This window comes from Pleurodeles waltl, chromosome 9 (assembly GCF_031143425.1).
Source record: "Pleurodeles waltl isolate 20211129_DDA chromosome 9, aPleWal1.hap1.20221129, whole genome shotgun sequence".
Lineage (NCBI taxonomy): Eukaryota > Metazoa > Chordata > Amphibia > Caudata > Salamandridae > Pleurodeles > Pleurodeles waltl.
In genome coordinates, this window is record NC_090448.1 from 411,496,992 (window position 1) to 411,623,166 (window position 126,175).

The following is a 126,175-nucleotide window of genomic DNA, read 5'->3' on the forward strand; positions in this document are numbered from 1 at the left end:
AGGACGTGGGGGAACTGTGCTATCTGGTAGAAATCAATTTTTGTCTGCTGTATTTCCTGTGGGGTGCGGGGGAATCTGATGTACTGTTGGAGTTTACTTAGCATGGCGTTGATAAATGCATTGAAAAATCTGGAGAGGGTACTCTGTGACACCCCCCCAGCTGCTGCTATGACCCCTTGATAGCTCCCTGAGGCAAGTAGTTGTAGGGAGCATAATACCTGCACATGGGTGGGTATGCTGTGAGCCCTTAGTGTTCTACGCTGCAGTATGGGTTGTAGCTCAGCTATCAGATCAAGTATCATGGCTGAGTTCAACCTATACCTCTCAAATATTTCCTCCTCTGTCAGGTCAAATAGTGTAATGCGCACTCTGAAAATGCGCTCCTGTCTCCTCCTCCCTCTCCTCAAACCTGCCAAGATCCTCATCCTCCCCGCCATGACGTAGAGTGCAGCCATTGTGGAAAAGAGTCTGAGGCATTCTGGGCCTCTTTATATAGGTTGCACCTGGTTACCACCTGGTTTCACTTAGTGGTATTTTGCATGTGCAAAATGCCATTCTGCGAATAATCGCTAATTGCGATTTTTTGATGCATCTATTTGCGATTTGGATTTTGCGAATCGCATTTTGCACCTCGCAATTTCCTACTGGAAATACCGAATCGCAAAATGCGACTCGCAAAACCAGGTCGCACCGCAAAAAATCGCAAATTTTGCGATTTCTTATTTTTAGTCTGCGAATGCCTTTCATGCATCGCAGACCACGTTTTTGCACTCGCAAACGGCCGATTTTTGCGATTCGCACCGTTTGCGAGTGCAAAAACTTTTCATACATCTGGCCCATTATGTTTACTTAGAAACATGAAGGTTTAACCAAGAACAGAGATATGATTTAACCCTAATCCCTGGGGATGCTGACAGATAACGCAGGAGGCACCTTGGGGATTCCTGACAAAAGGAACCAGAAGAGTTGATTCATGCTTACTATGAGAGACTGTTAGAGGCATTCAAGCAGTATAGTAGGGATAGAAATGCTTGAAGCTCAAGATATTGTGTCAAGGTTTGTGACTGGATTGAGACCTGAGATTAGCATGATGATTCAGCAGTATTTAATTTGTTCCCAGATAAGACAGTTGACTAAATTGTGAGGTACACTACGCACTGCAACAATGAGATTGAGATGAAAGAGTAAAAGTTAAAGAAGAAGTTATGGTTGTTCAGAAGAAGGCAGCACAGAGAATTATTCAGATTCAGCTGTTTGTAGGGAATTATGGTACAATGCAAGGTGTGTCTCAGCAGACCTAATCCAATGCAGGGTAGAAGTGGATCTGAAAAAGGGATGGATGTCAATAGTTGGAAAAGGTAAACCCAGTGTCACATCTGTAATAAGCTGGGACGTTAGAAACAGAAATATCATTTAAATCCAGCAAATCGGTTCCAAAATTCAGGATTTGTACCTTCTCAGAAAAATAACCCCACCCAAATGCAGATTGTGCAGAAACCTATGAGTCAAACTTTTCCACAACTTCAGATGCTACAGCAGAATGTTGCTGGGCCTAGACAAAATCTGAATCTGGGGCTGAGAATAAATATGAATGTGGGTCAAGACAATAATCCTTTCCAACAGTTTTCTCTGTTTGAAACTCCTGAGAGTTATGTCTCCATTCAGTCAGCCTGACGGTGCCTGAGAGGGGAGGAAGACTGTGTGCCAGGCACAGCCTTGGAGGTAGACCAGAGCGGACCATTCACAGATAGCGAGTGGATGGCCGCCCCGTGTCCTTTCTGGTTGGCACTGGTGCTACCCGTTCTACTTTAAGGATAGTAGAGGTCCCAAACCTACCCCTTTCGGGTAATATGTGTAGACTCAGAAAACTGCACCAGTTTCAGTGAAAATAGGGTCCTTCGAGGATAAACACAAGTTTGTGATATGTGATTCCAATCCAGTGAACCTTTTAGGAAGGTATCTGCTTTGCAAATTAAACTGCATCATCTTTTGTATGCTAGTAGGTATAGAGAAGCAGACACATGAGAAGGATTCTGCTTTTAAAATTGACAAATAATGGGTCACATTGTACAATTCAAACTCTTCTGACAGTCGACCATTTGTTTCCATAGTTGGAAGAGACAGTTAAATCTGAAGTTAATGATTTTTCTGGGAAAGACATCAGACTGATTAGAGGTGTTGACCCTGTCCGAATTTCTAGCAAACCAAATGCTGAATTACCGAAAACACCACAATACAATTTGACTCCCAATATGATTGCTGGGAACTCTTGCAAGTGAGTCAATGATTCAACAGGGAGGACTGAAGGAAATATTAGATAATCCTTTTAACTTTACCATTATGGGCTTATAAAAAACAAGTGGGGAGGTCAGGATTGTACAAGACCTTTAAGATCTTGTACAAAACCTTTAAAAAATAAACAACATTGTTGTTCCTTGCCGCCCCACGGTACTAAATCCAGTTCTGATATTGTTTTAGATTCCATGTGATGCACAGTGGTTCACTATCACCGATTTGTGTCATGTTTTTTCTCAATACAATTGCATGAGGATAGCCAGTTCCTCTCTGCATTTTGGTTCCTAAATTATGTTTTGGCACGGTGCTGAGTCCCACAAATGTACACAGAGAGCCCTTCTGTTTTCAACCACATTCTCAAGAAAAATCTAGAATCTTTGGTCATGCCTTGCAATTCAGTTCTAATCCAATATATTGACGACCTGTTGGTGCTGTTGAATACTCAGGAAGCTTGCAGACAGGACATCATTGCACTGTTGAACCACCTACTGAAAGTGGACATACAGTATCTCAAGGAAAGTTGTAATACTCTCAGAAAGAGGTTCAATACCTTGGACACCACATTGAAAAAGTAATGAGGAAAGTGTCACAAAAGAGAATTTCAGCTATGTTGAGAATGAGTTGGCCAACCACACAGAGAGGTCAGGATTTTTCTAGGAATGGTGAGCTACTATCGTCATTGGATAACCAATTTTTCCCTAGTGGCCAAGCCTTTACAGAGGCTGACACACAAAAATGTGTCTGATCCTGTACCAGCCTTCCTAAAGCAGAGAGAATGTCTCTGTCGTGCCCTGGCACGGGAAATGTCTGATTATAACAAGTCATTTGTACTTTTCTGCAGTGAGAGGGAGGACTGTGCCCTCTCAGTGCTTACACAAACACATGGAAATGCCAAGAGACCTGTGACTTACTTTTCAGCTAAATTAGATCCTGTAGCTTCTGCGCTGCCTGGTTGCTTTAAAGCGGTGGCAGCGGTCAGCACAAATATTGAGAGATGTGAAAATATAGCTATGGGTCACCCATTAACTGTGTATGTTCCTCACTCTATAGAGTTGTTGTTGACAAGGGCCAGAACTCAGCATCTGACAAGCAGCCATCTTACTAGAAATGAACAAATAATACTGGCTGCTGAAAACATGACTGTCAAATGCTGTGGTGTTCTCAATCCTTCTACCTTGTACCTGTACTTGGTCATAAAAGCGATGATGAATATGAAGTGGACCATGATTGTCTCGATATTACTGAAGTATGCGCAAAGCCAAGGCCAGACGTATGACATGAACCATTACATTAATCTGATTTTGTTCTCTATGTTAATAGTTCATGTTTATGAGACAGTGGAGGAAGTCTGAGAGTGTCTTATGCTGCCTGTGTGCTTTCAGGAGTTGTTGAAGCCTCCTGGCTCCATGGAATAATCTCTGCACAAGTGGCTGAATTGATTGCTCTTACTAGGGCATGCTGTGCTTCTGATCAATTGAAAGTGACAATCTTTACCAACAGTTAATACAGCTTTGAAGTAGTAAATGGCTTTGGACAACTATGGTCCCAGAGGGGGTTTATGACGCTCTCAGGATCTTCGATCCGGAATGGTGAACAAGTGAGAAACCTCCTTGATGTATTGCAGTTGCCTGAACAAGTTGCAGTGGTCAACTGCCCTGCACATAATGCTGGAAATGATCATGTGACTTTAGGCAAACATTATGCAGTCGAGATTGCCAAGTATTGTGGCCACAATGTTTTTTCCTTTAATGTGGAATATAATAATGAAAAGATGGATGAGATTAACTATAACCTTTTGTTAACTATAGCTGACACTTGGGAGGAGTTGAAGAGGCTTCAAGAGGATTTATCGGAGGAGGAACAGCAGAGTTGGGTGGGAGCAGGATGTGTCAAAAGAGATGATGACATTTGGGTTTCAATGGATGGAAGACCAGTGTTGGCAAATAGTTTGTTATCCCCTATGGCAAGACATTTTCATGGTCCAACTCATGTTAGTAGGGACGCTATGGTGAGATTGTTCAGGCAGACCTGGTTTAATCCTAAATTCAGAATTATGGCTGAAGCTCTGTGTCACGGGTGCATTGTGTGTCAACGAAATATATTGGGAAGAGAACTGCAGTTACACTGAGTCACAAAGGGAGATAAGGAGGGCCTTTTAACAGGATGCAGTTGGATTTCATTGAAATGCCTGTGTGCAATGGGTTGAGGTATGTCATGGTCATCGTGTGCATCTTCTAACGTTGGGTTGAAGTGTACCCAACCAGTAGGAATAATAGTCTCACTGCAGCAGAGTTGCTGTTGAGGGAACTCATACCCCGATTTGGCTTTCCGACTTCTTTAGCATCAGATTGCGGGACCCATTTCAATAATGAAGTCCTGAAATTGTTGTGTGTAGCACTGCAAGTGGAACAAGAAAACATTGCAGGTATAGACCTCCGGCTTCGGGTCTTGTTGAGCAGGTGGATGGAACACTGAAATCGTTACTGGCAAAAGTGTGTGCTTCGACATCTTTGAAATAGCTTGATGCTTTGCCTCATGTGTTGATGAGTCTTTGGAGTGTACCTGATCAAAAGACTGGATTGTCTCCCAACAAGATCATCATGAGGAGAGCGATGAGATTGCCAGCTATTTCTGCGAATGCACTTGTAGACATTACAGATTATATGGTCCGCGATTATTGCAAGGGATTAGCTGATGTGGTGCATTCTGTGTCTCATCTGGGTGGAGCAGTTATGGCCCCTCCACATCAAGAACAGTGCCATGATCTCAGTCCTGGTGACTAGGTCCTGATGAAGAAACATGTAAGGAAAACGTATCTAGAACTCCAGTGGCGTGTGAGGTACCAAGTCCTGCTAGCCGCAATGATTGCTGTGAAGTGTGGAGGTCTCCCCAAAATGATTCACACTTCCCATACTCGTAGAGTTGAATGTTCCCTCAATACAGCAGCACCTCTTCCAGAAGTACTAGTGGTGAGAGAAAGGCGACAGGAGCAGGTTAGTCAAGCTGTCGGGGACCAAACTGAGACTGAAACAGCACTAGATTGGTCTGAGGGGGTCTTGAAGAAGCCACAAATGAAGTTGAAGCAGGAACTATTGAATCCTGTCCTGCAGTGGTAGATGAGTCAAACTCAGAATCAGACCTTGACGAAGGACCTAGTGCTTGAACAAAGCGAGTGGAAGCTGGAGACCTATGGCCCAGGAGGCAAGAAAGAGAGAAAGTGAACCTGCCTAACGAGCGGGTGCCACAGATGATTCCTGAAGATACTAAGAACTTCGATTTGAGCAAAAGTGAGGACGAGAGTACAGCTCTAAGAAGGTCCAAGAGAAAGAGAGTGCTCTGTCCGAGGTACTCTTCACCTAAATGGACATACTTTGCTTCAAATGACAGAGATACAGATGTTTGGGAGTATTGGAGAAACAGTGCAAATTTGATTGAATCTCCATGAGCATCTTGTTTGAATTATATCTTGAATTTTTGTTGCTTTCAATGTATTTGAACTCTAAAGTAATCAGAGACACTCACTCGATTTTGATAGTAAACTAAGAAGAATACCTAGGCCCAAGTAGAAGAAGAAAAGAGGGTTACCCTTTTAGAAGAGCACAGAGTAGGGCTAGGGAAGTCTCATGAAGATTGTGCATACTTGTTATTCATAGCTTGAACTTTGTTTTGGCATTTTGCACAGGTGGAATTTACTGAGAAGAAGAACTCTTTTGCTGCTACATTTCACCTTAAGTAGATCTGGTTTTAGAGAAGTCATGGAAGCAAATCAGAAGAGTAGATGTAAATGCATTATAGTCACAGTATTGCTTGCTTCCCTTATAGTCTTGGTAGTGCTGTTAATAGGAGTATTTTCATCTACCCCCGCAATAGAGGAGACATTGGGGGTCATTCGACCCTGGCGGTAAAAACCGCCAGGGCCGTGACCGACGGAAAGCACCGCCAACAGGCTGGCGGTGCTTTCCTGCCCATTCTGTACTGCCGCGATCAGAAAAGGGGATCCGGCGGTTTCCCGACGGATTTTCCCTGTCTGGGCTGAATCTCCATGGCGGCGCTGCAAGCAGCGCCGCCATGGAGATTCCGACCCCCTTCCCGCCATCCTGTTTCTGGCGGTTTTTACCGCCAGGAACAGGATGGCGGGAACGGGTGTCGTGGGGCCCCTGGGGGCCCCTGCACTGCCCATGCCCTGGGCATGGGCAGTGCAGGGGCCCCCTAACAGGGCCCCAGCATGATTTTCACTGTCTGCTTAGCAGACAGTGAAAATGGCGACGGGTGCAACTGCACCCGTCGCACCCCTGCAACACCGCCGGCTCCATTCGGAGCCTGCTTCTGGGTGGCAGGGCCTTTCCCGCTGGGCCGGCGGGCACTCTCTTGGCGGTCGCCCGCCGGCCCAGCGGGAAAGTCGGAATGGCCTCCGCGGTCTTCTGATCGCGGAGCGGGCAAATGGCGGGAGAATTTTGGCGGGCGGCGACCGCCGCCCGCCAAAGTTGGAATGAGGGGCATTATCTTCTAGTGTTTCCCTGCACACATTAGGCTCTAGAATTAGCAACACCTACAAGTTAGATGAAAAGGCTTTACATCGGGGGGCTTCAAACTGGGGGGCAGCCCCCCTAAGGGGGACACGTGATCCCAGGAGGGGCGCCAGGTCCTGGCCAAAAAAAGCATTACACAGATAACAGTGTTTTGTTTTAAGCAGAAACACATTATTGCTTTTTTTTAAATTGTTACAGTACTTAACTGCAATGTTTAAATACATCAAGACATATTTAAACATTGCCATGATTATAAAATATTTGTGAAAAATTCTGAGTGGGGGCCCAATGTTTTTTATTTTTCAACGGGGGCGCGGCATTAAAAAGTTTGGAGACCACTGCTTTACATGTAGATGACTCAAGAGGTGATTATTATGCAAATGTATATTTTAGATTACTTTACAAATATGTTGAAACTATGGATGTAAAGGATTGCTACGTGTGAACGCAATTGCCTCCATCGGTCGCAGAAGGGATTACATACCTTCATATTCCTGTGATTTACGTGATTACCTGTAGTCTTTTCTTAAGTTTGTTGTATTGGACAGGACACTATCAATATTATTTCTCAAATTTTTATTTGGCTTTTTCAGTGATTCCTATAATTGATTACATAAATTGTCATCCTGTCCCTCTAGTGTTGAAAATAATATCAAGATTCTTTAAACCTGTTACAGCATTAGCCACAGTTTATGCACACGGACACAATTTGACATGATTTCGACAGAGATTGAAAAGAAATGTCTAAATTTAGCTGAAGACAGAAGAAGAGCATTAGAAACCAGTTCAAAAATAGACAATAGCATTAGAAACCAGTTCAAAAATAGACAAGAGCTCTAAAAGTAAAAATAAGTGGACTAAATAGGAGATTGGACACCAGATAGCTGGAAATGCAGCTGCCTTAACATTATATTGGAAGCATAAGGGAAGATTGTGTATTTGGGTGGAGAGATATAAAGTGGACAGTGTATTTGTAGGAAAGAGTGAAGGTGATCATACCTTTGAGGTGTGAAGGAATTATAAGTTGCATCTGGACAGGGAGGATTCTGTTATTCCTGGAGTTTATTTCAACTGTGGAGCAAATGCTTATTTTAAGCTCCCCAAGGGATGGTATGGTACATGTTATTTATGTGTCCTTTTCTCCAAGATTTATCATGTAGAACATCTTGATTGTCCTTTTTGGACAAAAGGCCCTAGACCTAAGTGAGGTGTTAGTGCTGGAGAAGAAGTAGGGGGTATATTTGGTGATTTGATTCCATCTATGGGAATGATTCTAAATGAGTTAAAGATTAGAAGGTTGTCTACCATAGTGAATAAGTTGGTTACTAGTACAGCTAGAGCCTTATTGGTTATAGATTCTGAAATGGGAGCTATAAGAGCTATAGCTTTGCAGCATTGTCTTGTGTTAGACATCTTACTTGTACAGGAGGGTAGAGTCTGTCAAATGTTGAAAGTTCAGCATTGCCGTACTTAAATCCCAGACAAGATTAAGAACTTGAAAAATTATATTTGAATACTTCCGGGTTTACAAACGATTTGAAGAATTTGGAAGCAACTGGTGCATGGGAAACAATTGGAGATGGATTTGCTGCCATAGGCAGTTGGTTTGGGAGGCTAGAAAGTGGAGTTGTGTTTTTTTTTCCTAAAGCCTTTGTTGGTTATTGCCAAATGTACAATAGTCTTGATAGTGGGATTCAGAATTTGCCAGAGAATGCAGATTGGAAAGTCAAGAAGAGGAAGAGAGCAGATCTTGAGCTCGAGGATATTCAGTGTAAATACTATGATGATATGAAAAATCTGGAGGAGTCTAAATGAAAGCTGATGAAAACAACAAGGTTCTAGATAGTCTCATTCGAGAAGCAAGTAGGTTTATGATGACTTAACACATCCTCAGGGGTTCAGAGAGCATAACTTGGCTGTGCCATTACGCGATCCAAAAGGGGAAATTAAATTTACTCAATGATATATATAATAATACTGTGTGTTTTTATTTATTTATTGGATTTTATAAGGGAAACATACATTGTCAAAGCTGTAGGGAAGATCAGCATTAGCCGGTTGTAGCAGTCATCAGAATGATGACAACAGTGCCAAATATAATCAGCAAAACAAACTGTGCATCCACATTGGAACAGGGAAGGGAAGTGTGAAAGAAGGGGGGAGAAGAGGAAAGGCAGGAGAGAAGAAATGGAGAGTTGGGGGGGAAGAGAAGGAACAGACACACAAGGGTGCACTCATTTTATATATCACAGATCAACTGGGTGAAAAGGCGGAGTTTAAGTCCCATCAGAGACAGTATAGAGGTACCTCACATCCAATGCAAAAAGCACAGTTTTACTCAACAGGTCTGGAAGGCGTGGGGGCTGCTGATGAGTCAGTTGCAACTGCAGTTAAATATGACATCAGAGGGGCAAGATATGCTAGAGGCGGGAGCCCATAGGCATTAGGTCCCAGTACATCTGCAGCTGTTTTGGCTGTATGCTGCTTCTCGCAATATAATCAGTCTTGAGCGGCAGTCGACATCTCCCCAGCACATGGACACTCGCCGTTTTGCCAAGAGGTGCAACATCACCACCAGCCTGCGTCCATCCTCCGGTACTGCCTTAACATAACCTAACAAAGCAATCAACGGTGAACATTCAATAGTGTACCCAACAATAGACTTAATAGTGTCAAAGACTGTCAGCCAGTATTGCTGCATACCAGAGAAATTCCATGCAAGATGGAGAAAATCCACACAGAGTGAGTCGCAATGTATATAGCATGCATCTTCACACAGTCGAATGCAGTGTAGCTGTGTTGTGGCATAATATAGTCTGTGTAGGAATTTAAAGTGGATCATCGTAGCCTGTAATTGGAGTAGAGAGTTTATGATTGTGCACAACTGTGTTGCGCACGTACTGCAGCACGTAGCTGATGATAGGTGAACTTGTGTAAGAGAGTGTCAGTTGGCCCCTGCAGGATTTGTTCTGGTTCTAAAAAGGTGCTATCTGGTTATATCGCTCCCATAGCAGTCAGTTGTAAAGTTGAGAGCCTAATGCGGGTGCTGGCATCTTCTCTGATGGGCAGGGATGCGTTTCCCAATAGGGGAATAGATGGAGCAAACAACTCGGGCTCTGCATCAAAGTTCATTCCAGACCCAGACAGCGCAAGCTACGGTATCAATGCAAGCCTTTGGACGACAGAGTGGGGGGAGGTGGGGTGGGGGGAGTACAGTGCCATTCTCAGAGGGCATGGATATACATGATCTTGTTATGGGGCCGTGTGAGATTGGAACTGTATGAGATGTATCCAAAAATGTGTGAACTGCACCTGTGCACAACTGTAATAAAGATCCATGTCATGGGGCTCCAAGTCCCCCCTGCTCAAAAGAAAATGTAAGTAGTTCCCACAAAATTTTAGGGGGTTTGCCCACCCAAGTGAGTGAGATCAGATAGTAACACAATCGCCGGAGGAAGGAAAGTGGCAAGGGAAGAGGGAGAGTCACAAACGAATAAAGAGATTTAGGAAGGACCACCCTTTTAAGAATAGCTAATCGCCAGTCAAGGAGAATGGTTGTCTGTGCCACTTACACAAGCAATCCTCCAGCCAGGTGAGAGCTCGTCCATCTTTACATGCTATAGATCATCTAGGTTTCTGCTTAACCAGACACCAAGATGGCAAAGTGTTCACTGTTCCAGCATAGTGGAAATCCTGAAGTGTATTCATCAGTCATATATCTGTGAGTGGAAATGGAATGGATTTAGCCCAATTAATCATGATTTCAGAAAGGCCTTCGAAGCCAATTAACTCCTGAATCAGGGCATCCAAGTTATCCTGTGGATTACTGACATAAAACGTGACATCATTAGCGTACATCGAGACCAATATAGCCTGAGGCGTAAAGGCTAGACCCCTGTGGGAATGATTGTGACGTAGTCTCACTGCAAGGGCCTCTCTAGCTATTGTGAATATTATATGGGGGGGTCATCCCTGACGTGTGCCCCTTGTCACCAGGAACGAGTCAGAGATCACAAGTTAGGAAGTCGTCTATTGGTATAAAAGACTGACCATGCTGAGAAATTCGGGGTCAATAGAGCAAACAAGCATGGCCATTCGAGTGAGTCGAATGTCTTAGTGGCATCCAGGTAGACAGCAGCAGCCTTACAGGTTGGATCAATCATCAGAGCAACTGCAAAAAAGGTGCACAAATTGTGGGCCGTGGATCTACCCAGTATGAACCCAGATTGGTCAGGACGGGTAATTATTGGTAGAAGTGGCACCAAGCAGGTGGCAATCAGCTTCACAAGGATCTTATTGTCCAGGCTTCCGTGTACATTTCTAACAAGTTAGGGGCCAGTTCTGATGCATACTCCTTATAGAAAGAGGCCATGAGGCAGTCTAATCCAGGAGCTCTGTCTCCAGGTAGGTCCTTAATAGCTCAAATTAAATCATCTACAGTGAAAGATTATCATCTAGGAAGCACCTATGACCATCCTTGAGCCACAGTAGTTGGATCAAGTCAAAGTAGGTTGCGAACGCCTCAGGAGGCGGGGAATGTGTGGCCAAGTCGAGTGAGAAAAAGAAAGAAGTCCTCTTCTGTTGGACTGCCTCAGTTACCACATGGGACTGTTCCTGTTGGTCTACTAACTCCACAATGTGATCACTGGCCGGGGATCTGTGAAGACAGTTAGCCGACATCTTGCTGGCCCTTTCCTCCTCACCATACCTTCGGATGCGAGCTTCACAACCCAGATATGTACTGCACCGCCTCATAAAAATGATCTAGTTTATACCTGATCTCTGCCAGTATGGATAGATCACAACCACCAAAGTATTATTGCTCAAGGCCTCGTATTTCAGCCTCAAGATCAGATAGGTCTTTATGTAGAGACTTCAGTATCCCCGACGGTTTTGCTATACATATTCCCTAATAACCACCTGGAATGCTTCCCAGAGGGTAAAAAATGATCGCACAGGGGTTGTTTTTCATTCAAAATAGTCAGCTGCAGCTTCCCTGACTTCCTCTCGAAAAACCTGATCTGTAAGTGCACCACTTGGGAGTTGCCACGTAAACGTGTGTGTTACGGTGGGGGGGCAGAGCTGCAGGAGAACTGGTGCGTGATCTGAAAGTGTGCGCGGAGATGTTCCACTCTAGGGGCCTGGTACTCAAGATCCCGCGTGGCAAGCCAGAAATAAATGTGGGACCATGTGTTGTGGTAGTGGTGCAAGTGCCTTCTCTGTCGGAAACGTGTCTGGCTCACCAGAGGTCTATTAGGCAATTATCGGTCATGAGTGACCATAGTATAGAAGCAGCTCCCGGGTTCAGCGCTCTGGTTGTGCTATGGCGGTCTGCAGTCGGGTCCAGCACCATGTTGAAATCGCCCCCATGAGAGGAGCGCGCCAGGGCCCTGTCTGCCTGCTAATCATCAGACACCACAAAAAATTCAGGGCAATTGAAATTGGGGCCATAAATTGATAAAAGACGAAGTGGACGATCGCAGAGTGTACCAGCTAGAAGCACAAAGTGGCCCTGGGGGTCACACAGCACCTGATGAGTACACCGATGCAGTCCCTTATGAATAAGTATTGCCACCCCATGGGCATGGATTGAGTAAAGTGCTGCATGGCACTCGCCAATCCAGCCCGCACCCAATTGTGTCTTAGTAGCGTCAGTAAGGTGCAATTCCTGAAGCATGCATAAGTCTATATTGTGATGCTGTAGATATGCAAAAACGTGTCTGTCTTTACGCGCATTATTCAACCCTCTAACATTCCATAAGCATTTAATTGTGCGCACCTAGAAGTGGAATATTGCAGTAACAGCACTGGACGTGCAGTTGTAGAAGCCGGGGCACAGTGACCTCAAAGTAGTATTGAGTGCAAGTGGGAAGGGAAAAGAGATCAACAATAATGCAAACAGAGCATCGAACAATAAACAAAAACCCATGTAACCTTCTGCCTCCCACATCGGCCCATCAAACGGGCCAGACTGCACTAACCCACCCCACTGACAACCCTGAACAATGAAGTAATAAACTTATGATGGGAATCATTCCTTAGAGGCGAACTTGAGTCCCTGCAGTGCCCGACTCAGAGAAGGAAGTCAGGTGACCGAAGAAAACCATTGGAGAAGTCCGACACCACGCTAGCAGGCGAGCCAGAAAAGTAGCAGACTTGGCGGAAAAGGGTTGAGAGTTCACAAGTGCATCAAGCAAATAGAAGTCGCTAGTCATTGTCACTCAGGTAGCCAGTCCTTGCATTTTGATTCTCAGACTCGCCTCCGTCTGCAGAGAGCGGTAGGGATTTTAGGAACTTGGGGCCATATGTATGAACACATTTTCCCATAGACACAGAATGGGTGTAAGGAAATGCCTCCTTGGCATGGTTACCCCCTGACTTTTTGCCTTTGCTGATGCTAAGTTTTGATTTGAAAGTGTGCTGATGCCTGCTAACCAGGCCACAGCACCAGTGTTCTTTCCCTAACCTGTACTTTTGTTTCCACAATTGGCACACCCTGGCATCCAGGTAAGTCCCTTGTAACTGGTACCCCTGGTACCAAGGGCCCTGATGCCAGGGAAGGTCTCTAAGGGCTGCAGCATATCTTATGCCACCCTGGGGACCCCTCACTCAGCACAGACACACTGCTTGCCAGCTTGTGTGTGCTGGTGAGGACAAAACGAGTAAGTCGACATGGCACTCCCCTCAGGGTGCCATGCCAACCTCACATTGCCTATGCAGTATAGATAAGTCACCCCTCTAGCAGGCCTTACAGCCCTAAGGCAGGGTGCACTATACCATAGGTGAGGGCACCAGTGCATGAGCACTGTGCCCCTACAGTGTCTAAGCAAAACCTTAGACATTGTAAGTGCAGGGTAGCCATAAGAGTATATGGTCTGGGAGTCTGTCATACACGAACTCCACAGCACCATAATGGCTACACTGAAAACTGGGAAGTTTGGTATCAAACTTCTCAGCAAAATAAATGCACACTGATGCCAGTGTACATTTTATTTTAACATACAGCCCAGAGGGCACCTTAGAGGTGCCCCCTGAAACCTTAACCAACTACCCGTGTAGGCTGACTGGTTTAAGCAGCCTGCCACACCCGAGACATGTTGCTGGCCACATGGGGAGAGTGCCTTTGTCACTCTGTGGCTAGTAACAAAGCCTGTACTGGGTGGAGATGCTTATCACCTCCCCCTTGCAGGAACTGTAACACCTGGCGGTGAGCCTCAAAGGCTCACCCCCTTTGTTACAGCACCCCAGGGCATTCCAGCTAGTGGAGTTGCCCGCCCCCTCCGGCCACGGCCCCACTTTTGGGGGCAAGGCCGGAGGAGATAATGAGAAAAACAAGGAGGAGTTACTGGCCAGTCAGGACAGCCCCTAAGGCAACCTGAGCTGAGGGGACTCTGACTTTTAGAAATCCTCCATCTTGCAGATGGAGGATTCCCCCAATAGGGATAGGAATGTGACCCCCTCCCCTTGGGAGGAGGCACAAAGAGGGTGTAGCCACCCTCAGGGCTAGTAGCCATTGGCTACTGCCCTCCCTGACCTAAACACACCCCTAAATTCTGTATTTAGGGGCTCCCCTGAACCTAGGAACTCAGATTCCTGCAACCTAAGAAGAAGAGGACTGCTAAGCTGAAAAACCCTGCAGAGAAGACGGAGACACCAACTGCTTTTTCCCCAGCCCTACCGGCCTGTCTCCCCACTTCTAAAAGACACTGCTCCAGCGACGCTTTCCCCAGGGACCAGCGACCTCTGAATCCTCAGAGGACTGCCCTGCTCTAGAAGGACCAAGAAACTCCTGAGGACAGCGGCTCTGTTCACCCAAGACTGCAACTTTGTTTCAAAGGAGCAACTTTAAAACAACTGTGTTTCCCGCTGGAAGCGTGAGACTTGCTACTCTGCACCCGACGCCCCCGGCTCGACTTGTGGAGAACAATCACTTCAGGGAGGACTCCTCGGCGACTGCGAGACCGTGAGTAGCCAGAGTTGACCCCCCTGAGCCCCCACAGCGACGCCTGCAGAGGGAATCCCGAGGCTCCCCCTGACCGCAACTGCCTGACTCCCAGATCCCGACGCCTGGTAAAGACTCTGCACCCGCAGCCCCCAGGACCTGAAAGATCGGAACTCCAGTGCAGGAGTGACCCCCCAGGAGGCCCTCTCCCTTGCCCAGGTGGTGGCTACCCCGAGGAGCGCCCCCTTGCTTGTCTGCATCGCTGAAGAGACCCCTTGGTCTCCCATTGATTTACATTGGAAACCCGACGCGTGTTTGTACACTGCACCCGGCCGCCCCCGTGCTGCTGAGGGTGTACTTTCTGTGCTGACTTGTGTCCCCCCCGGTGCCCTACAAAACCCCCCTGGTCTGCCCTCCGAAGACGCGGGTACTTACCTGCTGGCAGACTGGAACTGGGGCACCCCCTTCTCCATTGAAGCCTATGCGTTTTAGGCACCTCTTTGACCTCTGCACCTGACCGGCCCTGAGGTGCTGGTGTGGTAACTTTGGGGTTGCTCTGAACCCCCAACGGTGAGCTACTTTGGACCCAAACTTGAACCCCGTAGGTGGTTTACTTACCTGCAAGAACTAACAAACTCTTACTCCCCCTAGGAACTGTGAAAATTGCACTGTGTCTAGTTTTAAAATAGCTATATGTGATTTATTTGTAAACTGTGTATGCTATTTTGATTATTCAAAGTTCCCAAAGTACCTACTTGCAATACCTTTCATTTGAAGTATTACATGTAAAATTTGAACCTATGGTTCTTAAAATAAACTAAGAAAATATATTTTTCTATACAAAAACCTATTGGCCTGGAATTGTCTCTGAGTGTGTGTTCCTCATTTATTGCCTGTGTGTGTACAACAAATGCTTAACACTACTCCTTTGATATGCCTACTGCTCGACCACACTACCACAAAATAGAGCATTAGTATTATTTCTTTTTACCACTATCTTACCTCTAAGGGGAACCCTTGGACTCTGTGCATACTATTCCTTACTTTGAAATAGTGCATACAGAGCCAACTTCCTACAATGGGCAAAACCCTTTGATACATATGGCCCTTGGTGGCGAGCTTGGGATCAGTAAAGAAATGGGTCTTACCCCGGTGGCGGATCCTCAACTTGGCGGGGTGAATCAGTAAATAGGAGGCATCAGTTTTTAGCAAGTAATGCCTAGCCAATTGAACAGCAAGTGTATAATCCGGGTAAATAGTTAATTCATTGCCTTGGTACTGGAGGAGTTTCTCATCTCGAGCCAAACGCAGAGCAGCATCTCAATCCCTATAGTATAGTAATCTAGCTATAATAGGTTGGGCAGGGGCACCCGGCGGAGGCCGCAGACCAAGAGATCTATGCGCCTGTTCAACCACCAGGAGAGGAGACATGGGGGGTCATTCTGACCCTGGCGGTCGGTGACCGCCAGGGTCACCGACCACGGGAGCACCGCCAACAGGCTGGCGGTGCTCCCTCGAGCATTCTGACCGCTGCGGTTCAGCCGCGGTCAGAAACGGAAAGTCGGCGGTCTCCCGCCGACTTTCCGCTGCTCAGGAGAATCCTCCATGGCGGCGGAGCGCGCTCCGCCGCCATGGGGATTCTGACACCCCCTACCGCCATCCTGTTCCTGGCGGGTCTCCCGCCAGGAACAGGATGGCAGTAGGGGGTGCCGCGGGGCCCCTGGGGGCCCCTGCAGTGCCCATGCCAATGGCATGGGCACTGCAGGGGCCCCCGTAAGAGGGCCCCACAAAGTATTTCAGTGTCTGCAAAGCAGACACTGAAATACGCGACGGGTGCAACTGCACCCGTCGCACCTTCCCACTACGCCGGCTCAATTCTGAGCCGGCGTCCTCGTGGGAAGGTAGATTTGCCCTGGGCTGGCGGGCGGCCTTTTGGCGGCCGCCCGCCAGCCCAGGGCAAATCTCAAAATACCCTCAGCGGTCTTGCGACCGCGGAGCAGTATTTTGTCGGGGGAAGACTGGCGGGCGGCCTCCGCCGCCCGCCAGTCTCAGAATCACCCCCATGGTCTCTCCGAAGAGAGAGCGGAGCAGAGACTCAACATAGTCTTCCATTCAGCCCATAGCAGTGGACTCCGGGATTCCAAGGATACGTAAATTGTTTCGTCTGGATCTCTCCTCCAAGTCTTCATTTTTACTACAAATAATCTCTAATACTCTCTACATTTGCAGAAGCTTCTCCCCCAAGGCGTGGTGCCCATCATCAAGGTCTGACATTTGATGTTTCAGCTGATTGAGGTGACCCTCATGCCTATTAACCTTTTTCTTGAGGCACCAGCCTGTCCTCCAGCAAGTCGATTTTTGAGTCTATGGTGGTGAGGCTGTGCTTAAGATCTAAGAACATGGAAGAAATGGTCGATGTTTGAGTGGATGGATCCTCTTTTAGTGGGTCCAGCTGGGAAGTTTCAAGAGCAGAATCCACTCCTTTAGCCTGTCTTTGGTGCTCAAAAGAGAGCTTGGACTGCCTGGTGTCCGTTATGCCCATCGTATCCCCAGCAGAGAGTCGGCGGCAGGTAGATAGAGATGGTTGAGCCACTCAAGTGGAGGTAAAGAAAGGGATGGCAGAGTTCAGTCCCGCCTCACCCTCCAAATGGCTTCAGTGTGCGGCACGAGCAGACCAGCCACCAATGAACAAGCAACTACCGTGCGCAGAAGGAGCAGTACCCACCATAACCAGTGCAGTGCAAAGTCTCTGATAAAGTTGTGTGTTCAACCGCACAGGAACTATAGAAAGTTCTGAGCCCATGCTTCAGGCATACCAGCAGACACGTACACAAGCACATCCATGAGCTTTAGGAGGAGCAAGAGTTCTCCATTGGTAGCGGAGCTCCTCCCCTCACGGGCACACCCACACCCGGTAATCTGGTGAGGTCAATGGGGGAGGGACCCGCATCCAAGCCCAAGGTGCAAACTGCGATCCGGGACCGGCATCTACCACCAGTAGGCTGCATTCATGCTGCAGGCCGCACCTCACTAGCTGCGCTTCCTCTCCGGCCCACAGCATGTGAGTTCAAAGGCCAGGAGTAATAATGGCCCCATTTATTGCCACTGTCAAGACCCAATTGCGGTTGTGGCCAGCAAGTGCCAATGTCCACTCTAATGGCAGATAAGTGCTGGACAAAGGTCTTTGGCCGGCAGATCCTCACATTGTAGTTGCCATCTTGCCGTCGGACTCTTGAGCGCCCCCCCCAATGATATATATAATGTGTGTTTAAGTGTATTCATTCAAACGAAGAGAACCGAAAGTTGGGAACTGAAGTGCACTTATAAGTAGAAATGTAGAATATTCATATGCAAATCCCATATATGTAGTATTATTCAATGTTTGAATATTATTGTCATCTAGTTAATCAATATTTCCAGTTATTCCCCATCTTTAGTGCTTATGCAAAATGCATGTATAACCATGTATTTGAATGTGCATTAAGGTCTATGTTAAGTTGGCTGGAGTTAAGTCCTGAAATGTTTTTTCTGTGTTTAATCTTCAACACGGAAACTTTTCTCATCCTGTATATTTTTCTATTTGCAGGTGCATCTGTAGAAGACTTCTCTTAATGAAAAATCTTATTGTTAGTTATAGATAATGGGATATGGAAAGACAGGCTGCTAAGAACAGGAGTGTTAGTGAGGAGTTGTGAAGGAGAACTCCCCTCTGAATTCCTGAAGGCAAGAACGATCCTAGGTCATCCTGATGTTTGAACCGAGAGATGAACGTCTAATGAGAAGGTATAATTCACGTTCACTTGCACACCATGGAAAGTTACTGGCAGTGACATCAACTGTCTACGTTTTGATGGGATAAGAGTGTTTAGCAAGTTAGAGATTCAGATTACTTTGGCTCTTTGACTGGAGCAGACCCTCAGAGACTTAGGGAGGTACAGATCTCTATTGAAGCTTGAATTCTGAGCACCAAGTATTGTTTACCATCTTTTATATTGCAGCTACTGAGGTGTTGGTATGTCTCATGTTGGTGCGTTTTAATCTAATTTGATGTTTTAACTCGCCTTTGGTAACGCTGTACTTGTATAGTAGGTTTTTGGGACTCATTTACACAAGTTTAGCTTTGAACTTGAAATAAACCTTTTGATCTTTGATTTTGCCTCCGAGATTTAATGCGTGACCAAGTGGGTTGCACTGTAAATTGAGTTGAATGGTTTGATGTGTTTCTCCTCACTCCTCAAATCTTACAAAAAGATTCATCAGACCCAGAAAATCAGTGTCAGCAGCCGAATCATGTGTAAAGGATGGAGTCTAAATTCTGTCAACCTATCGAGGCTGCCCTTTTAAGATACATAAGTGCATTTAAGGTGGAATTCTCTTTTTTTTTTTTTTACATTTTCATTTCCGCGTACAGGCCAAAAAAAACATTTCACTAAAGCCACGCCTCTTTTACATGTCATCGGCGCATTGCAGGTGATAGTAGACCAATCGCTGACACGAGGTTGGCCACCTGACCTGGGATCCGATTCTAAGATCTAGACCGGCGTTGCCATGCGAGGTAGATAGCGTAGGCGCGTCCATTGTAAACACTAAAGACAGACTAAGAAGGAGTGTCAGATCCGGCCTCATCTTAGTGGTAAGCAGCCGTTCATCTTGAAAAGGTTAGATATTTGTAAGGCAGATGTAGTACAATGTTAAGAATTTACATTGTTGATAATCATTGGGCATTACGTCACCTGTAACTCAGCTATACCAAAAATTAAGGACTAGTTTATATTTTAATTGAAATCAACATAAAATTCTGTGAATATTTATTTACGATATTGGTTACCTGGAATATTATTTTTGTGTGTAACACTCGAGAGCTAACTACCACACAATAAAAATGAATATACCTGCATATGCTTTGTTCGCGTCTGAGGAAGACGCATTGCCAGAGCCCGAAGAGAGCACGGAAACACTGTAATATGGTCGTTTGTCATCTGGGATTCTCCTGCAGTCGAATCTGTCTGTGGTCTGGAGTCGCTTGCACGCTGTTTCCAGGGCTGGGCCAGGCAGCCCGTTGCGCAATCGCTATTGGAACATCTTAGGCGCCTGATGAAGGCGGAAGTACCCATCTTTCGCGCGCGGCTGCTGAGAGGTGTGGTGTGCTAGCAGCGAGTCAGCGTCAGTGTCCCAGTGGTCGCAGGTGAAGCGAAGCAAAGGAGACAGCGTGTGTGGGACAGAGAGACCGACAAGTAACATGGTGAGAGAGATCACATCCTTACGGAGAAATGGGATGGTATTGGGAAGGGCATATAAAATAGCATTTTCATTAAGCCCCCCTTCACGGTTTCCTACCCCGCTGTAACTAGCCTTATGGTAAATGAAGCTCGTAGACCGCCACCCCAATGACGTTTTTAACTTCCCTATGATAAAAACCTCAAACGCCGCCAGCCAAAATTTCAGTCTGTTTGAAGGATTTGCTCCACCCCGCCAGTGAATACATAACCCTCAATGTCTCTAGTCTCCAAAGAGAGTGAGATCGAGGGGGTTTGGAAGGTGCTCCCGTTAAAATCTCTGGTGATACAAACTTTTTTTTTTTGGGGGGGGGGAGGAGGTGAACGTTTTTAGAACGGGTGACATCCTTTTGAAGTATTTGTGAGCCATTTAATGCGTTTTGAGGGTGAAGATGAGAAGTTATGCCTCCATTCACCACCTCAAAATATCCTCCCCTCAATATATTCTACTATAGAACCCAGTACATATGTAAAAACCTATATAAAATAGTATTAGCCAAGCTTTATAAATTAGTCTCTAAAATAACAAGGCTATTTAATAGAAACGCGTCAAAAACAAGCGCATATAACAAACCTGAAAAATGTAGCACTTTTGTGAAGACTGCAAAAATGCTACCCATTATAGAATCAGTCTTTGCCTGCGTACCTGGTCTTGGGCATCCCTAAACACACACATGTTAAATAATAATACCGCCTATAAAATGTACCAACAAAAATCCTTTCCCCAAACCAGTTGAGCGTCCCAGTATCGCACACCGGGATACCAGCCTCCTGAGCGGAATACTAGCTTATTTCAGAAACGCAACCCATGAACCAGTGGCAACTAAAATAACCCCCTCTAGCCAAATAACCCTGCAAAATGCAGGCCGACAATATAAGTAACAACAGTTAGTAAAAAAAACAAAAAAACCTTTTTTCTCGGAAATTATACTAAAAAGCCTGCCACACCTCCTCAGCAGCCACAGCACAGAGTATTGTTTCTTCACTTGTGGTCCGAGGACCTCTAGGGGTCTTGAAAGCCTACTCAGGGTGTCTGTGACTGCTTAGAAAATTAAATAATATTAATAAAGTGTATATAAATGAAGATACAGAATGTAAAGTTTAACATTTTAAAACGTTCTTTAAACATGAAGGAATTTGGAAGTGAAAAATGAGGGTAGTATCTTTAGACTGATTCATTGAAGCAGTGCAAGAGCATCCAATAGAATATAGTGTAGGCAGTATGGCCCAAATTGAATTTAGAAAAGCTCTAACCTTCCAATTAAAATTCAGATCTTTTATATTAGTCTGTGAGTTCACTTAAATATTTTATTATTTATGCATTTGCTTGATGAATGATTGGTTCAGTATTATTTGTGCAATGATTGGTTCAGTATTATTTGTGCATTGTTTTGTATTTCAAATCATTGAAAAAGCTTTTTTTCCGGAGTCCTACTTTCCATAAATGACTCGGTGGAGGTCCTCAGATTACAGTAATGATTCTGTGGCAGACCCTTGAGTTCCAGTAATGATAATAAAGTGAGGGTCTACAGAAGTCAAAAAGTTTAGAACCACTGTTCTAGAGCATAATTCATTTTATGTTACATCCCAGGAATAAAATCCCCTTCCTTGAGAAGTCCATTAAAATAGTACCCTCCACGGAAGAACTCATGTTGCGTCAAAGTTACTTCTAAAAGACTGATTCCTCTCTAATGATGTGAATAACTCTCCATCAAGATACCAGACATTGTTCCTAAAGAATAATAGGCCAAAATACCAACCTATGAGAAAAATTACAACCTCATAAAACAGTATAACCCACATGCCACTTTAGAATCCTACACATACCAGGGACCTGATTACGATCTTGGTGGAGGGGATTACTCCATCCCAAATGTGACGGATATCCCATTCGCCATGTTACAAGTTCCATAGGATATAATGGAACTTGTAATACCTAGCCTTCATCTGTAAATTACTGTGAATTCATGAGTCATTAATAAAAGCACATGTACCATGGGTGCACTTTCGTCATTTTCTTCAAGAATTTGTCACCCAATTGTTATCCAAGACCTTTTTGTTCTTATTAAAATTCTCTCTCTCTCCAGGGCTCAAAAAATCATAACAATTTTACTAGACCTGCAGGTTGAGTAACTTAAATAATTTACTCGACCTAACTGTAATGTACTTGACCTGTAAACGGGTCTCAAATTGTGTGATCCTAGGCAAATAGTTTACAGTCACCTGTTTCATAATTCTCACATATGATTGCACCTTCATATATGTGAGCTCAGCATTTCTGCAGTACAAAAAAACCTCTTTTGTTTAAGTAGACTAAAGTTTGCTGCATGCATCACAAGAATCCCACATAACCTAGGATTTCTTTTAGTTTACTAACAATATTGCTGTAAGCGCATGAGTTTTTCTCAGTTTGTTTAAACACTCAATTTTAATAAATATATTACTAAACTATGAAGTGGTAACATATTGTCATCTACACACAGTAACTTTCCAAGAAATATCCAAAAACCTCTCCACTAACTTGCAGCTTTACTGATAAAAACTATAAAGTGTATTAAAAATCTGTGCAAATTAGGTTTCAGAAAACATATCCTTTGCACATAAACATGTAAAGTATTCAGATTTTTTTTTTCATCCTATTAAAATATTTTTTCATCGCACAGAAATTATAAAAAAAAAAGGGCTTTCACAACTACTGAAATATTTTTTTAAATGTTTGCACAGTTGACTTGACACCCTATATCCTTTTATTTTACATTCTAAGCAGCAGGTCACACAGTATTTATCAGCTGCATTCACTTTGAGTGACATCATTCTCTTCCTTCCTAAGAAGCATATTGGCACATAGTCATAGTATTGGCACCAGTGCTAGTAGTTACTGTGGTAAAGTGTGCTTTTTGAGACCAAAAATATTTGAGCTTTTTACCAATGTTTATGATAGTGAGGGGCCGGCAATTCCCACAACAAAAATGTTTTACAAAAACCATGTCAAAACAAGACACCCAATCGAGAGAACCAAAAGGCTAGCAACTGATGTCCGACCTGTTGACTTTGCCAATGCTTGTTTTTCATGTTTCCTATAATCTTGTTGAAATTGGTTACACTGATTTTTCCATTGAGAATGTTTTTCGGACATACTGGCATACAGCAACACACTTTAATAAATGATACTTCAAAGAAATGGTAACTAAAATATCACAAAACATTTCTTTTTCTAGTTGCATTTTTAATAAGCATTTTATTTTGAAAGCAAAGAATCACTCTTGCTTTGAAGCTTCTGCAAATATTTGCATCTTCCCAGAGAGCATTGTGGGAGCATTAAATAAACTTTGAAAATGTGTATACACAATAAAATGCTGGAACTGCTGTCAGTAGTGCAGTCCGAGCTTACATTTCCTTAGCGTGCTCATCCTAATAATAAAAACTTTGCATTAATGAACCATAAATACACGTTTAAACAGCGACCACTTGGGCACAAATATCACCTTAACTGCAGACAATGCCCTTCCGTGATCCATAATATGGTACTGTAGCTTGCAGCCAAAGAGTTGGTGCAGCAGGGGGTTGGTCCTACTTGTCCCAAGGCCAAAATAAATAGGATAACTTATTGTCCTTGACCCCAAACAGTATGTCCTGGGCGTAGGGCTACAGGAATTCCATATATATATATCCTAATGGGGGTTGCCACTAGGTAGTTATAGTTAGGACCATGTTCCAGCCCACCCCCCAAAAAAGCTTTTTTTAAACTTTCCTATATTTTTGGCACCATTTGACAAATCTTCACACATTTTTCCCAAAAAGTGATTCTTGTATGTTTCGGTGATTCTTATTGCTTCTAGAAGGTTTTGGGGAAAGCAGTCGGAAGGGGGGGGGGTAAAAAAAAGTTGTGTATTCCATGTTAATGCCCATGGTACCTTTTAGACATGAGTACAGCCCGAACCACTGGATGGAATAACACCAAGTTTGACAGAAAGCTAGCTTTTGGTATGCAGATTAGGCTTTTGCTTATTTGGTGTCAATCTGTCCATTAGTTTGGAGATAATAAAGGGAAAATACATTTTTATATCTAGTGCAGCGGATTATCCCTGACGGCCTTGTGAATAATTAGGAGCTCGTGCAGGGAAATGCACTGCTCTGATAGGATGCCAACACTTCAACCAGGAAGTGTTGGCAGCCATCTTTTGATTGTGCTTCAGCCAGGTCCCTAAAAAAAGACAGGGCAAGGGTAATAAAATGCAGGCTCCTGCATTTGTGTGTGTGTGTTTTTTGTTGTTGTTTAAAAAAAAAAAAACATTTTTAGCCCCTGGTGGGCCAAGTCTCGGGCATATGTGATAAATAAGGAGGGGGCACAAACCACCCCTCCCCCCAGGCTTAGTATGTGCACGGGGCCCCCCTGCAGCACCGGGGACAACCACCTTTTTTCACGAAAAAACTGCACGGAGGGGGGTGCGAGTTATAGGTAATTAACTAACAGGTGAATTTCTAGGGTTTTGTACGTTTAAAATGTGACCCTAACTATAGCATCCCTTTAACCTTTGTGTTTTTTTTTAAAGTGAATTTTTTTTTTTTTTTTAATTCTATTTTCCTAACTATAATGTCCCTGTAACCTTTGTTTTCTTTCAGTGTATACGTGTTTGTATGTGTGTGTGTGTGTGTGTATATTTATATATATATATATATATATATATATATATATATATAGATTGAAGAAAACAAAGATTAATGTGTTTTTCTAGTTGGGAATTGTAATTATATCTTTATGTTTTAAAAAAACCAAGATGAAATTCCCTGAAAAAAACAAAGGTTAAAGGAACATTGTAATAGTTGGGTGAAAATCTCAGTTAAAACAAACAAACCCTCTGAAATTCACTGGTTATAGTTATCTTAAGTAAATATAACTTGTGCTGAAAAGTAACTATAACCGGGGTCCCCGCCATTCAAAGTCTTGTCATCAATGATGTAATTTCAGATGGTGCAGTCATCTTATCAGTGATGTCATAGAACATGTCATGGGTGATGTAATTAGCAGTGCATGGAGAGGGCGCGACCTATAGTCCGGGCCAATGGAATTATACGACATGGAAGCACCCAGTTACACGGCAAAGATGACTAAATTATGCAGCAAGAAAAGACAAATTACGCTCCACATTTTTTGATAGTATTACTTCTGTAGTAACTTGTACACATGGTAATGCCATCTGGGTGAATATTGCACCTCCTTAGTACCAGTTTGACAGCCAAGTACAAAAACAAGCAACTGAAAGATGACCAGTTAACCTTTGCGAAGGACCTTACACTGCAGGTCAACATCACCTTATTCATAGTAACTTTTGTTCCGTTTGAGCTAGAAACAAATATCTTGTGCTAAAATCTGCTGATTATGCAGCAGATGATGGATTATGTGACAAATGCAGCAACTCCATAATTATGCTAAAAAAAGCACCGGTCAGAGAATCTCATTATTCCAGTGGCCCTGGTTATAGTTACTTTAGGGCATGAGCAGTAGTTATTTGAATGAACTATAACTGTTTAAAACTGTTTGTGTAAACTGAGATTTTTACCAACCTATAAACACCCCTTAACCCTTTGTTTAGTCCATTTCCAAGGTTTAAAAAAAATGTAAAGTAAGGCACCCATTGCAGTGTGCGGCATGGGGTTGGGCCCAGCACATGGGCTGTGACCAGGTCCTGTGCCAAAATCCCAGCAAGTGCCCTATACCCCCAGCACTTGTCCCCATGCAGTCGGGCTCAGGCCCTGGGGCCAGTCCCTTCGCTCATCCCCCACAGGCTGACTGTAAGGTTACAATATAAAGGGTGTTATCTTAAGTATGGCAGAATTACGGACTATGTCAAAAAGGCAGAACACCAAAACGTAACAATCATTTGCAATGCAACGGGTCTTGCATTTGCTTGAGTTAGAGCTATTAGCGTTGTAAGCTCTTAACCGGACATTTCTTGCCACATAAACTGAAAGGGAAAAAAAAAACGAGTGCAATCGTGCTATGTAAAATACAGCGCAATCACACTGAAATTGAAAACCAAAAAACCGAGCGCGATTGCGCTATGTAAAACCAAGCGCAAGAGCACTTCGTGGAAAATAAAAAGATATAAAGTAGTGCAGAAATCAGGCTGAATAAATGGAGCCTCGTATGTTTTCAGTAGTTGGCCGGAGTGCTCGAAGATGGCTAAACCTCAGAAGAGGCATGAGGTATGCATGCCATTCACTATTAAAATCAAGCGGATTTTAAAAGGCAAGCCCACGAACCTATGAACGTGACAAGCGTGTCATGGGCGTGGTTAAAAGCCCAAACAGAGATTACAACAGGGACGAAGCGCTTGTGTGCTCGACCCTAAAAAGTGGGTCTATTGGCTATATCAAGGGCTCAGACTATCATCATGTATAAAGCAGACCTATTGTTTTTATGTATTATAACCACATTTATATTTAGTTAATTCACACACTGCAATGTTTAATAGAAGTGATTCTTATAAAAATATAATAGTCATTAAAAATAATCAATGTCTTTGAGTCTTTCTTTAAGCTTGAAGTGCTGTAAAAAGAATATGGTAAACTCTCTTGGGGTCATAAATTTAATGACCCAGAATAATTATTGCCTTTTTTAATTAATGTTGGTGTGGGCTGCTGCACTCCCTGCAGCCATTCGGAAAAATTAAAAATAAATGCTTGGTGGTACCCGTACCCCATCTAGGGACATCCCCAGGCTCAAAAAATATATTTAACATACCCTTATTATGCATTACGGGGCACTTGGTACCGGAAGAGTGAATGATAAATGAGTGGCACCTGCCCATCATTTATTATTCTTTTATTCTCTTTTTATTTTTAAAACCTTTTTTGAGTGACCACCAGGGACACCCACATCTGTAAATTTTGTTTGGATCCTCGGACGGGTGGGAGTCTCACAGTCCTTGATGGCTCCTCTGGCGAGTGCAGACCCAGCCACTCTTTAATAGGGGGGGGGGGGGGTGCTTCACTGCTCACCTGGGACATTCAAATCTTGGTAAAACCTTGAGGGGAGGCCCAGGGCTCCTGCGGCCCCTGCTGAGTCTTCTAGTGGGGCACCCATGGCCCCTGCTAGCTCCCCTGGCAGGAGCTGGCCATTTCTCTTAATTGTTGGTGGGTGCCCATTCAGGGCTCCCACATGTGGGTAAAACATTGCGGCCACAGGGAGAGCGCCACGGCTGGCTCAGCCAGCAACATACTAGGTGCTGGTGATAGCTGGCTCCATACTTTTCTCCCACTGGGCAGGTGAAGCATTTTTCACTGCTTCCACATGGGCAGGACCAAATATGTGTTCCCTACCCAGAAGAGTGCAGGCTGGTTATGTCTGCACTCTCATGTGTAGGTAATACCTTTTTCCCAGGTTATGGGGCCCCCCAGGCTGGTACATGGCTCGGGGAGAGGGGAACTGCAATTCCCCTCCCCCCTTAACATCAGGGTCAGCCCCAGGATTGGGCCTCCAAAAGTCAGAGATGTTGCCTGTGCACTCCCTTTCTAATAAATACGGCCCCAGGGAATGGGATCCTCAGGACCTGAAAAAGCACGCCCCCTTTGCTGAAAAAATACTTATCTCCACCCCTACCCTCGGCATACCCTGGGGGCTAATATTGAAAACTGGGAAGACCTTGAAAAGAAAGATCTGTTTTTGTCCCTGGTGGAGGGGGTGGGCCTCCCATGTTTGAGTTGTAGGATATCTCTACCATGCACCCCTATATGTATTTTATATGTTTTTTACTTTGTTCCAGGGTAGGGGAATGAGCCCCGAGTCTTAAAATGCTGCCATAATATTTTTATTGATGTGGTGGCAGCCAATCAGACGTTAGCTTAGGATCTGCGGATCCTCCATAGTATAAAATATACAAAGGTCCTTATTACGAGTTTGGCAGTAGGCTTTGCCAACCGCCAGACCCGTGGTGAGGAGACCACTGTCGAGGTGGCCGTCTCGCCACTGGCCATGTTACGACTTTCCCACTCAGCTGACGAGCAAGAACCAAGGTTCCCGCCCGGCAATCCGGTGGGAAAGGTGCTAAAGCATTGTTGCCAGCTCATAATAGAGATGGCTCAAATGCTGCTGAACACGGGGCACAAGCACCCTCAAAATGCACACTATCTGCACAGCAGACAGAGTGCATTTTGAGGATGCTGGGCAGGAGGGCCCAAGTACTGCCCATGCCATGGGCATGGGCAGTGCAGGCCCCCCCCCTGTGGATCCCTGCACTTGTTCTCCGCCAGCTGCCTTTTCATGGGGGTGGAACAACCATGAAACGGCTGGTGGAGAACAAGGTGTAATCAGCAGGGAGGCGCTGAATTTAGCGCCGCCCTGGCTGATTACAACCTGCACTGCCATCATACCGTCTGGATCGAGATCCTGGCGGGGACGGCAGTGAGTAGGCGTGTCAGCCCGAAAACCTCACAATGTGGTAGTTGGACCGCCACAACTGCAGCAGTCCGACCGCCACCGCAAGTTTGGTGGTCTGGCCAGACTTGTAATAAGACCCAAAGTCTTTGAGCCTTAATTTCTCAAAACCTACTGCACAGTTTTACACTACATCACAAACAACACACTTTTTACACCAAAATCTAGCTTTCTGCATAATTTAGTGTAATTCTGTTCAGCCGTTGGGCTGTAGCTGTGTCTATTTTTCCTATGGAAAAATATTGGGGGAAATGTATTTTGGGACCTCCCTTTTTTTTTTTTTTTTTCCTCTTGACGGATCACCCTGAAACTTTCCAGGAGGAGGCTGACATTAATGAGACTTCTTCTTTTCAATTTTGTGAAGATTCTTCAGGATGGCACAGTTATTAGCAAACTTAAAAAATCAATTACCTAAGGAAACATGGTCCTAAATAGAACTACCCAGTGGTGACTGCCACTGGGTAATCTTTTTTTTATATATTTCTCCATATCCCTGCTATCTAAGGTTGGTACATTTGTAACTTGTTTTTCTTTGGCGAAGTTTGAATCATAAGGCCTGTTGTGACTCCACCCCTGATTGACAATGAACCAGCGTGTTGGCTCGAAGTCTGTTTTCATCTGCCACCAGGCTCGGACATTCAGGGACCGCGCACCAGGGCTGACATGTTAACTCAACTTTCTTAATACTCAGTCAAGTAGTTCACCCTTCAACTGCAACTAAAACAATGCAACTGCAAAGAAGAAGCTATTTGCTGTGACGCCATGACTTTGGATCTGTCGGTCACCAGTACAGTTTGACTCGCTGCAGCCTCCAGCCACTATTCTGAATGAGTCGAGTCCTAGGCGACTATTATTGGAGAATGCATCTCGGACAAGGGTATGCAATGTACTCTCTTCCATTTCTGCCATAGGCGTTACATCAAATAACCCAAGAGTGACCATCACGAGTGTCATCAGTGTGTGTATGCATGTCATGTATGAGGGGGTGGGAGGGGAGTGTTTGTGTCTGTGTAAATGTGATGGTTATGCCAGTGAGGGTGAATGTGAATGCTGGGTCGGGGTGCATGTATGTGTGTATGGATTTTGGGGGGTTTGTTGCATGTGTGTGAGTGTAAGGGTGTTGTGTGTGTCAGGATGTGCATGTATGCAATGTTGTAAGGGGTAGGGGGGCTCTTGGGTAGATGGGGGAGTCGTGTACCGGCGGCAGGAATGCAAATTACTGTCGCTGGTAGCCTTTCCACCAGGGATTTTGTGGCGGTGCTACCACCAAGAAATCCCTGGCAGAAAGGGGACTCGTTATACTGCTGGCGATATAAGGTGGACTGTCAGGTCGGAGATGCTCATCTCTGCCCAGCCGGTCCAACTGCCCCTGGTGGTTGTAACAGGTAAGTGGCAAACTGCCACACTCGTAATGTGGCAGTCTTCACCACGGTCCCTTTGGCGGTGAGACCGCCACCGTGGGTCAGAATGACTACCTCAGTCTCTAGCCCCGAAACACCAGTGGACGGAGGCATAGTATCACTCCAGTGGAAGTCTGGTATGGAACCCCAAGTTGAGCCAGAAAAGGCACAAACGGAGTTCTGCTCCTCCAGCCATGATGCCCCAGACTCAAGAGGCTGTTGATGCCTGTGAAGATCCAGTTCAGGGGCACTGAACATCGCTTTGATTTCACTTCGGCACGAGCCTCCAAAAAGCCACAATCTGAGCTGAAATCTGCTTTAAAAGATCCTCTGCAACCAGCGTTGAAGTATGCACCAAAGCACTCCTTGATGCCAGACACTATAAGGGGGGGGGGGGGGGTGTCAATCTTCAAAATTCTATCAGAGGTCCTTGATGCAAACAGAAGAAGCCTTTTATCTATCTGGACACAGTCAGAATTCTAGCCAAGCCTATAGCCCCAGGACTGATCCACTTTCCAAAGAAACACCAGCTGACCTTAAATGAGGAACCAGGATTTGACCCTGCGTGGCCACCAAGCCCCAAAAGGGTCAAAGACTCAGTGACTGGCCCTCTGCTCTTCCCACCATTGTCATCCACTACACTCTTCCACCTCATCCACAGAACACTGCCGCAAAGCCTGGTAGCCTTTCTATCAAGAAATCTCTGTGATGATTCTTTTAGGCCCTGTGAGGGAAGTGATCCTTTGGAGGACTTGTTAGACCTCCAAGACGACCCAATCTTGAGCCCTACCAGACCCCCCTAATGAAACTACTGTATACCTTGTGATACAGTGGGCACAGCTTCATCAGTTAAACTTAATGCCGTGCAGAATGAGGATGACTTCCTAGTCGAGACTGTCTCAAGACTGAGCATGCAGAGCTATACCTACTAGGCTGAAGGGAATGCTAAGGTCAGCCACTGACCAGTAAATGTCTAGGGTGATCCTTCTTGAAGTAGAGAATTATAAATCTGCCCTCGATGATCCAGTTTATATATACATGGCCAGATTACCCTACACTTCTAGTTGCTGATTCTACCTGTACCCTTTAAGAAGGTGTTGAAGCAAATTGGTGCTATTAGAATGTGTGTAGCACTTCGGGCAGCCACGCACTGGAGCAGAGTGAAGCCAGTAGGCCTCGTCTCCAGGCATGGGTGGTACCTCTGGGAGAAGATAGATGAACTGGTAAAATACTTCCAATGCCCATCATAAATATAGGCAGGAGTTGGTTGCAGAGGGGAGTAACAGCTGTACCGACATTAGACGCACTCTTCATGCGGCTGATATAGTTTCAGGGAAGAGTATTAATACAATCATCCTCCTGCTGCTGGTTTAGGGTGTCAGTGTTTAGTCCGGAGGTGCACCAGCACGATTTAAATTTCAGTTATGATGGTGAGCGAGGGCTTGGCCCCCAGGTCGACCATATATCTTGAAAAATCAAAATGGACACTGATATTACTAAATCCATAGGCTACCTACAGTTTCCGGAACCATATCCTTACACGCCGGCCCCAGCTTCCCCACCACCACCACCACCAAAAACACAATGGACACTGATATTACTAAAGTCATATCAGACCTACAGTTTCCCGAACAGTATCCTTACATGCTGGCCCCAAGCCCCTCACCCAAGTCCCAGACCTTCTTTCCTCAGGCACCCGAACAGAGGCAGAGTAAAACTGGCAGGCTCGAGACAGATTCCCTGTACCAACAGCACCAAGTGGTTGGTAGCAACTAACAGTTAGACCTCCTGCGTCACATGGCAAAAGGCTGTGTGCTGCAGAGGGTTGGGATAGTTGGGCATGATAATAAAATCTTACATCATATTAAATCGTAGAAATGCACAGAAAAAACGAGGGTTAAAGTGGAATTATAGTTGGGCATAGGAAATAGCTTATTTTACAATAAGAAAATACCCTTTAAAATTCACTGGAAAAAAACAAAGGTTAAAGTGACTTTGTAGTTGGGTGAAAATGTCAGTTAACAGTTTTAGTCTCAAAGAACACTGAAATTAATCAATTATAGTCATCTTAAGTAGCTATAACTTGCACACTGTTAGGATCTTACATATTGCATCACTCTTGACATGTTTTATGATATCATTGATTACATCTGAAATTACACCATTAATGACCTCACTGTGCAACTCATAATGCAAGCCCATCAAAAAACATAATTGAACTAATACCTGGCTTACCAAAACCTAGCTAAAATAGGATCTGAAGCCACTCTCTGGAGCCACATATAATATATGCATTGTTGCCTAACGCACACCTGCCATCTCCAGAACCCCCCCCCCCCTTAAAATACCAATCCTTTTAAATATATTTTAAAATACAAGACATACCCATGGCAGTTGAGGGAGCCATTGGGCCAAAACTCTGATATGGAGAAGCTCTGAGTGGGGGACTGGACTCAAAGACAGCAGGGAAAGTAGCATGGTAATAAAATGAATAGGAGGAGACGCACAAAGAAACTGCGACGGCAGGGGGGAGTTGAGGCTTACTATAAACTTGCTTGGTGGGCGGCAGTACAGAATGGTCTGAGAAGATGGAGGCACCAGGAGGAAGGACAACTTTATGGCAAGCAGAGACTTCCACAGTACCACTGCCACCCGAGCCCTATTAATGGAGCAAATGATTATCAACGAGTTGGCAAAATGGGCAACAATAAAGGGAGAAGTATTGCTGAGGGAGGGGAAGAGACGGATTGGTACACATGCCTGGGAGGCCCTGGTAGTCAACCTTAGGGCGGCCACTGCAGAAGATGCTAAAGTGTCTTGAAGGGCCTGCTGGGAGAATTGTATCACTGACCTGGCACTGTCCTTATTGGGCCTTTGGGTAGCTGTCTCCTCCTGCCTAAGGGATACACTTGGGTACTGGCACTGGCATCTGGGGTCTGAACGCAGTTTGCAACCTGCAGACATACCCGGGTGTTATTGTTATTAAAGATCAGTGCAGATGCAACAAGTGGAGGATGGGGATGATTGGGGAGGGCTGTTTTTGTTGTTGTGTCCTGAAGGCTAACAATGGACAGTAGGAGTAGCAAATGCAACAATATAGTTAGAAGTAAATGGCTTTGATATGCTCATTGTACTATTGCTCTTACCTGTACAATGTAATGGTGTTATAAAACTGAATCCAGATGGGCATTCTTTTCTATTAAAACTAAAAATAAATCCTTGTTAAAGATTCCCACCTAAAAAGTTATCCCAAAGAACTCCTTGCTGGCATGATGAATCCTTCTCAAAAGGTTATCGCCACTGCCTTCTTCATCAAAACATGATGGTTGTCAAGATGCTGCAGGATGTTAAGCTCCTAATGCCCAATATTGGGCAGTTAGTTGAGTCTGTGTAGTTTACAATTCAGCTGCACTTTCCATCGAAAATATATAATTTAATTTACATATAACTTTTAACACTGTGGAAAGATACACATCACATTTGGCTGTAGGTTGGCATTGTTGTCAAATGTCTGGCATGCCAATTTCTGTGCAGATCAGTGCAAGGGATAAAAAAATATGTTTCTCATTTTAGCATCCACAGGAAATTTTGCTCACATGTACAGCTCCAACTGCTGACTGCTTTACACCTAAGTAGGCATGAAGTAGAACTAGGAGTCTGATGGATGAGACAGCATTTTCTCCCATCATTTGTTTTTTAGATCAGTGGTTTCATAGTAGGTACCCTAGATATGAGCGATCTGATTAGCTGCCACAAGTGAAAAAGTTCTTCTACAGGGGCCAATTCAGGATGCAGGGCACAGTCCCTGTGTTCTGAACAAAAAAAGTAACAGTAAATATAAGGGGTAGAGGAAGAACTCTGATGCCAGAATGTAGTGGTGGTGGAATGCCCCAATGTTTTTGCATTGCCAAACACAGTGAGAGAAATAACCCACAACCCAAATGAGTACTTTATAACTCATTACTCTCAAGATAATGAGTCCTGTGAAGTGGCTGAATCAATAATGTTGCTGTTTTTTAAAACGCTCAAATAAATCTGAAAGCCACAAAAAAACACCTCATTTGATAACGTTAAAAAAAAAAATACAAAGGCCTTACGCAGTTATATTCTTAACAAGATATGTTACCAGCTGTTTTCCTTATATAGCCACAAAACAGTTTCAGAAATAATGCTTTAAAGATAAATTTTATCCATGTGCGCCTGCAAAGTAACCACCCTTTGGACTACAAAATAATCACCCATAGGAACCTGCAGTAATATCAACACATAAAAAACCATCTCTCAAGTACTGTACCCTGTACTGTACCCATTCTGTATTCTGAAAGAACAAGAAGCACTAGACTCCTCCCAAATAAAAATGTTCAGCTTTATAGAACCATTATGTACTTCAAAAGAACTATCTCCAGAGACCCAGTCTGTTTTTATAAAGAATTGAGACCCATCCTCATACAACCATCCAGATACTTATAGCACCTCATTCATTCCCCCAGTGAACTAGTGCACATTGTTCAGTTCTTGATTATCCATTTTTCCATTCAGTTAGCTTTGATTCCTGTGTTTGATATGGTGATGTTGCTACCTACATATCCAAGTGTCTGTTTTCCTGGAGTGGTTGTCTGTGATTCACTTTTCATTTTTTTCCCATTTTGCAGGCAGACCAACTCTCGGAGGAGCAGATCGCTGGTAAGAACTCTACCCATCTCTTGCTCTGCCACTGATTTCACAGTTCTTGTGGTTTTTGGTTTTGCTTTCTTTGACCAGTTTTTCTTCAAATTACACATCTTATGAAGTGAAGAAAAGTAGATGCTGGAGATTTTTATTTTTATTTTTTACTTTAGTAGGCTCAGTGGTCATGGAATCGACCCAGATGGCACATTTCTCCATGAACAAAGAACAGCAAGAGATTTTGATGAACCTTACAATAATCCACTATTTTGTTTAGAATGCTAGAACCTCCTTAATCATCAGTAGCTACATCTATCCTAACTACATATGGGAATGTAGTAGCTTACCAAAGAAAGTTCCTTGTCATGTGAGTTTTATTCTCCAAGCTTGATCCAAGGAACAAAGCACAGAATTTGGCTTCCTTGTGCATGGCCTTCAGTCCAGTTTCCCCACAACAGGAATAAGGGTCCAATTCTGTTAAAAGAAAAAATAGCAGCGAAAGCCGCTTTTAAATCAAGATTGACAAAATTAGCAGCAGTCTTTTGAAAGTAATGATCTACAAAATACAGGATAAAATCGAAACACTTAAATTTAATCAGTGTATGTAGAAGGCCAGTAAACCTTGAAGTATGTGTTGTAAACGTTTTGTATGTCCGACATTCAGGAATGTGGGCAGCACAAATGTCAAGGAAGACGAATCATCAGGTTTCAGTAGTATGTTCTTGTAGCTTTCAATAATCATCTACATGGTGCAGATTTGTTAGTTAAAAAATAGATCATTTTGCATCTGGAAGTCGATAGTGCATTGTTGCGGACGATGAATACTCTTATTTTATGGGTCGAGATAAAGATTGGATGAAATGCACTCTTGAGGAATGCAATGCAAAAAGTATGATTAAAGATTGGTCTTTGATGACTGTAGAACTGCAGCCTTTTAACCTTTTAATTTCCCCGTCACGTTCAACACATTAAAACCATGCTCCTTAAATAGTTCTTTGATATTGGTGTTAAGGGACAGGCCTAGACTTTGTTCTGCTCCTTTTTGGGAAACCAGGATTGGCCATTTTCACTCCCTTCTTCAGGCTTAGTTATTGTATTAACACATAGACAGTACAAAAAGTACCTTGCGGGTCCCCATTCTTTTGAACATTAATGTGACTTCTCCTTGATTAGACCTGTGGCTTGAACTTTATTCTTACTCAGAGGACACCCAGCTTATTCCGGGTTGATGGAAAGAAGGACACTAGTTCATAATTTGTTTTGAATGCCAGAGGTTGCTGCCTGGATGTCTACACTCTAAAGTTTAGCTCCAACAGTGCTGAGGTTCTTTTCCTAGTTTATCAATCATGCAGTTTGTTATTCATTTTGGTTGGACCTCTTCCTCATGGAAAGGTGGTTTTAATCCAGGCCTTTTCGATTAAAAACTTTTTGGTTTCCCCCGTAGGCGACTAAAGTTGCCTTCATCTGCTTTGGGCTTCTTCTGCAAAAATGTTTCTTTCCCTTCCTCATTCATTGTGATACAGTACAAGCTGTCATTTCATCATGCATTAACTGCATCCCTTCAGGGGTGTGGAATTTATTAAAATATCTACTTGTCCAGGGGACAGGTTGCTTCTCAAATCTACTTGTCCTGTAAAAAGATCTACTTGTCCCTTTGGTGCCATGTAGTGTGGCGCCAAATTATGGCAGCAATCTCATTATGTAAGAGCTCTGATAATAGCCTCTCTGATTATGCCAGGGCAGGGCTACTACCATAGTAGGGCTTGAATACTTGCAGTTTAAATCCCTACTGTAGCAATTTCCTTATTTTGCCACCTTTCTGCAGATCTGCATACTGGGGCTGGAGTAAGCAGTAAGCTATAGTTCCAGGGCTGGAATGCCTTTGAGTCTGCAAACCTACTAACCTGCATGTTTTAAAGATCTTCACCAGCTTCTCTCTAATATTTTCCCATAATAAGAAAGGTTGGACATTTACTCCTGACAATGGCAGAATTAGAACTTCTTCTAGGGTTGGGAAGAAAGTGGCTGGAGGGAAAATGAACTTGCAAATGCTCAATAGATTTTCACATGAGCAAATCTACACATGCATATTTACCCATGCTAAAATACAGTTCACAAATATTTTATTGGGGTACGACATATACCATGGGTGCACTTTTGTGACTTTCTTTAAGAATTTGGGGCCACATGTAGGTAGGTTCAGATTTGCGACCCGCAAATTGAGTCGCAAATCCGAATGTAGGATGGTGTCCCTGACACCATCTGTGATTCGCAAGGGCTTCGCAAATGCCCACCTCATGAATAATCATGAGGTGGGTCGCAATTTGCGACCCCCTTGCGAATGGCGGCCCTCACAGGAGTGGTGGCCTGTGGCCTGCTGGAGACAGCAGACCACCATGTCTGTGAATGCTTTTCAATAAAGCAGTTTTTTTTTTTTTGTAATGCAGCCCGTTTTCCTTAAAGGAAAACGAGATGCATTACAAAAACAAAAAATGAAAAGTTTTCGTTTCATTTTTTTTGGACCACTGCCTGCTCTGAAATTTTTTTTACAGTGACATTCACAATGAATAAACTTCTATTTCTCTTTCGGCTGGCTTTACTGTGAGTGATCGCATTCTGCTCTTCCACAGGAGCATATTGGCACACAAAGAAGTTGTGTTCAGTGGCAGTCAGTGACGTTACGAAACTGGAGGGTGCCCCTTTGCAAAGAACATGGAGGAGCCCCCTCTCCAGACTCACTCAGGGCAGGTGCTGTGCTGAATGGGCCCCCTGGAGGGCGGCTGCGGGGCCTTTGTTATCCCACTCGTGGCAACGTGTGCTTTTAGAGTTAAAAAATGTTTTGGGGGGGTTTTGCCAGTGTTTGTTACAATGTTGAGGGCCTGGTAGCTCCCACAACAATAAAGTATTACAAAAGCCATGTCAAAACAAGACACGCATTGATGAAACTAAAAGACTTATAAAAATATGTCAGATCAGTTGGTTTTGTCAGTGTTTTTCATGCTTCCCATAATCGTGTTGAAAATGGTTACACTGATTTTCCATTAAAAATATTTTTGGGAAATACTAGCATGCATCAAAACATTTTACTAAATGACACTTCATTTGCATCTAATCAGAGAGCATTCTGGGAGCATTATACTTAGCCTTATAAGCTAAACTTTTCAAACATGTGTATACACGTTTTTTTATTTTTGTACTGGAACCAACGTCAGTAGTGAAGTGTGACCTTAAAACGTTTATTTACAGCACGTACCCTAATAATGAAGGCTTTCAAATACTGAACCATAAATACAAGTTGGAACAGCATTATCTTTTGGAAACACATTACCTCAACTGCAGAGAGTTCCACTCTCTGTAACCAGGCAGCCAAAGGGTTTGTGCTGCAGAGGGTTGGGCCTACTTGTCCCAAGGACAAAGTAAACATAAAAACTTGTTGCCCTTGACCCCAAACAAGATGTCCCGGGCGTCGGGCGATAGGAATTCCACATCCCTGCCCTTGTTAAATTTCGGCTGGTCAGACTTGCAGAATTTACAGGGGAAAATGCCCAGTAAATACTGGAATGTAGATTTTGATGTGGTAAGCAACATAATCCAAATGTCATGCCCCATTTTGAGGGCAAAGCTTATAATAGGAGATAATTATCGGACTGGATACATTTTGAGCACTTTGGAATTACATTTTATCGGGTGCAATAATTATCACTCCAATCACTGACATTTTCAATAAGTGCCAAAATATATTGTTGACCTTATCTCTGGACATCCTGTTACAGGTAGTCCAGGGCCAACCAACACTGTTCCTTCTAGTGGGGTTACCATACATATTTTGCAAATTCCGGACTCGAATAGCATGTCCTTTTTAGGCTTCTTCTGCTGTTGCATGTTCTGTTACCCGGAAACGGGATGAGTTTGGGTCTATATCTTGCTTCAGAAATTGGGCCTGTCAGGAGATAACAATTAAAAGTAGATTGCTGAGGTGGTACTAGACACAAGAAAATCTCTCCGGAGTAGGAGACTGATAATCCTCCCCCCTTGCCCCCCTTGTTGGTGTTTTCTCAGACAACAGCTACAAACCATATTTCACCTATGGTGCCCACAATCTGGAAGGAGGGCTGGTCAGAGTTACAGCTGGAGCTGGTAGATAAACACCCTTAACTTTCCTATGTGATTTGGCTGGAATGCAAAAGGGATTTAGGTTTGAGGAATTCAATGAGGATGGTGAGAGCCTCCCCTATCCTCACTGTTTTAGGTGGCCTGGATTCGGCTACCATAGTGTGCTTCACCGTAAGTTGCCAAACGACTGCTGTAGTGCAACTTCTATACTCTTGACCTAACTAGGACATAAGCTTGCATTTAAGTACATACAGGATGGCCGCAAATTCGCATGTAGCGACCCGTGCCTGTTTCTCTCTAGGATTTAAGGTTCTGGAGGTGGTGTCAGAATGTTGGGTGGAAGCCATTGCCTGCTTTGCTTGTTGATTTCGTGGTCTTGGACTAATATGGAATTGATTGAGTGAGTAAAGGAACAGTGCTGGGTGTCTATTGAAGATGTTGTAAGAAAAGTAAGTCTGTGCAAAGAGGGGCATTCCTCAGTGAAAAATACTTTCCCTGTTCTTTTCTTCAACTCATCAAATACAAAGATGGGCACATGGAGAAATCTGCCTGTTCTTGACAATTCTGAGCATTACACTACTACAATCGTCCACCCAGTAGCCACGCTGCCTGAAATTTAAAAGCCTAGCAACCACACCTAAACAAAAGGTGCTCTAGATTGCAAACCAGAATATTACTTGTGAGGAAATGCCTTTTGTTGCAGGATGAACCCCACTTTTTGCTATATTTAGTGCTTGTTTACTGACTGAGGCGCTGGCTTCCAGCGCCCAGTATATGTGTTCTTACCCATAAAGTATATGTGCAATTGGCTAACCCCTGATTGGCATATTTAACTTACCTATAAGCCCCCAGTACATGGTAACCAGTATACCCAGGGCCTTTAAGTTGAATGTTCGTGTTGGACTGCAGCACGTTGTGCCACCACAAAAGTGACATTGCAAAGCATGTCTAAATACCTGTCACTACAACCTAAATGTACTGTTTTAAAACTGCAAATTCATTCTGGCAAAATAAACCTTTTTGTCAAGCCTCAACCTGCCTTTTTAATACTTGTAAGTCACCACTAAAGTAGGCCCTACATGCTCATAGGGCAGTGTGCACAGTATTAAAAAATTAAGACATGTATATTTAAGATTTACGTGTTTTGACAGTGAAAAGTCTTCAAAGTGGCTTTTCACTGTGGCAAGGTGGATTCTCCCATAGAAAAGCCCTAAGTTATGTCATACACCTTATAATGTATAGCTTAGGTTTGGGAATAGCTAGCCACATGATCCAAGGATTTGAATTTAAAAAACAATCTGTGGGTGAAGTTGTATTTTAAGTTACTTTTTCGAAAATGCCACATTTAGAAAGTTGACATTTTCCTGCCTTAAGCCTCTACTAACCCTTTCTGAGCTAATCCCCCACTGTCACCTGCCAGCAGCCTGCTGGAAGGTGTGAGTCTCTCTCAGGAAAGGGTACAAAAGGGCCTTGGCTCTGAGGAGATGTTAACTTTGTCTTACAGGATTGCATGGGGATGTGGTAACCAACTACAAGCTTCAATGGGCAGCCCCTGTCGCAGGCCGCTATAACTCAGTCTAGGCCTGCCCCTGCTATTAGAGTGGCATCAATGCCAGTGTAGGGGTACGGGGGATGGGCTGTCACAGACCTGGTTTTGCAGAGGGAGTTCCTCATTTCCCTAGACACTTCAGGGGTGTGCCCATAGCTCTGACCCAGGGAAGGAATGTTCTGATAGCTTAGATTTGAGCAGAGATTCACAGTTGGATTGTTTAATGCTAAACCCCCAGGAGGTAATGAATGGGTGGGGTTTCCCGTGGAAATTTTACTCCTATTGGTTGGAAGGTCTTGTCCACCCAAAGGGATGTGGAATTACTATAGCCCGACACCTAGGACATATTGTTTGGGGTAAATAACAACAGTTCATGTCTTTTTTTATCCTTGGGACAACCCCCTGCAGCAAAAACCCTTTGGCTGTCAGTTGACAGTAAATTATGAACCTGGGAAGGGCATTGTCTGCACTTGGGGTAAGATTTGTGTTCATATGTTAATGCTTTTATGAATTTATAATTATGGTTCGTTAATGCAAAGCCTTTAATATTGGTTTGAGCAATCTAAGGAAATGTAGGCTCGGACTGCACTACTGAAAGTGGTTCCAGTATAAAAATGTTTACACACATTTGCAAAGTTTAACAATATAAGACTAGGTATAATGCTCCCATAATGCTCTGACTATATGCAAATATTTGCAGAATCTTGAAAGCAAGATCGATGACTCTTAATTTTCAAATAAATTGTTCTAAAAAAAAATGCAACAAGGAAATTTGTAGGCACCATTTCTTTGAAGCATCATTTAGTAAAATGTATTATCAAAAAATATTCATAATGGCAAATCGGGGTAGCTTGTTTCATTGGGATTATGGAAAACATGAACATAAACAAGCATTGGCAAAGTGAAAGTTCTGAGATTGGTAGTCAGCCTTTTGGTCTTGTCAATTCGTCTTTTGACAATATAAAAAAAATAAAAAATATTACAACATTTATAGCAGTGGGTGCTGCCGGGCTTTCATCGTTCTAACAAACACTGGCAAAAATAAGAGTGTTGTTTGTTCTCAAAAAGCACTTATTGCCACAACATTCCTGGCGCTCAGTAAAGCTACTGTGTGTGCCGATATGCTGCTTATGAAAGACCAGAATACAATCACTCACAGTGAAGCCATTCAGTATACAAATAGAGAAAGAGCTAGAATTTTGATAAAAACAAAAGATCTTGATTAACACCGGACCTAATTAGGGGCCCAGTTCTTATACAGAGTCACAAAGTGCACCCGTAGTAGTTGTCTATTTATTTATTACTATTTATAAACTGGAGCAGGTGTCTCCAACCAGTCGATCACGAGCTACCAGACCCCTTAAGAGTAGCTCACAGCCTGGAGTTAATTTTTAAATAAGCACAGGGTCACATTTTCCTTTTTTAATGTTACTGGAAGGTTGTGTTTAGTGTACATTATCATCAGGCTGCAGATAGCAAGGCCCAATAAGCAGCAGTGTCGGAGCCAGATTTAAGACCCAGGGTATAGAGGCAAAGAATTGAGGTATTTAACTCTTAAATAAAAATCCTTGTCAACTCAACATTGGAGTTGAGAACAAAATTATGTTTCTCAATGTTTTTTTTAATTGGAGAAAGTTAAAATGAATCATTACGTTAACTTTTCATTGAAATTTTCTCAAATCTTTTCTCAGTGTTGCATTTACAAACAGCTGGCCTCTGGCTTCCTGTGGCCATTAAAACACTGTGTCATATTTATACCTGAGAAAGTCATTTTTTTAAATGAGAGAAATTTAATATGCAGAAAAATGTCCTACATTATGAACATTTATGCACTTCAAATTTCTTCCATTTAAAAAAAAAAAAACAAAAAACTTGTTTTATTTGTGGTATACTTGTAACACTGCCACTTATGGTGAAAGGGATGCACTGTGCCAAAATGGCTTACGGCACAGGCTCTCAGTTACCCATATAAATCTACCCCATTTATATACACACATTCATACATCTGCCAAACCTCTCACTGATACACATGGAAGCCCTGTCCTAGTGTCCCTAGTCAAAGTATTTTGTCCAAACCAGAGCATCTGGTCCTATGAACATTAGGATTAAAGTCAAACAAGCTGGGCGTGGAGGTGTCTGGTAATACTGCACAAGTTGTTTAGCCTTCAGTAGCTCATGATGATTTTCACTGATCAGAAGTAGCTCTCGCTACAGAAAAGGGTTGAGACCCCTGAACTGGATTGTGATTTTTATTGTGTTATGTTTTCCACTTATTAACTGTTTTGGTACTGATACATCCTTTACACTCTTTCTGTTAAGCCTGACTACTGTGCCACAGCTACCCAGGACTGAGCTAAGGTTTAAATTAAATTAACCTAACTGGACCTGATATAGAATAATACCTTTCGATCCCCAATACTAATGAAGTTCAATAAAGGCCTCTCTTGAAACCACTAGAGGCAGATAGTCTTTCTCTCTTACACACATGCACCCAGACTCTCTTTCCCTCCCACCACAAGAACTGTCACTGGCTCATGGATTAGACTTGTGCAATAGAACAAAGAATTTAAAACCGTGCCACACCACCTCTAAACCTACAGCAGAAAGAAGAAGCATCTACATTTCCACCCATGGACTAAATGACTAGTTCTGTTCAGTGGAGCTGCTTGACTGTTGGTTTTGTTCACCATGGGCTTTGGAGATCTGAAATCCCCTTGTGGTCTGCAGGTGCTAATAGTTACCTTGCAGACCAGAACTACATTGAGAGGTTTGTACCATCACAAGCAGACATTGCTGTATTTGAAGCCTCATCTTGCGCTCCACCTGCAGATCTTTTTCATGCTCTTCAGTAATACAGTCACATCAGAACTTATGAAACAAGGCCTGTCCTGTTAAGAAAGCCTTGTGCAAGTATGTGCCTGCAACTTTGAAGATGCAACAAGAAGTGCAGGTGCAGAGTCTAATGAGGACAATGATGATGATAATGACTTATTTGGATCCGATGAAGAGGAGGAAAGTGGAAAAAGGTTGGGTAAGGAAGGGATTACAATATGAATTGAAGAAATCTAAGAAGCTGCACTTATTGCTAAGTCTTTAGTCTTGCTTGATGTGAAACCTTAGAATGATGAAACTGGCATGGCAAAGCTAGAAGAATGTATAGGAAGCATTCAGATGGACAGTAGGTTATGGTATTAAGAATTTACAAATCTGCGTTGTTAAAGATGACAAAGTCAGGACAGACCTCTTGGAAGAGAAAACAGCATTTGAAGATTATGTGCAGTCCACGGACGTAGCTGTTTCCAACAAAATTAAAATACTGGAATTCACCAGAGCACTTGAATAAAAGTACAGTTTGACTATTTAGATAATTTCCCTTCAACCACCTTGCCATGCTCCACCCTTACTTTCACAGCTCAGAATTTAGCAAACTTGTGCACAACTGGAAAACCATCCCTGTCCAAGTCTAGTCACATTTTTCACCTGTGATACAACCTTAACTCCAGTCTAGACCTGAACATCCCCTTCTAGCTCGACCAACGACATGGGCCACAACGAGAGCTTGTGTAAGAACTCTCTAGAAAGAAGTTACCTTTATCCCAAACTGACCCAGTTATATTTTCAGGAAATGTTTCAGTGCATTATGTCTTGAAACATGGACTGTAATCCCCAATCGCCTAGCCCAATATCGATTGGGCCTCTTTGCCCTGACTGAAATTTGATTCACAGAAGACAGTACACTCCCAATTCATGGAGCAGTGCCCACTGTATACAAGAATAAAGATGAAAAATAATCACCTTTATTGGGCAAGAGGTTTAGCCACAACAAGACTAGCTTTCTACCTCAAGAATCACTCCCAAAACCAGTCCAACACAACCCCATTGATTGTCAACTGCTTTTAAACTGCATTTCATCCTTTCCATCAAAGCATTAATTACACTGGTTACTAGTGGTCAGAATACTATCTTTTAAAGCTCTGCATCGCTCATTAGGCAATCCACAGATTACGACCTAGCTTCTCCTAATTAAGATTGTACAATCAAATGAGAACCTGGGATCAAGAATGCCACACTGCTGATAATTCCTGTTTACTGTAAACTCTGCATAGGATGTAGCTGCTTCGTACAGCCATACAAATTATGGAATAAACTGCCAAAGAAGTATCAACAGTCATTTCCAATTCAGAAGAGGCATATAGTTCAAGATTTTCTAGTAACTAAAGTTCGAGCACCTCTGAGGCAACAATCCTGACTGGTGTGTACATGCTGTGAACCTATTCTGACACTTTTTTTATTTATTCTCTTTTTTTTTTTGCCTTCCACCTCATGCATAAATACACACTGACTAACAACGTGTCAAGATTTGGAGTACACTCTATTGGCATCTTACACAACACCAATATTCAACACTTCTAGCTGACTTAACCATCAACAACTTTCATTCTTCTCTGTACCTTAGAATCAGGACTAATGGTTGTGGTCTGCAAAGCATTTTGGATCTGGACAGGAGATAGGAAAACATGCTAGAACTGCTGCAAGACAACACAAAATAATTTTACTGCAAACTATCCAGACCTTCCTATTGGTATGCTGACTGTCTGAACCCAAATTTACAGGTAGCCATAAGAAATGCTATTATTAAAAAGTGCTTTGCAACCCAGTGAGGGGTATGAAACATCTAGTAATACAATATGATCCTCTGTCTCCAACACCAGATTGTTTTTAATGTATTTGATTTTTAACATTGATGTAACAACATTAAACAGGATTATTGTAGACTAGTTTAATGCCTGGTTTGATTAATCCAACAAAGTTGTTATGCATTCCCTTGTAGGAAACATGAAAACCTTAAGCCTGAATCATAGAGACATTACCTACATATTCTTATGAGGACACTGCCTAAATGGGGAGTCTGATCACTTCACTGTTGAATTTTATATCGTAAGCACAAGGAAAAAGTAATCTACCCTCAATCAGCAAGGGCTCTTTGAGAGTATGGGATCCCTAAAAAAGATAAGCTACTTGCTCACTCATTACATAATTCTACCCCAGAATTGGACAGCTCTGTAATCTTAGTCCCATTTTGCTAACTGAATGGATTTCAGGTACTGTGAACTCTTGTAACCAGTAAAAGCCTTCACGAGAAAAATTAAACAAATTCAGCAAAATGGTTAGAAAAAGTGTTACCAAACACAGAACCTTACAGTAACAGTCGGTAAGAAACCACAACCCAATGGACAAACCAGCTGTCCTTTAAAAAAAAAAAAAAAAGACGTTAGACTGTCCTTAGTAGAGCACATAATCCACACTCATTTTGATTTGGGACAACTTCAGAACTGAAGTTGACAAACATGGAGCAACTATCTTTATCCAACTAGATATTTTGGCTGGCTGTGACACATTAAAACAACATTCTAATCTATACACTTACTTTGTTGGGATACAGAACCTTCGCTTCATCTGGTTTCAATCAATACTGTTTGAGAGAAGACAAGTGACCATGCTTGACCATTTCCTCTCTACTCCCTAAAGTCTTAAATGTGGTGCTCCTAAAGGATCAGCTTTCTCCCTCATTCCTCATACCACTCAGTCCCTTCACCACATTAATTTGATCATTTGAACACGTGCTAAAACGTGCACCTCAGTCCCTTCACTACATTAATTTGATCATTTGAACACAAGTTATAATTGTGCCAATAATATAATTATCAAATAGAGGAGGTAACCATTCTAAGCCAGACACCAAAAGCCACACATGCAGAGTTCATTGGAGTCTTAATCATACTCGATTACAACAGCCTACTTCATAATCAGTTGAGATTACCCATTCCACTAAATAATATCTGAAAGCTCAAATATCTCTCAGAATAAAGAATTCTCTTTATTTATGGACAGCATGAACAGGTGATCATTCATGTAAAATGCCTCCACCAAACCTAACCCTACTCATTGACAGTCACTAATGTAGCTCAGAGACCATTGCATGGTGAACCGCCAACTGAGGCCCACTTGACATGCCCAAACTTGCCCTCAATATATAGTAAGTCTCTCCAAACTCCATTCCGTTACATGTTGAACACCGCAAAACCCCAGCCCCCAATCCTCCCCCCCCCCCCCCCCGCCCCCACACACTCCAATCCACACAGTATGACCTACTTCTTAGGCTTTTCTTCTCCCTTTTTACCCAGTGTAACAATTGGTTCTTTCCCCTTCTTAAATTCCCTTTACTGTGATAACTATTATGCTCTTTCTTACTTAAAGACGGAGTCGATTTTGGCACTGGCTGTTCATATTCTTGCAACAAGTAGAGTTGACCAAATTAATTTAACAAAAGTACATTCTTTACTCTGCTGACAAATCTTCTCCACAAACCTGTTCAGCCTCCTATCTGCAGTAGCTGTTTGAAAGACTTAATCTGAACTATTGAATATGCTCCATTGCGTTCTAATGGCCGTTGTGCTCTTAGTGCCAAATAGCAATCAGGAACAGTCTATGAAAGTCTCCTTAGCTCTAATACTCTCTCGTTAACACCTAGCTTTACTGACATATGTTCGCAGGATGTCTAGAAGGGAGCCATCACTCACAAACCTATGCCTGAGTACTAGCTCGCTGTACAGATCACAGTACTAGTATTGAATAACTACTATCCTCTAGCCAGTTTACTGTTGAGCCAGGCTAGCAACAAACCTTTACACTCCAATTACCTATTGACAAATGGGTTACTGTCTGAAAACACGACCTTTGCAACACCCAATAAATAGGTGCCCAAATCTTTACCAGTAAGGGTATGCCTAGGTCTTTGCACCAAATAGGAATATCGGCAAGATATTGGATTGTTTCTGGTGGCCCCAATGATATGCTTCTATATGAATGTGTGGGAATATACATTATGCATGCAACAGGGTTATGTGCACTGTGTTCTTCGTGTTCAAACTCTTTAAGAGGTCACATCAGTCTTTCACAAATTAACACTGACAGTAGACCCAAACCAATTCCAGTATTCATGTAGCCATTCAATACTCTGTCAGCTGGACTGCAATAATTTCTCTTTCCCTTAAAGATGTTGTAGGAAAGTACACTCTCTTGACATGGTTACCCCCCTTTTCTGCCTGTTGTCAGTGTGTTTGACTGTGTTCACAGGGATCCTGTTAACCAGGACCCTAGTGTAGGAAGTTGGCTCTGTATGCACTATTTCAAAGTGAGGAATAGTATGCACAGAGTCCAAGGGTTCCCCTTAGAGGTAAGATAGTGGCAAAAAGAGATAATACTAATGCTCTATTTTGTGGTAGTGTGGTCGAGCAGTAGGCTTATCCAAGGAGTAGTGTTAAGCATTTGTTGTACATACACATAGACAATAAATGAGGTACACACACTCAGAGACAAATCCAGCCAATAGGTTTTGTATAGAAAAATATCTTTTCTTAGTTTATTTTAAGAACCACAGGTTCAAATTCTACATGTAATATCTCATTCGAAAGGTATTGCAGGTAAGTACTTTAGGAACTTCAAATCATCAAAATTGCATGTATACTTTTTAAGTTATTCACAAATAGCTGTTTTAAAAGTGGACACAGTGCAATTTTCACAGTTCCTAGGGGAGGTAAGTATTTATTAGGTTAACCAGGTAAGTAAGACACTTACAGGGCTCAGTTCTTGGTCCAAGGTAGCCCACCGTTGGGGGTTCAGAGCAACCCCAAAGTCACCACACCAGTAGCTCAGGGCCGGTCAGGTGCAGAGTTCAAAGTGGTGCCCAAAACACATAGGCTAGAATGGAGAGAAGGGGGTGCCCCGGTTCCGGTCTGCTTGCAGGTAAGTACCCGCGTCTTCGGAGGGCAGACCAGGGGGGTTTTGTAGGGCACCGGGGGGGACACAAGTCCACACAGAAATTTCACCCTCAGCAGCGCGGGGGCGGCCGGGTGCAGTGTCGAAACAGGCGTCGGGTTCGCAATGTTAGTCTATGAGAGATCTCGGGATCTCTTCAGCGCTGCAGGCAGGCAAGGGGGGGGTTCCTCGGGGAAACCTCCACTTGGGCAAGGGAGAGGGACTCCTGGGGGTCACTTCTCCAGTGAAAGTCCGGTCCTTCAGGTCCTGGGGGCTGCGGGTGCAGGGTCTCTCCCAGGCGTCGGGACTTTGGATTCAAAGAGTCGCGGTCAGGGGAAGCCTCGGGATTCCCTCTGCAGGCGGCGCTGTGGGGGCTCAGGGGGGACAGGTTTTGGTACTCACAGTATCAGAGTAGTCCTGGGGTCCCTCCTGAGGTGTCGGGTCTCCACCAGCCGAGTCGGGGTCGCCGGGTGCAGTGTTGCAAGTCTCACGCTTCTTGCGGGGAGCTTGCAGGGTTCTTTAAAGCTGCTGGAAACAAAGTTGCAGCCTTTCTTGGAGCAGGTCCGCTGTCCTCGGGAGTTTCTTGTCTTTTCGAAGCAGGGGCAGTCCTCAGAGGATGTCGAGGTCGCTGGTCCCTTCGGAAGGTGTCGCTGGAGCAGGATCTTTGGAAGGCAGGAGACAGGCCGGTGAGTTTCTGGAGCCAAGGCAGTTGTCGTCTTCTGGTCTTCCGCTGCAGGGGTTTTCAGCTGGGCAGTCCTTCTTCTTGTAGTTGCAGGAATCTAATTTTCTAGGGTTCAGGGTAGTCCTTAAATACTAAATTTAAGGGCGTGTTTAGGTCTGGGGGGGTTAGTTAGCCAATGGCTACTAGCCCTGAGGGTGGGTACACCCTCTTTGTGCCTCCTCCCAAGGGGAGGGGGTCACAATCCTAACCCTATTGGGGGAATCCTCCATCTGCAAGATGGAGGATTTCTAAAAGTTAGAGTCACTTCAGCTCAGGACACCTTAGGGGCTGTCCTGACTGGCCAGTGACTCCTCCTTGTTTTTCTCATTATTTTCTCCGGCCTTGCCGCCAAAAGTGGGGCCTGGCCGGAGGGGGCGGGCAACTCCACTAGCTGGAGTGTCCTGCTGGGTTGGCACAAAGGAGGTGAGCCTTTGAGGCTCACCGCCAGGTGTGACAATTCCTGCCTGGGGGGGGTGTTAGCATCTCCACCCAGTGCAGGCTTTGTTACTGGCCTCAGAGTGACAAAGGCACTCTCCCCATGGGGCCAGCAACATGTCTCGGTTTGTGGCAGGCTGCTAAAACTAGTCAGCCTACACAGATAGTCGGTTAAGTTTCAGGGGGCACCTCTAAGGTGCCCTCTGGGGTGTATTTTACAATAAAATGTACACTGGCATCAGTGTGCATTTATTGTGCTGAGAAGTTTGATACCAAACTTCCCAGTTTTCAGTGTAGCCATTATGGTGCTGTGGAGTTCGTGTTTGACAAACTCCCAGACCATATACTCTTATGGCTACCCTGCACTTACAATGTCTAAGGTTTTGTTTAGACACTGTAGGGGTACCATGCTCATGCACTGGTACCCTCACCTATGGTATAGTGCACCCTGCCTTAGGGCTGTAAGGCCTGCTAGAGGGGTGTCTTACCTATACTGCATAGGCAGTGAGAGGCTGGCATGGCACCCTGAGGGGAGTGCCATGTCGACTTACTCGTTTTGTCCTCACTAGCACACACAAGCTGGCAAGCAGGGTGTCTGTGCTGAGTGAGAGGTCTCCAGGGTGGCATAAGACATGCTGCAGCCCTTAGAGACCTTCCTTGGCATCAGGGCCCTTGGTACTAGAAGTACCAGTTACAAGGGACTTATCTGGATGCCAGGGTCTGCCAATTGTGGATACAAAAGTACAGGTTAGGGAAAGAACACTGGTGCTGGGGCCTGGTTAGCAGGCCTCAGCACACTTTCAATTGTAAACATAGCATCAGCAAAGGCAAAAAGTCAGGGGGCAACCATGCCAAGGAGGCATTTCCTTACACCTAGTGATTATGCTCTTCTAACTTTGTAACTTAGTTACAAACACACCACATTTGGCATACTGGTGCTGCTATGTAAGTCCCTAGTATATGGTACCTAGGGCATTGGGGTACCAGGGGATCCCCATGGGCTGCAGCATGTATTATGCCACCCATAGGGAGCCCATGCAAAGTGTATCTGGAGGCCTGCCATTGCAGCCTGCGTGAAAGGGTGCATGCCCCCTTTTCACTACAGGTCACTGCATCAGGTCACTGTAAGTCACCCCTCTGGTAGGCTCTCCTAGCCCAGAGGGCATGGTGCAAGTATGTGTGTGTTAAGGCACCCCTGCACTAGCAACGATGCCCCTGCGAACTCCATTTCCATTTTCCTGGACTTCGTGAGTGCTGGGATGCCATTTTATGCGTGTACTGGACATAGATCATTTCCTATGTCCGGCTACATAATGGTAACTCTAAACCTAGGCATGTTTGGTATCAAATGATTCCATGCACTGTGGGGGGCTCCTTAGAGGACCCCCCAGCATTGCTTCTACCAGCTTTCTGGGGTTTTCTGGGCAGCCCAAGTTGCTGCCACCCCTCAGACAGGATTCTGCCCTCTTGCTGCTTGAACAGCTCAAGCCCAGGAAGGCAGAACAAAGGATTTCCTTTGGGGGGCGGGTGGGCACCCTCTCTATTTGGAAATAGGTGTTACATGACTCAGGAGGGGTAGCCTCCCCAAGCCACTGGTATGCTTTGAAGGGCACATTTGTGGTCCCCTGTGCATAAACCAGTCTACCCCTGTTCAGGGACCTCCAGTCCCTGCTCTCGCTCAAAACTGGACAATGGAGAGGGGAGTGATCACCACCCATGGGGTGGTGCCTAAAGCTCCTCCAGAGGGTCCCTGGGTTCTGCCATCTTGAATCCAAGGTTGGCAGTGACCTCTGGGAGCATCAGAGTGGCCAGGTCAGGCAGGTGACGTCAAGAGCCCCCTCCTGACAGGTGGGCACCTGGTTAGGTGACCAATCCCCCCTTTCAGGGCTATTTAGGGTCTCTCTCTTGGGTGGGTCCTCAGATTCGGCTTGCAAGATTCCAGCAGGACTCCTCTGCAACATCTACTTCAACTTCTAGCCACTGGAACCATGACTGGACCCTCCAGGAACTGACAATCTGCATCCACAATGAAGACTCTGCTTGCAGCATTGTTTCCACAGCTCCTTTCAGCTTCTGCAACATTTCCCCGGCTGTGCATCCTCTGAGGGCGGCAGGTCTTCAGTCTGCATGAGTAGGAAGATGGAATCTCCCTTGGAGTGAAGGAGTCACTCCCCTGCATCTGCAGGCACCAACTGCAACGACAGCTGGCTACTTGGATCTCCTCTCATCCTGAACTACTTGGATCCTGCATCACGGATGGTGGTCCGGCGTAGTCCTCTTGGTCCTCTCTGACAGCTGTCCAACTTTGGCAGGGGTAAGCCCTTGCCTTTCGCTCGCAGGACAGTACCCCCTTGCACTGCGTCTCTTGCAGCTATCAAGGCTTGTTGGCATCTCCTCCAAGGGATCGTCAGGCTCCGTGTAGCCCCAGCACTCCTTCCTGTGACACACAGCCCTCTGCATGCTTCTCCTGCGGCATGGGACCCTCTCCAGTTGTGCTACATCAGACCCTTCTCCAGTTGTGCTGTGAAGGCTCCTCTGCGACTCCTGGTTCCTCGTCCAGTGGGTCTCCTGTGGGTGCTGCCTCTTCTGTGGAATCTCTGCCTTGCTGAGGGTCCCCCTAGAAGTCCCCCCGTGGTTTGAGTCCTCCTGGACTTTGCTGGTCCCCGGCAGCTCCACTTTTGCTTCACTGCGACTTCTGCCTTTGCCAAGGCCTGTTGGTGGCTCTTCCATGCCACTAACATACTGCTATCATCTATCTGGCTTGGGATGTCGACTGCATCCTCCAGGAACTCTTCACCTGCTCCAGGGCTACATTCCTGACCGTCCTCCCCTGGACTCTTGTATGACTTCTGCACTTGGTCCCCTTCTTCCACAGGTCTTCCTCTTAAGGAATTCACCGCTGGTTTCTTGCAGTTTTTTCTGGGTGTTGCATTTTTTTCCTTTTGGGTGGTTTGGGGAAAATCCTGTAATTCACTCCTTTCCTCTGGTCACTAGGCAGCACTACAGTACTTAGCTTTGGGGTTTCCTAGTACCCCCAGCTCCCCTCTACACATTCCACTTACCTAGGTGTGGGGGTCCTGTGTTCACATTCCATTTTTTTTAGCATGTGGTTTGTGCTCCCTGTTGCTATTTTCACTGTTTTCTAACACTTTTAATGCCTATTTCTGATGACTAGTGTACATATCTAGTGTGTTACGTCTTGTTGGGGTAATTGCCTATCTAGTATTTTTGACATTGTGTCACTAAAATAAAGTACCTTTATTTTTGTAACACTGAGTTTTTTTTTAATGTGTGTAAGTGCTGTGTGACTTCAGTGGTATTGCATGAGCTTTTCATGTCTCCTTGGCTGCTCATCCACACCTACCTCTAGAGAGCCTGACTTCTAGACACTGCCTACACTACACTAATAAGGGATACCTGGTATAAGGTGCAAGTACCTCAGGTACCCACCACACACCAGGTCAGCTTCCTACAGATGTGACAGGCACTTTTGCCTGGAAGAGGTCTGCAAGTTGCAGAGAATTTCAGTAAAGAGATGTGAGCAATGGTTGTGGATAGCATGGTAGTTTCAAGTGTCTCCAAGGAGATCCAGTAATCGCTAAGACAAGCAGAACGAGACTTGAACTGTTCCGAAGACCAGATTTTTTCCAAACCCCTCTACCCTCAGCCTCCCCTCGCTACTCCCTCATTCCCTCCCTCATTCCCACACAGTCTCTTTTATAGCTGGCTGAAAGCGGACTAGGCAATATACAAAGTGAAAGGTAATGCCAAAGTATGACTGGGGCAGTCAGATGGCTACTTAAAACTGCGCCTTGAACGACTTTTGGCAGCTGCGTACCATGGATGTCATATCTGACCATGGTAGTGGACCTGGAAAGCAGACACAGGCACCTGTGTTTTGTACATCTGCTTTCCTTTCCGGTGAAGTAAAAAGGAACTTGCATTCTTCAACTGCTGCCTCAACTGAGCGCTGTTTGCCTCTCCCTCAAAAAGTGCACAAAAGAACTATCTTCAAGTTCAACGCAGAATAGCGTTGTTGGAAAGCAGTAGGTTGACAGTAGCCCCACTTTCACAGCACCTCACTGTCTCTCACACACAATAGCCACCTGCTCACATTAGACACAATATTGGTCTCACGCCCACACAGGAGAGAAAAAACAATTAAGTGTGTATCAGTGTGCTCACGAAAGTAGACATGTTCAAGTCTTATAGCATAGCATGCCACAGCACTCGTTATACAAAACACCAAATGAGCAAAAAAAACTGCACAGACACTTGACATAATGAAGTGTCGCCATCCACACAACATTGGACCGATGCATGTTGCTAACAGGGTGCAAAAGGCAGAACTCTGATCATACATCAAGTACTGCCTGAAAATGCAACTCGTTTGCCATTAGGGCAACCCAACAGCGGATGTCTCCACTAACTGTCTACCGCAGGTATTTATATGCCAGGCATTGGACACATGCTGAACAAAAACATAGCATGTGGCCGGCCCTCTGGCTTCACCCTTCAAGCCCACAGCTAATGGAAAGGCTCATTGAGAGTACAGCACCAAGTGAAATAACATGCAGTGTATGCAAATTAAATTTAATCCATCCATACCTTTTAAAATGGTATTACACCAGTAAGTTTTGTCGCCTGGAAGGGGTCATTATTGGTGTTTGTGCACGTGTTTACATGTATTCTTCCCTCATTGTGAAGGCTTTTCTCCCGAGGTTTTCACCGGCAAAATGTATACAGGTTTTCCCTCAAAACCTGTAATCCCCATGCAGCTGGTAACAACTAGCATTAATGGAACTCGGGTGCGTCTTGGTGAGAAACTGTTTGACGCATTGACTTAATAAAAGCACATTTCTTACGGCTTTTATAGCACAGCTGCACTCGCTTATTGAGTCTTATCTGCGATGATGACTTCAGAAATGTTTGAAAATTAGTTGCTGGCCTGCCATATGTGCTACAATGCAATACTAAAGGGTGACTGTGTGATAATCAGTGCGTAATAAGAATACGGAATTACAATGATAATGCAGGATTTCGTCGAGGGTGAAGAAGGGTTGAGGGCCTTCAGCCTGCCTGCGATGGAGGAGGTCACCTGGAAAATTAAGTCGTATGTCAGGGAATTAGATTATTCCTCCCACAAGATCTAAAAAAGAATGAACATGTCCTCACATGTGCAAGACTCCAAAATACATTTCAAAGAGAAAAAAAATCTCAGTTTCAATAAAGCAAAATATTTCCAATGATTAAGGTTTGTTGTACACATTTAACATAGGAGAACCGGTTAGTCAGATAAAACAAATCTTAGAAATCCACACAAGTGTGGGAACAGGGATTGGAATTTGAAGCAGCTGACATCTTTTCTTCTTTTACTTAAGGGACAGATGGAATTGACAACGTAGGTTTACCAAACAGTGATGGACAAAAAACTGGATTCTACTTTTTCATTAAGCCACAGCACACCTGTGTCCCAGCTAGCCCCATAGTGACAACTAAACCTCAAAGTTCACTGAACAGGACACGAGGCTTGTTTCACATATTTTCTTTAAAGAAAACTCGTATTATTTGAAACGATTATTACTATATAGCCAATGAATTCACCAGGGTCTCACTGCTAGGAGAAAGAAAGAAGGTCCAGCCAATTGACTTCCTTGAAATGCCAAATTAATTAGAGTTGTTGTGAGAGCCCCTAACCGGAGGCCTGGACCCTAAACCTCCCAAGTGTTTTAGGTACAGAATTTAATTGGAGGTGAGCTCCCACATTCAGTAATTTGAAATACTGAGCCCAATGCTTCAATGGTGATTAATTCACTTAATCAAAGTAAGTTCATTCCAAAGCTTTTTATTACAATTCCATAAGTGGACTTCTTAAAGTTGAAAAGGAGAAAAGAAGTAAATCCCAAAATTGACATCTTTATCGTCCAAGTAAAGTTGGTCAAGGATGGCAAAAGGATGAGGAACAATGTTCGATGAAAAACAGCCAACACGTGTTTCACCCCATAAGCGAGTTAGCGGGGGCTTTCTCAAGGCCAATTCTAAATATAGTAACAGACTTCAGACATCCATGGTCTCAATTGACGTGCAAATAAGGGCGGCATCACATTCTCGCATGATCCTCCTCAGCAACAAGCAATCCTTGACCAACTTTACTTGGACGATAAAGCTGTCAATTTTGGGATTTACTTATTTTCTCCTTTTCAACTTTAAGAAGTCCACTTATGGAATTGTAATAAAAAGCTTTGGAATGAACTTACTTTGATTAAGTGAATTAATCACCATTGAAGCATTGGGCTCAGTATTTCAAATTACTGAATGTGGGAGCTCACCTCCAATTAAATTCTCACTGCTAGGAGGACTGTATATTACAGTATGAATCATTTTTTTTTTTTGGTACATAAAGTCCATGTCAGAATGGGATTCAGTGAAGAATTAGTCTATTTTGGCTGATATTACTTTCACTTGGCTCATTTGTTTTGAATAAAAGTTAGTTTGATTTTCATTCCATATAAGAATAATAAGAGAATTACATAGTGCATTTTGCTGGGTGGGGATTAGAGTGTTTATAGATTGGCAGTGTTTTCATACCACTCTGAGGGTCAAAGCAAGAAATGGGCATGGAGGAGCACTGCTTCTAAATAGACCACGCTGAATTTAAACATCTCTTTCTAGAGTCACTTTTGTGCTTTCTGCTTTTTCAAGATTATTGACCCTTTAAAGAGAATGATTTAGGATGCCTCTCTGAGAGATGACCAACGTTGTAGTGCCTGGCTGATGACCTCGACATTGGTGAAACACTGTTGAGAAAGGCATTTAACGTCGAACCTCAAAGTTATAATAGCCCTATTTAGAGAAAGGGACTGCATAACATTGAGTCCTAGAACCTCAACATTGAGAATGAGTCCGTGATGTGGAGGAGTCTGTGAAATCATGACCCATGCTCTCAACATTTGGGTCCGCCATGTCAACGTGAGTGCTGACTTTTGTCTACAGATCATCTTTATTGGTCCGTGTTCTCTCGGTGCACTGGTTAAAGAAACTGTATTAGCATGAAAAGTAATTCAAGCCTTCAGGCAGATGAGAGTTCATGCAGCAAAAAAACTCCAAATGAATGCTTATTAAGCTAAATACTACCAGTGAGAAGGCATTAAGTCACAGTTCACCCCTGGTACTCGGGGCAAGATAAGATAGCTTTTTTTTAATTTTATTTTTTTAAACCTCAAAGCTTGTGCCTATTGGCTTGTTAATTCCATTTCAGCGGTCTCTTGTGAAAGTGGGTGTCCAGACTTCAATATCCCTGGGAAAATCAACCCTCATTGCTGAGCACGTGGAAAGTTGGCAGATCAGGAATCATAGAAGCCATTGGAAGTTTTCAACTTTACCTTTTTTTTTTTTTTTAGGTAAAAAAATCAGGAGACCTGTGTGTAGCAATGTTCACACCTTTAAACTCCTTATCCTTTATATTTATATGAACTACCTCTGCCATATGATATTTGAAATCATTGGACAGAACATAATAGGCATCTGACAGCACGTATGCAGGAGTGTCCCTTAGACCAGGGACAGTAGACGCTTAGTGCGGTTTTTAATGTGTGTGGGGGTGGGCTGGAGAACCTACTCAAGCCCAATCTTAAGGGGTGTTGAACAACATGAGTTTACATCTCTGGTCCCTTTAATTTTGTTTCCAATTAGGTTTCCATTAACCAGCAGATGCCACAGTTCAGCTCTGCAGAAAATTCCTTTGGTATAAGCTTTTTGATCAAGTAATGTGTATCGTGCATTGTTGGCCAACCAGTATCTTTAGTTCGTAATAGTTAAAATCTGTGAAAGCTCTGCCTAGCCACACCTTAGCTCACTTTTTTTTTTTCTTCACCCATCGCTCTTTGCTCCAGTGCCACGTTGCATAATTTGCCTCAGTCCATCCTTTATGCATGTTGTATCTTGTTTAAGTTCATCCCTACTGCGGCATGAGGGAGCCAATCACAGTCTGGCACCAGGTGCTCTCCTTATATGGTGTGTCTTTGCTCAGTGCCTTACCTCTGCTGACTTCGTTGTCTTTGCTTTGTGTCTTCCAGAGCTCCTCTAGTGACCTGGCTCTGATCCAGTGTCAGCAGTGTTGCACCATCATACAATGTGCTCTGAAAGCTAGAAGTGTGGTTTATTGTATCTGGGCTGTGTTCCAAGTTTAGGGCGAGGCAAGCTGGGTATGAGTCAGTCACAGACTTCATTCCACTCCTTTGGTCACGGTGTCAACGTTGGAAAGCAACAATAGTATACGTATTCTGGTATAATTTACATAATTCCATGGTGCTTCTCTACAGTTAGTCCTTGCATATTTGTACTCCTACCTCTAAAGTGTACACCGCAGTAAAATGGTCCTTCTGTTTTCCCTGACGGTTTCTAATTTTTGCTATTCTTGAACAATCGTCAGGCTATACTGGTGAGGAGCATGTTAATTTTTTTGCCTCAATATATTAACTTCACACAAAATATGTGTGTGTATAACAGCTCCAAGGGTGTTCACCAAATGTTTAACATTGTTGATGCATATCTGTGAAGGAATGCCATACCCGTCTTTCTATAGCTGGTCGATAGGCTGATGATCAGCAGCGGGAAAGTCTAGCACACCCTCAGATATCAGTGTTTGTTACAGACTGGGTTTGACACTCAAAGTGTGAAAATCTCACCTAGAGCCACAGCAGATCTAACCATTTCTAGGAGCTCTGCTAAATGCCATCTCAAGGAAAACCTACAAAAACCAAGTGGTGGCATTCCAAAGGCTGTTGCCGCTTTTTCAGATACCAAATCCCCTTACAGTGAGGGCAGTACTGAAATTGCTGGAGATGATGGCTTCAAATAGTTCCATATACAAGATGATTCCAGTGCACACGTGTCTAGTGAGGTAATGGTCATAAGTGGAGTGTCATTGGAAAGATCTAGTCATGGTATGAACCAGAGATCAAAACACATTCTTAATTCTGGAAGTGGAAAAACAAGAATTCTTTGCTGGGCAGACCATTTCTTGACCTCAGTCGCAGATGACCATTACTACAGACATCTCCCTCATGGGTTGGGGAATCACATCTCAAACACTTGATTGTTCAGAGTTCCTAGATTAGAGAATGACTTGAATGTCGCATTATTTACCCAGCTGACTGATTCAATTTGCACTCAGAGCATTTTACACAATCAAGTCAAGAAATCCTTGAAAAAACAGACATGATATGTGTGTGTTTGTGTTTTATATTTGTTGGTAGGGTGGGGTGTTCTGTCTACTTAGCTGTCAGCATTAGCCCAGACAGAACATTTGCAGACAAATTTAGCTCTCAGCAGAGCGTATATCACAGGTGGGAAAGTGACTTTGCAGTTGCTAAGCAGGATGTATCAACAAATCCAAGATTGGGAGAGGAATAATCGAGTACTTCAAATGTACTTTTAAAAATTGGGCACATCCACCATTGATCTGACCAATACCGTTAAAAAAAAAAAAAAAAGGGGGCAACATGCCTAAACTTCACTTTAAGGTACCCACAGCCACGATCAATGCTCTTTGGATAAACTGGTCAGGGATTTTTGCCTATGCTTCTCCTCCACTGCCTTAGATTCCAGATGTAATCAGGAAGATGAGACAAAGATCTGACTCATTCTAGTCCTGCTGATGTGGGCTAGGCAGCCTCAGTACTCAGTGGCTCTGGAAGAGTAATTTCACCCTCACAAGAAACTAACCGTGAGACTAGCCCTTTTGACACAGAATCATGGTCAAGTCAGAGATCCAAACCTCAAGGAATTAATCTAACTGGCATCTGAGATCCTAGAGTTGGTTACTGACCACTCCTTCTCGAATGTATGTATATCATGTGCAACCACATAAGCCGACCGTGCAAGAGTGCTACACTGCATAATGGAAAGGGTTTGTCCGTTAATGCTTATGTACACAGGTAGGATCCACTTAAAGCACCAGTGCTGGATATCATTTGTTATCTACTGCACCTATGAAAAGCTTGAATGGCAAACACTTGTGGTCAATTATATTTAACTGGGTAGCAGCTTACATAGAAAACAAAGAACACTCTTCCCTGTTCAAAATGCCTGTTGTGAAAGCCTTCATGGAAGAGCTTAAAAGAGATATCTCTTTTGGAACCTGTGAGAAAGTAGCCTCTTTCTAGCCTTGTTACCCCCACTTTTGGCCTGTTTGTGAGTGTATGTCAGAGTGTTTTCACTGTCTCACTGGGATCCTGCTAGCCAGGGCCCAGTGCTCATAGTGAAAACCCTATGTTTTCAGTATGTTTATGTGTCACTGGGACCCTGCTAGTCAGGACCCCACTGCTCATAAGTTTGTGGCCTATATGTATGTGTTCCCTGTGTGGTGCCTAACTGTCTCACTGAGGCTCTGCTAACCAGAACCTCAGTGGTTATGCTCTCTCTGTACAAATTGTCACTAACAGGCTAGTGACCAATTTCACCAATTTACATTGGCATACTGGAACACCCTTATAATCCCCTAGTATATGGTACTGAGGTACCCAGGGTATTGGGGTTCCAGGAGATCCCTATGGGCTGCAGCATTTCTTTTGCCACCCATAGGGAGCTCTGACAATTCTTACACAGGCCTGCCACTGCAGCCTGAGTGAAATAACGTCCACGTTATTTCACAGCCATTTACCACTCCACTTAAGTAACTTATAAGTCACCTATATGTCTAACCTTTACCTGGTAAAGGTTAGGTGCAAAGTTACTTAGTGTGTGGGCACCCTGGCACTAGCCAAGGTGCCACCACATTGTTCAGGGCAAATTCCCCGGACTTTGTGAGTGCGGGGACACCATTACACGCGTGCACTACACATAGGTCACTACCTATGTGTGGCTTCACAATGGTAACTCCGAATATGGCCATGTAACATGTCTATGATCATGGAATTGCCCCCTCTATGCCATCCTGGCATAATTGGCACAATCCCATGATCCCAGTGGTCTGTAGCACAGACCCTGGTACTGCCAAACTGCCTTTCCCGGGGTTTCACTGCAGCTGCTGCTGCTGCCAACCCCTCAGAAAGGTTTCTGCCCTCCTGGGGTCCAGCCAGGCTTGGCCCAGGATGGCAGAACAAAGGACTTCCTCTGAGAGAGGGTGTTACACCCTCTCCCTTTGGAAAATGGTGTGAAGGCAGGGGAGGAGTAGCCTCCCCCAGCCTCTGGAAATGCTTTCATGGGCACAGATGGTGCCCATTTCTGCATAAGCCAGTCTACACCGGTTCAGGGACCCCTTAGCCCTGCGCTGGCACGAAACTGACAAAGGAAAGGGGAGTGACCACTCCCCTGACCTGCACCTCCCCTGGGAGGTGCCCAGAGCTCCTCCAGTGTGCTCCAGACCTCTGCCATCTTGGAAACAGAGGTGCTGCTGGCACACTGGACTGCTCTGAGTGGCCAGGGCCAACAGGTGACGTCAGAGACTCCTTCTGATAGGCTCCTCCAGGTGTTGCTAGCCTATCTTCTCTCCTAAGTAGCCAAACCCTCTTTTCTGGCTATTTAGGGTCTCTGCTTTGGGGATTTCCTTAGATAACGAATGCAAGAGCTCATCAGAGTTCCTCTGCATCTCTCTCTTCACCTGCCAAGGAATCGACTGCTGACTGCGCTGGAAGCCTGCAAAACTGCAACAAAGTAGCGAAGACGACTACTGCAACTCTGTAACGCTGATCCTGCCGCCTTCTCGACTGTTTTCCTAGTGGTGCATGCTGTGGGGGTAGTCTGCCTCCTCTCTGCACTAGAAGCTCCGAAGAAATCTCCCGTGGGTCGACTGAATCTTCCCCTGCTACCGCAGGAACCAAAGAACTGCATCACCGGTACCCTGGGTCTCCTCTCAGCACGACGAGCGAGGTCCCTTGAATCCAGCAACTGTGTCCAAGTGACTCCCACAGTCCAGTGACTCTTCAGTCCAAGTTTGGTGGAGGTAAGTCCTTGCCTCCCCACGCCAGACTGCATTGCTGGGAACCGCGACTTTTGCAGCTACTCCGTCCTCTGTGCACTTCCGGCAGAAATCCTTTGTGCACAGCCAAGCCTGGGTCCACGGCACTCTAACCTGCATTGCACGACTTTCTAAATTGTCCTCCGGCGACGTGGGACTCCTTTGTGCGACTTCAGGTGAGCACCGTTTCACTCCTTCGTAGTGCCTGTTCTGGCACTTCTGCGGGTGCTGCCTGCTTCTGAGAGGGCTCCCTGTCTTGCCCGACGCCCCGTCTGTCCCCAGACGCAATTGGCGACATCCTGGTCCCTCCTGGGCCACAGCAGCATCCAAAAACGCTAACCGCACGACTTGCAGCTAGCAAGGCTTGTTGGCGGTCTTTCTTCAGGAAAACAATTCTGCACGACTCTCCACGGCGTGGGGGATCCATCCTCCAAAGGGGAAGTCTCTAGCCCTGGCCGTTCCTGCAGAATCCTCAGCTTCTACTGTCCAGTAGCAGCTTCTTTGCACCCACAGCTGGCATTTCCTGGGCATCTGCCCATCTCCGACTTGCTTGTGACTTTTGGACTTGGTCCCCTTGTTCCACAGGTACCCTCGACTGGAAATCCATCGTTGTTGCATTGCTGGTTTGTGTCTTTCCTGCAGAATTCCCCTATCACGACTTCTATGTCCTTTGGGGAACTTTAGTGCACTTTGCACTCACTTTTCAGTGTCTTGGGGTGGGCTATTTTTCTAACCCTAACCGTTTTCTTACAGTCCCAGCGTCCCTCTACAAGGTCACATAGGTTTGGGGTCCATTCGTGGTTCACATTCCACTTTTGGAGTATATGGTTTGTGTTGCCCCTATCCCTAAGTGTCCCCATTACATCCTATTGTTACTATACATTGTTTGCACTGTTTTCTAATACTATTACTGCATATTTTGGTATTGTGTACATATATCTTGTGTATATTTGCTATCCTCATACTGAGGGTACACTCTGAGATACTTTGGCATATTGTCATAAAAATAAAGTACCTTTATTTTTAGTATATCTGTGTATTGTGTTTTCTTATGATATTGTGCATATGACACTAGTGGTACTGTAGGAGCTTCACTCGTCTCCTAGTTCAGCCTAAGCTGCTCTGCTAAGCTACCATTATCTATCAGCCTAAGCTGCTAGACACCCTATACACTAATAAGGGATACCTGGGCCTGGTGCAAGGTGTAAGTACCCCTTGGTACTCACTACAAGCCAGTCCAGCCTCCTACAGAACCGCACTGACCCATACTTCGGACCAAAATGTTGTACTTACAAGACTTATGGGACTTCCATTTGAGCACCTACACTCTTGCAATTCCTATTGTAGAATGTAGCCTTTCTAGCTGCAAGCACTAACTGGAGAGGAACTCTTCATGCAAATTCACCAAGGTAGCCATCCTCTGGCCATACCCAAGTTTCTACATGCGGTAATTTTCACTTTCCACATAAGTCAGACAATTGAATTGCCTTTCTTCTTCCCATGTCTAGAAACAGTGACACAAAGGGCATTACACACATTAGGTGTCTAAAAAGCACTTTATATTCCATGGAGAGGACAAAATCTATCCTCCAGAACAAGTAACTGTTTGTTGCGAAGATTCATTTCAGAAATCCCATTTCAAAAGATGGCATTGCGAGAATGATAGTAAAAGGCATACAAACATGGTACTCTAATGCAAAACGGGTGCTGTTTCCACAGCACATTTCACTAGAAGAAAGGAGCAAGGTGGTTGCCTTAGGGAACATTACAATAGTGGATATCTGCAAAGCTGTTGCATGGTCAACCCCACACATGTGTAGTAAGCACTACTGTGTGAATTTTAAAGCCCATTCTGAGGCTTTGGTTGGTCAGACCTTTTTAAGAACTTCTTTCTACACATCTATATCATCTGCTTGCTAGCCATCGCTTACAGGAGGAACTGATTTACAGTCTATACAGCATATGTGTATCTATGGAGGCACATGCTACAAATGGAAAAATTTACTTGTTCTGTAACGGAGTATATAGCCTATAGTGCTATAGATTAGCATGCACCCTTCTGTCTCCCTGGAAGTGAGCATTGATCTAAGATGCGGGTTATTAGATAGTCATAGTGCACAGTACACATTTCCGTCTTACTACACAACTCATTCATCCACTGGGGAAAAACATTTGGAGGTTAGGTTTTTGTCGTGCTGCATGGTACGATAGGGGAGGAGTGGCAAGATATCTAGAGACTGAAGATGTCTTAAAAGAAAAACATCTTGCGAACACCTGCAACCAACACTAGATGCAGTAGTATGCAGCACTATAAGCTACAAAAAGATGGCTACAGGGTAACTAACATTTTCCTTTTATTTGTTTGCATATTGCAGAAATTTTGCGCATAGTTATTGATTTGACTTGCGGTCAAACGTTTTGCGAACATTATTGGTACATCTATTAAGTGTAACTCGTGGCTATTCGCATACATGTACTTTGAAGTAAGAATGTCATTGTGCAAGATTTATTATATGGACAGTCCCAAGCCCCAATTCTTCCTGCTTACTTTGTTTAGGAGCAAGTCTTACGAGGGGGAATGCACAAACCTTTCCATCAGAGCAGCCTCCTAGGTTTATGTGTGCCTCTTCAAATAAATACGACCTACGCATTGCATTCTGAGACGAGGGTAGTCCAGATGCCTCTCTGCGAGAAACTGTGTGCGATTGGCTTACCTTTTAAATTTGAAGGGCACGCTAGACACTGATTGGCAGTTGGCATCTGCCAAAATGCCTAGCTTTGGAAATATAAATTGGTGTTCACAGCAGTAGTAATATAATCTATAGTTGAAACACAGCTTTTACATTTACCCTGATGATGATGATCATGGTGGTTAGGGTGCGGGGGTGGATGCATATTGTCTTAGCAGTTCCATTTACTTGGGGTCCTTAACCTTCTATTGTTGGACCTGTGCGGAAGGCCTCTGGCAGTATGTGTGCAGTATCACCAGTGTGCCTGGATAGGCTATTGGTGGACTTACACGTATATGTTGGTCAGGCTGATGGTTACCTTTGTATGAGGCTGCTGAAGTCCATTTCAGACATTGGAGGTTGCACATACACTGTTCTCTCCACCCATGAACCTATTTGTCTCCATGGAGAGGGGTGGCGTGTCAGGAAAGCCCTTTTGATGTAGGCACACTTCTACAGACTTGCCAACTCACATAGTGCCACCGTGTGACACTCGATATTGGCTCCCTTCACACGATCTCCTGGTGACGAGCCAATATCACATGGTGGCAGGGAAAAGGAGTGGTTTTCAGCTTGTTTTCGCAGGCTTTTAACTGCCGATGTCCGTTAATGGGAGTGGATTTGTGGCAGAAGTGGGGGCAAAAGTGCCTCTAAGGTGCTTCTGAGCACAAGGCCACGCCCCCTTCTCACGCTGTGAGGTTTTTGGTGAAGTTGACAGGTCTGCTTTTAGTTTAGTTTTATGGCCTTATAAAACATTGCATTAAAATCTGAGACTTTTGACATCTGTTCGTCTCATTTACACCTTTTAAGGGAGCTAAACTGCTTTTATGTGTAACCGTCTTTCACGACCTGCTGCTTTTATTAAAAAATCTGTTTTTACATTAAAAGATGTCCCATTTCTGTTTTCAGAGTTCAAGGAGGCCTTTTGTCTTTTCGACAAGGACGGTGATGGTACCATAACCACCAAAGAGTTGGGCACTGTGATGAGGTCCCTGGGACAGAATCCCACTGAGGCGGAGCTGCAAGACATGATCAATGAGGTGGATGCCGATGGTGAGTGTTTTTTTTTTTTACCCTTTTGCCAGTTGTCACTGTAGAGGCCAAGGAAAAGCATGATCAAATATTCAGTTGCATTATCCTTTCTGGCAGCCAGGTATTTCTGTCCGAGAGGGAGCAGGATAGTTAACACAATATAGACGTAGAAGATTGACACTTCATACCCTGTTTGTGGCCATGCATATAAGTCTGATAACTATATGTATTGTTAGAAGGAATGCTGAGTTACTTCATGGTTTATTACCTCGTTATATCAACACTATGCCAGAGGCAGCTTAAGAGTACCACCCCTCTCCAAAACCAGACTCATTCTGTAGCCTGATAATGTTGTGCCTGCAGGCCTCCTTGTGATTTCACAAAACATGTTTGATTCCATCCTTTGTGATGCTCCTTTAGTCTGATATGCCGCCCCTTTTGTACACATACCTCTGCTGCCTTATTGTCCTCTGGCCTGTTGCCATTCCTGTGTTTTTTGCAACCAGTAGCTTTATGCCATTTTTCTCTTAATGGTCCTGCCCAAAAAATTTGCCAAGCTAACTGGCGTCTTATTCCAACACATAATCTAAGTCACTGTCAACTTTGTTATAAGTTCTGTTAAATCTATTTGCGATACAAAATACTCCTCACATTTATTTTGTTGGATTTCAGTAACACTATAACATGAGAGACTCCGTCACAGAAAAATTGAAATTTTCTTAACTTCAGTGAAAGAAAAACTTGATTTTATTAAAGACACTGAGGTGAGTATTATGCTCACTTTTCTTGCATTTATTACAATAGCAGCCAAGGTAAAACTACAACTCCCATCATGCTTTAATGGGAAAACTACAAAATGCTGTCATAAAGGTAAAAACAACCAATCATGTAAAGGTTGTACTATAAATGTCTTGACTGGGAGCAGCAAGTCCTCTTTTCTTGCCTAAGCAGTTCAGGGAATTCAAACAACTGTACTATAAGCATAACAATAGAAAAAGCCAAAAGAAGAGTAAAGCAGTTCTTAAAACAGTTCACAACCCGGAGAATCCTAGGGTTAAGATCCAAAGTAATTAATTAAAACCAGTCAGATGTTCCTCCTTAGGCATGATGTTGGAGAAAAAGGGAAAACTATAAAATTCTCGAATATGTTGCAATTGAGGATCTTTCCTAAGACGTCTGGTTAGTAGAGGTATTCGTACCACAGTAGAGACAGAGTTAAAAACATATGTGGTGGGATAATACTCGCCTCTGTGTCTTTAATAAAATCAAGACTTTCTTTCACTGAAGCTTAGGAAATCTTTATTTTATTACAAGACCCGGAGGCTCCTAATATGCTAGTTTAAAGCATAACAGTGGTAGAATTAGCAACATGAGAAACAGGTTTACAATAAAATGTTCTAAAAGTTGAAACATTTGTCCAATTGACAGATCTGAGAATGCCATCTAGACTCAATCCAGCTCAAAAAGCTTTAGATGCCAAAGCAACCCTGGTAGAGTGGGCTCCGAAATAGAAATATTAATGTCCTCCAAATTCATGATCCATTTAACCCATTGGGCTAAGGTAGGTGAAGAGGCAGGGTTATGAGGAGTTTTAAAAGAAATAAGGAGTTGAGGTTCTGATAACTTTCTCAGATCTTTTGTTATTTAAATATATTCTCTTAAACAGCTTCCTCACCACAGTTTTGGATGATCAGAAAAATAAAGATAGAGCACAACATTCCATTTGTTTTAGTTCTTCTGCGAACCTGGAAAAATAAACCTGAAGAAGTGTATACTACAGATGAAACATCTAAAGCTTTGACATCTGAAATACATTGTAAAGAAACTAAACATAAGAGTACAGTTAGTTTTGGGGACAGAAATTTTAGATATAAGAAAGAGTTATCAGGTTGATTGAGGGAGAATTGTAGAATTGCATTCACATCCCACATTGAACTGTACTTTGTCAAAGGATGTTTTGAAAATCTTACTCCCCTTAAAACACGACACATCAACAGGTGCTCACCGGCAGGTTTTTCATCCACTCTGTTGTGCTCAGCTGAAATCGCTGATCTGTATGGGTTAACCGTTCTATAAGCCTTTCTGTGAGAGGCTAAGGAAGCTAGAAAGTTAACAATAAAAGTTTTATATCTGCTGAAAAAGGAATCTGTCCATGCACCAACGTGCTCACACTCTCCAGGCTCGATTTCTATGCTTTGGATGTCCTAGGAGCCCAAGCCTTTTAGATGAACTGAGCAGCTTCTGCCACAATTCCTGGGGTTCTCTAGGAAGACCCAACCCCATCCATGCCAGTAACCATAGGGATTGATTAACGATTTTAGATTTTGAGATCATCTCTGGAGATTCTGAAGTAAGGAAGGGATCAGAGTCAGAAAAACAGGTTGTTCTATAGTTAGATAGTTCCAGAGCTAAAGGGAACCAAGGCTAACCTTGCCAAAAAGAAGTGATCAATAAAACGTTTGCTTTTTGACATTGAATCTGTGCCAGAACTCGAGATATCATAATGAAGGGAGGAAAGGCATAACCCACCTGATTGGACCAATCCTGAAGAAAAGCATCCGTCACTAAAGCCTGCGGATCTGGTCTCCAACTGTAAAAAGAATGCTGAGTGATCAAACGTGAAGAGAAAAGGTCCACCGAGAAAGGACCGAATTGGGAAGAAAACCTTTTGAATACTGAAGGATGAAGATGCCAGTCGCTGGAGTCTGGAAGATGCCTGGAACACCAACCTGTTATTGTAATCATATTTCATGGAAGATATTCTGCGTGGACTGAAATCTGTTTCTGGAGACAAAACGCCCAAAGATTTCTGACCAACTCAGTAAGGGGTTTGGACCTTGTGCCTGCTAGATGGTTTATATACCAAACTGCTGATAGATTGTCCATTCGAAGCAGAATGGAACTGCTTACCCTGTTTTTGGCAAAGGTTTGGCTCTCAAAGGAACCTGCACGCATCTCTAAACAGTTGATGCGCAACAATAACTCTTCTTTTGACCATGCACCGCCAGTCGAACTGACCACATCTTACGCCCCAACCAGTCCGACTTACATCAGGTTCTAAAACAAGACCTGGTGCTGTAGAGAAAATTGCTTTTCCGTTCTAAGCTTCTAGATGGCCTAACCACCAATGGAGTTCCACACGAAAGACTTGATCTGGCATAATAACATCTCCATAACCGAGACCCTTTTGAAGATGTTGGATCTTGAGTCTCTGTAGAGCTCGATAATGAAGAGGGCTGGGGAAAATGGCCTGAATTGAAGACACCAGGAGCTATTATCCAAGCTAAAATTCTGAGAGTTGGTATGGATTGCTTCAAAACTTGAATTATGTCTTTTTACATGAGATACTTTTTCTTTCGGAAGCTGAAGAATTGAATTGTCTGAATCTATTATGAAACCTTGAAGCTCCATCTGTTGCGATGGGTTTAAAGCTGACTTGTCCTTGTTGGTGGGAAACCCCAAGTTTCGAAGGAGAGATGTGAAGTATGTCAGATGTGTCATTAATACAAACTTGTCTTGGTGTAATAAGAGGAAGTCATCTAGATAAGCTTAGTAATCTGACCCCTCATGCCCTCATGTGAGTTATGACTGGTTTCAATACCTTGGTGAAACACCAAGGAACTGCAGACGGTCCAAAGGAAATGCTTTTGAATTGATAAATTGTGTCTTTTCACTGAAACTGAAGAAACTTTCTGAAGGAATGGTGAATCTAAATTTAGATAAGCGCCCTGAAGATCCAGGCGCACCATCCAATCTTTCTCCAGCAAAGAATCTCTGAGATGGACAATTCTCTCCATTTTGAAATGGTGATACACTACATAACTGTTGAATGACCTTAGATTTATAACTGGATGAAATTTTCCGTTTTCTTCTGAACTAAAAACATAGTGCTCACAAATCCTGAAGGATGAGGGGAAGACATTTCTATGGCCTGTTTGTGAATGAGGGACCGAGTTTCTCGAGATAATTGAACTTCTTGTTCCTTTGAAAATGAGAGGGGTTTTAGAATAATCTTTTGACTTGGTGTTGCATAAAGCTCTATACAATAACGTATTAATGTTTGTAGAATCCACAGATCTGATGTTCTGCAGGCAGAAACACTTGTACGTCCTCCCACCAAAATATGGCCAGAACATAGGTTGTTTACCTGAGTTCTGAGATCCTCTGGCTCTGTAACCACAGTGTCTGAAGCCTCTGGTCTGATTGACCGCGCCTCTTGAGACATAGTGGCCGGTCAAAGTGGCTCCTGCCGTTGCCGGCCCTGCCAAAAACCTGACTGTGGGAAACTTTTTGCAAAGAGGATTGAGCTTTATCTTTGGATGCAAAAGTGGCCACATACTTGCTGAGTTCTTTGAATGAGTCTCCAAAAAGCAAGCCATTTGCTTCTTGGCCCGCTTCTTTTGTTGCTAAATTACTCAACTTTGGATCGATCTTTAAAAGCAGGCTTTTGTGTCTTTCTTGTGCTATGGCCTAGTTGGCATTACCCAAAAGACATATCGCTCTCTTGGCCCAGTTAGACAAATTTACTGGATATTCTTTGGTGCCCTCAATCCTTGCTTCCTCATCCAAGTCCAAAATTCTGGTAAGAGGACCTGTAAGGTCTAATCTGTCCTGACAATTAGTCCAGGCTCGGTCTATTCCCTTCTTGGGATCTTTCCCAAATTTCATAAAAAAACAAAAGCATATTCGGATCTATTGAAGGAGTGGCAGTGATGTCATTGGGCAAGGCGGGCCTAGGGCATTCAGAACGCAGCCTGCTGCGTGACAACTTGTCTGTCTTAATTTGTTAGAGACATATATAGATACCTGATCATATGGAGACCATTCTGTGGAATTTGGGTGACGAATAAGTGTAGGATCAAACATTGGTTGACCTGCATCAGTATTAATATTCTTGGTTTTTGGCGTCCCTCCCAGTTCATTGAGACGTTTTGCGCCTCTTCCCCACTGGGCCAGGCCAGATCAGATCATTATGTCTGGATCATCCTTATTGTCAGAATCGCGCATATCATCCTCTGTGTCTCTTAACTGTGTCACAATAACGGGAACATTTTGTTTGCTAGAAGTGCTTGCCTTAAATTATTGTAATGAAGGAGGGTCATTAGATGAATCCAAATTATCTGCCACATGTTTTTTGGCCTTTTCTCAATTAATAATTGAGGTATCATTGGCCAACAATTTCTTCATGGAAACCTCTAGCATTTTAGAAAAATTAGACATTGAATTTGAGACAGCCTGATGTACTGAATCTTTGAAATTTTAATTATCCTTAAAAATCTGAGCCTCTTCGTCTTCAGACAAAAATCCCCATATTTCTAATTATATATTAATATGGGGAAAAAACAAGGATGAGGGCAACCAAACATGTTAATAAAAATATATTTAGTATTTAGATATAATTCTCCTGTGTTGAATTTATAGAAATTGAAATAACTGGAAACAGTCACAAGGAATTGAACAAAAAACCTGAACCAAAGGGGTTAAAGCTGAACTGGGCCAAAGGGAAAGAAAGGCGATCCTGAGGGCGTGACAACCAACAAGGAGGCATGCACTCCTCCGATATATCTGGAAAAGAGACTGGATTGAGGCTGTCCCACAAGCGAGGAGAGGCCAAAAAGGATGTGTTCTTGGTCTGAAAGAGAACACGCTGAAGCGTCTGAAAAAAAAAAAAACTTGGCTGGTGTGAAGAGAAAAAATCACAAAAGAATATTTTATTTTATGATCCCTTGTGCGCTGTAAGTGGCTAGAGTATGCCCAGACGTGGGCCCCTTGCTCGCTGCGCCACTGGATTCAAGCTAGCCTGGCTGATGAAGAGTGATACCCTGAAATCGGTCCCAGGATGCTTGTTCTCAGGGAGGACCTGGCCTGGCAGTTCGGGCTGGACTGTTCACATAGGGAACAGGGTCATGACTGATTTGCATATGGCTGGGTCCAACAAGCAAAATAAGGATGGATAAAACCCAGATCTGTGACTGGGGGTGGGTGTTTCAAAAGTTTCAACTCTCCATTCATCATTTCATTTTGTCTTGTTTTGTGAGGAAAAAAATCTTCTGTCAACGAAGCGACATGCCAAAATGATGGTTAGTGCGCTGTGAGAACGTTTATAAACACACTCGGCTAGTATGAAGGATTTCTGTCAGTGACACACCGTGCCAAATTAACAGCACCAGGCACAAAAACTGAACTCACGGAACACCACACACAGGAAAAATTACAATATAAAATGTTAGAGTAGAACACAAACATTTGAAACCAAACTACGATAATTTCATGTAAAGCACAATGAATTATAAAGAACAACCATGAGTGTGGCAGTTATCTTGAATGCGAGTATCAAGAAAAGAAGACTTGTAGCTCCCAGTCAAGATATTTATAGTACTATCTTTACGTGATTCGTTGTTTTTACCTTTATAACAGCATTTTGTAGTTTTACAATGTAAGCATGCTGGGAGTTGTAGTTTTATCTTGGCTGCCATTGTAATAATCACAAGAAAAGTGAGCATAACAGGAGCCTTTGGGTCTGTAAAATGTGACTTTCTTTTTGTGTTATCTCAGATGGGACAAAATAGAATGTGTCTATTTAAACCAAGTGTTTTATTTTTTTTGTGGCACCCCCTTGTTTAGCTTTGCAGTTCCTAAAATGAAATTGTTTTGGAATTGATAATGAACAACTAGGTAAATACCTGGGGTCAAGTATATTGTCTGTGAGAAATGGTGGAGTGGATTTTGTGGGGATGGCTTCTCAATGTCTGTGCCATTCTGTTCTCTTTACTATCGCCTGTGATGAGCTGTCAGACATGCAGGGTATTCTGAAAGCCAGCCAGACATGCAGCCTTTGAAGGAGGTATAGGCTGGGTTAGTGAAAGATTGTTTGATGTCTTTCAGGCTACACTGATGGTGGCTGCACCTAGTCCCTGGTGTTCGGCACTAACAACTGCTTTCTCTAATTCCACCCAATATGTAACTCTTTGCACCCATTTGGCAGTTGGTAGGGCCTTGACCAGTCTTCTTGCCAAAGCAGTACATTTATTAGCTAAAATCACAGCAAGGTCTAGAGACCTTATTTACATCCTTCCTTTTACCAGGCGAGGCATAAGGCTCAGCAGGCATGGCTCCAGTCTTAATGACCTTTACTCTTAGATGTCCTCTCCTGTATAGTGAGAACTTGACTCTAATATGTTGCCACAGGTGGACATGACCATTACATGTGGTAGAAGTCCTCCACATGGGACATTCTACCTCAAGTGCTGGTATATTTAAATGTAAGCCTGTCATTTGGGGGTAAGGTAGGCTCGATGTAATATGTCAACTGCTGAAGGTTACATTTTGCGTTAGTGGAAGTTTTAGTTCTGCGATAGAGGATCTGCTTCTTGTTCTCCTTCAGTTCCCCTTCAATGCCAGCTGGCTATTTGTTCCGCAGGAACGATAAGTCAGGATTAGTTTTATCTGTGAGTTCTATACAGTCTGGATACCTCTCCTTTCCTGTTTCCCGTAGTCAGAAATAGACTCTGGATCTCACTGCTTTTTGGCTCTTCTAAAGTGTTATCCCTCTACATGGGTTTTTAGTCCTGAATTCATCTGTGCGCCAGAAACTGCTCTCTAGGCATTCCGTCCTCCTGTACTAAGTTCTGAAATGTTTTGAGGTACCGATGTTATACAGGTCTCCTGTCTAAATGTTGTGGGCGGGCCAGTATCGTTAGTCACTTTTAGATGTGGTAATATGGTTGCCTGCCAGAACCTGAGGAGCATACAGTGTGTCTTTTGCTACTGTTACAGTGTTCCACTGCCAGCAGTGCCATGCAGCTGCTTCTGGGCTTCATGGAGTCTAAGTAGTGATCTCAACACAAAGTCGACGAGTGCCCAGCCATTATGTAAACGCTTCCCTGCCTGGGCTCTGCTTCCAGCCCCTAGCCACCCATCGGAGCTGTCCAGCCTGGAAATATATTTCAAAGTGTGGGACCTCCAGATCCTGCCCAGCAACTCCTGAGATGGGAACCTAAGTGTACGCAGCACCACCTTGTGTCTGTAGACCCTCCATATCACTGAGAACGGGATTGCGTCCAGTTCTTTGAGCAGTGTTATTTGCAAAGTAGTATAGCATCCTTAGTAGTATCACCATCTTTGCCAAAACCATCATGCCCATTGTAGAAATGGACAGGGTTCTCCAGAACATCTCTCCATTTGTACTGAGAGATTGCTTTATCATTACTGCCTGCTGTTATGTCAGCCTCGTTTAGGTAAATGTGGATCCGGAGTTATCTGGCAGTCTGCTGCGCCCATGTGATACTTTGGGTCAAGACTAGGACTCCTGCCCGTGGCTGCCTAATCGATATGAAGCAGGACTCCTTCACCTTCCTACCCAACACTTGCTTAAATCGCACCAGTATCTCCTCAGCTTGGTCTGTGCTAGAAAAGGCATAACCGAGCTTAATCGGAATGCCATCTGCATAAAGTGATATGGTGTGTGTGGTGCAGACACTGGGATGACTCTACGTGCACACTAGCACCTCCAGAGTTTCTACGGCTAGGGCATAAATCAGAGTGGAAAGGGGCAACCCTACTACATTCCACTTTGTATATTATATGATGTGGGTACTATGTGACCCTCTTGGACCCTAGCAATGAAATCCAAATCTATTTTTCTGAAGCACCTCGAATATAAATCTCCAGTTTAGGATGTCAACTGCCTTTTGCAGGCATATTGATAGCAGGCATATTGATAGCACTTAGTCGGACACCAATAAGATTGTCTAGTCAACTACATGAGCGCTGCAAATGTTTGAGGCATTGCTTGCTGTTGTAATCAAAGGTTACACTTTTTATATGTGATTGGCTGTGGCTTTGCTTATAATTTATTATTCCAAAATCAGTTGAGATAGAGGCAGAAATCCCCTCTTATCAAGTGCCACATCCTAGTTTGGGTAGTGAAACTACTAAAAACTGTTGTCGTGAGGAGTAATGTGACTAGTAAGAATGCTGTCTCGTATAGCTTCTGTAGTTTCAGGGTGAAGATTCTGGCATATAAGTAGAACTCTATATGTACGCCATCTCCCTGGGGTGTTAGGAGAATTATACCACCAAGAACACCTCCTGTTCCTTCATGGAACCTAAATGTTGTCCTAACTAGACTTATGGGTCCACCTTTTGAACCCATGCACTCCTGCGACATACAGTTCCTAACCTGGAAGGTGGCATTTCTCATCGCCATTACTTCCCTAAGAAGAGTAAGCGAGATTCAAGCGTTTACAATACAGGAACCTTTTATACAACTACACAAGAATAAGGTCGTCCTAAGGACCAATCCTAAATTTTTGCCAAAGGTTATTTCACCGTTCCATCTAAATCAAACAGTGGAACTTCCAGTGTTCTTTCCACAGCCAGATACCGTAGCTGAAAGGGCACTACATACATTAGATGTCAAAAGAGCATTAATGTATTACATTGACAGAACAAAAAACATCAGAAAGACTAAACAACTATTTATTGCATTTCAAAAACCTCATGCAGGAAACCCAATATCAAAACAAGGTATAGCCAGATGGATAGTTAAATGCATCCAAATCTGCTACCTTAAAGCTAAACAACAGCTGCCCATTACACCAAGGGCACACTCAACCAGAAAGAAAGTTGCTACCATGGCCTTTCTAGGAAACATCCCAATGCAAGAAATATGTAAGGCAGCCACATGGTCTACGCCTCACACATTCACCAAGCACTACTGTGTAGACGTGTTATCCGCACAACAAGCCACAGTAGGTCAAGCCGTATTAAGAACATTATTTCAGACTACTTCCACTCCTACAGGCTGATCCACTGCTTTTGGGGAGATAACTGCTTACTAGTCTATGCAAAACATGCGTATCTACAGCGACAGATGTCATCGAACTGAAAATGTCACTTACCCAGTGTACATCTGTTCGTGGCATCAGTTGCAGTAGATTCGCATGTGCCCACCCGCCTCCCCGGGAGCCTGTAGCAGTTTGGAAGTTACCTTCAATTATTTATATATGTATCATCTCAACCTTAAATAGGTGCATACTTAGTCACTCCATTGCATGGGCACTATTACTACAATTCAACTCCTACCTCACCCTCTGCGGGGGAAAACAATCGAAGATGGAGTCGACACCCATGCGCAATGGAGACAAAAGGAGGAGTCACTCGGTCCCGTGACTCGAAAGACTTCTTCGAAGAAAAACAACTTGTAACACTCCGGCCCAACACCAGATGGCGAGCTATTGCAAAACATGCGAATCTACTGCGACTGATGCCACGAACAGATGTACACTGGGTAAGTGACATTTTCATTCTGTATCAAGACAGTGACTGCTCTGCCCGGTTGTGCCACTGTGGAGGATTCTAGAAGGTTTAGGATGTGATGTGCCATAAGCATCAAGTCAGGGGATTTGGTCTGGTTGATGTTGGGTATGTATACACTGGTTAGGAGCAGAACTTGACCATCTAGTCTCCCACCTGCCAGAGCACATTGCCCTATCGACCTATTTGTATAGCTTGGTGTAAAGGCAATGTAGGCTTCTCCCATATTACTGCTCCCCTTGCATAGCTGGAGTATTTCTCTTTGTAGAGCTTGACTCCTTTATCTTCTCAAGTTTAAGAAGATTTGTGTGCCAAGTGTGTGTGTGTTTTTTTTATTTTTTATTTTTTTTTATTTTTTTATAGCACAGCCACATGGCGCCATCTTTTTTCTAGAAAGAAATATATTTTATACTGTTCAGCCACATTATTAATTCATTTCCCTTACAGTCCATGTTTAGTGTATGTGTTCATATGTGCCATAATGGAAATGGGAGTAGTTCCAAAGTGCCTATTCCCCAATTTCCCATTCTATTTCCAATCAAATGTTGTGCAAATGTCAAAAAGGACCTATGATCCCACCCACGTTGTTGCGCTCAGTGTGTATCCTACCTACTAATAATCCTGACGAATCTCCCCATGGCAGCAGACTAATGGTTCCGAACTGAAATAGGTGAATTTGTTTCAGTATTGGGGTTTTGGTGCTAGCTAAAGTGGTATTCAAACATGTACCCAGCTGTCTGTCTACCAACCCTACTGCCCTGCATATTATTGCCACTTTTGGGCGTGGTATGTGATAGCTGTGTAGGTATGGACTAGCAGTTATGTTCTTATGTCCTTTCTTACAAACCTACAGCTGTGTTGTATTGCCACCACCCATGTCTGCAGTCTCAACGACCTTCAGATCAGCTCATTGCATTGCTGGGAGTGACTCTTGGCAGCTCGTCACTGGTCTGCTGTCAGCTTCTTAGCCTAACTCTGAAAGGTCTGGCCACGACCCAGAGGACTTCTTATAGTCACCTTTGGAAGGGCTCTGCGTCACTTTTCATTCATTCCTGCAAAAAAAGTAGGGTTCCCCATCTACTTCTAAGGCATTGCTCTCCCTTTTGAGAAACCGGTTACCACTGGGTGGTGGCCCTCTTAAGAGAGGAAGAGCATATAAACAGCCATCTTGATAATGGCAGATTAGTGCCAAATTTCAAGGGATTACCTGGTCCCTCTTTTGAGTCTCTACATTTTGAAATGAGATGAAACAATTGATGTTTGTAAGGAGAATTCAAAATAAAATGTAACCATCAAGAGATCTACTGTATTTTATAGTATTATCTTGCTTACAGGCTAAAACATTGATATGAACATAATGACGAGGTAAATAAAAAATCTTGCTTACTATCTGGCATACTGAGCTTATCCGGGATTTCTAGTGAATTTAAAGATCAAGATTTCGTTAGGAAATGGGCTAATTACCAAAAGGAGTAAATGTCATGGATTGGTTTTCTGTTTTTCACTCTCAGAATAAATTCCTAGTATTTGGTTCAGTTGTCACAAAAACAATTGCTGCCCTGAAGAAGCGAGGTCTCTTGCAAAATACATTGCCACAGATGTTAAATATGTGATGGATGTTTTGGACTAACCGATGTCCTATGTTGTGGGGAATACTTTGGATCATGAGAAGTGTTAAACACACCAATATGTGACAACTAAGTTGAGTGCAAATCTTAAATTGGATATCCTTATTAGACCCCACAGTTGCCATGCCCATCTTGAGCTTTGACTGGACTATAAGACTTGTGCATGTGTTGGCAATAGTCTATACAAGCACAAGTACTTGATTGCATGTTGTTGCCAAAGGCTTTTGAATTTTTCTTTTAATGGTTCACTCAATGAGCTTGTTCACTGTTGTTAAGGTCTTTGTCAGTTCCCAGCTCCTGCTAAATCAAGTTAAGGGCCCTACAATTTGGTTATGCTTTCAGTACAGCCATCTGTACCCTGCTATTCACCTGCCTTGTGTACTTCTTTTCTTCCTAGGTAATGGCACTATTGATTTCCCAGAGTTCCTGACTATGATGGCAAGGAAAATGAAGGATACGGACAGCGAGGACGAGATACGAGAAGCTTTTAGAGTGTTCGATAAGGTATGTTTCAGTATGTCAACTGGGGTTCTCTCTAAAAATAAGTCTTAATGAGCTGTCTTCGATAATATCAACTCTTTGAAAATTGGTGGGATTGATTGGCTGGGTCAGTCACTGTGGACCTTTAGCCTCTGCTACAAAAAGAAGATTAGCTTGTGACAGAGCTGTCATGGTTCATGGATTAGGATTTCTTCATGGGGAGGTTATACTGCTGGATTCAGTCCCTGCTAATGTACTTTGATCGTTAGGGCAGATGTTGGGGAACAATAACCATAGAAAGGCTTTAATTTGCCCTCTTTGACATAGTGTAAAAAGAGTCATCATCTAAGGTTACAGAATAAAGATCACCTCCTCTTTAAAGCAAATAGTGCTCTTCACTCAAAACCTTTGTACTTACCAACTTGGAAAATAGAAATACAACAATGTTGTATTGCATGATCGTAGAATATGCTTTTTCATAAACATTCTTGCAATATATATGGACAGTCCTGATTGATTTTAATCTCCCTGGGAGCTAACCATTCTTATATTTTTTAAATAAAATGAAATAGAATTGGGAATTTACCAGTGGATGGTAAGCAAGGGGCCAGACTCGAAATGTATTGCCTACTGTCACCTCTTTGTCTTAGTTCTGCCTCTACATCTGTAGTTTTTTTTAAAAGTATTTTTTTTTTTTAATGCATTCATGGAGTGGGCCTTCACCTATATATTATGGAGAACTGTATGCCCCTCTTCACTTCTCAATCTTCCTCACAAATTCGTTTAGCATCTTCTTAATCCACTTTTTCAGTTTCCACTGCAAATCTTTTTTGCTGCCACCCCCTAAACACGTGGTCTCTTTTCCATTCTGCTGTTTTTTGTGTCGCATTTAAGCTTGAATTATTCTGTACTTGTCCTGAGTAATTTACAACTTCTCTGTTGGCCTTGTGACAGCTTTTGCCATATTACTGAAATGGGATTTATTTCTGCACCACATTATGTGCCACAAATTAGGTGCCACTGTGCTGTTTGGAGTTCAGGACACTCAGTCAAGGATAATGAGCACTTAATCTAGTCTTCGGTCACAGTGAATCAAGTTACCTAGGAAGCTGCTGTCTGTAATGTGCTTTCTTCACATACATTTGCTCAATCCTCTCACTCTTTCTGTGCCACAATGGGTCTGGGATAGATCATCATTCCCTTTGCATGCAAAGCCTTCTTTCTGTGGTAGATCATCTCTCAAATTTCTGTTCTTCAGGATGGCAATGGGTATATTAGCTCTGCTGAGCTCCGCCATGTAATGACCAATCTTGGGGAGAAGCTAACAGACGAGGAGGTGGATGAGATGATACGAGAAGCTGATATTGATGGAGATGGACAGGTCAACTACGAAGGTCAGTGCCCTAGCATTTATTTTAGGGGGGGGGGTTCGCGAGTGGTGCAGTGGTGTACATGTAAACTGTAAAGATTGCGCCCTTCCTTTGCAATTGGTGTTTCGACTTTGGTGTGTTGAATAGTAGAAGTGTAAAGTCTATGGGATTCGGTCTGGGTAGGTAAGAGATGTTCATCTGGATTACCAAGATAAGTGCACTCCAAATAGAAGGGTGCACTACAGATCATCTTGCAACATGTGGGATACCTACAAACCCTTCCACTCTCACCCATTTCCTGACTTCGTCTAATTTATTTTCCCATTAATTAACATAAAGTGCAATGTACACAGGTGCTTTGAAGATCATTTTTGCTTGTATGTAATCCCCCACAGATTTTGTGCATGTTTGGAATAGTCTCTAATATGGTGAGATGTGCTATGGTACTTTCAAACCTTTGCAGTTTTTCATTTTATGAGTGTTTCTGCTTTCCTTTTGTAAGATGCCCATTACATTAGTAAATCATTTAAACTAAATACCCATGTTGCATATTTAGAAACCAAGCAGTGCTATTCTCATAAATTATTGCTGTTCCTAAAACATGTAGGAGTTGTTGCTCCAAATAGTTGATATGAAGGACACATGGAGCAGTGATGCTTTGCTGTTAAGACATCTAGATCTCTTTAAAAGACGATGCCCAGTGTTTACTGATCACAGTTCTCTCTTCTCATGTCTTTTTCATGTTTCCTTTGCAAGATCCGGTAATCTTGGAACTCAACAGTGTTGTTTCCTCTGAAAAAAGACAGTATCTGACTGAGAAACCAGGAAATTAAGGGCTAAGAGCTTAAAGCAGTGTAGGAATGCAACATGCTTGTCTGGCTCCCACAGAAGTAGGGAAGATTCCTAGGATTGGGGCAGCAGTACCAAACTTATTGTAGTTAATAGAACCTAGGCAAAATGGCATGAAACTCTCTACATTCCAACGTTTCTGCATGTGGCAGCAAGTCGAAGTGACTTGGGCAGTAAGTCGAAGTGACTTGGGCAGCAAGAATCCATGTAGAAACTTAAGGGGGTAGCAGCTAGACTGACTAGCACACAGATGGTGGGAACAAACGCTCTTCATGAAGTTGCAGTAAGGACTGATGGCAAAACCTGTACTTGATGGTGGATATACTAGGTCCTTTAGGCTGGGTAGCACTGATAATGCTTCTGGTATGGTTGACTGAGTCTACGAAATGAGGTCCGAAGAACAGAAGATCTACCTGCCTGTTCAAATGTACTAACACATGGCTATGGATGCATAGAAAAACTGGTGGATCTTGAAGGAACCATCAGACTCCCCAATCGCCATCTCCTTGCTGGACCACACAAAGCTTCTCAAAGAATGCCATCAAAGGATTTTGCAGCTGAAATATTCTGCTCAAGACCCACGTTTTTCCCAACTACCACCCAATATGCCATGCTCTTCTGATTTACAGCTTTTGGCAGAATGCATGGTACAAATCTATTTTGTGCACTGCATCTTATTTTTTATTTTGCTACTACTGTTTATTGGAAGATTTTCTTTATAGGTGTTTGTTAATTACGATTGTCCAGAATACACCATTGTCTCTTGTAGTGGACCTCAAGCAGTGTACTAAGTGCTGGCTCTAAATGTTGGCACTTAAGCCCTCTCATGGGAATCACCATTAGTGAAGGCTTGCTATTCTGTGCTGAAATTGACCAGTGTTGTTTAAGTACAACAGCATGCCAAAGAAGAGATCAGAACCAAAAGAGACTCTGTACCAGAAAAGACTCTTGACTTAATTTTTGTATGGAAGTAAAAGATCGATATGTAAAACCATGCAGTACTTAGGTGAGTGCAACCACACCTTTTTCTTAGTCCTTCAGTTGTGTACAGAAAGGGCACTGTCTTAGCCTACACTGTTTAAAAGTACTTTTAGAAAGGAATGTATTGTTACAAATGTGAAAAACTTCTAGCTGCAGATTCCTTATATTAGGATATTCCGCACATGTCAGACTGGATCTAGAAATTTCGAGCCGTTCCCTTGCATGCCAGTAGGTGGGGTTGTTGGGCTCAGTGTCTGCCATGCCAGGTGTGCGGTGCCTATATAGGTGCCAAGTCAGTGTTGACGTGGGTTCTTTTCTTTCCACACCAGTCAGCGCAGTCAGAGAGAGCTACCTCCAGTCAACGTTGGACCAACTTTTTCTGATCTTTTGTCTAGGGTTTTTTCAAAATGTATATCTCCTAGTGTGCGAGTTCAGGATGTTCGGACTATGATTCTGATGTTTCGGCCTCTATCCTAGATTTTGGTGAGACTGATTTGGAGGCTGTTGGGCCTCATGGCCTCCAGCATCCTTCTTGTGGCACATGCCTTTTGGCATATGAGAGGTCTGCAGTGGGACCTGAAGTTCCAGTAGGCAGAGCAATATGGGAATCTCTCCAACCTGGACCTGATCTCAGAGGGAACTGTTGCAGTGGTGGCATAGAAACCATGATTGCATCAGTGCAGGCCCCTCTCCCTTCCCGAACCAAAGTTGACTAGTGACACATGCATCACTCCTGTGCTAGGGTGGCCATCTGGGAGAGGTGGAAATCAAAGGACTCTGGTCTCCACTGGAGTCCGGGCTTCACATTAACTGGCTGGTGCTCCAGGCGATCCAGTTGGCATTGAAAGACCAGTACAGGTGTCCTTGGAGAACACCAACCGCCATTTGGTACTGCCACAAACGAGACAGGTGAGTTTGTGAACTCTGGGTGTGGCTGGAACATCAGGGCATTTATCTGATGGCTCAGCAGCTGGTGGGCTTTTTGAACGCCAGGACAGACTAATTCAGGTGTCGATGCCTAGCATATCATGAATGATGTCTCCACCCGGAGGTGGTGTAGGGTCTCTTTCTCAAGTCGGGAGAGCCTTGGTTAGAACTGTTCACCACCCCAAGAACATGCAACGTCAACCATTTTGTGTGCTGGAGTTTCAAAGGTGGCTCTTGCTCAAAGACGCTTTTGATCTCGAGGGGAGTTCTGACCTCCTTTGTGCCTTTCCACTAATACCACCCCCGCCCAGAATTCTCAAGAAGAGCTGGAACGACCAGGCCCAAGTCATTCTTATGGCTCCGGATTGGGCACAGAGTTTGGTATCCCAAATTAATGAGCATGAACATCAGTCCTCTGATCAGGCTGCCCCTCCAGGCCAATCTTCAGTCGCAGCAACAGGAGAATGTTCTCCATCCGAACCTGCACACCCCTGCCTTCATGTGTGGAGACTGAGTGGTGGCAGTTTGGAGCTTTTGACCTTCCCCCTCCAACATCTGTGATGTTGTTCTGGCAGCCAGGACTCCATCCACCAAGGCTGTATATGCCTACCTTTGGGACAACTTTGTGACATGGTGTGGATCCAGAAACATTGACCCCCACTTTCTGCACCCCTATCCCAAGTTCTCTTTTGTGTTCTTTCTCTGGCTCAGCAGCGCTGTGCTTTGGGCATGGTAAAAGGTTCTCTGTCTGCCATTTCAGCATTCTTTAGGTTGCTGGACCGTCCACCTTCTCTGTTTAAGTCACCCATTGTGGCTAGGTTCCGTAAAGTATTACAGCTTGTTCCCAACCCCCCCCCCCCCCCCCCCCCCCCCAACCGGCCATTCTTCATGCCCTAGTGGGACCTTAACTTAGTCCCTACTTTCCTTGTGTGTACACCCTTTTAATCGCTACACTGCTGCCCCCTTTGATTGCTGACAAATGGTCCTTCTAGCGACCATAACATTTGCCAGGAAGGGTCAGCAAAAACTGCAGGCTGCTTTGTACATCCACCATGTACCACTTTTTATCTGGAAAGCTGGTTCTAAGGACAAGTGCCAGCTTTCTCCCGAAGGTTGTGACACCCTTTCATGTACGGTAAAACATCACCTTGCCTAAATCAATCAGTTAGTCGACTTGTAGAGTGCAACTTGTCACCCGTGAGGATGTCCAGGCACTGGCAGGGTCTCAGTCGAAGAGACAGGTTTTCAGTGTCCTACGGAACTCCTGTAGAATAGAGGAAGTTCTGAGGTGCAGGGGGAGACTGTACCAGCCTTGGCTGTGAGGTAGAAAAAGGAGTGTCCTCCTGCTCTGCTGCGTTGCATGCAGGAGGTATGGTCCAGCGAGAGGGAGGCAGAGCGGAGGTGTCTAGAAGGTTTGTGGAATTGTAGGCGGTGATTGATGTAGGTAGGTCCAGAGTTGTACAGGGCCTTGAACGCGTGGGTGAAGTGCTTGAACTGGCATCTCTCCTGAACTGGGTGCAACAAGGGAGATCCAAGAGGAGCCTTGCTGTGGCATCCTGGCTAGTCTGTTGTATTTGAACTTGGTGGATCTTGAGTCCTACTTAGAGGGTGTTTCCGTGGTGGCGATGGCTTGGGTGATGGTGTGTCTTGCATTTTGGCGAAGAAACTTGAAAATCCTACATAACAACATGCACAGGATGAAGAAGCAGGAGGATGACTCTGTGTTGACTTCGAACTTCATGGTGAATTTGCTATCCAGGATGATACAGATTCCTGGCGTGCTCAGTTGGGGTTGAAGTGGGCCCCAGTTCTGTGGACCACCAGGGGGCATCCCAGGGGGAGTTGTCACTGCTGAAGGTCAAGACTTCTGTCTTGTCCTTGAGGCAGTTATTCCTCATCAAATTGGCAATGCTAGTCACTCATTGGTGGAAGTTGGTTCTGGAGGTGGTGAAGTTGTCACAGTCAGAGCATGAGATGCATGTCATCTGTATAGGATATAATGTTGAGTCCTTGAGATTTGACTATGTTGGCAGGGGGCATGTAAATGTTGAACTGGGTGGGACTGAGTAATGAGCCTTGAAGGACTCCGTAGGTGACTTGTTTGAATTCGAAGGTGAAGAGTAGGAGGTGGACTCCTTGTGTTCTGTTGATGAGGAAGGAGGTAGTCCATCTGAGGGCAGCTCCTTGGATGCCTATGTCTTGAAGTCTGGTGAGGAGCATGTGGTGGGAGATGGTGTTGAAGGCTGCTGAGATCGAGGGGGAGAAGGATGGCGGTCTCTCCTTTATTGAAGAGAGCCCGGATGTCGTCTGTGACCGCAATCACGGCTGTCTCAGTGATGTGGTTGCTGCGGAAACCAGAATGGGAGTCGTCCAGGAGGTGATTGTGTTCCAGGTAGATGATGAGTTTTTGGTTGATGGTTTCTTCATTGACTTTGGATGGGAACAGGAGCAGAAAGATGGGTCTGTAATTGCTGAGTTTGTTGGGGTCAACTGAAGGTTTCTTAAGCAGGGGTTTTATTTCTGTGTGCTTCCAGTCTTCTGGAAAAGGTGGCAGAATCCAGGTAGGTGTTTAGTAGGGTGGAAAGTTTGAGACCGATCCTGGATGCTCCTAGGTTGAAGATGTGGTGTGGTCATGGGTCAGATGGGGCCCCGGAGTGAATGGATTTCATGATGTCCTGAGTGGTGAGGTGGCTGGTTAACCTTGGGATGTTTGTGTATATAGAGGTATGGCTGTTGAAAAAGTCTTCAGGCTTGAGTTGGTGGTTGAAGTTTCTATAGATTTTGGTGATTTTGTCATGGAAGAAATCTGTGAAGCTGTTGCGAAAGTTGCTGAGAAGGAGAGATGTTGCTTGTCGCCGTTACAGGGTTGGTGAATTCCTTTCATGACTATGCAGAAGAGGTCCTTGCTGTTATGGGGATTAGTTGTGATGTACAATGCCACAATTTTTTTCTTTCTCCCTGTCACGTAGTTGCGGTGGTATAAGTTGAGTACTGATTTGTAGGTGGTTTTGTCAGCTGGTTCTTTGGTGCGCCACTTTCTCTCAGGGTGCTTGCAGTGGTGCTTGGATGTAGAGGTCCTCTGTGTACCATCTGGCTTGCCTGGTGGATGTGTGTCTCTTGTTCTTGATGGGGGCGACGAAGTCAGCTCAGTCAGTGATACAGGTGTTGAAGCTTCTGATGTCCTGGTTCACGTTGTTGTTTGGGTAGGTTGATGGTGACTGACGCGATTCTTCGCAATTCACTGCTGTTCTCAGATTTTGTACATACCTCATTATTGTACTTATTGTATTTATCAGAATGCCTTGAGAAAGCCCCGGCTGTGGTGCCTGTTAGGGGCGAAACACATGTTGGCTGACTCTTCTGCGGTTTTGCTTTTGGACTTATCACTTGCGTAACCCATTCTGGAAATAGTCTGTCTTCTCCACAAGTAATAAACTAGAAACTATTGGATAAACAAACAACGTTCCCTTGTGATCTTGTTCACCTCATTCCATTGAAATTATGGTATTTGGACACTAAGATAAGACTCTTTCTAGTGGGACTTTTCCTTTTCTTCAATTCATATACTCTTACCTTGGAGGACTTGGGTCCATGTCCTTCGGTTAAGTCCCCACATATTTTTCAATTAATTAGGCTTTCTACACAGGAAGGCAGTGCCCTGGACCCTCTCCATTCCTTGGAGCCCGTTCTGCATGCTAGGTTGATGGTGAGGGCCTGGGTCCATTCGGTCTCTGAGGCCTTGTTTCAGCTGTGACAGACGGTGTGGAGTTGCGTCTGGAGGGCATGCGGTCGTGATGATAAAGTGGACGATTGAGTGGTCAGTCCCTGAGAGTTCGGTGGTGTGGCTGTTTTTGATGCAGTCCCTGGAGTTGAATATGTGGTTCAGTTTGTCCTGCGATGTGCATGAGGTTGTGTATGAATTGGGCGAGGATGATGTTGTTCAGGCATTTGCGGAGGTTGGCGGAGTTGGGGTCTGTTATGTCATTGAGGTGGAAGTTAAGGTCGCACAGGAACATGTAGTCCTTCGAGACAATGGTGAGAAAGGTGATGAAATCGGTGTTGTGATTTGCAGAAGGTAGTTCGAGGTCCTTGTGAACGGTCTGCAAGGGTTCTCCTAACGGCGGATTTCTCGCCCATTTGGATAGTAAAGTTGAGGTCACATTGCTGGGATGGTGTCATACGTGGTGATGGTGCAGTTGATTGAGTGTCTGCGGATGATGGCGATTACTCTGCCTGGCTTGTTGATGCGGTCGCTGTGGGTGATTCTGTGTCCTGCTGATATAGCGGTGGCATTGTCTGGGGCTGACTCAGAGCCAGTTCTTGGGTAGGAAGACTGTGTTGAACCTTAGAGTATCGATAAGGTCCCAGACCTTAGTGGCATGTTTGCTCAGTGAACAAGTGTTAAAGAGGATGCATGCGAGCTAGTGGTGGGTAGCTGGTGTTGCATGCTGAGTGGGCTGGGTGTTGCAGAGATGGCTGTTGTCGTGCATGTTGTGGCAGGCGAAGTGGCAGAGGATGCAGAATAAAGGTCCTACTATGGATTGTTGTGTAGCGCAGTGGCAGTGTTTATGGCAGGGGCAAGGGCGCGGAGGGTGGTAGAAGTGTAGCTGTGAGTGGCAGTTAGACTAGGGTTCCTGACGCTGGGTGAGGTCCAGGCGCAAACGGGCTTGTCTTTGGCACGTTGCAGCTGCTATTAAGTAGGTCTGGGGAGGGGCACCAGGAGGCGGTGGTTGGCTGGTGTTGGCAGGAAGGATAGGGGGAGGGGGGAGGAGGGAGAAAGGAGCAGGAAAAGGGCAAAAAAGGGGGGGCAGCAGCAAAAGTGTACTAAAAGGGCTCAAAGAGGGCAGAAAAAAGAAAAAAGAGCAAAAAAGAAGTCAAGCTCTAGGAAAAAGACTGAATTGCAGAATTAGAAAAATGGGCAGGAGCAGCAGCAAAAATTGCGGGAAAACGAACAGGAGCACCAAAAAAATTAGAAAAGAGAGCAGGAAGAGACTTGAGAAGAGAGTGGTGCAGAAGAAGGAAGAGGTTGAAGATTGCAGCAGAGGAGAGAGGCCCTGGAAGAATTCGGATCCTGGAGCTGACTGAGGGCCAACAGAGGTAGTTGGTGAGCTGGGCCTGAGCACCTACATTTTTTGCTCTGCCTCACCCTTCTAAAGAAGAGGAGAGACTCCACAGGGTGGACTCAAAAAGAGTGTTGCCGTTCTGCCTTGATCGCACAAGAGTCCCTGGTGGACAATCAAATCTCTGTGGGGTATGTTGGCACTGAAAAAGGGAAGGCAGTGCAGAAACGCACCATCTCTCGACGGATAGTGCTCGCATAAAGATCTTCTATGCACTGGTAAAAAGCAATCCTCAAGGCTTGCGCCTCATTGTACCACAACCAAGGCAGTGACCACTGTGTTAGCTCATGGAGTCCCTGTCCTGGACATCTGTCATGGGCATCGTTACATTCACAAAACATTACTGTCTAGATGGTCCGGTCTGTTGTGACAGACAATTTGCCCCTTCAGTTCTGAAGGACTCTTTGGTTTGATTTGTTTTGCAGGCCTCCTCCGGGGAGGTTTTGCTTGGATATCTATCCTAAGGTAAGGAATCTGAAGCTGGAAGTCTCTACCAGATGCACAAGTTTCTACCTTCGGTAGCGCCTTATCTGGTAGAGATAAGGACTAGGGATGTGACCCCCTGCCCCACAGGGAGAGGCACAAAGAGGGTGTAGCCACCCTCAGGCTCAGTAGCCATTGGCTACTGCCCTCCCAGACCTAAACAGACCCCTAAATTCAGTATTTAGGGCCCCCCAGAACCTAGAAAACTAGATTCCTGCAACCTAAAGAAGAACTGCTGACCTGAAGCCCTGCAGTGAAGACGGGGGCGACAACTGATTTGGCTCCAGCCCCACCGGCCTGTCTCCCTTCTTCGAAGAAAACTGCAACAGCGACGCATCCAACAGGGTCCAGCGACCTCTGAAGCCTGAGAGGACTACCCTGCATCTAAAGGACCAAGAAGCTCCCGAGAACAGCGGCCTTGTTCAAGAAACTGCAACTTTTGGAAACAAAGAAGCAACTTTTAAAGACCACACGTTTCCCGCCGGAAGCGTGAGAGTTTGCACTCTGCACCTGACGCCCCCAGCTCGACCTGCGGAAAACTACCACTACAGGGAGGACTCCCCGGCGACTGCGAGCCCGTGAGTAGCCAGAGTTGACCTCTGACCCCCCCCAGCGACGCCTGCAGAGGAAATCCAGAGGCTCCCCCTGACCGTGACTGTCACGACTCACGTGCTGCTTGCGCCTGGAATTTGCAGATCTGGTGGCGTGAATCTTCAATGTTCGGCTTTGGCCCAAAAAGGGGCGACTCTTTCTGGTAGCCACGGTGCTGTAGGCAATGGAGACACCAAGAACAGACCGTGCCCTTCAGAAAGTAGCGCCAGAGCGAAAAACCCCTTCCAAGGGGAAAAACCTCCAAACAGGAAAAGTCCTGGAGAAAAACAAGAACAACAAACAGGAATCCAAAAGGAGCAAAAATCAGAAAATACAGAATGCTGAGTCCAAAACCAAAAGGCAAGGAAATCAGGAGCGAAGACACCAACTGAGCAGAAAGTGTTGCAGCGCAAGGAAAGAGGAAAAACACAGCCCTTATATACCAACAAACAGGAAGTGACCCACAGGAAGTAAAAGGACACCATCTTAGATAGGGAAACAATATATAGAACAGAATAGTAGAGGAACCATAGAGAATAGGGAACAAGGAATGCTGGGAAAGCACAGGAATCTGGGAAGGAGGAAAAGACATAAAGAAAGGCACACAACAGACTGCAAACAGAAGAAAGGACAAAGAAACGAAGAAAAACAGGTAAGAGGGTTCAGAGACCCCTGGGACAGTGAAAGGCAGAAGGAAGAACGAGGCCCCAAGCAAATCTGGGGCCTCGAAACGCGCAGGAGAGGCTGGGGGCGCGCCGCGTCTTAATAACGCGGTGCGCGGCCCGAGCCGAACGCCCGGCCGAAGTCGAGCTCTCGGCTCGCGCCGCACCGCGCGGCGCGACAGTAGGTCCCCCTCCCGAAGGCCCAGGTTTAAGAGGGAATAAACAGTGAAAGCGTTGAGTCAGGAGAGGAGCGTGAACGGAAGAGGCGCATCCTCCCATGAACATTCACTGAGAGGATAACCCTTCCAATGAATCAGATACTGAAGTCGTTTATGAAAAAGACGAGAGTCACAGATTTCCTGCACTTCATATTCAGGAGCATCATTCACAAGGACAGGAGGTGGACAAGGAAACTGACGTGAGTAAGGATCAGGCACATAAGGTTTAAGCTGAGAAACATGAAAAACCGGATGGATCTTCCATGTATGGGGTAAGTGAAGACGGACAGTGACAGGATTGACCAACTGGAGAATACGGAAAGGCCCATAGTAACGAGGTGTGAACTTGTTTTGAGAGAGACGTGAGGGCAAGAATTTGGAGGAGAGCCAGACTTTATCTTGCAGATGATAATTTGGATTGGTTGTACTTCTCTTGTCTGCAGCCTTCTTCATATACCTCTTGGTATGTAACAAATTAGATCGAATTAGTTTATGGAGTTGGAGAAGGCGTTTGGAGAAATAGATAATAGCAGGTAGAGGAGAGTTGGATTGTGGAGAAGTAGGGAAAGAGGTAGGATGAAAACCATAGGAACAGAAAAAGGGAGTGACCTTGGAGGCACTATGGACTGAGTTATTGTAGGAAAATTCAGCTAAAGAGAGGTAAGTGCTCCAGTTACTTTGGGTAGAATTGCAAAAGCATCGAAGATATTGCTCTAGTCCTTGGTTCAGACGCTCAGTCTGTCCGTTGGTCTGAGGATGGAACCCTGAAGACAGGGCTCTATTCATATTCAGTGTTTTACAAAAATGCTTCCAAAATCGGGAGATGTACTGAGGTCCTCTATCAGAGATTATGGTATGTGGAAGTCCATGGAGACGGAAGACATGATCTATGAATATTTGACCTAGTTCTTGGGAAGTAGGCAGCTTTTTTAGGCCAGTGAAATGAGCCATCTTTGTGAAAGAATCCACTGTGACCATGATAACCCGGTTTCCTGCTGATGGTGGAAGCGAACACATAAAATCAGTAGAGATAGTATGCCATGGGGCCGATGGAACAGGCAAAGGTTGTAGTAATCCTGCCGGTCTGGTGTGAGGTATTTTGACTTGGGCACATATGGGACAGGCCTGAACGTATCTTTCCACATCCAGTTTCCAGGTAGGCCACCAAAAAAATCGTGAAAGTAATTCTTGTGTGGCTTTGATGCCTCTGTGACCAGCTACAGGGGAATCATGGCACATTTGTAATGCTTTCTTTTGCACCTTGTTTGTAGGGAGGAATATCAGGTCTTGGTAATAAAAATATCCTTGTTTCTTGTACAATAATGGTCTTAGTTCTTCTATGTCATGGTCCGATAGGTTGGCGTATTCTTGTTGTACTTCTTCCAGGAAAGACTGAGCCACTCCAATGATCTTACTGGGTTCTAGAAGATACTGGGATGAGGAAGGAGAACACTCTGGATATCGGCGAGACAGAGCATCAGCCAGAATGTTTTGGGATCCTGGAATATATGTAATATAAAAATCGTACTGACTGAAGAAAAAGGCCCAGCGGGCCTGACGACTATTCTGGCATACAAAATTTCTTAAACATTGTAAATTACGGTGGTCTGTCCTCACCTCAAATGGTTCCTTGGAACCCATCAGAAACTGCCTCCACTCAAGGCAGGCTGTTTTCAGAGCCAATAATTCCCTTTCAAGTACGGAATAATGTTGTTCAGCTGTGGAAAGGATATGAGACAAATAGAAAACAGGATGTTCAAGGCCATCATCCTCTTGTCGTTGGAGTAAGACAGCTCCGATGGCTCTCTCAGAAGCATCAGTTACTACTATAAATTGCTTGGTGGTATCTGGATGTCTTAAGATGGGGGCTTGGGTGAAGGCTCTCTTTAAGCTTTGAAAGGCTGCTTCAGCAGCCTCAGTCCAGACAAATCCCTTCTTTAAATTGTCCTTCTTTAAGGTGTGAGTTATGTGGCTAGTCTGACTGGCAAAGTCTAGAATGAATTGTCGATAGAAGTTTGCTAAACCTAGGAAACATTGTGTTTCTTTTATGGTAGAAGGAGAAGGCCACTCTAGGATAGCTTGTACCTTTTCTTGGTCCATAGCTATGCCGGTGGGACTTAAATGATAGCCCAAATATTTGACTTCCGTTATGTCGAACTCACATTTCTCTGGTTTGCAAAATAGTTGATGATCACGAAGTCTTTGAAGAACTTGTTTCACATGGGAAGTATGGAGTTCAGGATTTCTAGAATAAATAAGAATGTCATCTAGGTAGATCACGACTGTCTGATTAAGTAGGTCTGAAAACACTGAGTCCATAAATCTCTGGAAGATTGCCGGGGCGTTAGTAAGACCAAACGGCATAACCCTATATTCAAAATGGCCAAATGGGGTCCTGAATGCTGTCTTCCATTCGTCGCCTTCTCTTATGCGTAAAAGGTGGTAGGCTCCTCGTAAATCCAATTTAGTAAAACGTTGGGCCCCTCTGATTGCTTCCAGTATGTCCCTGATGAGAGGCAAAGGATAACGATCTTTAATGGTGATTTTATTCAGACCTCGAAAATCCAGGCACGGACGAAGATCCTTAGTCTTCTTGGGCACAAAAAAGAGAGGGGCCCCAGCCGGAGACGACGATGGAACAATAAGACCACTCTGTATATTTTCGTCCAGATACTCCTTTAGAACTTCCCTTTCGGGTTCCGTGAGGGAGTACATCCTCCCAAAAGGAACAATTGTGCCGGGTTCTAATGGAATTGCACAATCATATTCTCGATGTGGAGGTAGCACAGGTTTTGACGGTTTTTGGAAAATATCCTGAAACTCCAAATAGTGGTCTGGGACCCCTTGGACCGTATTAATGGACATACCAGTGGCACCTTCAGTAGCTAAGGATCTTTTCGGAGACCAATACTTGTCGGAAGTAAAACAGTTCTCGTGACAAAATTGCGAAGACAAAGAGACTGTCCGGGTAACCCAATTTATATATGGGTTATGTCTAATGAGCCACGGAATTCCAAGAATGATGGTATGGTTAGGGGACGTAATAAGATCGAAGGAGATGTGTTCTTGATGGTTTCCCACCTGTAGACTTAACATCAGGGTAGTGGTGTCTACAGGACCAGAGGATATCAAAGATCCATCCACAGTGTGTACCTGTTCGGGTACTTCTTTTGCTTGAGTAGGAACTAGGTTAGCAGCAGCCCATGTCTTGTCCATGTATATACCACTAGCACCACAGTCTAGTAATGCCATAGTCTTTTCTTGACGACCGTCAGGAAGTTGTAACAGGACAGGAAAGATGAACAAGGCAGTTGTATTGTCATTAAAGGAGCTGATGGAAGGTATAGCTGTAGATCCCGTCCCCTCCCTTCTTACAGAGGACGGGAGGTGGCGTTTCCCGAAGGTCTGGACGGACGTACTGGACAGGTACGGAGTATGTGACCAGCAGAACCACAATACAGGCACAACCCTCTCTTGCGTCTGTCTTCTCGTTCACTAGCAGAGAGCGGACCTCGGGTAGTATCCACCTGCATGGGTTCCCCTTCGATGTCTCTAGCAGGAGTGCGAGGTTCCTCGGAACGCTGCAGGTATGCACGGGAGCTACTTGGTTGGGTAAACCCTCTACTCCTTTTCTTTTCCGATCTCCGTTCCTGAAGACGATATTCGATGGACAGTGCTTGATCCATCAGGCCACGAAGATCTTCCGCTCTGGTAGAATGCACTAGTTCATCCTTTATTTCTTCTTTGAGTCCTCTACGAAATAATGTTACCAGAGTACGTTCCACCCAAGTGGTCTCTGCCGCCAGCTGACGAAAACGGGTTATATATTGCAGGACGTCTTGGGAGCCTTGTTGGATGTCGCACAAGGCTTCTTCAGCGGAGGCTTCCAATCCAGGACGGCTAAACATTTGTTTGAAGCGACTCACAAAGGCGGAATAGTCTGACAATACAGGGTCGTCGGAGGACACCATCGGGGTTGCCCAGGCCAAGGCTGGGCCGGATAAGGCACTGATAAGATAACCCACCTTGGTCCTGTCGTGGGAGAATTGAGTAGGTCGGAAGGCGAAATACACCGTTAAAGCATCCAAGAACTCGCGAAGCTTGGTTGGTTCACCAGAGAAACAAGGGGTAGAAGCGGAGATTGTCGGAACATCACTGGTGCGGAGGGCCAAAGCCTGTCGTAACGCAGCATTTTCATTACGTAGTTGTTGCAACTCCTGGGCTTGTTGCTGAATCGTGGTTAACAGAGATTGCTCCGGATCTGCAGCAGCCGCCACTGTATTATCCATGGTGTTTGAGGACGTCGGAATGGTTAGGCGCTGCAATCTGTCACGACTCACGTGCTGCTTGCGCCTGGAATTTGCAGATCTGGTGGCGTGAATCTTCAATGTTCGGCTTTGGCCCAAAAAGGGGCGACTCTTTCTGGTAGCCACGGTGCTGTAGGCAATGGAGACACCAAGAACAGACCGTGCCCTTCAGAAAGTAGCGCCAGAGGGAAAAACCCCTTCCAAGGGGAAAAACCTCCAAACAGGAAAAGTCCTGGAGAAAAACAAGAACAACAAACAGGAATCCAAAAGGAGCAAAAATCAGGAAATACAGAATGCTGAGTCCAAAACCAAAAGGCAAGGAAATCAGGAGCGAAGACACCAACTGAGCAGAAAGTGTTGCAGCGCAAGGAAAGAGGAAAAACACAGCCCTTATATACCAACAAACAGGAAGTGACCCACAGGAAGTAAAAGGACACCATCTTAGATAGGGAAACAATATATAGAACAGAATAGTAGAGGAACCATAGAGAATAGGGAACAAGGAATGCTGGGAAAGCACAGGAATCTGGGAAGGAGGAAAAGACATAAAGAAAGGCACACAACAGACTGCAAACAGAAGAAAGGACAAAGAAACGAAGAAAAACAGGTAAGAGGGTTCAGAGACCCCTGGGACAGTGAAAGGCAGAAGGAAGAACGAGGCCCCAAGCAAATCTGGGGCCTCGAAACGCGCAGGAGAGGCTGGGGGCGCGCCGCGTCTTAATAACGCGGTGCGCGGCCCGAGCCGAACGCCCGGCCGAAGTCGAGCTCTCGGCTCGCGCTGCACCGCGCGGCGCGACAGTGACTGCCTGCTTCAAGGAACCCGACGCCTGGAAAACACACTGCACCAGCAGCCCCCAGGATCTGAAGGAACCAGACTCCAGTGCAGGGGCGACCCTCTGCCTAGCCCAGGTGGTGGCTACCCTTAGGAGCCCCCCCTGTGCCTGCCTGCATCGTTGAAGAGACCCCCGGGTCTCCCCATTGATTCCTATTGAAAACCCAACGCCTGTTTGCACTCTGCACCCAGCCACCCCTGTGCTGCTGAGGGTGCACTTTCTGTGCCTGCTTGCCCCCCATACCCCCCCACCCCCACTGGTGCCCTACAAAACCTCCCTGGTCTGCCCTCTGAAGTTGTGGGTACTTACCTGCTGGCAGACTGGAACCGGGGCATCCCTATTTCCATTGAAGCCTATGTGTTTTGGGCACCACTTTGACCTCTGCACCTGACCAGCCCTGAGCTGCTGGTGTGGTAACCTTGGGGTTGCCTTGAACCCCCAACGGTGGGCTACCTTGGACCCAACTTTGAACCCTGTAAGTGCTTTACTTACCTGTGAACTTTACATTTACTTACCTCCCCCAGGAACTGTTGATTCTTGCACAGTGTCCACTTTTTAAAATAGCTTATTGACATTTATGTCAAAACTGTATATGCTATTGTGATAATTCAAAGTTCCTAAGATACCTGAGTGAAATACCTTTCATTTAAAGTATTGTTTGTAAATCTTGAACCTGTGGTTCTTAAAATAAACTAAGAAAATATATTTTTCTATATAAAATCCTATTGTCCTGGAATCTGTCTTTGAGTGTATGTTCCTCATTTATTGCCTGTGTGTGTTCCTCATTTATTGCCTGTACAACAAATGCTTAACACCACCCGCTGATAAGCCTACTGCTCGACCACAAAATAGAGCATCAGAATTCTCTTTTTGCCACTATCTTACCTCTAAGGGGAACCCTTGGACTCTGTGCACACTATTTCTTACTTTGAAATAGTATATACAGAGCCAACTTCCTATAGCCCATGTCACTTTCCTGTGTGCAACAGTAGTCAAACCAAGGGTGTTCTTTCTTTTTCAGACTGTCTCTTTGCCTGATCATTACTATCACCTGCGCTTCCAAGCTTTCCTTGTGTGCTAACTATAGTAAAAGCCCTTGTTAAAGCTGACTTTTACTAATTCACTTGTATGACTGACAGCTGTGCCCAGCTGCTCTCTGGTGGCAAGTTTTTTTATGTGCCTGAATCTGTGATGAGTGTTTCTGGGACAGTGACACTAGCAGAATTGTTATAGTTTAACCATTATCTAGAATCACCAGGCTTTCATAGTGTGATGAGACTTAATTGGCTGACAGCTGGCCTTTACATTTTCTGTATACTGTGCTGCCTTGGAGTATATTTCCCTGGTGTTTGCTCATGTTTTGTGGGTATACTCATTCTGTGGCCCTCTACACAGCCTTCAGGTGTAAGACTTTAGCAGTGGTGGATTTGTAGCAGGTGAGGGTCCTAAGCCACATTTGGAGCAGTCCTTATTCTACAAAAAGAATAAACTCTGTATCCCTGCCCCTCTACAATCCAGGTATCTGAGATTGCTTGGAAGCAATATTGAATCTCCTTCTCTAAGACTACTAACCCCAGCCTATTCCCTTTTTTAGCCTTCCAAGCCTTGCTCACACACTCTGTAAGGTTAGGTGTCCCAGGCACTAATACTTGCTGTCCTTATACCACTAAGGATCTAATCCCCCAAACTCTATTCTTCCTAGCCAAGTCAAGAGTTGGGACTAAGATGAGCTAGCTAATCCTCCCCTCAAGTCTTTCAGTTGTGATCCTTCCAGTCCAGTCATGAACGAATCCTGTACAGCATCCCATCAATAAGGGCTCCATTGTCATTCCCTTCCTGCCTTCTGAAGTGACCCTCAGGTGCATGTGGTGAATTATAGTTGAGTATTTTCAGCATGGTCTCTGCCAGGGAGCAGTGGGTCCTGTCAGTAGCTCACCTCTTCCATAGTCAGTTTGTGAAAACGATTAGAAGAGCTCTTTAGTGTTTTTCAGATGTAGTTGATAATTGTTTACTATAACCTGGTCTGTGAACAGCAGTGGCTGGAGAACGTTGCATGTCTGGTAAAATGGCTATATGCCATTTTGTCTCCTTCAGAGGTCTAAAGGTCTGTTCTTGGGTTAGGATATGTCCTCACTAGAAAACGAATAATTCAGGACACGCCTTAGCACTCTCTAATATGTTAGCAGTGAATGTTCCACCCATTGACGTCTCTTTCCTCAGCATCTCTGTACATCTGTCTGAGTAATTAAAATTCGTAGCTTAAGTCATTTTGTATTCCAGATGTCTTTTTCACTCTTAGATGGAGTTGTGTTTCTCTCTGAGCTTCATCCACAGATCTGTGTGAGCATATGTACTTTATTTTAGGCCCCGGTTTAGGTCTGTTTGTCTGTAGTATGCAACTTTGATCACATTTACGTGTTATTGACTTGTCAACCTGCTCATCTTGCCCTTCACTTCCATCTCGAAGTTGAGCACTTGAAAGGACATCCATTTTGAGGAAGCAAAGGATTTCTTAAGAAGGGCTGAACTATGCCCAGTTTCTGTTCTGTACCTATAAATGAGATGATAATACTGTTTTCTTCAGGGACCTTCTTAACATTTATCTGTATCTCTTGCAGAGTTTGTGCAGATGATGACTGCGAAGTAAAGTTCTGGAAGCTTCCGCTGCAGCAGAGCAGAAGATGGGGACTGTACCTGCCATCACTCTATGCCCTCTGCTTCCTCCCCTCGTCCCTGTTGCCACCTCTCCTCCTGTAATTTCGCCCTTCTTGCCAAGCATGATCTGATTACCCTTGTCTGGCTGTGGGCGTCTGATGCTACCAGGTGCCCTGGGACATAGGCGCAGTGCATGCTCTGTGCAGTAATAGCTGCACTTGTGGGAGTGTGATCTTGTGAAATTATCTTATCTTAACCTTCCACACCTCTCCTCTTTCCCTCTGAAACGGCTGCAGGGAGAGAAAGAAAAGATGGCAGGGCCCTTCATTTAATTCTGCTGGCCTGACAATGTTGACTGGATATTCTGGAAAATGTTCCGCTCTGACTGACTCGCATAGTAAAGGATGTGTTTGACTGACATCTGGCCAAATCTTTGATGGTCAGTCTTGCCACAGTAAAAGCTTGCTTCCTGAGAAGCAAAGGACTCTGTCTCAGCCAAATGGAGACTTCTTTTTATGCCTAATGTAGTTTATGGCTGTGGTATGAGAATTACTTCCAAAGTTGTGTATAGGTCGAGGTACAATAGAACCCCCCCACAGGTGGAATTTATAATTAAGACATGCCAATGTTGACATTCCACAGGAGCTTAATCTCATCAGATTGCTCTCCCCCAAAAGAGCACACAGGTTAATAATCTATGAATGACTTTGTTCTAGCCAGATTCAGCGTGCTGGCCTTTTTCTGGATCCACAGCTCAGCCAAATATAAGCCTGTGTATTGCAAATGTGGAGTCTTGCCTGTTTTACTTACATTGAACTTACTCTGCAGCCTTTGAGCTTGGGCATCTTTTCTCTTTAGATGGCACGTGTACAGACATAAAGTAGACTTGGTCCCCGCATGGCGGGATTTGAAATAAAGAGTGATTAGTGGGAAGGATAGGTGTTTAAAGGGAGACTGTAAAGCTAGCGACAAGACTAAACCAAGGTCTTCCCTAACCTCAGACGTGAAAAATCTCTCTTAATTTTGGGAAAGCTAGTGATATCAGTCATCTCATCTGTATTTGTTGTGCAAAATACAATACAGACCATATTTTGCAGCTTGTGCAAGCACAGTCCTAGGACCACATTTGCCTATCCTCTGCCAACTTCTCTCCACCCTCCTTTTATTTTATTTATTATTTTTTATCTTTTAATACATTTCTGTCCTTGCAGCCGTGCCTCCTACTAGCATACTGAAGGATTGGCTTCAACAGGCCACATTTCTTTCTTCCGTCTGCTGGATTAGCAGCCCCTGGCCCATTAACTCTGTTGTGTGTTCTAATGTCCGCCATTGGCTTCCATATCCTTGTTTGCATTTTTGATATTGTGACTAGGGTGTACTGTTCATTTCTTAAAACTGCTTAATGGGAATCTAAAGAAACTTTTTTTTAATGTGTCCCTTCCACTCCCCTCATCTAACTTTCCTCTTTGAGGTGTTTCTCTTCCATTCCATGATAATGTTACATTCTTATTTTCAATAAAGTCTTAACTTGAATTTCTATCCATTGTACTTTGTCTTTTTATTTTTAATTTTTTATGGTTGTGAACGTGCTGGATCTACGGTTGCTTGAGTTTTGTGAGTATTGTATAATGCTCACTACAAATTAAGTTTAATTCAAGTAGTGTGTTCTATATTCTTGTATGAAGGAAGGGAGAATATGTATTTGCTGCATGTGCTGCGGAAGATCTCATTTTGAACATACTTCTGTCGTTCATTGTTGGTTTTGGAGTGATTCAATTTGTTTTTCTTCAAAGAACTGCTTTTGTTTTTTCTATGACATTTGCTACCTCCAATGAAACCCTCAATGCAGCAGGAGACAGACTACACTTTGTATTTTATTTCCCCCACCATCATGTTTTACAAGTTGGAGTGCTCTGTGACCAGCTACACATCAAGAACTCCTCTGCAGCACCTCAGCACACTATCTGCAACTGGTTCAAGCTGAAGAGCCAGGACCTGGGTTGTATAAGAATGACTGGGGTAGCAATGGAGAACACTTGCTTTTAAAATGTGTCCCAGGTTGTACATTTCTTTGATTGGATCTGCAGTAAATCTGTAAACAAGGGACCACAGCAAAAGTACATTTCTGATGGATACATCTACCTGTGGGTTCCTTACCTTTTGAATACTCCCAATGTGCCAGCATTCAATGGAAGTTTTCCTCTCAAGCTCTCCGTGTCAATGAGGACACCACAATGGAATGGCTCCACATGCGACTCCATCTGACGTCATCGGAGCCATAAGAAGTCCTCTCCTACATGCTGACGTCCGTTCCCTTTCTTCTGTGCCTTCGACATGTAACTTTCGCAACCTCTCTGCGTGGTTAATCTTTATCAAGGGAATTTAGTTGTCTGTGTCTCCTTAGACCACAATGTCTCCGCCTAAGAAATCAAGTTTCAAATCTTGTCGAGAGTGCGGAAGTCAGATAGGGACCCGCACAAAGATTGCCTTTGGTGCCTTAGTTCGGATCACGACGTTGGGGGATACACTTCGTGTCACAGCATGAATCCCAAGGCTCTGAAAGAAAGCGAGGCCAAATAGTTCTTGGCTAAAGCTAAGAAGACAAACTAGGCTGTTAAAGATCCCAACCTCGATCTGAGGCATCATCTCATAGATCCTCAAGGTTGAACAAGAAGAGACTACGCAATGGTTCATGGTATCGGTCATCTCGAGAAGCCACTCCTTGGCCTCTGTCCCCTGCTTCGAAGTCCTAGTGTCGATCGACTTGAGGTGAGTCCTACTCGGTCTCCTCTTCCTCTGAAGTCACCCCAGCGCTGTCTTTGGTAGAGCTCCCGGTATCACCCGACTCCAGTAGCACAGTTCTATCCTGTTACACTACCTGATTAGGAGACTGAAGAGCAGGCAGCAGGTTATGTTCAGCCTCTCCCGCAGGAGCAAGAATATCCAACCTTTCCAGCTCCAAGGACAGATCCACCAATTGTTTAAATGCTATTTATAGCATTTTGAATTTGGCAATGATCCCCTCTGGTGTGCCAGTTGGTCCCACAGGTCAATCCCCGCTGGTGTGCCAGTTGGTCCCACAGGTCCACTGTCTTCTTCCCTGTGAGGTTTCCTGGAGCCGTGTTGGCAGGCTTAGTTCCTGTCTGCCTACAGCGCCGCATCCCTGACCTTTAACGGCACTGAGGAAGACACCTTTGCCAACTGATGTTCAGCTGGATTTGTTTGCATCGGTGTCAACATCGTCACTCTACTCCTGCACTGCAGGTTTCAGGGTCTAAATTACTGGCGCTGACACCCACTTTATCAGTGCGGCACAGACATCCCCAACATCAGTGTATTCCCTTCCGACGCCGTTGCTGAAGTCAAGGTTGAGATCAAGAAGGGAAGCCTTAAGGCTCCTGGAAAAGCAGCAATATTTTGAGGAGCAACAAGACCCTGAATTGGAAGAGGGTGGGAGATTCCAGTGTCATCTCAGGAATTCGAATTGATGTGGCAAATGGTCTGGAAACTTCCCCAGAGTGGGAGTTATTATCCTCTGGGGGCATACCACTGCTGGAGGGTTACATCATACCACGGTATAATAAGAAAGGCAGCAGAACTGTTGGACTTCTCTTCCCACAACTGAGCTAAAATCGAATATACTTAGAGGTTCTTCATTCTTCCTTGTTTGCATCAAAGCCTTTGTTGCCATTAATTGAGGCTCTGACAGTACCAGTATTGGATGTGCGGCAGAAGCCGGTTTCTACTCCAGCAGTGTCAAGATCGATTGCTAGGAGGTATAGGGCAGGACCAGGAGAGCCTGCATTTTTGAGTCTGCATCCAAAGCCAGAAAGCTTGGTGGTCCAGGCTTCTTTCTCTTCAGGGTCAGCCTCTGGTTCTTTTCCCACAACCCCTGCTTACAGAGAATCAAAACGGGTGGAACAATCTGCAAAAAAGATTTTTTTCTTCAGGAAGCATGGCCTTGAAATCTGTGAATGCCACTCTTATGTCAGGCAGATACATCCATGCGTTGATGGGTTCGGCCATGGACGTCTTCCCCAAACCTTTGAATGACAGTTAGGTGGCAGCTAAACAAGTAATACAATCAGACCTTAATACGGGGGATTAGGTGGCCATGGTCATGTGGACTTCGATTGCTAGTAGGTGACATGATTGGTTGAGGGGCTCTGGGTTCTCCCCAGATGTACAAGTGACATTGATGGATGGGGCCAATAGAAGTTGTTGGGTCTTCAGTCCCTCTCCACGATCTACAGACCACTAACTAGATTCAGGGTCTTTGGCCCTAGCTTCTCTTTTTGAGGGGGGCAGCATTTCCTGCAACAGCAGTCGGCTAACCCTCTTTACAGATCCTACAGAGGTTGTGGAAGAGATAAACAACGTGGTGCAGCCCACCAGCATTCTTCCTCCTCTTCTACCTCCTCAGCTAATCTTTCAGGGAAGCAGCCTTAGTTCCTCCATTTTAGGCAAGCATGCTTTACCGGTGGGATGAATGTGGATTAATTTCCTACAAGAATGGAAGTCTATAACTGACAGTTGGGTGTTAGACATTGTAGAAAATGGATATGCCCTTCCCTTCTAGGAGTGCCCCCATTCTTTTCCTCCCCAGCAGAGTTTTTCTTCAAAGGAACATCTACTGCTATTACGGCAGGGGGTGCAAAATCTGCAGTATAGTTGGTTCCAGAGCAAGAAAGCGGTCAGGGATGTCATTCAGGAGATTTCCTGATCCCCAAAAAGGATGGTCGTTTACGGCCGATCCTAGATCTGAGGATTTTGAATTGGTTCCTCAAACAGGAAAGATTCAAAATGCTGACCCTAGCACAGGTGCTTCTTGCGCTGGGCAAAGAAGACTGAATGGTTTCCACAGACTTGCAGGATGCATATTTTCATATTCCCGTTCTGGTTCACGGTAGGGTCGCAGCATTACCAGTTTGCAGTCCTTCTGTTTGGTCTTACTTCTACTCCTCGAGTCTTCACAAAGGTGATGTTAGTGGTCACTGAACTTCTCAGGCGGTGGGGAATTCCAGTATCCCCTTACCTGGACAATTGGTTGGTCAAATTGGTTGGTCAAAGCCAGGACTCCGGAGTTGGTGCAGCATCATTTGCATTTGACAACTCGGCTGTTCAATCTGGGATTTTACATCAGTGTACTGAAATCTCACCTGGAGCCCTCTCAGCGCACCTTGTTCACAGGAGCATTACCGGACACAACAGTGAATAGTGCCTTCCCTCCTCCTCAGAGGGTTCAAGACATTCAGGCCATGATTCTGATGTTTCAGAATGGAGCGCTTGTTCTAGTCTTCAAGGTCTTAAGTCTGCTCTGTCTGTTTGCTTCCTGCATTCTGTTGCCAACTCATGCATGTTGGCACGTGAGGGCTCTCCAGTGGTGCCTTCTCAAGCAGTGGTTTCAATACAATGGAGAGCTCGAAGTCAATAAAGATCCTCAGGAACACTGCAATGGATCTTGAATGGTGGAGTATGGACGGCAACCTGTTACAAGGGAAGCCTTTTTGCCCTCCTCCTCCTCCAATGGTCTTTGGTCTTCAGAAGAACATATGTTTCACATCAGTCTGTTGGAATTGCGGGCAATAGGTTTGGCACTCTAGTCCTTTCTCTTTCATTTGCTGTCACTGGTGCAAGTCTTGACAGACCACTCTACTGCAGTGTGGTACATCAACAAGCAGGGGGGAATAGGGTTGTACCTTCTCTGCAGAGAGGCTCTGCGACTCTGGTCGTGGGCTCGAGACCATCAGGTTTGCATTGTGGCAAACCATTTTGCCGGAGTTCTCAAAGTGCGTGCGGACACTCTCAGCTGCCACTTTTCAGCTGACCAAAAGTGGCTTCTCCATCCAGAGGTGGTGCTTCACGTCTTCCAGTTATGGGGGATGCCTCATATAGACCTGTTTGCCACTCGTGAGAACACACACTCCCTGTCGTTCTGCAGCCTCCAGTATCCGATGCAGGGAGCGGGGGGACGCCTTTCAGTTGGACTGGAGCAGCCAGTTGCCTTACACTTTTGCCCTATACCCTTGATTCCACGGGTTCTGAGGCAGATGTGCCAAGACCGGGCCCATGTCATATTAACAAGACTGGATTGGCCAGGAAGGGTGTGGAACACATACCCCCCTTCAGCTCACACTGTGCCCTCCACTCTGTCTCCGTCACAGGCAAACCTCTTACATCGCAGGAGCAGGTTTTGCATCCCCACCACCAGAGCCTCACCTACATTCCTGGAAATTGAATGGGGCAACCTGAATTCCTTTTCTCTTCCTGCTGATGTGGCGAATGTTATTCTGTCTGCCAGGCGACACTCCACCAAAACTGTCTATGCTGGTAAATGGGCAAAGTTTGTCAAATGGTGCCCCTTTAAATACCCATTTTGTCCAATGTTTTGAAACTTGCTCTTTCTTTAGCATGACAGGATTGTGCTGCTGCAACAGTGAAAGGATATTTGTCTGCACTTGTTTGCCTGACCAGCCCTCATTGTTTAAGTCCCCGTAGTTTTTATGTTTTTTTTAAACGTTTGACTAATATGTTTCCTCCCCTTCCACTCATCATGCCTCAGTGGAATTTAAATTTGGTTATTAGCGTACTTGATGGGCGCACCGTTTGAGCCTTTACATAGTTGGCTGTTGAGGCTCCTTACAATAAAGACTGTTTTCCTACTGGCGATAAAGTTGGCTAGACGTGTTAGTGAGCTGCAAGCTTTGAGTATAAAACCCCCTTTTACCACTTTTCATGCCACCAAGGTGGTTCTGAGAACTAGGGCAGCTTTCCTGCCAAAGGTAGTGACTCCTTTTCATTTAGGGCTGTCCGTCACCCTTCTGTCCTTTTACCCTCCTCCTCATCCCTCTAAGGAGGAGGAAAGGCTGCATCGTCTGGATCCAAGGAGGGCGTTGAGCTTCTACATGGACAGGACATGCCGTTTATTATGTAGGCAAGATGAAGGGCAAAGTCGTCCACAAAAGAACATTGTCAAGGTGGGTCATACTTTGCATCAAAATATGTTATACTTTGACAAAGAAGAAACCTCCTGAGGGTGTAAGCGCTCATTCGGCCAGAGCTAAGATTGCTACTTTGGCTATGGCTGAAGGTGTACCTGTTGTTGACATTTACAAGGCAGCAACTTGGGCTTCTCTCCACACTTTTTTTTTTTTTTTCTTGAAGCTGATCCTTTATTGGTTTTAATATGGTCTGAGAGTTGTAGGCGAAGGGATTCTCTGTATGCTTGGTCCTCTAACGAGCCGGGGGTCAGTCTCCATGTCGGGACAGGAGGCCTATCCATTGTCGCCTTACAGGTAACCAGTAGGGGGTTATGGTCTAATAATGTGTGAGCAAGGTATTCTGCACAGGTGCGAGATCTGCTTTTAACACCACCCTGTCTATTCTGGTATGTACTTGCTGTAGTCCCGAATAGAATGAATAATCCCTCTCAGTGGGGTGTTGACCCGCCACACATCCACTAGGCCCCACGCATTCATCCATTCTCTCAATTTTCTTGCCACTCTGTCTCGCTGCCCCTGTAGACCGGGCCTCTCCATCGGTTAAGTCCACATCTAATATCCCCCGATTAAGATACCCCCGGTTTGTTGGCGTGTGAGATGACTCGAAAGTTGCGTTATAAAGGGGACCTGATCTTGGTTGGGGCGTAGACACTGCCCAGGACAATTGGAGTTCCGTGAAGCCTCCCCTTCGCTATCACAAACCTACCCTCATGGTCTATGTCCTCAGATATGACTTCAAAGGGAACCCCTGCTCGTAGCCAAATCAAGGCGCCCCTTGCATACGCTGAATAGCCAGTGGCAAACACCTGCCCTCACCATCTACGCCTCAATCTCTCCGCCTCTCCCGTGGTTAAGTGGGTCTCTTGTAGCATTGCCACTTGTACACCTCTTCTTTTAAAAAAGGACAGTATTCTGTGACGTTTGGATGGGGACCCCATACCGCGTACATTCCATGTTAGTATATTATATTCCGCCATGGGGTTGTCTTATTAGCATTCCAGGTTGCCCACCCCTGCCCCGGGTACAGTCTCCCCATGTTTCGGAGTGTATACGTAAGTATTTCTCTCCGCTTTGCCCATCGCACCTGCAAAAATTGTAACTGTAAAACCCAATTCCCTATCCCCAGGGCGCCTCGCAAACAGTATGTTGCCCAATAAACTGCAACAGTGCAACATGTTCAACAGAGTATCTAAAGTTCTCGCCAGTCTGATTGGTTGGATGAAAACTCGTGTGAGGGGGCATAGTCCGGAGGGGCTACTTGTACATACAATTCACCTTGCCCCAGGGTCATGGTATCACATCTGCTACCCAAGTTCGTCTGATGTCTGGGGGGGGGGGGGGGGGGGGGGGGGGGGGGGGGGTCCCCTTCGGAGCCCGCGGTGAGGATTACGAACATCCTATTGAGGGGGGGGGGGGGGGGAACGCCTCTCTGCTCATGGATGCCACCGCCTCAAAGGCTGCTCGCATTCCAAGCTCTTTCTGTGTCTGCGTTGGTATCCCACGCGAGTGGTCCCTGTTCCTCTGCCTCCCTGGGACTCTGCGCTTTCCAGTCTCTCTTGCGTTGACTTTTGCACTCTGGGCCGACTGGCCCCCATGAGCTTCAAACCATTCCCAGGCATCCTCAGGGTTCTGAAAAAACAAAGATTTACCCTCGTGTGTCACACTCAAGCAAGCTGGGAAGAGGAGCGAATACTGGATCCCTTACGCTCTGAGGGCCTTTTTGACTGCCATGTACGAGCTTCGCATGATCTGGACCTCAAAGGTGAAATCTGGGAATAACGTCACCTCTCCATTCGCAACTCTGAAGGGGCCCGTCTCCCTGGCCCTCTGGATTAGGGCATCCCTGTCTCTGTAATGCAGAACTCTGGCTATCACCGCTCTGGGTGGTCTGCCTGGGGCAAGGGGTGTCGAGGGCACTCTGTGTGCTCGTTCCAGCGTATAAAACAGAGTCAGGTTGTCTGCTACTACAACCGTGCGCAACCAATTTTCCAAAAATGCCACCATATTCGTCCCTTCCGCTCCCTCCGGCAGGCCTACCACTCGGATATTGTTCCTTCGGTTCCTCCCTTCTGCGTCCTCAGCTCTCTGTTCCAGCCACTTCACCCGGTCGTTGAGGTTCTCTACCGTTCCTGTTATGTCTCTCTGTTTGGGAGTGATATCCGCCAATGCGGTCTCCGCCTCTTTAACTCGATCAGTTAGTTTTTGATGGTCTGCCCTCAGAAGCCCTACCTCTACAGCCACTTGATTGATATTGTGCTGTAGTGTAGCTTTGGTGTCTTCGATTGCCCCTAGGATCTTATCTAGGGTATCCTGCACTCTAGTCTGCGAGAAGTTCAGAGGTTCCCCATCTTTAGGGTCAGCGTGCGTTGGACGGTCCATAGCTTTGGTCTTGTGCCGGCTTTTGGATGACATCAGACTTGCAGTGCTTCACTTCAATGTTAACGGGAAGGTGAGCAGGACCGTTATATTTCACTCATTCACGTAAGCTCAAAAGCTTATCTTAGGCCAGTCAGTCACATCCAGCAGTCTAAATCAGCTCTTCCACTCAGTAGTGTTGTGGTTCTCTTAGAGTGTTCCTCCTCTTTTACCTGGTTCTCTCACTCCTGGGGGCCCAGCTGACCCTTCTTATTGTCGCCCTAAGCACCGGGTCCAGGTCTTTACTGCTCTCCACTTTCAGCGTTTCCTCTATCGGGCGCAGTACACCACCCAGGGCAGTAGCGGCTGTTACAGGCCTTCTCATTCCCACTTTCACCTTAGTTCAAGTGCGCTCCCTCCTTCTAGCTAAGTTTGGAAGGATTCACCCCCTCACTTCTGCTTCCTGTCCTTATGGGCGCTTTATCCGATGCACTGCAGCATATTTTCTGCCAGGCCGGGGTGAGATCACCCTTCAACGTCCTATGCAAGTCCCCTGGGGGGGTGCTCCGTGCCTCGTTCCTTGTTCCCCAGTGTTACTTCCACGTTGTGGGTGCTGGGCCCGCATCGATACTGCCAGCGGACCGCGCACTGTCGCACCCTAAGCGTGCACGGGCACTTTATCCGATGCACTGCAGCGTGTTCTCTGCCAGGCCGGGGCGAGACCGCCCTTCCACGTCCTCTACAAGCCCCCTGGGGCCATGCTCCGTGCCTCGTTCCTCATTCCCCAGCGTTACTTCCTCGCTGTGGGTGCTGGGCCGGTACCGGCACCGCCGGCGGCCCGCTCACTCCGTCGCGCCCTCAGGTGCTTTATCCGATGCACTGCAGCGTGTTCTCTGCCAGGGCGAGGCCGCCCCTCAACGTCCTCTACTAGTCCCCCGGGGCTGTGCTCAGTACCTCAGTCCTTGTTCTCCAGCGTTACTTCCTCGTTGTGGGTGCCAGGCCCGCACCGACATTGCCGGCTCACCGCGCACTCCGTCGCGTCCCCAGCGCACACAGGCGCTTTATCCGATACACTGCAGCGTGTTCCCCGCCAGGCCGGGGGGGAGACCGCCCTTCAACGTCTTCTACAAGTCCCCTGGGGCGTGCTCCGTGCCTTGTTCCTTGTTCCCCAGCGTTACTTCCTCGTTATGGATGCCGGGCCGGCCCAGACACCGCCAGTGGACCGCGCATTCCGTCGCGCCCTCAGCGCACACGGGCGCTTTGTCCGATGCACTGTACTGTATTCTCCGCCAGGCCGGGGGGAGACTGCCCTTCAACGTCCTCTACAAGTCCCCTGGGGCCGTGCTCTGTGCCTCGTTCCTCATTCCCGGTGTTACTTCCTCGTTATGGGTGCCGGGCCCGCACCGTCACTCCCGGCGGACCGCGCACTCCGTCGCACCCTCAGCGCACACAGGCACTTTATACGATGCACTGCAGCGTGTTCTCTGCCAAGTCGGGGCAAGATCGCCCTTCAACGTCCTCCTCTGGCAAGCGCCGGAGCCGCCGGCAGGATCGCATCACCACGCAAGTCCCCGGCCTAGACGACGGCCGTAAGCCCCACGGTACTGGCTCCAGCAAGGGCCCCATGCTCCGGGATCGGACTCCCCCTCGTTCCTCTGGAGCCCTGGCACCACTGGGTACCGACTCTCCAAGTTGTTGGTCCCCGAAGGTGGGCTATTTTCAAGGATTAATTGTAGGCCCCTCCTGAGCCACATTCTCAAGCGTGCGCCATCTTGGCTGCTTGGCCACGCCCCCGGCTTCCCTCCACACTTTAGCAAAATATTACTGCTTGGAAGTGAGGAGGGACAGACATTTTGCTTGTTCGGTGGTACAAGATTTCTTGGTATAGACAGACAGGCACCCTTCTCCAAGTGAGGACTGCTTTGGGACTGTTCAAAAGCGAGGAATCCACAGGTAGATGTATCCATCAGAGGAACAAGTTATTTACCTTTGGTAGGTAGATTCCCTCGACTTTTGAATACCCACGAGGAGCCAACATTGGACGGAAATTTTCCTCTGTAGCTCTCCACAGCAACAAGAACATCTCAATGGAACGGCTCAGCACACAACTCCATCTGACGTCATCAGAGCCATAAGAAGTCCTCGCCGGCCTGCTGACATCGGTTTCACCCACTTTTTTTCGCACCTTTGAGGCGAACAGGTGAGCACCATCATCCCAAGCACAGCAAGTGCGAACTCTACTCAACGATTTATATACTTTTATATAAAACTTCATACACACACTCTCTCTCTCTCTCTCTCTCTCTCACTCTGTGTCTCTCTTTCCTTCTTTATATATCCAGACAGGCAACAGGGAGGCAGGTGGGTCAGTGAGGAATCCACAGGTAGACTTTGTAGCGTTACAGAAAGTAAGTAATTTGTTCCTTAAGCTTGTTAGGCCTTTTGATCAAAAATACCATTCTACGCCGAAGAGACTTGGTGGATGCACTGTTCTGTCATGCTGCCCCACCTGCACTCTTGCTGAAGAAATCAAGGGATTAGAGTTTGATGCCAATGAGAGGGACACACCTAGGCAGCCCGCATGATCAACATAGCTCTGTGGACAATTATTCAAGATCAACATCCAGAAACCTCACTGCAGATCCCAGAACCAAAATCCTGTTAAAATATTGATAGTTAAGTGGCTCATTGAGAGGAAGTTCAAGTTTGCTCCACATGCCCACTTTTTATCAGAGGCTTTTTTGGACACATTTTCTATGTGCACACTTGAAGTATGCACCAAGGACAGAAGCTTTCATGCAAGGGACGGGTAACACCCCCACCCCAAGATAAAGAAAGCAAAAGCTCAAAGCTGCTGGTAGTCATAGTAGCCCTATTGTAATGACATATTGGCAAACCTAGTACTTTTTGCAAGAGATGAGCAACACCAATGAAGGAGATGCAGAAACATGCAATTTCTATCCCATGGCCACCCTTAATCGGCTCAGGATACTGTGCATTAGGGCAAGGTCATCTCCAGCGCTAGCATTCACTGCTCATTGGATTCTGCTGTTATAGCCTATGGACAATCTAGCACTGGTGCCCTCCTAGGACTTTGAAATTTCAGGCATTCACCTAGTAGTGCAGCAGCATCTTGTTCTGTCTTCTCTAGTGGGCACCTGTTCTGGCAGAAGATCAAGAAAGACACAAACAGTAAATCCATGGGTGGCCTGACCCAAGAGTAGAAAATGTTTGCAGTGGTCAAATGGGACCAGCCCATGCCTTGCTTGAAATTCACAACCGCCCTTGTCTGCAGAAACCCAACCACATTATAAAACAGGGAGAGTTAACTCTCAAATGCTGCCCCTTTAGTAGACAGTCCTGGCCCAGAGGGCCCAAGATAGAGATTCTGCTGCAATAAAGCAGCGACTTCATGTGAACCTTGACCACAAAACCACATTAGTGGGAAGGCTGATGTTTTGCCTTTCTCCATGAGCAGCTGTTACCTTAGACAAGTGGGTACTTTCTGCAGTAGCTCAAGGATATTGTCTAGAATTCTAAAAGATGCACCCCAGGCATTTTCTAAGGCATCACAATAAGAATCAAATGAATCTTTGCGGCTATCAGGGAGATAGCATCAAACACTCTACCTCAAAGACACCGCCTTCCTCATTCTAACACCTCCCACTCATCAAGGGTACTTGGTTTATGGTAAATAGAACACATAACCAATTAAAAGTCCTACCTTTTGTGGACTCCTTGCTTCCACCAATGCTCACCAAATTTCCTACCAGTAAAAGCAGTGAGTTTCTTCTGCAGTCAAAACACGGATGATTGCCTGGCAAAGGGTTCTACCCACAGTCCCATTAGGCTTAACACACAACATCAAAATATCCCACATGCACCCTTTATAGATTTAAACATTTCTTGTTTCCACACTGTATTCAGTGACTGTGAAGGTGTGTCCAATGTTAGTGTTATGATGGCAATCAAGAGATCGCTTCCCTTTTACCAGACGTTTCATCCACTGACAGTGATAATTAAACTGTTAAGAATGATTGCATCTTGTATTGTTTTGGTCTGCTATGCTCAACTACACATGTGCCCACTGCAGGAATATTTATCCAGTCAAGGGTCACAAGTGACTGGGGACTACAAGGATCTGGTTTTGGTAGAGCCCAACATTCTGCACAGGTTGCAGTGGTGGAACAGGTCAAACCTTTTACTGTATGATTCTTTTATGGACCCACAGGCCCTGGTGACCATGACAACAGATGCTTCCCTCAGAAGGTTATCAAGGGTGCTCACCACAGTCTGAGTGTCACTATTCCCCTCAGCTGTTTCCAGTGTATTGTAATTGGAGGCAGTTTAGCTAGCTCTTGGATCATTTCAGACCAAGCTGCAGCAACAGCAATTCGAACAGACCATATGAATACCCTGTACCAGATTCAGAGACACAGCAAACACACTTGCTACAGCTGCCAAGCGATTAGGCATTGGTCGTTACAGCATCTGAAAATTTGCTTCCAATCATCTGCCAGGGGTCTACAGTGACTGCTAAACAAACACTAGGCAAGACATAAATGCAAGATTAGTGCTTACATTCTACATAGAAACATCCCAGGTGGGGCACCATAACAATTGATCTGTTTGCTGTTTAAGTAAATTCCCCGGATTCCCCTTGAGATATCCATATCCATAGTGTCTGCATATTTTCTGTGGGTAGACGAGTCTTAGACATTTGCACGCAATTAAACAATTATTAGTATGTGATTCGGAAGACCACGCAAGCACAAATGACACTCATTGATCCAACATAGCCATGCCAACTAGGGTGTGCAAACAACTATTGAAAGGCTAACTTCCCTACAGGAGATGGTTAAGAGTATTTATCAGAAATTGCCTGCTCCAGCAAATCCTCAAGCACAGTGGGTATCATAGGTAGCACAACCTGCAATTCTGCAACTAACCACTGCATCTCCAGAACCTCAGTATCTTACTCAGGAACTCTTACTTGTGGAGTTTACAGCTCATCAAGGAACACCTCTCCAATGGTAGTTCAAAGGGAAGTCTTCAGCTTGGATGAAGGTAACCACTATGTTGAAGACTTGGCGTATGCTTATGATGGGCTGAGGTCACCAGGAATCAGTGATGAAAACAATGATGCAGATGACTGACCACAGACACAGATCAAAGACTGAGAGATACCAATTCAGTATCTCACGTGACACAAGCTCAGAACTCACTCCAAGGGATGACAGGCAAGTTTCATGTCTTAGAGAAGGTACAACAGCCTTTCAGTTGCCCAAATTTAACTGTGAAAAGTGTTTTCTCTTTGTATGTAGAAATCACCTAAGGGTGCAAAATCTATTCATATTTTGGATCACTTGTGAGAATAATGGATGCAGAATCCTGCTACAGCCACAGTTGATTGTTCACAAATTGAGGAAAAATACAAAGTTACAATCTGTATCTCCAGCATGTATTCTGAATCCGGTGAGGACAAAATCTGCCACATCTACAGCTGCTCAGTGCAGGTCAAACAAAATCTGTTGAAGTTTCTAAATGGGTAAGTGGGTGAATGTTCTGGCTGCTTATCCGGTAACACCTGCATACTTGTGGCTAGATTAGACTTCCAACAATGGAGTGACACAGCACCAGTTTTCAGAAAAACCTGTGTAAAGAATATACGGTATAGGCAAAAGCCATCTTTAAAAAGGGAACACAAGCCCCTTAACAGATGCTGCTATAGATGTTTCTTTTGCAATTTGTCAGATGAAAAATTAATACGTTATGGGTAGTTTAAGACTATTTCCTTCACATCTGAAGTCCAGTCAAAACCCATGAACATGCCCTTTGATGTGCTTGGGAAAACTAGGTGGATGAGTCTCTCTCTGGGTGCACTCCAGGCCAGACAACCTTTTAGAGGTTATAGACGTCCGAACCAAAGGTCCTTTTGACAAGGTTCTTTTTTTTTTCTTTTCATCAAAACATATGGAATGGGCACCATGAATAGCAGTTGCCATATTCTAGGTGTAGGGGGCTGAGTTCTGGTTCCAGTAGCCCCCCCCCCCCCCCCTACTTGCACACACACTTTTTGGCTGTTTTTTGTAATGCAACTTTGACTGAAGTGCACTGGGTTCTTGCTAACCAGGTCCTCAGTGCCAGTGTTCCTTCCCCCAAAACAAAATAACCCGGTCACTTGATCCCCAAATGACCAGGCCCTACAAAACCCTTGTAAGTCCCTAATAAGTGGTATATCTTGTAACCAGGGCCTATAACCATGACGGCCCCTACAGAAATCTTAAATTGGTCCCACTTTAGGCCCTCTACCAGGCGTGGAAGCTTGCCATGGGTCCTACGCCCACAAAAGCCCATCTGCAGCAAATGCAGGTAGAAAATGACAGGGCCATTGCAGACGAAACCCCCAATGGGGAGGAGGATGATTCCCTAAGCATTCCCTCTGACAGTAACACCACTGGGAGCACTTCTGATGGTACCCAAACTGATGTACAAAGTAAAGATCCTAATCTTCACAAACTAGCCAAGAGGATAGAATTAGAAATTAAACTCTTGGCTATAGAAAAAGAAAGGATTGAGATGCGCCTAGGACCCATCTCTGGTGGCAGCAGCAACTTAAATGGGGAGAAAGAAGTAGCTTTTGACCCTAAAAAGGGATTGTCCCCAAAGATGTAGAGGGTGATGATATCACCAAATGGTTCTCAGCCTTTGAGAAGGCTTGTACCATGAGGAAACTCCGCAGAAAGTATTGGGGCTCTCTCCTCTGGTAGCTGTCTTTAGGCAAGTGCATGGATAAATTACTGACACTTTGAGACAGATGCTGAGTCCTATGACCTCGTGAAGGATGCCCTGATTGAGAGCTTTTGACTCATCACTGAGGAATATAGAATCGGGTTTAAGGAGTCGAAAAAAAGAAAAAAAAAAGTCAAAAAGGGAAGCCAGGTGCACCATTATGATGGACTTTATAATTTGATTATGAAGGAACATCTGTTAAGTAACTGAACTTCTGAAAAAGTTGCATCAATACCTGGTGGACCTGGGTCCAGTCTCCCCCCAGGTGTTTGGGAGGAAGGCTGATCATTGGATCAAAACTAGAGTGTCCAAGAAAAGTTGTCTAGTGGGCCACCAAAAGAAAGGGTCAGGGAAGCTAACCCAAAAGAAAAAGGAAGATAGCTCTAAAACTAAAGAAAAAGAGTTCTCTGTAGGTCCTCAAAAATCTGTTCAGGATGGTGGGCCCCAAGACACCTCACAAAACAAAAGTGGGCACCAGGATAAAAACTGGGATGCCACAAAGGCATGGTGCTTTGACTGTAAACAGACAGGGCACCGAACCAAGGGCGCTTTTGTCCTAAAAACAAACCCACTAGTGTGCCCCAGGGGTGTAGCCTTAGAGGGCGACGACTCAGATGAGGAGGTCCTCATAGCCTTTAACTGGAAAGTGGGACCCAAATGTGAGTTGGAGATTCCACAGGGGAGTAAAGACTTCCACCACCTATTGGTGAATAAAATCCCAACCACTGCCCTGAGAGATACCTGTGCCAGTCACACCATTGTGCATGACGAGCTGGTATTCTCAAACCAGTATATCCCAAGTGAGACTGCCAGAGTAAGGATTATCCCAGGGGAGGTCACTGGCAGGCCTGTGGCTTTAGTGCACCTAGAGATAGCTGGATCACTTAGTTGGAAAAGGGTGCTAGTCAGTTCAGACCTCCCCCCTTGATTGTCACCTTGGAAATTACCTCCCAGAGGTTGGTCAGAGCCTAAAAGAGGAATTGGTCCAGTGCTCGTCCTCACCCAAGGATTCTGCTCTAGTAAGGAAGAACTCCAAAGTTAGCACTGGTGCAGCCAAATCTCACCCACAAGAAGTCCTAACTAGTCAGGTGACTGTTAAGTATGAGATGTTGGTTCCTCAGCTAACAGAAGAGAGGATGAAAGAAGGGTGTTTGCTACAGGATATAGCAACCCCCACTCTAAAACAGCAGACATGCCCCCTGAACCCAAAAGAAGTCTGTAAGTTAGCCCCTTCACCTGTCAGTGAGGAGCTAAAGGTGTGGTTCTGGGCACTGACATCTGTCAAGGGCCTCTGCTGTGTGTTAGCCTTTATGGGATGCACTGTCCTCGGCATGGTGGTCTTACCCCATGCCAAATAGCAAGCTATGCCTCCTGACCCTGTTAGTCATGATGGGGTTGCTCATGTGAGTAATTTCTTTGGATAAGCTAGAGGTTACCCTGGCTAAGATAGTTAGCAGAGGTGGGCACCTTTTACCCCCAAAAAAGAGAAGCGATGAGAAAACTAAAAGAGCATACAAAGAGCATTTTAAATTGAATACTTGCACTGTTGAAGTAGGTCAGATTCCCAAAGGAAATGACCTGGACAGGAGGATGTGAGGCAGATTAGTCCCTGCGACTAACCAGACTGCTTCCTTACTCTTCTTCGCCTGACAGACTGGAAGACTCTCCCAGGGTGTGGCTGAGTCTCCTGAACTGTTGGTGGTGGGGAGGTGGGTTGTGTAGGAAGCAGGGTCCTAGTTGCAGTACCCCAGCACCCCCCACTTTTTGCCTGTTTTTTTATGCAACTTTGAAGGACACTGGGTTCCTGCTAACCAGGTCCACAGTGCTAGTGCTCCTTCCTCCAAACAAGATGCCTGGTCACTTGATCCCCAAGTGACCAGGCCCTGCAGCACCCTTGTAAGTCCCTATTAAGTGGTACCTCTAGTACCCAGGGCTGAGGTACTGCAGAAGGTTCCTAAGAGCTACAGCACAATGTGTGCCACTCTGAGGGACCTAACACTAAACTCATGCAGACTGCCATTGTAGGTTGCGTGACAAGGTGCTCCCTAAAAGGGAAAACACAACATGGCGCACAGTCTGTGTACCATGTCCTCTAACCACTGCATGTAATATTTGTATGTCACCCCTACAGCAGGCCTTACAGCCCTAAAGCAGGGTGCGTTCTATTACATTTGTGAGCACATCTGCAAGAGCAGATAAGCCCCTGCTATGTCTTTGCTGATTCTTAGACATGGTAAGTGAAAAGTGATTTCATTTTAAATACGTGCTGGGCACTGGTCAATAAGAGTTTCCCAGCTACATGATGACTGCACTGAAAATAGGGATGTTTGGTATCAAACATCTCATATTAATAAATCCTTACTGATTCCAATGTCTGTTTTATTAATACAGGCACCAAGAGGACTCCTCTTAGAGGTGCCCCTTGAAAACCTACCAACTGATGGTGAGGTCACTGACTATTTCTAGCCAGTTTGCCACTAGCAAATGAGAATCTGACCTCCAAAGGTTTTTAGGGCTGGGGTTGGGGTGTCGGGATAGTTTTAATTTGTGGGGGTAGTTTTAGGGGCAGGGTTGGGGGGGCGGGGGGGGTTGAGGTTGAGGTTGTTTTAGTTTTTAGGGGCGGTTTTTGTTGGCAGTTGGGGTTGTTTTATTTTTTAGTGGCAGTGGTGGGGGTCGGGGTAGTTTTAGTATTAGGGTCTGGGTAGTTTTAGTTTTTAGGAGTCGGGGGTTGGGGCAGTTTTCATTTTTAGGTGTTGGGGTCAGTGCAGTTTTGTAGTTTTTAGGGGTGGGGGGTTGGGGTTGTTTTAGTATTGGGGTTGGGGGAGTCAGGGTTGTTTTAGTTTTTAGGGGTCGGGGTAGTTTTTGTATTAGGGGCGGTAGGGAGGGAGAAGGGGGTTGCATGCTGGAACCACGTATGCTGTTCCACACATGCCTTTACAACAAAAATTTGTTGTTGTGGTAAAGGCATTCATGGTAACATTGTTCCGACCACATTGTTTAGGCATGCATAGGTCCAGGATTCGTTGTTCCATCATATGTTCTTTAGGGGATACCCAATACCAGCTCCTCACTGGACACAAAAGGAGTGGACAAGAAGCCTTCTGGAACCCGAGAATCTAGGAGCATGACTGACTTGGTGCCAACTCTGCGAGCCTGCCTTCTACACCTAACCCTTGAAGAGCAACTGATCTGTCCTGTCACTGCAGCCTTCAAGAAACTGGGAGAGCTGCTAGGACATCGCAAATAACCAAGAAGAATTATCTTGGTGTAGAGGAGCTACTCCCCTACATCTGCAGCACCCAAGAAAGAACTGAGGACGGGGACCACCAAAAACACGACACCAGACATCACCACTACACCTGAGCCGATTAGCCTGAGCTGAAGTGGGCCAATGGTGTCAGCATGGCCCCCGGGCACTCAGGAGACAAAGCCCACCTTAGCTTGGCCTCTGTGGCCTTCCCGACGGTGTCTGCAGTCTGATTCTGCAGACACCCCAGCAACTGCGAGTGACCTGAAGACAAAGAAGTCTCAGGACACCTCTGCACCTGTCTGTCCCGGGCCCAGGAGAAGCAGACCTTCGGTGTCCCCACCTCTCATAGCCTTGTGAGACCTGAGCCCACTTCTTGGCTTGGTCAGATTGGTTCCTCAGTTCAAGCCTGCAGACTGTTTCTGGGGACCCCCTGCAACTGCAAGGAAGTCCAGCGCCAGACCTGATGCTAGAAGACACCACTGCATTTGTGCCCCGTAGCCCAAGGAGAAGTGGACCAACGGTGTCCCCACATGCCTGAAGACCTCAAGGTTCGAGACCCCCCGCCCGTGGGTTTCCCCTGGACTGGACTCTCAGTCCACCCCTGCAGCAACTTTGTGACCGACCGATCCCAATAAATAGAAGGGGCACCTGATGCTGAACTGGACCCCTGCACCTGGCCACCCAAGGTGACCTGCTGGTGTGGCCTTGCACCTTGCCCCATACGTACCCCAAGTCCTGGTGATTGATTCTGTAAGTCGCTGTACTATACCTGTGTGCAGTGCTTGTTCTTCCTCCATAGGAGAACATTACTGCATTTGAAAAATGCGCTGTCAACTTTTGCAAACTCTAAAAATTCTTAACTTGAAAAGTACTTACCTGACTCAGGTGATCTTGGTATCTAAAATTATATAAAAGTATGTGTTATTTTTTATAAATTGGTGTCAAATTTCTTTGAGTGTGTCTCACTTTACTGTATGAGTGTGTGCCTTACATGCTTAGCACGACCCTCTGATATGCCTAACTGCTTGACCACACTACCCAAATTTGAGAATTTCATTTGTGCCTCTGTGATCACTTTGGGGATTGCTTGGACTCTTTGCACAGTGTACCTCATTTTGGTCCACTATATAAAGAGCCAGCTTCCCACACAAGGCAGCAAAATACCCTAATGTGGACAACCAAATGAGGTCAGTGCTGACAAGGCAACCGATTGGGAGTTAGCAAACCTATTTCAGAAAGGACATCTGTGGAAAAGAATCTAAGTTTTTATTCAATTTTATTTCTTTTAATGAAAAAAAATCAGGTGAATAGTGATCCATTTTGTGGACTTAAGGAACCTCAGCAAATCCATCAAGAAGCAGAGATTCTGCATGATCTTACTCCAAGAAATTTTGCCTTTTCCCAAGAAAGGATACTTTCTAACATCAACAGATTTGGAGGGCATGTACTACAATATCCCAATTTAAGCAAAGCGTAGTTTGTTCCTACAATTCATGATGAGAGGTTAGTATTACTAGTTCAGGTACTTCCATTGGGCCTCAAATTTGCCGTATGCTTGTTTCCAAAGTGTATGGATCCGGTAACGTTTTTTATAAAAAGAAAAGGCTGTGGTTCACTAATACTTAGGCTGACAAGAGCAAAGATTCTGTAGGAAGCACTGGATATCACCAGAAAGTCAATGGTAGCACTTTCAAATCTCGGTATAGCTGTCAAAAAAAAAAATTCTAATCAATTTCCAAACAAAGATTTCTAAGGGGACAGGAATGGCATGAGATTGGAAATGGTAGTCTCACCTCTAGAAAGCAGCATCAAAACGGACCCAGTGTATCGAGTTGACAGGAAGGCCATGGGGAAGCAGAGGTCATGAGGCAGCTCTGTACTGACGGTCGTGTGAGGCCCCCCCTTCTTTGTCGGCCCACACTCAGGCAGTGGTACATGTGTGGCAGCGGTTGACTAAATACCTGGGCTGGGAGAAGATGACAGATTTGAACCCACTATGTAACAGTGGCCTCCTGTGGGAGGATGGGTCCCTCACTGATTTCTCTAAATGGGCATTGATTGGGATAGAACATCTGGGTGACATAGGGAGAGGACAGGCGATGGTGACCTTTAGGGTCCGGCATCTCGAATGAGATGGCAGAAACCGAACACTATAGCTACTTGCAACTAGGGCATGCCCTCTGGCGCCATGTCCCAGAGGGGGAACAGCTGTCAGATGCAATGCCACTGGACGACTGCCTCCTTCTGGCCTCATTGGAGAGCAAGGCAGTCTCCAAGACAAATAGGAATACAATTAACTACGCCTGGGCCCATGGACAGCCCTGCGTGAGGCCTGGGAGAGAGACATGGGGATTATGGAAGATGACGACTGGGCTGAAGCTAGTCAAAGCCAGAGAGAGGTGGCAATGCAGGCCCGCTTCAGACTAATTCAGGTATGGGTACTACACAGGGCATACTATTGCATGGTACTTTTGAACAAGATGGGCGGAGGGGGCTCAATGCTTTGAGGGGTTGTAGCCAGGATGGCATCTCCTTCACATTTTGTGGACATGCCCATCAATGCAGGTATACCGGATGTAAGTGCTATAGATTTTGACCAAGGTGCTGAGGCTAGCGGTTCACCTAGACGTTAAGCTGCGCCTATTAAATATTACCGGGAAGGAGAGCTGGACTGCGTGCCAGAGGATTTGGTTGGTGATGGCAGCCATAGTTGCCAAACACAATATAGTATGAGTCTGGGGCACAGCAGCCCCTCCCCGAATAGAGGATTGGCCATCTGGTATGGATTGGTGTCAAAGGACAGAACAAGTGGTTTACCGGATTAGTGGCTGCTGCAAGAAATGGGACAAAGTTTGAGGCAACTGGCTCGCCTACTGAGGTGAATGATTGGGAGGAGGTGGCAAGAGAAAGTTGTGAAACACCCTGTAACTCCATTTATTACCAGACAAAGCTTTTGTATCATGTTTCTGCTCTGTGCAACTATCACAACCACTGCAGTTTCTGTACACCAAGCATGAGTTTTATGCAATAAAAAGAATTATTTAAAAAAAGCAGCATCAAATTAATGTGCCAGTATCATATCAATCAAATAATGAGAAGGGGGGGAGGGGAAAATCAATGAAGGAAGAAGGGTGAAAGACAGAGTATATGGGACAAGAGAAGGATATAACAGTAGTTAATACCGTCACGACCCGCATATGGTTCTCAAGACACTGGATTTGTTGTAGTACATCAGTCCGGTATAATCACAAAGTATTCCAGCAGATAACATGTAATTGTCAATAAATAGAGTCAGTTGCTATCGCCGTTAATAGCAGCATTCCATTATTATAACAGAGCTGCCTGAATAAAAAATTGTTTCTAGTAAGGCCAGGCATGACATACTCAATTGCCCTAAACAGAACAGCTGCTATTTCATAGCTCGAATTTCACTAAATTCTCGTATTGAGTTGGTTGTGAGATTGTTATAGGGGTACTTAGGGCATTAATAAATGAAATATACAGCAGTACAAGTACACAGGAAAAAAGGAGGGAGAATCAGAGCACTCTACAGTTCGTCTGCATCCAAGTTTCTGAGGAAAGGACCCACATACCTGCTCAGATTTTATTGTTCATCATGTAAATGATGCCTTCATTGTATGCTATCAATGCCAGTTCAGTAAGCTATTCATCTTCGGTAAGCAGTGTGACTTGTCTCCCAGTGCCTGAAGATACACATTTGGGCAGCATTCAGCGAAGTTGCCAACCATCTGTGTGAATTTGAGTTTAAACCTATAACGCTTCTGTCCTCCTGAATTAAAGCTAGATAAATGTACGGAGAAATGTTTATAGAATGTATTTATGATAATATTCACCACACATCTGTGGTGTGTCGCAACGTGGTTCAGAACTCCTACACCATGTGTCAGTGGGCAGAAAACCGGGTCCATTTTAAGCTTTGCGGTGACCAATACCATAAATGTAAAACTTTGAAATGCAAGCATTTCATCTTAGTTTCCTGAATACCTTGTCATTGACCCAGTTCATTCAGAATCAGTATACTCTTAGTGGAGGATATTTTGCCAACGTGCTGCATGGTAGTTTCTGTAGGTGTGGAGTGTAGTATATGTGCCAAAAGACTAGGGCCCATATTTATACTTTTTTAGCGCCGCATTTGCGCCGCTTTTTAACGCAAAAACGGCGCAAACTTACAAAATACAATTGTATTTAGTAATTTTGCGCCGTTTTTGCGTCAAAAAGTGGCGCAAATGCGGCGCTAAAAAAGTATAAATATGGGCCTAGATCCCTAATGGTAACGTTCCACTGCCCAAACATGTAAATATTTTATGATTGGGAGCTTGGAAGGGGCAGGTGCCATTTGCGGCTGCCGAGGCACCTACGTAGTGTCTACACCACCAAAATTGGTTTTCAACAAGGTTGGCTTTGCTGTGGAGAACTTTAAATGTTTTTTACCCATCTGGGCTAGTAGTTCAGGGGATCATATGCACTTCGAATCCCATACCCTACCTGTCACGGGTCTGTTATTAATCTGTAATCCCACATTTCCCCAAAGTGTGACTGCGTGTGTATAAGCGGGTCAATTTTGAGAAATTTGTGACTTTGTTTGCAGGTGGCAATCATGCTTTGGTCACCAAATTTGTACCATTTGCTGAGCAAACATACAGTTTGTATACCTGTAACATTGTCATTGGACAGTAAAGCTGGTCAGTCTCTACAGATACCCATACGGGCATGGCTTGTGAGGAGTGTTCGGTAACAAGCAAGCCACTTGGCATAAACCGTGTTGGAAATTGAGCTTTTGGTTGGCTAGGGTAGGCACCTAAGCCATCTGTAGTCAGGGCAAGTCAGATACACTCCAAAGATAACCCATGCTCATCCCTGGTAGCTTAGCACAGAGCAGTCAGACTTAACCTCAGAGATCATGTGTAAAGCATTTGTGCAATAGACTCACACCAGTGACACAATAAATGCACCACAAATGAGACTCTACAACAAGTTATATAAAAATAAACTGTATTGCATAAACATCATTAGACCAACAATGACCTAAATCAGTAGTACTCCGCTACACAAGCAGTTGTCAGATCATCACAGACTATTAGTACTCTGCTAAACACGTAGTCAGATCCTCCTTATCACAGATGCACATAGAGTGAGCACTCTGCTGCACCAGCATTTATCAGATTATCACATAGGTTATTAGTCCTCTGCTAAAAAAGTTGATAGATCATCATCATCGCTGATGCCCATAGAGTGAAACCTTCTCATATCATACACATCATATCCCACTACCCTCCCTCTGTAAATATCATCTCATCAGGGCCCAGTATGTAGAAGCTAGATGCAGAATGAACAAGGGTTACTAGAACATCATAAAAGGAGCACTACTGTGCTTATTATCCCACCCCTTATATCGTACTCGTTATCCTGGCAAACCTAAGGAAATAAAAAACACATATATATGAGCGGGATATACAGTGGGCGAAGAATCCCTGCGGACACCTCATTCATATGGGTTGCCGCACACCTGCACCTCTTTTAAAGGATGCACAGTAATTGCTAAAAAAAAAACACTCTCCTGGTGCACAGGAGCTTCAGCGCTCCTGTTCCTGACAATGCGGTACTCTCTCCTAGCTGGAACGGGGCCCCCGTCGAGGTCTTTGTCCTGCCCTGCTACATCCTAATCATGGGTCCCCAGACACAAGTAGGGCGCGGACACACAGGGAGGCACACCTCCGGCAGGGGAGGACGGGGAAATCCTCCTTGGCTTACTCGGTGCAAGGTCTCCAAAAGGGGGAAGGGAGGTCGCTGCCTATGCGGATGCAGCCATTGTGGCTCTGTGGAAAATGGCTCCTTTCTTCCAGAGCGGCAAGACTTCCAGCCAGGGACTCCAGTGGGGGGTGAAGACCTACCCAGGCCCTTCTCACTTCAGGGCGCTTGCAGGTGGTGCTGGCGGTAACTCTGCTTCTCCCCGGGACACGCTGGAAGGCCGCGCTGCTCCTCCCCCTGCCTCAGCTGGTACATGGCGTGAATGCACCAGAGTTGGTGCCTGCTTGCGTCTCTGAGGCACTGGACTGAACGCGCTCCCTCCAAGCTTCGGAAGCGCTTGCCAGCAGCTGCTGCCACTCTCCTTCCTCCTCTCTGCCCTCTCCTCACCAGTGGGTGAGGGGGGCCACACCAGTTCTCAGCTCTCACCACGCTCTTAATGAGACAAAGACCAGCACTCCCAAGTGCTCAATCAGTCCTCACACCCTCTTCTCGACAAGGCAAGATGGAGGGGAAACAGGGCGGGCTCTGCAGGCTCTTTTGTTTAGGATGCTCCAATGTAAAGTATAGCGCTCCCCAAGCGCTACAGTCACAGGGCCGGGGTAGCACTAGTAACAAGGGGAATCCCATGCTGACGCCTGGGAGAGCGGTGGAGACACCAGGGGTAGAGAAAACAAACAGCAGGCTGACACATCAGGCAGAGAGGTTGGGGACAGTCCCTCCAACCTCTCAATAATCAGTAGGTAGCAGACCAGTCCAGCAAAGCCTGCAGTCCCAATGGCGGTTCCTCTGAGTATCTTTGTTCCTACCTGCAGCATCTGGTGCAGGTCCATGCAGTGTCCTAGCAGAAACACAACAATCAGGGAGCAGCTGGCAGCAGGGCAACACACAGGCACGCAATCCTGATGAGTCCTTTGTACCACCCAGCAGCCACCAGGGAGCAGGGCAACAAACAGAAGGGCAGTCCATATGAGTCCCTTCTGCAGTCTAGTAGTACCTCTGACTGAGGGGTGGCAAACCCCTTTTACTTATACTCAAAAATGCCTTTGCTCAAGGGGGTAACTTCAAAGGAGTCCTTTCAAGTCAAGAACAACACCTTTTCAACCCAGCCCTGTATCCAGACATCAGTAGGGGGCAATCAGTCCATTGTGTGAGGGCAGGACACAGCCTATTCACATGTAAGGTGTAAACGACCATCCCTCTCCCCAGCCCAGGAAGACTGTCAGTATTCAGATGCCTCTTCTGTCACACCCAGCCTCTCCTGTGTGATGGCTGTCTAGGAAGTATGCACCAAGTGGTGCTGTCACTCAGCCCCATATGTGGATTGGAGTCAGGCTGCAAAAGTCATAAGAGTCATAAGCACAACGAAATGCCTACTTTCGAAAAGTGGCTTTTCTACCATGGTAATAAAAAATCCACCTATACCAATAAGCGTGAATTATCACTACCATTCCAATCACTAAACATGCCCACGCTATTCCTCATAGATCAGAAGATACCACTTAGACATATGCCAGGTCATTTCCAATGCATGACATGTATTACATAAAGGCATAAGTCCTACCTTTTACTCACACGGCACCCTGCCCATAAGGCTTACTAGGGCCTACCTTAGTTGTAACAAAAAGGGAGTTTAGGCCTTAATAAGTAGTTTGGCTTGCCACGTCAATGTGGCAGTAAACTGCACACACAGGCCCTGCAGTGGAAGTACAGAGACATGTCTAAAAGGCTACTTCTGTGGGTGGCGCAATCTGCGCTGCAGGCCCACTAGTAGCATTTAATTTACAGGCCGTGGATATATGGTAAACAATGCATATGGTTTAAAACAGACTTACAGGTGAATTAAATAAGCCAAACAGGTGTACACCAATTATACTAAGTTGTAGGGGAGAGAGCACATGCATTTTAGCACTGATTAGCAGTGGTAGAGTGCCCAGAGTCCTAAAGCCAACAAAAAGAGGGTAAGGAAAATAGGAGGGGAAAGGCAAAAAGTTTGAGAATTACCCTGCAGAGAGGGCCATTTCTAAAACAATCCCCTCCAGCCTAAAGCCAGGGTAGACCAATCAATACCTTGATGGGCTTCCCTGCTTAGGGCGATAGAAGGTGGGCAATGGCCCGCAACTGCAGGGGTAACACTTGCCAGTTCAACCCCACTCTGTGCCCAGTTGGCTCCCTCTGTCCATGCTCTCAGAACCCACTATGCTAGTTTTCGGGGAATCCTTCTCCTCACCTGTGGACCCCATCTGTGAAGCACCTAACTATAACTGGCTCACAGACGCAAATCAGTAGGCAGAAAGTACCACCATGGCCAACAAAGTGATGTGGCCCATCCCAACCCTTAGGTCTGACTTCTGTTCCCAACCCAAGGACAACTCTGTCCATAAGGACAGTAGCCACCCGAGGGCACTGACATCTGTTAGTGTCAAGAACCAGGCCCCAGACCATCCAGGAGATCTCGGTCCTCTGTGGTTTCTCAGAGTGGGAGTCTGTAGCCCCAGGTGCATTGCATCCTTTCTCCACTTCACCCCTCACCATTTCAGGTGTGGTATCCTGAGACTGGTCTTCCTGCCCAGGGTCTATTACCCTTAGGCTGGACAGGGGCAAGGCTTTTCTCCCCCTGCCCCTCCTTCTGGGGTTCTATACCCTCCTATTGGGAGTGGTACTTCCAGAACTGTCAGGGTGCCTGTGTCAGCTGCCCTGCTCAGCTGTCCCACCAGTTCAGGGGAGCTACCCTGTAACTGGTCTCCCAACCCAGGATCTGCACCCTTAGTCTGAACTGGGGTTAGGGGATAGTCCTTCCTCCCTTTGCCCCTCCTTCTAGAGTTCTGCACCCTCCCACCAGGAGTGGTAACCCCCAGAAGACAGAATTGAAGGGATGCTTCAATACTATGCTCAGGGGTCAGTTTCTTTCCCCTAAAAGCAAGCGTTTCCCTGGTGAAGCCCCTTTCCCGCCTCCACCATCCTCTCCTTCGCAAAGACTATTTCAGCTTCTAGTCTTCTCTCCTCTACAACCAGCTGCAAACTTGGGTCCCTCTCAGCCTATCTATCCTTGAGCTTTTCAAGGGACAGAGCGTGGGAGATGACACTGATCCTGGCACTGGACCCAGTAAGGGACTCCCTATCTATGGGGTCCTCCCTCTGTACTGGCATCCATGCCCAGTCATCTTCTCCCTCTGCTTCAAACTCTCCTAAGTCACTGTCCCCCTGTAGTGTTGACTGGGCACCTTCCCACTCAGTCCTCACTAATCTCTGGGATCTTCTTAGAATCTTCCTCAAAACCACCACCCCCTAGTTCAATTTTACTATTGCCCCCTCACGCTTAGAGGCCAGCAGGGTTTTCCAGAGATCAAGCTGTGTGGCTTCTCCACTCACCACCAACCCTCTCTCCCTGCAAAAGCCCTTTAACTCTTTCACTGTGTAATACACCAGTTACTCAGGACCAAAGGTTGGCTTCAGTTTGGCCATGTGAGTGCAACAAAACACAAGTGTAAAACAGTCCCAGATGCAAGAATATGAAGTAGGGGTAATAAATAAAAATGACTGATGTGAGAGAACAAGAGAATCACAAAATGCAACACATAATGATCTACGTGCAGAGTTGTAGTGCAATATGAGTCATTGTGGCGTTGTGCAAACGCAAGTCCTATCCTCACCGTTGATCACCAATCTTAGAAATTGAGTTCTGCCTGGTTTAGGTGTCTACCCTAACCAACCAGAAACCCCATTTCTAACAAATGATTTGCATAATAATATGATGACAGATTGGAAAGACACAAACCTCCTACGTTGGTGTGTGCCCACAGGCAGCTTGGTTTTAATCTGGGCAGCATCCTTCCCCATTCAAACCTCTTTATATCAGAGTCAATTCTCGTCATTAAATCCTTTTTTGGAGTAAGAGTTGGAAAAAAGCAACGACATGGCATAGTGCTATAGTCCTCTTTATTATCTGGACTCCATAATGATGGATGTAATTGTGTCCATCTGGTAAAATTGTTATTCTTCTGAGATATTAAGGGTTTAAGATTGTCCTTCTATTCCCACCATTAACTTGAATACTCAGATAGTGTAGGCATTTTGGAATCCATCTCAGTGTGTATCTTTTTATACTCTTTTTGGTGTTATGTCTGTTGATGGGAAGTGACTTGCACTTGTCCCAGTTAATGTTGTATTCAAAGTACCGGGTTAAAGATTGCCTGGCATCTTTCATGATATTAAAGACCACCACAAAGCACTTCTTGGAACTATGTCACATAGGCAGGTGCCTCAATATCAACTGCATCAGAGTTGGGCAAGAATATTTAACAGTTAATTGGCAACAAGTGGGGAATTAAATAATATTATAATAATAGCCCTTCAGATGAAACAGGCCCTGCAGTCGTGGTTAAGGAAGGAAAATGTCTTCAGAGTCTTGGCAGGCAACACGGGTTGATCCTCAAGTGTTTCTAATAGACTCTTCTTTGCTGCGCTCTATTTAAATCAAATTATTTCTGTGCATACATTCTTTCTAAATCCTGGCACAGCAGCAAAAAGAACATTGCATTTGCTGGTATCTTAAATTATACTTGCGAAGTAGAAAAGATTTCGGTCAGACAGATCAAGTAGATCTAATAAAACCAGGCCATAATGAAACCGACTTTAACTAAATGGATTACGTCATGCATTATTCTAACATATATCTATGAACAAATAA

The 126,175-nt window shown here is 45.0% G+C and overlaps 1 protein-coding gene and 1 pseudogene across 1 annotated transcript; both read left to right on the forward strand.

The window, feature by feature from the left end:
* The first annotated feature begins 19,732 nt into the window (after positions 1-19,732).
* On the forward strand, positions 19,733-97,858 carry LOC138259431 (calmodulin-1-like). The gene is made up of 6 exons (XM_069207176.1): positions 19,733-20,008; positions 34,532-34,562; positions 64,778-64,921; positions 77,243-77,349; positions 78,584-78,719; positions 96,285-97,858. Exons 1-6 carry the CDS (start codon positions 20,006-20,008, stop codon positions 96,311-96,313), a joined length of 450 nt encoding a protein of 149 aa, XP_069063277.1. The 5' UTR covers positions 19,733-20,005; the 3' UTR covers positions 96,314-97,858.
* On the forward strand, positions 42,895-43,549 carry LOC138258662 (elongation factor 1-beta-like; annotated as a pseudogene).
* Positions 97,859-126,175: the final 28,317 nt, after the last annotated feature.

What these genes read in the sequence shown, in the direction of transcription:
- LOC138259431 (XM_069207176.1), top strand. An exon ending in CTCGGAGGAGCAGATCGCTG is followed by an intron (nt 34,563 to 64,777) that starts GTAAGAACTCTA and finishes TTCTGTTTTCAG; the next exon opens with AGTTCAAGGAGGCCTTTTGT. An exon ending in CTTTTAGAGTGTTCGATAAG is followed by an intron (nt 77,350 to 78,583) that starts GTATGTTTCAGT and finishes TCTGTTCTTCAG; the next exon opens with GATGGCAATGGGTATATTAG.